General features: G+C 37.5%; 4 protein-coding genes and 1 long non-coding RNA gene across 10 annotated transcripts; 3 read left to right on the forward strand and 2 right to left on the reverse strand.

Moving 5' to 3' along the window:
* Window positions 1-9,757: 9,757 nt before the first annotated feature.
* Window positions 9,758-26,304, reverse strand: LOC763823 (tumor susceptibility gene 101 protein). Its single transcript, XM_030987852.1, has 12 exons — window positions 26,191-26,304; window positions 24,323-24,434; window positions 20,461-20,545; window positions 18,408-18,473; window positions 17,353-17,516; window positions 16,992-17,154; window positions 15,566-15,814; window positions 14,603-14,724; window positions 13,263-13,355; window positions 12,208-12,341; window positions 11,768-11,870; window positions 9,758-11,003 (listed from the first exon to the last, which is right to left on the reverse strand). The coding sequence occupies exons 2-12, from the start codon at window positions 24,371-24,373 to the stop codon at window positions 10,908-10,910; spliced, it is 1,326 nt and encodes a 441-aa protein (XP_030843712.1). The 5' UTR covers window positions 24,374-24,434; window positions 26,191-26,304; the 3' UTR covers window positions 9,758-10,907.
* Window positions 26,305-27,532: 1,228 nt separating this feature from the next.
* On the forward strand, window positions 27,533-35,489 carry LOC105439762 (ras-related protein Rab-21-like). The gene is made up of 7 exons (XM_011669128.2): window positions 27,533-27,848; window positions 28,684-28,743; window positions 30,789-30,896; window positions 33,266-33,329; window positions 33,556-33,610; window positions 34,183-34,271; window positions 35,172-35,489. The coding sequence occupies exons 1-7, from the start codon at window positions 27,717-27,719 to the stop codon at window positions 35,285-35,287; spliced, it is 624 nt and encodes a 207-aa protein (XP_011667430.2). The 5' UTR covers window positions 27,533-27,716; the 3' UTR covers window positions 35,288-35,489.
* Window positions 35,490-43,809: 8,320 nt separating this feature from the next.
* Window positions 43,810-76,025, reverse strand: LOC115917976 (L-lactate dehydrogenase-like). 6 transcript variants are annotated; one of them, XM_030987857.1, is made up of 10 exons: window positions 73,746-73,967; window positions 73,120-73,263; window positions 72,676-72,793; window positions 61,873-61,983; window positions 60,774-61,010; window positions 59,809-59,926; window positions 58,260-58,383; window positions 57,406-57,581; window positions 55,389-55,424; window positions 47,224-47,284 (listed from the first exon to the last, which is right to left on the reverse strand). In XM_030987857.1, the coding sequence occupies exons 1-9, from the start codon at window positions 73,800-73,802 to the stop codon at window positions 55,397-55,399; spliced, it is 1,113 nt and encodes a 370-aa protein (XP_030843717.1). In that variant the 5' UTR covers window positions 73,803-73,967; the 3' UTR covers window positions 47,224-47,284; window positions 55,389-55,396. The 6 variants fall into 6 exon arrangements, with proteins under 6 accessions (XP_030843714.1, XP_030843715.1, XP_030843716.1 ...); XM_030987854.1 differs by lacking the exons at window positions 55,389-55,424; window positions 73,746-73,967 and adding an exon at window positions 75,747-76,025 and having other exon boundaries at window positions 43,810-47,284; XM_030987855.1 differs by lacking the exons at window positions 55,389-55,424; window positions 73,746-73,967 and adding an exon at window positions 74,268-74,492 and having other exon boundaries at window positions 43,810-47,284.
* A 6,681-nt stretch (window positions 76,026-82,706) lies between these two features.
* On the forward strand, window positions 82,707-119,239 carry LOC115918719. Its single transcript, XM_030987859.1, has 13 exons — window positions 82,707-82,868; window positions 89,756-90,226; window positions 92,289-92,416; window positions 95,540-95,658; window positions 106,130-106,175; window positions 107,357-107,475; window positions 108,634-108,700; window positions 109,622-109,744; window positions 112,345-112,433; window positions 115,400-115,560; window positions 116,334-116,967; window positions 118,286-118,442; window positions 119,043-119,239. Exons 2-13 carry the CDS (start codon window positions 90,052-90,054, stop codon window positions 119,139-119,141), a joined length of 1,917 nt encoding a protein of 638 aa, XP_030843719.1. The 5' UTR covers window positions 82,707-82,868; window positions 89,756-90,051; the 3' UTR covers window positions 119,142-119,239.
* Window positions 119,240-121,330: 2,091 nt separating this feature from the next.
* On the forward strand, window positions 121,331-122,229 carry LOC115924935. Its single transcript, XR_004064490.1, has 2 exons — window positions 121,331-121,479; window positions 121,514-122,229. It is a non-coding gene; the product is annotated as an uncharacterized LOC115924935 (long non-coding RNA).
* The last annotated feature ends 2,150 nt before the right edge of the window (window positions 122,230-124,379 follow it).

The following is a 124,379-nucleotide window of genomic DNA, read 5'->3' on the forward strand; positions in this document are numbered from 1 at the left end:
AGTGGGAACGTTTTGCATTTTAGAGTAAAAACAGACATATTATACATACTCTCTCTCTCTCTCTCTCTCTCTCTGTCTCCTCTTCCATATGTCTTCTATGTTGTACCCCTATCTCCATTCATTTTTCTTCTCTGCTGTACACTACATCTCGGACGCAGATCTGATCACCAAAAGCATTTTCGATAATCGTTTAATGCACCTCTTACAACAGATTATGATAAAGAAAAGTCACCGTTTGATTTGGTATTGAGTATCAGTCCCGTTCGTAAATATCCCTCTTACATTGGCTATAATCTCGTCATCTTCACTACATTCATCCTTTTATTTTTACCAAGGTACAACATCCATATTGATAATTGTGGGGAAAAGACACTCGATTATTATTTTTCTTTAATTAATTTATGTTAATTAGGAGCGGTATAACAGGCATACAAATTACAATTTATTATAATAATAAAAATAATAATAACAATAATAATAACCATTTTTATATCCAGGGAAGCATCATCAGCATCAAGACTTGACCCTGCTTCTATTATTACCCCTAGCAAGTGCCAGGTGCCCATTTACACCTGGGTGGAGAGGGGCAAATCTTGATATATTTTTGCAAAAAGGACGCTAGGATGGGATTTGAACCCTAAACCCTTTGATTAAGAATCAAGTGCATGAACCACTACATCACGACACCTGTACATCATACCCCATACTATAGCCCTTTTTGCATCTTTCTTTTTCGTATGTACCCTTTCCCTTATAAAATTAGGTAGCAGTGTTCGTGATATTGCGCTCGATTTTGTTGACCGGAAAATTTACTGGATCACTCAAGGTACTGTGTATCGTGCGAACTTTGATGGAAATGCACGTGAAAACCTGCTTAGTGGACGTCCTTATTCTGAAGGAATTGCCGTAGATAGCTTGAATAGGTAAGTACAACATGTTCAATTATCCATGTAGTGAAATTCCAACTTGAAACAAGTATATGCTACTACTACTACTACTACTACTACTACTACTACTACTACTGCTGCTGCTGCTGCTGCTACTACTACTTCTATCACTACTATTACTTCTACAGCTACTAATAATAATGAATGATCATAATTATTATTATCACTTTTATCATTATCATCATTATTATAGTTATGTCAGATTTATTATACAAATATAGGCCTAAATGTACTTTAAGATTGTGGATTTTATAATGCTTTTCGATCTGGTTTTGAAAGAAGTGTCACATCATAGTTCATGGAATCTACGTGCGTTATACCTGAAGCATTTCTTCTTATATTGAAAATGAAAGAAGGGGGTTCACATATTTATCAGTCATTCTTAGAACGAGTCTTAGAACTTGAAGACTAAACATTTGTTAATATGGTTGGATTCCATTTCAGTAAACTGTTGATGTAAAAGCGAGATGGTTTTAAACAGAATGACTTACATGGAAGTAGCATCATCGAAGTTTTATTTAGCTACTGATAAACAAAGAACATTTTGTGATAGTTGTAATACTACTGAGTTAACAGTCATGCATGTGCTGTCCACATTCAAATGTAATACGGTCCACACTTGAGCAAGTGTTGTTTCGTAATACCAATATAAAGTTCAATGAACGAACCAAAATAAATTGTTCGGTTTGTATGTATATGAACAGAACGCTTTTATTTTAATAATTCTAAGAAAGAAAAAATAATTTGCAGCTAAAACAAAGACAACAGTGAATAAACACTCTCAAATCTTTATTCAGATGTTTAATATGCTTTATGTATATACATATATACATTTATTCATTTAAATATGTGTGTGTGTGTGTGTGTGTGTGTGTGTATATTGCATAGTGAAATGAGAGAATAATGGCTGCGTAGCTTCAATCAAAGTTACCCATTGCTGTTCTTCCTCAGCTTGGAATTTTTTGCTAAGGTTGAAAACAAATATCTAAAATGTATATAAGAATAAAATCGTGGTTGACGAAAAATAGACAAGTGAAGAAGAAATAATGAAACAACCGTAGGAGATACAAAATATACTTCGGCTATTAGCCATTCTAAAGTAACGAAATCTTGTTCAAAACCAACGTTCCTCAAAACTTGAAAAGGTGCGAAAGAAAGAGGAGGGAGAGATGCGAGAGATTGACAGTACAAAGAAAAGGACTGAAGAAAAGGAGTGCGAGAGAAAACAAAGGAGAGGCAGAGAGGGGTAGAGAGAGAGAGAGAGAGAAAGAAGAAGAAACAAGGAGAAGGAACAAAAAGGAACAAAGAGAAAAATGAGAAAGGGAGAAAAAACAAAACAGAAAGAAAGAAAAGGAGAAAAAGACAAAATAGACAAAAATCTAATGGAGTGGAAAGAGTGTGAAGAAACGTTTATCGCACAAGGTAGGCCTATATAATAGTGAAGTGATAACAGATACAGGTATGTGAAGGTGTGTGTGGGTGTGATTAATAATTATAATAATATTTGCGCCGTTGCATCTTAAATTATCATTATTAAAGAAAGTAAGCTTCATGCATTTTGTATATTGTTATGTTTAATGATGCTGCCTATTATGCGTATGAATGTATCTAGTTTATTTATCCTTTTATATGTCATTGATTTTATTTGATGTTTATATGTATAATGCTGTATTTTACCTTATACATGACCTGCAATTCACCTTCGGCTGCCAGAACATCATGTGAAAAATTGTGAATAAACCCTTATTGAATTGAATTGAATCTAGAAACTCTATTCCAAGGGGCATTTATTATTAACCCGGCTTTACCCTAGCTGCCATTACAGCGCTCTAGCATTTCAAGGATTTAATTCCTGCCATGTAGGCGCGATAGCTCAGTCGGTAGAGCAGTGGCCTCGTAATCCGGTGACCCGGGTTCGAAACCAAGTCGATGCGCTAGTGTCCTTTGGTAATGCATTAATCCTCATTATTACCAGGTCCCTCGGAGAGGACCTAAAGCCGTCCGTCTTTTGGTTGCTTACTAACAAGCATTTATTGTTTTCTTAGCTGTCTTAGCTGTAGAATAACCACCACCACCACCACCACAATAAAGGCCTACCCATCTACCTCACCTGGGTTGAGTGTGGCAAATGAAGATTAACGCCTTGCCAAAGGACATTAGTGCCGTATCGGGCATCGAACCACGACCTTTGAATTTCAGGTCAAGTGCTTAAACCACTTGACTACTACACTTCTATGTACATGCTGAGTTCGTAGAATTTTTCAGAAAGTTTGACTTATGTAAAGTATATTTTGTTTCACACTATACATACAGAGCCGAATAGTTTCAGGAAACTCGTTATCAGAATTTATATATAACAATATGCTTTATTTGAAACAAATCAGATCAGACCAATTGAAATCATTGATAGATTTACCTCATTGTCATAATGCCACGTCTCCATTTTTTTGTACAGGAAATTGTTTTTTAGGGAACAGTGGAATGTTAACCGAATAGATTTCGAGGATGTTACTAACCCTATCCTGTTAGCAAGAGGAAACCACTCACCATCAGGCCGTATATGCTATTATCAAGAAGGTAAGTAATTTAAAGATGAAGTTGAGTTAAAGATGAAGATGATTTTCACCGGGCATGGTGGCTCAGTGGTTAGAGCACCCGCCTCATGAACGGGAGGTCGTGGGTTCGATCCCTGGCCGAGTTATACCAAAGACTTATAACAATGGGACCTTCTGCCTTCTAGCTATAGGCGCTCAGCATAATTAGATTGGAGAATTGGGGTAATAATAACATTATGTTATGGAGGGCCCGCTGGAAGAGCAGTTTCATAACTGAAGTGTATACCCTGGGTAAATAAACGTTATTATTATTGTTTTTTTCTGGGCCCCGTGTTATAAACAGTTGATTCTTATTTGCGATTGACATCAATCGCAACTATGTACATAGGAGAGGGAGACTGCAAACTTGCGATTGATTTGGATCAATCGCAACTCATTATAAGACGGGGCCCAGGTCATGGAATTACAATGTGAAAGAAACTGTGTATGTAGTTCATAGTTTATTCTGTGGAGTTCTGTAATGCTCAAAATTACAAATGAATATTATTCAAAATCTTGCACACAGAAAGGAGTATATGGGAATATGCAAACATGTTCGGACCAAGCTAATTATTGTTTTAATCACTTGTCAATAACGCAATGTACGTCGAATGTTCTATCTATCTATTGCTCAAAGCTTCTGAGCCGTTGGGGCGACGATAAAATTGACCTTGAGACACAGGTTATCTATTACTTACTGTCTTCAGCTGTTCTAGTTATCTGCTCAAATGACATTTCCGTCCACTGCTTGATGGTTTTAGTCCGTGTCGTAGTTGGTCTGCCCCTCTTTCTTCTCCCATTAACTCATCATTGCAAGGTGTTGTTTTCCAAGCTAATCTCTCATCTAGTAACATGCCCAGCAACTGTAGGGGATCATGTTCCCCTATATAACTCTCTATTTGGCCTATTTGTATTGCCCTTTGCGACCGACCCAAAAATCTTGAATTCTACGGTCGGCTTTAATTTGTTTTTCCTTTTTTAACCGTTTTTTTTTAGAAAAAGATTGTATTAAAGCATTAAAAACTGAGAAATATCAGCCCCCCCCCCCAAAAAAAAAGAGGATTTTCGACCGACCGACCCATGTTTTGGCACCTAAAGGGCAATACAACATCTTTGTTTTTGTTAGGCCTTACATCCCTCACGTTCTCATTGGACGTACGCAAAGCGTAGTGGATATCATTGATTTGAATAAGGGAGTTTACAGATAGCACATGGTACAAATGACCCCAAATATCCACAGATCTTTTACACATGGAGAAGTACCACTTTGAGCATCTTAGAATAATAACTGCCAAAGTCCTAGATGTGCTTTATGAATACCTTTTGTTTGACCTCTTGAAAAGAATACTTCCACCTGCGTATCATAGAATGTACCGTTGGTGCATAAATGAATAATGTTACATAACTTTCATGAGCGCATATCCAGTATTCATCTCTGTGGGTTTTACCATGTTGGTACAAACATAGACCTACCACCAACAGTTGGTGGTAGGTCTATGGTACAAATGACCTTTATCTGCCCATGCGCAGATTGTATCTGTAAACTCCCTTATAATTGCATTCAGTGTCAATGTTTCACAGTTCTCAACAAATTCAATCTAAATGTCATTGTGTTGACATTCCATATTGGTTTCAGACTTGCAAGGGCAGATGTGGCAATGGCAATTCTGAGACAAGTGATGAAATATTTCCTTTCAAGACGCCACCTGGCAAGATAATAATAACTCACTTTTGCTCTGTATGTTTGAGTAACAATGATGATATGCGTGAATAAGTGACGTTTCTTCTTTATTCGTTATCACTTTTTTTCTCACCTTTTTTCATATCCCATACCTCCGCCCCCTCTGGCACAGAAACACGTGTGCTTTTTGCAGATGTTGACAGGAGAGTGGTCCGGTCAGTACGATCAGACGGGACTGATCTTCACGATGTTTTTTGGTGGAACAGCAGCGAAGTGAGATTGATCGAGGCCCATCATGGAACCCTCAGTTTTGTTACAAAAGGAAGAGAATTTGTGGAGGTCCCTTTATCTAACCCAACGCCATCATCGATCAGAGTGGCTGAGACTGTTAGAGCAATAGACAGGGTCTATGACCTGAACCTTGTTGAGGACCTTTACGTTTACCACCTCAACTAGTTTCCTACTAGGGAGGCGCGATAGCTCAGTCGGTAGAGCAGAAGTCTCGTAATCCGGTGACCCGGGTACGAAACCAATTAGTCGATGCGCCAGTGCCCTTTGGTAAGGCATTAATCCTCATTAGGTCCCTCGGAGAGGACCTAAAACCGTCTGCAGTATGGTTGCTTACTAACAAGCATTTATGCTTTCTTAGCTGTCAGGTAAAATAACCACCACTATATATACAGTGTGTCTCCCCCCAAAAAAGATCGCAATTGGAAAATGGTAATGGCAATAATCATGATAACAATAATCATCCATATCATCATCATTTTCACCAAGGTTAGCCTCAACCTTAATTGATAGTGTTCTCCCCAGGAGCCCTACGATGATGTTATAACATGTTATAACCCCGGATGTAGAAAGGACAAAGACACCATGTAACTTGAATTAATTTCTCGAAGTTATCCATGAGCACGATTGGCAAAGACTGTCTACGAACCAACCAAAGGACAAAATCAATACCCAATGTCTTTGCCTATAGAAGTCGGAAAATTTTAAATGTAATGTTTGCATATTTATTCAAAATTTGATAGTAAGGGTAATTGAAATTGCCCTTGGTTGAGTCCTAAAATGAAATTCTAAACTTCCATGTTCTTGTGATATTTTCCCCCTTTTTTCGTCTGGTAACTATTCATACTTCCTTGGCTGATGAGAAGGAGAACTGCATTTTCGTGACATTTTTTTGTAATTATTGAATTCAATTCCATGTTTTTTTTCCCCCAAAACACAAGCAGTTCCTCCATATTTTGTTTTCTTCTTTGGAGGGTGGTGAAAATTGCCCACCTGCTCTTCACAATTTGTTTCAACCATTCTTTTAATTTTAATTATGTATTATCATTGTATATAATTTCAAATGAACAAAGCATAAACTACTATAATTAGGTCATCTGTCGCGTAGCTATAATGAGAAAGTTCTTACACGAGCTGGAGTGCAAAGGAAAATGATACGTGGAATGTTGATTAGGCAGTTGAAGTTCATGGGTCACATTACACGTAAAGAAGGCCTAGAGAATCTTGCTTTGACAGGGAAAATTGTAGGAAGGAGTAGGGTTACTAGGGTAAGAAGGAGGATACTTTGGATGTACAGTCTGCAGAAATTGTTGGAAGAGAGAGAGGAGTGAAAGAACTGGAAGTGGTACTAATACAGAAGGCTAGGAGCCGAGGGTTGTGGACAGCATGATTGCCAAAGTCAAACGATATGGCACTTAGAGAGAGAGAGAGAGAGAGAGAGGGAGAGAGAGTCGCGTAGCGTGGCAGGGCGCCTATTGATTTGCCGTTCTTTTTGTCCTTTCTTTCTGTATGGATTTTGTTCGCTTAATATCCCATGAATGTCATGATTATTGACAATACAATGACATTTTCATGACATGTGCCATATGCATGATTATTGATCATATCGTAGAGATTTGTGATGCGTGACGTCATCCAAGCGCCATTTTGTTAATTTCTATTATTTACCATCATTATTTCCGTCATACATTGTCATTTCTGAACGATATTTATAACCTTGATGTCATGGGTTAACGTTTGGTCACACCCATTAATTGGCCCGAATTCACAAAGGAGGTTTGTCGACAAACCTTGGTTTTCGTACGTCATATGACGCGTTTTTACGCGTTTTATACCAACCGGGTTTGTAAAGAACAAAACTGTTTGGCGAAACAAAAGGAGGTTTTTGTAGACAAACCTCCTTTGAGAATTCGGGCCATTGAGTTTCTACATGTATTATGTCTCGATCAAAGCAGCAGATCACCTAATTTGTCTCTGTGGCGAAGTCAATGTCTATATATACGAGGTTAGCTTTTTAGCTTGTCCTACTGTTTTCAAAGAATCATGTTTCCTCATAGCTTTTGTATCATATATCCTGTGTACATTGTGAAATTATTTAAGTTTATTTACTATTTACTCAGATTTATGAAACACATTATTTTAATCCGAAGTAATTAATGTTATCGTTGTTATGCACCAATTGTATGATTAGTTGAATTTTTTATTTTTTTTAAGTGAATCAGAATTTGAATCTGAATAATGGTTAAATAAAAATCTGTACAGCACACATAAATTGAATTGTACATAATATTGATATATCGGTTGGCCCTATATCAAATGCACCTAAGCTTAACCCTTATTGTACTGGGGGGGGGGGCCTCCCAGGCCCCCCCCCCTCGACATTTTCGGAGATTGCGCCGCAACCGCTTGGAATTTTGAATTGTCGTTTCATGACTTTTTTCCCTCAAGTCTTACGCACACTTTGATACCATTTTCGTCGAAATCGGATATACCTGTAAGGCGTTACATAACAATTAGTATGCGCATGTCATCAAAAAAAAAATTAAAAATTAAAAATCGCATCAAAATTTGCATAAATTATCATTATTTATTACATTAAAATAACTTTTTTGTGTTAGAAAAGAAGTTTCATATGAATAATGAGTTTCAACATTCAAAAAGTGGAGTTTGACACGTTTTCTGTAAAATGCATAAAATTAGCGCATTTTGCATAATTAATTAGGCTAACGACAAAAATTTGCATATTCGGAAAAAACTTATTATACCATCTTGTTCCTTACGTAAATATCTACAAACATGCAAATTTTCGTGTTCATCGGACAATCGACGGCCGAGATCATAGGGGGGGGGGCCCCCCCAGGCCCCCCCCCCCCCCCCCCCCAGTCAGAGGCTGTTCAAAATAGCCCAGTACAGTAAGGGTTAAGGCGTTTGCTACGAAGAGAAGAGATACAGAGTGAGATGATCTACAGTATTTTTAACCAAACATAAAGGCATGTGAAAATGAAATAAAAAATGTTTTAGCCTGGAGCACTTTTCTTATTTTTGAAACATTGAGGCCCGAATTCACAAAGCAAGGTTTGAGCTCAAACCTCCTTTTGTTTCGCCAAACCTCCTTTTGTTCTTTACAAACCAGGTTTGTAAAAAACGCGTAAAACGCGTCATATGACGTACGAAAACCAAGGTTTGTCGACAAACCTCCTTTGTGAATTCGGCCGGAAAGTCCGGGAAATGCTCGCAAAAAGCCCTTGCAGGGTTTGCAAAATAGTACAACGTCTGAAAGTGTTGCATCTCTTCATAAACAAATTAAAAACTTGACGAGCAGAAATTATTGGACATGTCGAAGAAAAAAAAACCTCCTGCGTGCGCTTCGCGTGTTCTGCGTGCCTTCACAAAACATGAAGACCCGTGTGTCCGACGCAAGGATAAAGCACACAGAGGGGTACACGACCGGTTGTGACCATGGGCATGGCTTAATTCAAAAGTGAAAATTTACTTCTATAGTGCAATCTTGAGTATTATGATTTTTCTTGAGGTGCAGTTTATTTTCAAACGATCATATCATTAAAGATAAACTTGAGTTCTGGTAAAAAAAGAAAATGAATTCTCACAGAATCTAACGAAACTTACACTGAATGTTCAAGATTACAAATAAATGTTATGTGCCAAACAATTTTGGAAGAAAATGTATACTGGCTGAGTAATGAGCATAGAAAGATAAGGAAATCAGGGTAGTACTAGCCCCGACATCATGTGTGTTGTCCCATATACATCTTGTGTAAGTGATTGTTACTTTACCAAGACTCTGCAATATTTATGATGATTTTGATGACTCCAGAACCTTGCATTACACACCATTACTTACATGCTATATTTATCAAATTTTCTGATCCATTCCACACCTTTTCTTTCACAATGCAATCGCATTACCAGAACTCAAGTTTATCTTTAATGATTGGTTAAATTGTAAAAAGCGTAGTGCTTTCTAAAAAGTAGCCCAAGATAACAGTTGGCAACGGAAGAGCCTATCTTCTTGTTCAAATATCAATATATGAATGAATGAACGAATGAATGAATGGTGGTGGTTATTTTACCTGACTGCTAAGAAAGCATAAATGCTTGTAATTAAGCAACCAGACGGCCGACGGCTTTAGGTCCTCTCCGATATGCACAACAAATAAAACCATAATCATAAACAGCAACATTTTACTTACCTAGGCCTATCACAAAATAATTTGAAAACGATTACGTGGAATTTACATAAGTTTTTATTTAATCAAAGGATACATGTATACATAATTTACAAGCAGAAAGAAATATTTCACTATTTCATGATATAAAACTACATTTATCCCTTAACCAGTGATAGGTAGAGTTATCCTCAATGCTCATTTAATGGATGAGATGCGTATTAATGGTTAAATTCTTTATCATGACAACTACAAGCAAACAATAAATCTTACAAATGAGTGAAATAAATAAATCATAATTGAAATTTCAGAATAGTAAGATTTTTTTTGATTTTTTTAATTACCCTAGAATATTTTATCTATACTTCAGCAAATCCAAAAAGTGGAAACAAAAATTGTCTCGACACCCGTCATTGAGAATAAAGTGGTATGTGTGGGGGTATTATTTGTTCCTCTTTTTTATTTGTCATGTACAGATTTATCACTAAGTTGAATGAAATATATACACCATCTAAATTATAAAGTAAACCAATGGCAGCAAAAATGCATATGATTAGAGATGTATTGTCAAAAGAATACTTTGAACTAATTATCACTTAGTCATAGGAATTTTCTTTAATTAAATTTACAACAAAATAGCAGTATATTGCTTGAATTATTTCAATAAAAACCAAAATATGATGTTCACATAGGACTACGGATTGAAAGGCAATTAGATATTTTGAAGTTATGAAAAATCTGTCACAGATGTGCTTGTAAAATGTTATAATTAAAAATTAGCTTGAAAAGTGTGCAATATAGAATACATTCTATATTTATATGTATTTCAAAGAAAGTCTAGGAAATAACATGACTGCCTTTTGAAATGCTACTAAAAATCTAAATAGACCATTTAGGTCATGTAATTGAATTAGATGCATATTTAAGAATTACTAAAGAATAAACGTAAAACCAGAAACTTTCATGACGTTATATTTTTTGCAAATCTTTATGAACAGGCTTACAGCTGCATTTATAAGAATATCAAAAATATCAGAATATGCAAACTCTTAAACAAGTATGCCAAATGCTTGATAATCATCAATGCTTTTTCAAGCTAGTGTGTGTAATTACCCCCAAGATTATTCAAGCTAAAATCGTTCAATATATATTACACATGTATATATCGTAGAATTTACATATTTTTCCTAGAAGTGTTTGACCAGTGGTCTCATAACGGCGTGATCTCTCGCAAGCCTGCTGTTTGTCTGACCTTCTGTATGTGAGCTCGTAGTAAGAACTGCTTTCTCGACAGTTCTCTTACATTCTGCAGAAAAATAAAGGAAGAGAGGATAAGGAATGAGCTTAGGTTAGGTGATTTGTTTGGATTAGTGATATCATTAATACTACTAAACTCATATCGCTGCCATCATGTTACCAATATTTACCTTATATTTATTACTCATCTTCATCATCATTGCATCCGCCTCTGCCACCAACACCACCACCACCATCACCATCATCATCATCATCATCACCACCACCACCAACACCAACACCACCACCATCATCATCATCATCATCATCACCACCCCCCCCCCCACCACCACCCCCCCCCCCCCCCACCACCACCACCACCACCACCACCACCACCACCGACATCCCCACCACCACCATCATCAACATCAACTAACATCATATCACTGCAGTGCAAATACTGTGTGATCATTAAAAACATCTATTGTTGGTCATCATCACCACCGGCAGCAGCAAGATTATTCTGATACATCAATACCATCATCAAATATCACAGCCACAGCACTGTCAAACAATGTCAACATCATAAACATATTTGTTATCATCATCATCAACGTCATTATAAAAATTATCAACATATCCAACATCACCACCATCACCACCTTCATAAAATAGCACTAGAATTCATATAGCTAAAAAGCATATTATCAAACATGATTCATCATCATCATCATCTTCATCAGTTTTTGTCATCCACATTACCAAGCAAATCACTGTCAATCAATTCATCCTCCAACACAACTTTCATATCCAAACATCATCTCCAGTATGCACCTTTGTGAATTCATCTATGCTAATGACATCCTTCTTGAGTCCTTCCATTAAGTAATAGTAGGTGTCTTCAATTGTCATCTCTTCCGCAAACAAGTTCAGCAATCTGGAAGAGATCACAAATAAAAAGATCAAAATTATTTCAAAAGGACTTATGAAACTCATATCAGAATTCTTGAAGAATCTAAATATTCCACAATCATAAAATTGTCTAAGGGGAGTAATTGTTGGGAGGAGGTAACCATTAGCTAGCCAAAGGATAGTTTCTAGGGATAATTTATCAAGGGAATTTTTTTCGGGGATAGTTGGGGGGGGGGGAGTAGTTGTGCAATGATATCAAACTTTAGACTTCATACTCGTTTTGAATTTCAAGCAAAATGATAAGCTTCTCTAGCCCGCCTTAAAACATCTAAGTAAAACACACAAGAGGGTGGAATACTCACTGTTTGTACAGTGGTGCTGTCGGTACTACAGAGTCATCCAGGTCTAGCTCATCACGACCCTCCATCTTAGAAAGCGCTGCCTTTATCTCCTCATCTTTCTGTTTCAGTAACTGTGTGTTCTGACGCACTTCAGCCTGTGGAATCAGTATAAAGCAAAAATTAGCAAATCAAGAAACGATTTGATTTAATGGTGCTCTAACATTTGATCAGATGACAACTGCTCTTGGTCTGTATTCAGTTTAACACTTACATGTATGTCAGAAATAGGAGTATTTTACTAATTTTCAGCTCAGATAAAATACTTATCCAACTTTGGTATTCAAGTAGAATCTTTTGGCTAAGTATTTGAACTTAAGCTTAAGACAGCTCTCTAGCACATATAAGCCAATTACAAAACAGCAAGTCAGACCCATTTGCAAGTTCAATTGAAGAAATAGAGAAAAATTGAACAAACAAAAACAATGAGAGTTTATCCAAATCGGACAAACAGTAAGAGGATGTGGAATTTTAAAGTTTCATATTATTTCATGAAACAGTGATATATATCAAACAGGCTGTATGCAAATGGCGAGTTGATGATGTCATCCCCTCACTTTCCCCATAATTGTGTTGTTTATAAAATGTCAATTTTGTTTTTGTTTTGAAAATCAGACTGTATGAAAATGTCCTATAATGAGTTACAATGATGGGTGTTCTGCACATATTCCATGAGAATTCAAGCCATGATTTAGATTCCAAGAGCAGAAAAGTTGCTAATTTGCATACCGCCTAGATGTGATACATATCACTGTCTCATGAAATTATGCTAAACTTTCATATTTTACATCCGATTTTGATGAAACTATCACTGTTTTGTATGTTTGATTTTTCTTTCTTTATTCATTTCAACTTGCTCATGGGCCCGACTTGCCCTTTAGAAGTATCATTTGTTCCGTGTGTTGTAGCATTAATATTGAAAGTCATGATAATCTAAAAGCATTTGCATTATAGCCCTTTTACATCAATCTATAAACGTGGTAAACAGGAGGTGAAATACTTCTGAGAGCATTACAAACCGTTTCTGACTCCAACTGGTTGATGATTTCTTCTAGTTTCCTCTGACCATTCTTCAGCTTCTCCTTGGTAGCCGTCAGTGAATCCATCTCAGCCTGAAAGACATCATACATAAAAACATCAGGTTAAATCTTTCTAATTAAAGGCATCGTTTAACAATGTTAAATCTGAGATGCATGGCCCTACGTGTTATCAATGTCTGTGATATGGTGTAATATTGAAGCCCTAAAAAAATTGCGCTTCAAAATGATCAAGAAATGCTTCAATACAGTAAAAATCTTTGAGTGACCGGTTTTACCATACTCATTTTTCCCAATAGACTGTAGTGTTATAAAAACCATTAGGAAAACAAAAAAATGGAATTTCAATTTCCAATCATAAATATCTTGACAATCAGTTGTAAAAGTCATGGGATTCCTGACTGACCTGAAGGTTTATAATTATGATTGCAGCATGAGCTAAATCCAGAATTTTGTTTTAGAATCTGAGGCAATGTTACTGAGTCACTTTAATAATATTTGGATGAGGTAATGAATACAATAATTGTACATTGTGAGGTTTTGGAATCATCAAAGACAAAATTAGCTCAATCTTGTTGAAAATCAAAAACAGAAAAATGCACTGCACACATATCATTACATGGGACATGGAATAAATAATCTGGTCTAAAGCTCTGACTTATTTCCAGTCTTATTCAGAATATGAGGGCTTTCAAGAGCAATGCTGTTCAACTGATATTTTTACCATGATACTCTTCCACTTTGGCAAAGAAGAATGAGAAAGTTCCCAAATTATTTTGTCATCTTTACTAGAACTTTATCTTCTCTTTGAAACTGATAAGGTGCAGACCAGTTTCTAGTGGCTGTCGAATGAAATGATATTATACAGATATTGACTGGTAGGATAATATAACATTCTTTCGACCACCGTAGGAGGTATATTTCCAAAGGGGTTAAATTTTCATGGTGTGCGTGGCACTGAGGAAACAATAGATCATGCTAGTGCATGACAGTTGCTTTGATATGGCATGACGCCAAAATATACCCATTTAACTAGTTGGTCATCTAACCATTGACAAATGACCTGGGCCCCGTCTCACCAAGAGTTACGATTGATCCAAATCAATCGCAAGTTTGCAGTCTCCTATCTCTGATGTACATATCAATCGTAAATAACTTGCGATTGGTATCAACTCTTTGTAAGACGGGGCCCATGAATTAAATATGCTAATTCAATCCTCGCAAACGATATCACATGATAATTTGTGGACCCCCCCCCCCCCCCCCCTCTAATATAAATACATATTTTTTTAAGGGAATATGCTTGTTTTATATTATTTTACCTGGAATTTTTCTGAGTTCTCCTTGAGTTTTCTCTTGAGTTTGTCCTCTACAGCTGACTGGAGTGAGGCCTTGATAGCATCGTCTGATAAACTACTTTGACTACTAACTTGTGGATGTGAACCTGCATAAGACAAACAATGTTAATAAAGGATTGTCTGACTACTAACTGGTGGATTATTAGGCGTTGTGGTGGCGCCTGTAATCCAGCTAATAATAGAAGTTACAAACTGATTCAGCGGAGGACGCAGGTTCAAATCCGAGTCGCGTCTTTCGGATGGTGACGTTGAAAGGTCGGTCCCCAGACGTAAATAACCATATCTGATTGATACACGTCTGTAAAAACTCAATACACACACACACACACTTTCTGTAATACTATCGTTGCAGGAAATTATAATAAATGAACTTCTGGGGCCTAATCTTTACAATATCTTGTTTATACAAATTCTGCTCTGCTTATATGTGTATATCTTCTCTATAGACCTCTGAAATCATGTACTTATTTTTTTTAGGCACAACAAAATGATGATTCATATTCCAAACATATGTAGGTGAGTATTCATATGCTAATAAGAATGTAATTATCATAATGATCATTCCATTATCATCATAGATCTGCATCTGCCTAATTCTTTTCTGTGTTTACATCAGATTGTACGGAAATTGACTTAAATACTGGAATGGAATAAAGTTGACTTTAAATTGGACTTTGGTCATGTTAAAAGGCACCAAAGCCTCTTTAAGGATGTATTGGAGGGAAGAGTGGAAGGAACTAGACAGAGAGGGAGACCAAGAAACAATTTGGAAGAGAATGTCAAGAGCTGGAGTGGACTAAAACTGCAAGAGTGCACCAGAATGGCAGAAGATAGAATGAAATGGAGAGATGTTGCAATCTCTGAACCTCCGAACCGGGAGAAGATATTTACATAGATAGAACTTAGATAGATAGAACTTTAACTAACCTGCAGTGCTAGCTGTAGCCATAGCGGCAGGGCTGTAAGACGGCTGGCTCTGCGTCTGCTGGCCTGGAGTAGCCTGGCCTGGCTGGTAGGGGTAGGGGTAACCCGATGAGCCCTGGTAGCCAGGGGTGTACCCACTACCACCTACAGCAGGGGGCTGGTAGTTAGTGGAAGGGGGGTACTGGGGCTGGGGCTGGGAGTAGCCGCTGGAAGCATTGGCTGGGGCTGGCATCGGCATCGGCATAAAGGAGGCTGCAGAGAAAGTGGTAGAAGTAGATGGGGGCTTATTCTTTAGGCTAAGTTTGTTTGTTTGTTTGAGTGATTTTATTTCTGCATTCAAACAACAAATACAAGGTAATACATTTTTACATAAGTATTACATACATAGCAAATCATGTCTAATAATATTATACAATAACCATAATACAAAGCATACAAACAAGTATAACAAATATATGTATATTTTTTCATTTATCTAAAGAGATAAATTTCAGAACGCAGGAGACCGCCATCGTGAGCGGTTAGGATGGAAAGGGAATATATAGCTTTTCAGTCATGTCACAGAAAATCGGTAAGGTTTTTGAGTATGAGAAAGAAAGACATGAACACTATTACATCGATGAATTTATGGATTTGTATACTTTTTCAGCCTGCCAATTAACATAAAGTCCCAGAGTTAAACCAAGTTGTATCGATCACTAAACCTGTCATATTTTTGCCCTTTCTTTTTATTGTTTCACCAACATATGATCCTACATTCATGGGCATGAATAGTTAAATACTATTCATTTAGTTAACACCTGAAGCCAGGTATAAGTCATCTGTAACAAAAGAAACTTGTTTTCACTTCCTTTGTTAAATTTTGACTTCAGACCAAACTTCAAACCAGTGATGAGTGTAAATTTTGTGCAGAACTATTTAACTTGTTTATACACTAAAAGAGAAAATAAATGGCAGTATCACTTTAAATTGTCCATATAACACCAGTACATGCACATTTTACACCCCGTAAACCCCAAAAGTATTCCTTCTATTCTCCTGGCCCCTGTTACAGAAAGCAGAGGTAGCAACGTTCGTACCATGAGAGCCCCCAGCGGGTCAACTAAAATATAGCAAAGAATGGTGATCCATTTAAGAGAATAGCATTCTGCAGCTTCACAATAGAAGACCATGATGACAATGTCAACTCGATCTAATCCCGATCGAAAAACAAAATGATGATGTGCGGGGACCGAGCGGCAGCTAGCGAGGCGGGCTTCCGGTGATGTCTCATCAGAGTGAGATACATAACTAGCAAGCTGATTTGTTACTGACTGTTGCAACTGAACCGAATGAGGGCGCAAGGATTGTGAAACCCAAGATTGCGAATTGACAATGGCCAATCAAGATAATAGTTACATGCATAAATATTGTTCTGGTCTCAACTTACATTGCTGTGGTTGGGGGTAACTGGGGTGTTGGGGCATCCCACCTCCTTGCGGGGTGTAGGAGGGGCGGGGCGGCGGCTGCCCTGCTGATTTGGCATAGACGGGAGAGCTCTCTCCGAAGACGACCGTCATGACCTGGATCAGGCCAACGAGATCGGAGTTGTTCTGGTGAAGAAACAAAGACAGAAAGAGATGCATTATCATAGAGATGCAAAGGTAATCCAATACTTACTCCAGAGACATTTGCTCCGTGCTTGAGTTTGTAACAGATGAAGCATTAGAGAATGGGTTTAAAGATAGTTTTCACCTTTGTTAGCAGGTTCAAGGTTAACCATGTTTCTCTCACTTAAATGTTCTACTTACTGGTTTCCAATCATGTAGATAGGGCAGGTAGACCCTTCCATTGGCATCTACATGCTTAGAGGGCTTGATAAGCATGGTACTGGTGGGACGCACAAAGCATAGAGGGGGGTTGTGTGGGTGCGTCTCAAGGATCCACACACAGATCGGGATGTTGTATGTGTTGGCTGAAATACAAAGATATTATGAGATGTGATAAGTCAGGAAGAGAAGAGAATTAAGTGCAATAATGCAGCTTGAAAATATTAAAATACAAAGAAAATCTATCTCTTATTATGAAGCACTTCCGAGATGGTCACTGCAAAATGACAGGTTGTAAAATTGATCATCTTTTAGTGCAAATTGTGAAGTTGATCCTCTTTCAGCGCTGCTTGTGAACTTTATCGGCTTCCTGCGCAGATTTCAAAATGCTTCTGTATGCGAGGAAGACTAAGTGTTTGTGCTGCACAGGGTGTTTGCAGTTGGAGAGATGGTGGATGTTGTTTATAAGTCCATGAAGAGATTATCTTAGCACTATGCCAGACAACTAGGCATCAAGACCTCATCCCTTTGCCACATTCACATTGCTGACTGTTAAAGGAGAACTCAACCCAAACTACATTGATTGGTCTAAATGGGCATTAATAACTTCCTATATACTCCTAGGAGCCACATATGAAAGATTCACCAAAAGAGAGAAAAATCATAAAATTTGAGGGCCTTGAGTAGCTGAATCGGCGTATGTGTACGTAGCCATTGTTTTGAAAGTGCTGCTGCTGACCATGGGCGTGTGACGTATGAGTGGAGTAACACACGCACTGAGGATGGCTGGCTTAAGACGCGGTCGGTACTCATAGTCGCTTTATTTAATTTCTGTCAGAACTGTCAAATTTAGAGCATTTTACTTTCAATAAATTGAAAAGAAATTATACCAGTTATTCATTATTTGCTGAATTAATTTAATTTGATATATTTGAAATATAATAAAAAATTTGCCTGATGAGATTCTACTAGTATATCTAATGCAGATTTCAGGTCCAACATATTTGATGATATATCAGGAAGAACCTCATACAAACCTTTGTAGAGTACAGGGATTGTTCCATCAATGCAGATGAGCTCCTTTCTTTTTCCATCATTAAAAACTGGAATGAAAAAGACAGAAAAGGGATAGTTTTAGTGACTGATTCAAATATCATGAATACCGTACATGTTTGTGCACCTACACATGTATACAGGTGTTCCAATTAACCAATGATGATACATGTAAGTATATTTATAGAATTTAAAGAAGGATAAAATTCCTCATTAGAATGAAATTTCAAACCACTACAAGTAGGACTAGAGTATTTCACCATATTGAAAATGTTTATTCAAAAACATATATTTCCCTATGAACATAGCTCAATCTCAAAATCAATTCTTTCTTGCACAATCTGGAACAGAAATTTACATTTCATTTCAATTTTAAATAAAATTCAATTCAATTTTCAATTTCTTCCTTTCATAAAGATCATAGTAGTAAAAATACAGGTAAATGATTACCGGTAAATAGAAATGTGAAGATTCTGAAATGCCTGTGACTTGAAGATAATCCATAACATTCATCAACATGAATATGAAACAAATAGAAAGTTATAATGTAGCAACTAGCAAAACATGGACGATAAAACACAATGTACAAGTATCTGTATTCTATAGTTTAAACATATTTGTGGCTTACACCCAGTAAACTGGTAGAGTCGCTGCCCGGCAAGCAGTAGATGGCAGGTTCAAATCCCGCTGGTTCCAAGATTTTTTCTGACTTGTTTTTCAATTACAGATCAATCAATCGATCTTATTTACTGGGTGTAAGCCACAAATATGTTTGAACTATTGAAATTTCTCCCAGGAAGCATTACATTTATAAAAGTATCTGTATTCTGTAGCACTTAAATTGGCAAAATAACAACTAGGTTGACAAAACTCATTGTCAAAAATAACGCAATCTTACCTCCTCTACTCATCATTATGTGTTGCTTTCCGGATGTCCCAATTTCACAAGCGTATTACACTTAAATAAAAGGCTACAGAGTTGAATGTGTACCGGACACAAATAAACATTTCTTGTCAAAATGAATTTATCCTTTTATTGTTTACAAGAATTCAAACTCTTTGCCACAAATCAAAGTTGAAAAAGAAGGTACATTTTACAATCCGATATTAGTATAAAAGCTCCACACAAGTATCCACGTACACATACATGATGTCAATTGAATTACTCCTATACATGTACATCATGTACAATATACAAGTGCCTAAGTGGTAAAACTTGTTACCGGAAATATATCTTTAAGAATCTCATTACATGTAGACTGGAAATGAGAAAAGGCATGCTTGTGATACAGAGAATCAGAGCAAACACAAAGTTGTGTCTATCACTAAAATAGATAACATGAATTATCTCAACAAGGAAATAACTTATGTAGAACATTTGTCATCTTGCATTACATGAATGTATTGAAAGAAATTAATACTAAATATAGATGTGATAAGAACTTCCTCCCTTTGCTTTAGAAGGGAATACCAGGCAGGAAAACAACTAATATGCCAGTGAAATGGGTGTAAGATACACTCAAAGGGTTGATTCTGGGAATACTTATCAATGATTATGTACATTGTAAACATGATGTCTGTATTGTTATTCCTTGCTCTCCATCTCTCTCTCTCTCTCTCTCTCTCTCTCCACTCTTCAGTCTCTGTCCATACAGTAAATCTCCCTTCCCTCTACTGTACTTCTGCATCACTAAGAACCCCCCTCCCGCCAATTATATTTTCATTTCATTGACAGAGCTCACAACTGTCAAGGCATCAAGCTTTGCGTATCTTGGAGCCCTAGCCAGTTCTGTATAAAATAAGTTTATATTTTCAAATGTTTAAACATAATTGTCATTATGTTTACATTCAGAACTGAATAAATAAATGAAACAAAAAAAGACTGAATCTGTTGCCCACTGCAAGGAAAGGGTTCATTTCATAAAAAAATTCCTAGGCCAACTCTGTTTGGCTAGGCAGACAGACAGACACACACACACACACACACACACAAATGATAATATCAAACAAAAAAGGAGGGGGCGGCAATATACCTACCATGGGAATCTAGTTTAGGTCGTAGGTCTTTGAATGCAGCAAAAACACTTTGCATATCCCTTTGTGTCTGATCTCTATTAGTATACTGTAGAAGAAAAAAGAAAATAAATACAGTATGAACATAATACAGTGAAACCTGTCTTTAATGACTGTAGCATTCATGCATTCAAGTCACACAAAGTAATGCTACCGGTAGTTTAGAGAGAGATGTGAAAGGTATGATTTCACTTTGCACCTCAGGTCCAGTGCAAGAGTGCTTTCTTTTGTTCCGGGTTCGAAACCCCTTTGCCTACTACATAAAGTTCGAAAGACCTAAGCCATCGAGTCCATGACTTGGAAATCTGAGCCGGATCAATCTTCATGTGGGTGGAACTGACCCACTCCTTGTACCTCTTTGAAAGCTGAGTGACTGTTGCACGCTACATGTATACCTTTACAACTGGAAAGAAGTAATGCATTTCCTTGCCATAATTTTTCTTTCAGTTGAACTTATTCCTTGTAGCATTCATGTATTCAAGTCACACAAAGTAATGCTAGTTTAGAGAGAGATGTGACATGTATGTCTAAAGGGTCAACCCAGACTGCCTTACAAACAGGCTGCTCTATACATATATCACTAGGCCTGTCTTCACTATTTCGAGATTGCCAAATATCCAGCTATTTGAACTATCCCAATCGCAAATTATCCAGCTAATTTGCGTCTTCATCAGACCGAAGTAGCAATTAGAAGGATATTTGGTCAGGATTGTCATCCCAAGATATCTTGGGATAGTTTGCAATTATCCCACTATTTGGCAAAATATCCAGCTATTTGTCCCGTGCGTCTTCACTAGATCGAAGATTCGCAATACGCGCTAACGCTAAGCAATATATCTCGAGCTAGTTTCTCAAGGTCGAGTTTCAAGTTTCGAGGTCGAATCTCGATACAGTGAAGACGCGATTTGTTACTTCAGGATTGTTTCCCAAATCAGAAATAGCGGGCTATTTGGCAATCTCGAGATGATGAAGACGCGCCTATATTGAGAGTGATATAATATATACATGACAGGTGTAAACACATGTAAACATTGTCCAAGACTACAGGGTATTATGACATTTATTGCCCATTGTGACCATTAACGGATTAGGGTGCCACCAGCATGGACCTACTGCCAAGCTGTCAGCCAGTAACCTTTAGAGTTGGTCAAGTGTCTAGTCACTACAATGACCACCCAAGGGAGACAAGAAAAGTGGTCTTTATAGGCAGGTGTTCTTTATGTACAGGTTCCTTTAATACATGTTTTAATGAGAAACCATTTTCAAGGGAAACAACAAATTTGGTCCTTGGAGACAGGTTGTCTTTCTATACAGGTGGTCACTAAAGCAGGTTTGACTGTATATATTACAAACCAGTACATGAAAATTGGGGTACAAGAAACTTCATTACCGTAGGTACATGTACTTTTTCTTTCTTTTTTTTAATTGATAATCTTCTGAAAAATATGGAAATTGGTATAGTGGAATCAACTGTTACTGGTACCAGTACAGAAGTAGCAAGAATGTATAAAATGAACCTCAAAAAACTATATCTGGCATCCTATGGATCAACAGCTAATGAGTATGAAGAAAATAAGAATAACATAAAACTGTGCGGACAGAACGGCTTGGTTTCCATGAGGACGATTTCATTTGCGAACGCGTAAAGGTGCATCGAGTCTGCTCATGAGTGGCTTTTAGGCTAACCTCATTTCAACTTGCAATATCTCTTTATAGATGTTATATTTGAAGCTCATATTTGGAATTTAGTATAGTGCCATGTAACCCCTAACATACAGGTGTGTACATGTACAAAGCAAAAATAAATTTGTTGATTGGTATACCAGAGCTGCCAACCTCCAGAACAGAAAATCAGTAATCACAAGGCTCAAAATCAGTAATTTTGGGTTTAAATCAGTTATTTCCTATGCGGCGCTACAGTATGAGTCTTTAAAAAAGAGCATGCCAACACTGCACAGGCACATGATTATCTAAATTTTTGGGTGATTTTAGTCACACAAAGTTGTTAAATATTGATTTTCAGGTCATCACAACAGTTTTTCATGAAAAATGGCTTCTATCAGTATGGAATATTATCTCAAATCAAAAATATATATATTTTTTTTTTTTTTAAATCCGTAATTTTGAGACATTCCGCACTGATCGTTAATGTCTGTACCAATTACGGTAACTCCGTACTAGTTGGCAGCTCTGGTATACTGTATCAACATTTGTTTAAATTTCAGATGGCATAATGGGCTTATCCCAAGTATTTTGTCCCACACATTGCTACCATTGCAGCATATCTCATGAATGTATGAACATAATAGGCCTATTTAGAAGATCAAATATCAAGAAAATTGAAGTTAATTGTATATAATGTGCAATTGTGTATTGTCATGAATATTACATTCAGGATATATTGGACAAAAACAAAAAATCAAACACTCATCCTGGACCTTTCCATGCAGGGAAAAAAATAAACAGGGGCTCGGGGTGAATTAGCCCCTGAAAGTCGTAAAAGAGCCCCCCAAAATTGCATAGAATTCAATGCAAACAAAATAAAGAGTGTTATTTTCATGCAAGCGGCAAGCTTGAAAAGTAGCCCCCAAAAATTTTCAAGTATTTTTTCCCAATCCCATGATCTTTATGAGCAAATACAAAACATAACCAAAGATAAATGGATGTTTGTGTTCAATGTACCTCAATAGCAAACTCAAGATTATCTTAAAGGTACTACATGTACATGTATGCCCCATTTGCACGCCATAAAAATGAAAAGGTTAATTTCCAAGGGCACTTGAAAGATAATACTAATTTAGAACTTCCCTCAAAACAAAGGGGCTTGAAAATATCTTTTTGTGGAAAAAACAACATTTAGTTGTTAAATGGAATCGAAATGAATTTAGCGAGCGTGCTCGTTTAATTAAATAGTCCGATTTTAAGACCCTTGTACATGTCATGACATGTTCATAATTTCTGCAAAGTTCTAACAAATTTGATGTTAGCTCCAAAAGGGATACACTACCTCACCCACATTTATGACTCAAATTTGCTTTATGTTGAACTTCAGCATGAATTTGCATACCAAGGGCCCCCCCCCCCCCCAGATGGTTTGTCAAGAAAAAAGCAATTTCTTGTCAGTTATTATTTGTCTATTTAAATGCTACATATACTTGTACATTGTGTTTTATGCTCCATGTTTTGCTACATTAGAACTTTTCTATTTGTTTCATATTCATGTTGTCTTTGAATGTTATGGATCCCCCTCAATGAAAGCATGCATTGAAAACTACATGTAACTACCGGTACCCTAATCCAAACCCTAGTTGGTGATGCTTGTCGGGGAGACGTGAACCTCAGCATTTCTTTTCTAAATGTCCCGATGCTTGGTTATAGCACTAAGGATGTAATATACTGGGGCAGTGAAAAAAATACACGGGGGCTCGGGGGGAATTAGCCCCCGAAATGCCCAAAAGAGCCCCAGTAAGTCATAAAAGAGCCCAACAAAATTTGCATAGAGTTCAATGCAAAACAAATTAAAGAGTGTTACCGTATTTTCATGCAAGCAAGGTTGAAAAGTAGCCCCTGAATTTTTTTTAATAATTTTGTCCCTGTTAACTGGGGAGACCCGTGTCAATTCAATTCAATTCAATTTATTTCAACCATGAAAATATATATGGGGTTAGGAGCCCCTAAAGAAGTTTGAATACAAGCTTGTGGTTGGGGAACCAACCATGACATATATATCGAGAAATTAGAAAAATTTACAAAAACAACATTAACAGGAAAACAAATAAATACAAGAAAAAAATGATAAAAACCTATAACACCTATGTCCACATACCTTTCCAATATTTTGTTGGATAACAGCATCGAACTGCCCACTGGACGCCATGGTGAGTAGGAGAAGCCTGTGCTCCTGGTTCTATTGGTTCAATTCTCCACAAAGTATGTGTCTAGAGAAAAAGATTAAATTATTTACAAAGGGTTGAACCCTAGAGAGAAGGGGGAAGGAAAAGTGTGCTGCCTGAAACTATAAAGAAATACATATTTTTCACCTGTTTACATAATCTGTTGAGATACGGGTATGTACATGTTGGTGTATGCAAAGTCACCAGCCTTTCTATCAGTCTTCTTCAATTTTTTCTTCAGTCATCTTGCATCTTTATTCCACCATAAAGATAGATAGAGCACTCTGGGACAAATCTTAGTCGAGGGCATTGATGATGTGCCAAGGCAAGCTCTCTAATTTACATCAGAATCTTCAAGATGAGGATTTCATCTGCATAAACCCTTTTTCTTAAACCTAGTGTCAGATCCTTCGGGTGCTCTAAACATGCTGTGGGGGAGGGGTCATACTCAGACACATTTTCTTTCTCTTTGTATCTTTTTTTTTTCAAATACATTTGAAAAAAAAGTATTAAAAAAAGGAAAAGGAAAAGAAAAGGAAAAGAAAATGTAAAGGGAAATGTGTCAGAGTACATGTATGTGCCTCCTTCCCTCCCGAGCATGCAAGACTCTCCACATCAAAATTTGGGAGACTGCCTCTACTCTCTAATGTCAGAGAATTTTATGAAAATTGTCGGTAGCAAATTTGGGAGACAGTCTCCAATTTGGGATGTCAATTTCCTATATTTACATTTGCTGAAAATGGATTACCTCTGCTAAAAAAAATATGATGAGCAGATTCTTATACCCCTTTCAACTGTCTACTTTAATTCACTGCTTACTTTTGTTTGAAAAACATCTTTGTTATGATCCACACAATAAACCAATGGCAATTTTAGACTCCCCCTTCAACACAAATATGGCAGGGAAAAAATGCCTTGTTGCTGTTGTTCAAACACAAAACAGGTAAGAAAGATAACAACTTATTAATTATGACCATTAATAGAACAATTGTGAAAGATTTAGATGACTTTCACATAGTTCGTTCGTTTGTGTATTCTTAGATTAAGACTAATGTTAAGTTCCTGAATTAAATTAAATTAAATTAATTAAGTTCATTCAAAGTTCTAAAGAATTTCTTCTTCTTCTTCCAGTGCAAGTACAGTCCTCTGGGTAGAGTATTTTCGTACTGTTGTGTAGTGTTGTGAACGAGTGTGCCATGCTGTATTTGATGTTGACTGCAATTGCAAAAGGGACACTATCTTTAAGTTTAAAGGGAGTGTAGCTTGGCAAATAGAACGCCATCTAGACCTATGTCTTCTTTTGGACAACTGCACAATTGGACTTGATTAATGGTAGTCAGTGACTTAATCTCTACATGTCATGGTCAGTGCGGCTAGCGTTCGCGAAAACAGACCGAAGTTCTCCTCAGGCTTCGCCTTCGGTTTCGCGTTTTACCCTCGCGTCGTCCGTAGTCGGATTAAACCCGATTGGCCCGAGTCACGGCACGGAAAGACACATAGTCTCATCAGGTTACAGCCGCTACACTCTCTTTAATTTTCGTGTTTCATTCAGATTGAAGGTACCTGTAGGCTGTACTGTACAGTGTAGTATCACCGGCCACTGCACTGAGTGCACCGATCACTCAACACAGACTCAAAGTTAACATTATTGACAAAACAGTCAACACAACTTCTTCAGCATTCATGCTTCCTGTCTTTTTCTGCACCAAAATACTAACCCATTGAAAAGTACAAGATCAAACTCATCATTCACCTTTACTCATAAAATGTTTAAAACTCCTAGAGCCAAAATAATACTCACTTTTTATAACGAAACTAGACTCTAGAATAGAGATCACGGAACTCAACCATGTCAACAGTCAGTAGCAGAAGATGTATACTGAAATTGTAGATAGCTCAACAGACAATGTGTGCATGTACGTGGCCGATCTAAGTGAATGTTAGTGATTTTCGCATGCAAAAAGCGCTAAATATGATAAGATGTCGGTGAAAGGGAGAGCGAAGGAAGGAAAAAACAAAGTAAAAAAAAGAAGATAGGGTAGGGAGAGAGATGGAGAAAAAATATCACGGATCGCCATCATATTGGATTCAATTGAACGACAGGTAGGGGCCCTCATTGGGCTCTGGACCCCATCTGTAAAAATAGAAGTGGGTCCAATTAATTTCCAAATTTTGGGACACACACACAAAAAAAATGTGCTCTTAAACCCCCCCCCCCCCTGCTTATTCAACAGCTGGCTGAGACGTTGCGAAATTTTTGAGACCCCCCCCCCAAAAAAAAAAAATGTCCTCATAAACCCCCCCCCCCCCCCCTCCCCCCCCTCCCCCCTGCTTATTAAGTGGCTGGCTGAGATGTTGCGAAATATTTGAGACCCCCCCCCCCAAAAAAAAAAATTATGTCCTCTTACCCCCCCCCCCCCCCCGCTTATTCAGCGGCTGGCTGAGTTGTTGCGAAATTTTTGGCGTGATTTTCAAATTTTTAACCCCCCCCCCCTCAAATAAATCCTGTGTACGCCAGCCTGCATATAGCAACCGAGCGTAGCTCTACAATGTTTCATCTCGTGCCCCTGATATGCCTTCTCAAAGATCTAGCTACCCTGATTCGGTTCGATGACTTATAGCTACGCTTCTAATTGAAAAATGAATAAATGAATAAAAATATAATATATAAATAAATAAAATAATATATCAAAGAATGAATGAATAACAAAATAGACAAATAATGAATAAATAATAAATAAAATTATCTAAATAAATAAATATTTAATTCCAGTTATTTTCACTCTGGTCTCTCTTTTATGCGCGTGCCGCTTAATAAATAAATTAAAATCAAAACATTTCGAATTATGCATATTGATTCTTACTGTTTTACCATTTATCAAATTGACAAACCAGAGTGAACACAAGTGATCCGCTGTTTCTGGTAATATACCAATCATGATGTCATTGTTTTTTAGGGTCTTGACAATGATGTCGGGTCTAGATCTACATGACAAATTATGCTAGTATTGATATTTATATCAATATCATTTAACCGCAGAAATAAAACATACCACTACAATAAATTGACAGAATGAAATAAATGAATTAATTCCATCCAATACTAATGTCTCACGACCACCATCAAAACTAGATAGTGACGTCATCCACTTGATAAATGGAGGCGTAAAGGTAACATGACTGTGACTGTGTGAGAGAAGAAGAGAAAGGAAGGATCGAGTTTCTCAACGTGTAAACACTGGACTTAGCTGAAACTGAGCAAGGAATAGCAAGACCTCACTTTTGTCAATCTTGTCATTGTAAAGACTCTCTTTAGAGATAGTTAAAATGGCAGCTAGTAGCGCCGGAGGAAAAAATTTCAAGGTGGTTTTGCTTGGAGAAGGCTGTGTCGGAAAAACGTCGCTGGTGTTGCGATACGTAGAAAACAAATTCAATGATAAACACATTACAACATTGCAAGTGAGTACGACTGTGAGTGTGGATGCACTGAGCTGTGTTGCGTGTATGACTGGCTGAATTGTAGGCAAAAATGGGAATTCCCACCCGGTACCCTACGCTTTAGGAATTCAACTAGTATAGACTGTTGTTAGTTCCCCCCACTCTCCTTACTTAAATTAGGGTCCTGATTTACTACTCTTTTTATTTGTTTGTTTCCAGTTCAAACTCTTCTTTGACTTTGGATTGAGGAGGAGGAATTGAATATGATTAGATCTAGTGAGACTAGTCTAGATTCTAGATCAAAATTCCAAGGCAAGAAGAAAATAAAGTAAAAAAGGATCAAATTCTTTTGAAAACTATGCTCTAAATTCTGGCTAAAATGAAAAATTCAGAGAAAATGCACCAGTCAGGAATGAATGACCTAATTAATAGCAGAGACGCCAAGTTCAAAGATCAGCAATGCGTGACATTTTCATGACTTGGCACGCAGCGCGAGGGCGAGGGTACTATCTATAGTGTTTTTTCGAAATGACTTGATCGTCCAACTACGTCAAGAGTTTGACTGTTTGCTGAATATTAACGCAACCATCTACCTCACCACACATACAGTCAGATGCTGATGCTGAGCAACTACAAGATCTTTACAAGCTCAGTGATCGGACCAGCAAGTTGATAGAACCCAAAAGTGTGAGGTCATCTCAGTCGCCAGGAAGCAACAAAAAAAAAAGCAACAAATATTGTGTCTGCCAGTCTGCCTGATAATTTTACCAAAATTCTGGTTTGGCTTAAGTCTGACGTTGATTGAACTGAATACATTTAGCTATAAAAAAAAAGTATTTTCTTTTCTAATTTCCAGGCATCATTTCTCAACAAAAAGCTGAATATAGGAGGAAAACGAGTCAACCTTGATATATGGGTAAGCTCTATAATTAGTATTTAAATCCTTCTTCTTTTTTCTCTTCTTTCTCTTCTTCTTCTTCTTCTTCTTCTTCTTCTTCTTCTTCTTCTTCTTTTTTTTCTTCTTCTTCTTTTCTTCTTCTTTTTTTTCTTCTTCTTCTTTTTCTTTTTCCTCTTCTTTTTCTTTTTCTTCTTCTTCTTCTTCTTCTTCTTCTTCTTCTTCTTCTTCTTCTTTTTCTTCTTCTTCTTCTTCTTCTTCTTCTTCTTCTTCTTCTTTTTCTTCTTCTTCTTCTTCTTTTTCTTTTTTCTTCTTCTTCTTCTTCTTCTTCTTCTTCTTCTTCTTCTTCTTCTTCTTTTTCTTCTTCTTCTTCTTTTTCTTCTTCTTCTTCTTTTTCTTTTTTCTTCTTCTTCTTCTTCTTCTCCTCTTCCCTCTTTTCTTTCAATTACCTGTAGTATCATTTTCCCATTTATTTAAAGGGCAATAGGTCTAAGTCATATACATGGTGCATATAATTTGTTAAATTTTGTCATAATACACCCACTTTGTCCTTGTGAACTTTTGTATGACCTCCTTACTTCCACAATTTAAAAAGTGCTTAGGAATGATATTATTATCGATATCCAGATAGGATTCCTACAGTTTGTTAAATAACAAACCAACATGTACAGTACAATGCAAGTCGTTAGTTATGAATCTCTCAATCAATGGATTAAGTGATAAACGTCATAATGAAGTTGTTGATAAAATGGTATTCAGATAAGATTGATATCTACATGTATATTCTTTACTCTTTAATGTTTTACAAGAAAAGCAACACCCCTGTTGTTGAAGTCATGATTGAGCTTCTAAATATCGCGATGCAATGTAACACAAGTAATAGCAGTTGATTCAGTATTTTAATCCTAAATTTGCCTTTATCGATTTGGGCCATTCCATGAGAAGAAGGACATGACATCAAAAAAAGAAATGTACCTCTTATGTTAATTCTTTGATTTATCACTAACCTTATGCCATGGATGTTCATTGGGGCCTTTCAAATTCAATACAATTTTTTTTTCATTTTTGTTGATTTCCTAAGATTTTAAACCATCATCAAAAACGTACATGTGGGACTGTAGCTGAAAAAACCCAATTTATTGCAGATTACACAGGATTCTTGTAATATTTTTTCCTGAAAATTTCGCTAAATGGAAAAAGATGAATATATTTCCATATTCTATGGGGTCCTGTGATATTTAATCTATTACATAGGGGTGAAAATGGCCTCCGGACAAAATGTAACGCGAGTTACCGTAACGTGAGTTACCGACATATTTGCTTCCTGCATTTTACTAGTCCATTGTTTCTTATCTTTAATATTGTTATCTTATACTAGTAAGTCACAACCTACTATATCAAATTAAAGTAGGAAAGATTTTGTCAAGATTGTCTAGTATGAGGAGAAAAGAGGGTCTCATAGAATTGACCATGTCCTTATTTTGTAACGCGAGTTACCGAAACTCAATAATCCAAGAATCTAAAAATGTTTGTTCTTCAATTTTCTTTTTTGTTTCATTCAGTTGTTCTATATCTACCCTGTCCATGTTTGAAAAAAGTATCTTGTAGATCCTAGCAGTTCTAAAGATATAGGCACATTATCGTGTCAATGTACCCATTAAGTGTAACGCGAGTTACCATGGAATGGCCCATTTGAGTATTTCTTTATAAAATCAAATGCATGTATTGTACTGTAGTTTGTATTGTTAAAGCCTACCCAGCTGTACATCATGCATTATATGACAATCTGTTTCATTTTTAACAGTTTAGTCACATACCGTATGGACATCATGAACTGAACTTACTGTATGGTCACACTTTATGGTCACTTGTTGTTGCCAATTTGAAACCTGGCCTACATGTAGTGGTGTGTTCCTTCATGCTTACACGACACGGCAGGTCAAAAGAGAGATCATGCATTAGGACCTGCATGTATAGATCGACTGCAATACTCGTCTCTGATATGGTCAATTATTGTTGCCAAGTTGAAGCCTGACTTATTGATTTATTCATTTACTCATGTAAAGGACACGGCAGGTCAAGAGAGGTTTCATGCATTAGGACCTATCTACTACAGAGACAGCAACGGGGCAATACTAGTCTATGACATTACAGATGAGGATTCCTTCACGAAGGTAAATCAAACATTCAAATTCCCTTTTTGTATTTGGTTACTTTCTTTGCCTCTCTTCACGTTTGCTCGTTTGTCAAACATGCGATTTTGTACAAAACAATAGGCACCATTAAGGGGAAGGTTTGCTTTGTGAAACACAATGGCTTTGCAAATTATCCCTTTTTGGTTTTGATTAGCTCCATTGCCACCCTTTTGATCTTGAAGCCTTTGGTACCAATGATAAATACAACGTGGCACAGCTGGGACATAACTTGTGTTGCACATATTAGGGTTAAAAAGAGGTTCTGAACCTTTGTAGTCCAACCCCTGTCAGTTCTGTTGCACCCCCTCCCCCCACCCCCCTCATTATTATTGCCAAAATTGATTTGCGTAAGTGTAAGAAACATTCCACTTAGTGTTGCTCTTGTGGGTTGTGCTGCCAACAATATGAGACTCATTTTATTTCTTTGCCTGAAATATGACTTTGCAAAGGACCAACACTGCATACTGATGTTTAGTAGCCAGCTCCTTACACATTTTTTCCTGCTGATTTTTTAAAAAATAGTTAGAAAGAAAAGGGCAAGTACAAAGTACAGTGTAGGAGCAGTTCTAAAGAATGTGACATGAACATGTTAAATTTTCAAGAATGAATTACCTATATACTGTTTTCACACTGGCAAAATTTTGCTTAACCCCGTACTATGGGTGGGGTTAAGGTTTAAGGGGGGGGGGGGGGGTCTTAGTCCCATCTATAGTCTGGGGTTAAGCCTATTCCACTTTATATTCAGAAACCGTATTTACCAAAGTGGGCTAGCCCCACCTATAGTACGGGGTTAGCTAGCCCTGCAAAATAGCAGGGCTAACCCCGCAATTGTGGTGCTTACTCCTGCTAACACCGCAATTGCGATGCCAAGCAAATGAATGAGAACAGAAATGAAAAATAGTCTGGTACTACGCAATGGAGCGTATCGCAGCTGGCCAGATGCGAAGTAAGGAGCCCACTGTCCAATCATAATATTCACGATATAGAGCAAGTCCGGGGCTAACGAATAACAGTGAACACTGGAATAGGTGCTAGTACGGGACTAAAAACAGAGTATGAGAAAAGCCAAAATAGTTAGTCCGGGGTTAAGGATAGTACGGGGCTAAGCAAAACCAGTGTGAAAAGACTATTAGATTTCCTCTTCCTCAGCACTGTACCTTTTATGCCATGAACATGTATATCGAGGGTTCAGTGACACAACGACGTAACTCCATATTTTGCCAAAATGAGTATTTGATATCAAAATGTTCAGAAAATGTGGGCTTTCCAGGAAACACAAAGACTTAACTCCACCCAACACCCTATTGAAGTCAATGGCTAGTGAAACGTGGACTTAACTCCTAAAGGCCCGAGTGCTCTGTGACACCTTAACCACTTTTTCTCAAAATGTACAAAATTGAGTTACGTCTTTGTGTCACTGACCCCTCGACATGCATGTACCATCAGCATTGATAATCGGGTCTAATCAGTAATTTCCTGAAGATTATATTCCCTATACATCAAATTTCATCACATGAAGACCTCTGTTTGGTCGTAATTCTACATGTAGTTGATTACACCTCATAGTGAGCTGCGAAAGAAATGCCATTCAACATAATTGATATCTCATTTGCTCAAATATCATTTTCGTTTCACATTCTTATTACATAAGTTAAATGCTGTACTTGAGAAGTTGGATGGATTCTTCTATTTACAGCCGACATACATCTAGATCTATCCTATGTATTCGTCAATATTTTTAATGACTTATGTTCACAGTTCATATAGTTTTCTTTATAGTTTGACCTGCATTACTATTGGACATCAGGGCTTTGGTTCAATTGGGTTTATTTTGAACTAGCTGATGTCAAATTATCAACTTCTTTAGTCAAGGCTTAGGAAATGACCTATACGAATGAACCACTGGCATTTTAATGTTTAAATTGATTGACACATATAATGGTGTTGGAAAATTATTTAAAAAAGTTAAAATCAATGCCAAAACGGTCCCTATAAAATCTTCTGTGTGATAAAAGACAAAGAACTGTGATGGACACTATGCTTACTGGTACCAGGGTAATTCATTTTATTTTGTGCTATGGTTTAAGCAGCTTACAATCTGATTTGATTAGATTTGATCGATTTACCATTTAATACCAACAGCAATACAGTAATACATTTCATACAATGTGTTTACGTATACAAGAAGAGAAACTATTGGTTGGTAAAAGGGGCCAGATAATAGCACATGTGCTAGTCAAGCCTAACCCCTTAAAAAGCTTAAAGTATTTCGGTACATATCAGTTTCAGTTTCATGTCTTAGTAGTGTTGTAATCACACTCTTTTCTTATTTTATTTTCTCCTGCCAGGTGAAGAGCTGGGTGAAGGAGTTGAAGAAGATGCTGGGGAATGACATCTCATTATGTATAGCAGGTAAATACAATCACTGCCCTCAATACACAAAGGTTATATTGTACAAGTCAACATTTTCAGAAGTTATCATGATGTTTGAGAACTGAAGTACAGATGTTGTTTAGACAATGGGAACTTGTACATGTAATAAGCTTCGTACATTGGTCTTATGAAATAAGGACTACAATTCTGTTGACATAACATGTCTTCCAAATTTTACCTGTTTCTTTTTTCTTTCTTTTTTCAGGAAACAAAATTGACCTGGAAAAGCAGAGGAATGTATCAGTAGCGGACGCAGAAGCGTAAGTTTCTTTCTACCTTTCCATATTTAAATTCATATTTCAGTATTTTAGGAAGCTTCATACGTGTGTTTGGGGCATTTGTTCATTTTTGTTGTTGTATTGTTGAGATCTTGCTCTAGACTGATTTTTATCCCCATCCAGATCATTCAATATGGAGAGATCCAGGGGGTGTTTCATAAAGCTGTGCGTAAAGTTACGAATGACTTTACCAATGATTTGAATATGAAGAGCCAAATGTGATGCCCAAGGTTATTCCTGACATTTTAAAAAGTGTGACTGTATTTGTAATAATCTCAATTAGATTGTAGTAAAAAATATGCTTTGCATTAAAATGTTTTGTTAATAATGATAAGGTTAATCTACATTTGCATATTTCAACTTAAGCTTATGCAATTAAAAGTATTTAAGGACCCCATTTAGCTCTTCATATTCAAGTCATGCATAACTTTACGCACAGCTTCATGAAACACCCCCCAGACTCCATAAGTTGGAGGTTGTTGAGCATTGTTTAGAGAATACCCATTTTCTACAACATTTTTTGGTCATTTCTTTTTTTTTATCTCTCCCTGCAGATATGCTGCCTCAGTGGGAGCTAAACACTTTCACACATCAGCAAAACTCAACAAAGGGATAGAAGAAATGTTCCTGGATCTTAGCAAACGTAAGTCATGTATAGTTTCTTTAAAGGCCCACTGCACTACGTGTAGCTACTTGCGCCCTCTATATAATAAACAATGTCTAATCGGTGACCATTGGTCCCCCATGATCCTCTTTTTCTTATGTAAACTGAGAGCTGAGTTGTTGAGATAACCACCTGTCCAGTGACCTTGCAGGGCGGTCTAATCCCTCCTGTAAACTAGTACAGATAAGCTTTAAAGCCCCACCGCACTACTGATAGAAGGGGGATTAGACCTCTTTGCAAGGTCACTGATGGATGGTTATCTCATCAAATCAGCTCTCAATAAACATAAGAAAAAGGGGACCATGGGGGACCGATGGTCATTGATTAGGCATTGTTTGCTATATAGAGGGCGCAAGTAGCTATAAGTAGTGCAGTGGGGCTTTAATACATGCATCAGTCTCTAAGTGGAGAAATAATACACCATTACTGACTGGGGATATGAATAAATTTGTCAAACTTAGTCATTGCTTGCTCCCAAGTAACCCACCATAGGCCTACATTTAATTAAAATAAAATGTTTTTAAAAAGCAAGGTACAATTTCTGTAATATTTTTCCATTTGAGGAACCACAAAGAAAATTACTTTTTTGAAAGTTTGTGTGCGTCATCATCACCATATAATACCCCTATAGGAGCTTGATCTAATAATTTCCCCAGGGCTGTATGCAATATCCAAGGCGATGCGCTAGTGCCCTTTGGTAAGGCATTAATCCTCATTACCAGGTCTCTAAGAGAGGACCTAAAGCTGTCGGCCCTCTGCTTGCTCACTAACAAGCATTTACTGGTATGCTTTCGTAAAATAACCAGCACTACTAATAAAATAAGTATATTCTGAGAATCGTTTTTTACCATCTTTCTATTTGTTTTTTGTTAATTCTAGGAATGTTAGAATCAACGTTCCTTGACGACGGGGCGAGCAGTAGCCGAGCGTCCAAACACAAAAGTGTGACGATAGTAGAAGACGCAGAGGAGCCCAAAAGTGGAGGATGCTGCTAATACATGGAGCTTGGGGTGGAGACAACAGTAGAGGGAGCAATTCATGTTTGTGAAGTGTACTTTGGAGATGGCATGACACAAGGTTTTCTTCTTTTGGTGTTCATGTGCCACAGAGGGTTGAAAGATCAGTCGCCTTGATGGGCTCTTGAGCTTTGTTCAGACTCAATGCGTTATTAAATCTGTCTTTAAAAAAAAGAAAAAAGTAACAAATATAAAACAAATTCCATGGCAAAATACAAACTGTTGTACATGTTTGATAGGGAATTGCAATTAAGAGGGAAATGGAAATTATGAGCGCAATGATGGCCTCTAAGCTCTGATACATCATATGATACAGTTTGCACATTTTAAAGCGTACATGTGTGTCTGAACAAAGCCACGTGGAGATAAGACACCAAATTTTTTGAAATATGTAAGTGTACATTCTGTGGAAATCTGAGTACATTTGCTGGAAGTATTTGGTAGTCATAATATTTATGCAGATTGGTTGATGAATGCTCTATTCTTAAGGGAGATAAAACAACTATATCTCTACATGTGCTATCAAGCTGTACATGTATGGAATGTTGTGGTTATATAGTGTAAGTGGGTCTTGATTATGACCCTTAAATTTCAGTTTTGATTGATCATTAGACCTGTCTTCACTATCTCGAGATTGCTAAAAAAAAAGCTACGGTATTTGAAATATCCTGATCGCAAACTATCCAGCTCATTAGCGTCTTCATCAGACCGAAGTAGCAATTAGCGGGATATTTGGTTTTTTATCATAAGATATCAGTTTGCAAAATATCCAGCTGTTTGTCCTGTGCATCTTCACCAGACCGAAGAATCGCACTATGCGCTAACACTGAACAAAATATCTCAAGCTAATTTCTCAAGGTCAAGTTTCAAGTTTCAAGGTCGAATCTCGAGCTGATGAAGACGGGATTTGTAACTTCAGGATTATTTCCCAAATCAGAAATAGCAGGCTATTTGGCAATCTCGAGATGATGAAGACGCGCCTCTTGATACAAAGTATATTTTGTGTTACACAGTTGCACTACTCTCTTAAAGCAACTCTTATAAACAGTTTTGTTTTCAACTATATTAGGTAAGTAATTGAGACGAGGGAAAGCACTTATATCTCAAGTTATTTAATCAGTGTGCATTCATCATCTACAACACTCATTATACTCCCTCTCTAGCCAGAAGAAAATTTCATCTATTTGGAGCCAGAAGGACGTTGAAGATAAAGATCAGTTCTGGTCATGCGATTGCATTGTGAAAGAAACGTTGTGGAATCGATCAGAAAAGGTTGATCATCTAGCATATAAGTATTGGTGTGTACTGCAAGGTTCTGGAATCATCAAAATCATTATGAATTTGGCCCAGTCTTGGTAAAGTAACAAGCACTGTACACAGAAAGATGTATATGGGACTACACAAATGTTGTCGGGGCTACCAACCTTGATTTCCTTATCTTTCTATGCTCATTACTCAGCCAGTACACTTTTTCTACCAAAATTGTTTGGCAAATGACATTTATTTGTAATCTTGAACATTCAGTGTAAGTTTTGTTTGGTTCTGTGAGAATTCATTTTTTTTTTTTACCAGAACTCAAATTTATCTTAAATGCCCTTCTGGCTTGGAGCAGACCATATCCCACTCAAGAGTTATTCATTTATATAATTCACTGTATTGTTTATATGTTTTTACTTTCCTTTTTTTTTTTTTGTGCCTTTCAAAAAGGGGCCTTTCTGCCTGTCTTTAAATCTCACTCAACCACGAATAGCTTCTTATGTTGTGCTCGTATCAGTCAAGCTGTGGCGCTCATTGCACTGAGATATATCATCCCTGTTATAAGCCTAGCCCCAGAGTAACTAATGCTCAGGCACCCATATACACCTGGGTGGAGAGTGGCAAATGCAGCTTTATGTCTTGCCAAAGGACATTAGTGCTGGCCTGGGGATTTGAACCTTGTACCATGGTAAATACAGTCTGGTGATGTATCCACAAGACTTTGACACCTTCACTGTATCCCCTATTACTCAAACAAAATTGAAATTTTCAAAATTTGAGTGAATGAAGTACCGGATAATGTTTTTTAACTCTTATCTTGCCATAATGAATACAGCCCAGTGCCACAGGGCTAATCCCTATTGTGCCAAGCAACAAATCCCCCCTGTACCAAGTTTATTTTGAGATAATCTGATGGTGCGATCAATAGCGCGTGCAAAGCACTCGGCACAGTACAACGAGCAAGGACATTAACTGCGAATTAATTACGAATGCGAGCATGCATGCTTAAAGCAGCTAAGCTGTGGCTCGCTCGCGTGAATAAAGCACTATAACGGTAGCGTGCATGCGTCTTTATGGCAGGATATGAGTTGAGGGCTCAAAGACTTCTAATCTATACACTGCTACAATACAACTTGTTCACTTGCCCCACAGCAACCATAATATGCTATTTGGTCAAGCAATCAAAAGCAATTTTCCAATTAGACAACTAGGATGATACATGTTTACAAATTCATTTCTAAAAATTGAGAAAAGGAAATCACGTTAGAGTATGGACTCTCTTGCGCCTCCTCCACCTGCTAAAATTGAAGGAAAACAGAATGGTCATCTTCGATGGTCATCTTCAATGGTCAGCTGCAATTTGTCTTTTGAGAACACATGTTACTAAAAAAAAGGCCATGATTGTAATTCTTAAAAAGTTGATGCAAAATAATTTTCGTTATAAGGAGATTCACTCTGTTAGTGTACATGTGGAAATGATTATAAAGGAATAGTATTTACATCTTTTTGAATTCATATATTTATTTCAAAAGTCAGAATTATAGATTCAATATAGTTCCAATTTAGTGTAGGTGAAATAAGAATTGGAAGCAAAATGAATCTTTGTTCAGCTGCAATATTCGTAATTTGGCTCCTATTTTTTCTTCATTTTATTTCATTTTTCTCTCTCTGTCTTATCAAAGTACACAGTACAGTGAGGAATAGAGCCTTTGCACTTTGCCTAAGGTTAAGCAATTCTAGAAGCAGATGTATTTTATGTCAGTAATGATCGAATTGATGCGATCTCGTAGAGTATATATACTTGATATTGATTTCATATTAAGCTACAGGTATGTATTTAATGAGTTAAGATTACTTCTTGCTACTTGTAAATGAAACGACCGAGATCTCAGATTCTAGGGGTTTTCAAGTAATTTAGTTACAATGCAGAAGTGCACATCATCAAGATTTATGTGTTGAAATTCTGTCATTTATTGCAATGTGGTAGAGCTGTTGGACTTGACTGTTTCGTTGATCCTCCCTCAAAATGGGGGGGGGGGGGGGGGGGGTAGGGAAAAATTTGACAAGATTGCTTGAATCTATATGTAGAAGAGTTGGGGGGAAACCCCATTGTAGTTGTCTACCTGCACACCCTAATCAGTTATGCTGGGAGGAGAGACCCCGACGGTTGCAGTGATTCTGTTTGCTTTCCACACCCAGGCATAAATGACACCAAATACTTCATAATAATTTTTTAAAGCTTTATATTATGCCTGTAAGTTTACTCAATATTCTCCACGTATAGTAATAGCAATAGAAGTATGAATACACTCTGTGTTCAGACAATCAAAAGGATTTTGAAGTCGATTTGAATAAGGTGTCATGTTGCCACAAAAATTTACATAAAACTGGTTGTACTAAAATGATTTTCCATTTTTTCCTTTCAAATTTCTTGTCTGCAGATTTGTACGTAATTTAGGAAAATAGATAAAGAAGAGAGTTAAATTTACATATCATACTTCTCTTTATAAGATTGTTTGTATATTATGTAACTTATCTTTGTAATACGGTGTGTTTTGTAGATACATTTACTACACATTCTAAACCTGAAGAAAAAAAAGAGTAGGAGAATTTATGAATATTGAATATTATAAGGATATGTGAATGCAAAGCATTTATATTCTTAGTTTAATCTGTGTTTGATTACTGTTTTCTTGAATTTATGTAGGCATAGTATTTATGCAGTTTTATATTTTGCATGTTCCCTCTCCATCTTAGCGTATAGGACCACCCCAAAATACATAATGGAATATCCCTCTTTTCATGTATGTTGTAAGAATATGCCAATTGCTTACTGGATAATCCCACATTATGTATTGTACAGAAACATTATGGAAGGAAATATAATTTAAACTCCACACAAATTATCATGTGTTATTTTCCAGCTTGTTTGAGATACATGGGTAGCCTTGTAACGTATCAGAAATTCAATGTGATCTTTATAGCAAATAGATTATATTGATAGCATCATTGTGATGGTGTTGACAAAAGTATTTATTTTGCATGTCATACTGGGCATGAACGTCATCACTGTCTGTTGGACCCAACATACACATCATCTCTTTGGTGCAGAAAGGTGTTATAATTGAAGTCTATGTAAAGTGAACTGAGCGAGCGCCCTTCTGGCTCCAAACTGACTATATGCAGAGTAGTCCAACATCTGCTCAGTCCAGTGACGTTTTCTCCTAGCTCTGTTTCATCCAAGATATACATGGCTCTGTCATTGGTTGTGGTTCGATTTTATTAGATTAGATTTATGGTTGGAGTTAGATTAAAGTAAAATGGCGGGTCCAGGATTGAAGTTCAAATTTTGTTTATGTCATAAATTGACTTTGTAGCAACTGTTGCCGGAGCATGTGTCATACAATCATAGTACAATCATACAATCGGACACATCGGTAACAGGTTTTGAGTCATGGATGGCTGTAGTCTGCATTCAATGGGCGATTAGCAAATCAATCAACTGTGTGTTTTGGGGTTTGTTTCAAAATTGTTTAGGCCAATGATACAAGTCTGTATTTTGTTTTGATAGCTCAATATTCAGGTTTTCTTTTTGTACGGATATGATCAATGGATTGATTTCAAAATTAATTAAAAAGGAGTAATGAGTTCACACCCAATTAATTGATCAAATAATTTTGATTGTCTGTTATGTATTTGATAGCCTTTTGAGGACTTTGAACATTGCTATTGCCCCCAAATGTCACAATTGAACAAAGAGCTGTGGTATAAACCCCATTTGTTTGCAAGTCTAGCCCATTTATGTGGTTGTGCTTTTTTCATACTCGGCATATTGTACAGGCACTTTTTTCAAAAATTGGAGAAGAAAATAGCTTTCATTTAAATCCATGTTCTTTTGAAATCTAAATTATGCTCTATGAACCTGCAGCATAGCATATAGCATGGGCTTAAAATAGAACTTATTTCTTGGTTATTGCAATGTAGATTTTATTCTGATACAGATAGTATTGCGTATTGAAGTGTTTAATACATCTTTGAGAAAAAAATTATTCATGTATTTGATTCTTCTTTAACTTAAAATGTTGTAATTTACATAACATGTAAAGTAAATGTGTATACTGGAAAATAAATTGGAAGAAAAAAATACAGAAGAAATGATTATACACAGGAAGCATGCATTCAAGAAGGTCTTTGTTAGTTGTGTGAATATTATGATATTGATGCTGTTTAGAAGCTGCACCCTTTAAAAGGTTTTATTTCATTTATTTGATGATTGTAACCATTTGAATATCACATTTGAAGGGAGGGGGGCTTGCTTAATTACACAATAATATTATTGCACTTGTTTGTACCTCGCTGGGGTTTATAGATTACGTCAGACTTGCTTTGGCCCACACCCAAAGATCTGCTACTAGAAGATAATATAATTGGCACTTTTATTTGCAATATTTATATTGTATATTATGACACTTGGGTGCTCTATTTTCATATCTATCTCTCTCTCTCTCTCTCTCTCTCTCTCTCTCTCTCACGCCCTCTCCATATCTTTCTCTCATCTCCGACTCTCCCATCTGTCTCTCCGTCTCTCTCTCTCTCTCCCTTTATCTTTCTCTCCTCTCTCCCTCCATCTCCATCTCTCTCTTTATCTTTCTCTCCTCTCTAACTCTCTTCTCTCTCTCTCTCTCCCATCTTCCTTTTTCTCTCTCCCATTCTCTTAAACTGAACAGTCTTCCCCCTTCACATCTTTCTGTCTCTACTTTCTACTTGTACTCAATAACAAAATGACAACCTCTTGAAAATGAAGAAGTATGCAATATCGACCAGGTGTTTTAATCACTTAGCATGCACAATCAAGTATTATCATACAATCTATCAACTCGAAATCATTGCAGCAAGTACTCCATTTCAGTCTATTACATGAAAATTATTTCAGCTAAAGAGAATTATAGAATAACCACAAGAATATAAGAGACCCTTATGTATTAGACTATCACAATATATGTCAGTTGATGAGACATAATGGGCATGTCCAACCTATTGTATTTTATCCTATGCATAATACTGATCACAACGATTGGTAGGTCATACATGACGAGATCAAAATAACTTTCAAATAAATTCCATTTTCAACTTAGAATTCCTACCAAAAACAGTAGCAGAGAAATAGTTAAAGAGTCCCTGAATCAGGTCAACTGAGGTCATGAGGGCCAAATGACCAAATACAATGGACATGCCCAAATCAATACACAAATAACCCAAGAAAATGTAGGAGTACACGCCGAAAACAAAAACCTGACATAATCTTAAAGTCTGATATAGTCCAATGAAGGTCCTACCACTGTTTAGCTTTTGAAGCAAGTACATAAACGTCAAGTTCTTGTTAAAAGATACACACACACTGCATAGCATCAAATTACTCAGGCAATCAACAACCAATCAAATACAGTACAATAAATACATTGATATTTCAACTATACACAATCAAATTCAAATACAACTACACTAAATGTTATTGTACATGTAAAGTGTAGACAACAAATTTTCAGCGAGAAATATTGGTACACAAGCTTTGCTTGACTACATCCAAGATACATGATTCAAAATATGTTGTTTGACACCAAAATAGCACTGTCACATTTAAGGAACTCACAATATTTGTAAATACATTATGTTTGTACATATAGCTCTCATAACCTCAAATATATACTGGTAACAAACAATTTGATTAATCACTTTAATCATTCACTCTTTATATACCATCTTCAATTATAATTTCATCTGTGTCTACATTTGTCAGTCTTTCTTCTCTGTTTAATAATAATAATAATAATGTTTTATTTACCCAGTGTAGCCAATTTAGTTATAAAACTGCTCTTCCAGCGGGCCCTGCATAACATAATGTTATTACTACCCTTCTCCAATCTAATATGCTGAGCGCCTAGCTAGAAGGCAGAAGGTCCCATTGTTATAAGTCTTTGGTATAACTCGGCCGGGGTTTGAACCCACGACCTCCAGTTCATGAGGCGGGCGCTCTAACCACTGAGCCACCATGCCCGGTTTTAATATAAAAGTGCAATCGACAGTGCATGGTTATCTTAAATACCAGATTAACGATAATCAACAATAAAGACATTAGCTTATAAATGAGCAAGTTTCCACCGCACAATTTTTATAAGTAGCGCCAAATCAAAAGAATGTGTTACCTCAAGGCTAGATACATGCAGGAACGCAAACAAGACTTGCATCATGTAATGTGTGGAGTAGAACCTACTTGAGAATATAGCATAATAAAATGTGCAATACATTATACATTTACATGTACATGTAGCATGGCAAAGCAATCAAAACAAGGGGAGAAATCTACAGAGGTATTAATTGCAAGGTGACAAATATATTTAATTTTGGCATCACTAGAAATATAGAACCATAATAAACCGAGTGTGTCTTGATAACATGCACTCCAAATCATTAGTATCATCTGCTGAGAGCCAGAAGGGTTGTGTGAAGTCAAATCAAATCTTGATATGTACTAATCACTGAAGAAAGACAAGTTTAATCCTGATGGATTATTCAACTGTCCATGATCATCTGTAACTGCACAGCGCCAAAATCAACCCACTAGCGGACACCGAGGGGCAAATAAGTTTTGTATATAAACTTATGGCTCTAAACAGACAATTTTATACATGCTACAGTTGCATACATGCCAACATTTGAAAATCAGAAATCTGTACAAATTATGCTATTTTCAAAAAAAAGAGGAACAATCCTAACTCTCCTATTCAATACTACAGACAAATTTGTACAGGAAGAGGAACACCTGCATTAAAATGATAATTATCTTCTCCCAAAAAGAGGAATGTTCCTCTTTAATCTGAACAGTTGGCATGTATGCAGTTGACAATAATAAAATTGATACACAATTACATCCTGGTCTTCAACCAGATCAAAACAATCGAAACAACATACCGGTAGGTTTTTATCTCATACCTTAATTCAATCTAGGACATTTTCTGCCTTCATTTTGTAGAGTACATTATTCTAGTCTGGTAACTCAAATTGAACTGTGGTGGTTTGATAATTAACATGAAATATCCAAAAGAATGCAGTAAATCTATTGGTTTTTGCATTTCTTAATTTCACACATAAATGTTGTCTTCCATTATTCAGTTTTGCTGCTTGCACTAAGATAGCATTGTATAAAGATACAAATCGACAAACTAGGAATGTACACGTACCACAGGTCACTGTTTTTCTATTTCCCTTTTTTAATACTGTATCAACTAGACTACAAGCATGTAGTCCACACATCCATGACAAGAAGACAAGGGGAGAAATATCACTATAAATGCGAAGCTATGATGTCACAAAATAAAAATGAAGATAAAAAATAATGTCAAAAAGAACTTTGTTCTAGCTATACTGTATAACATATATATATTAGACTCCATCAAATGGAATCAACATGCACATACAAAATAATCTGGATATCTTTGTGCTTCAAAATAATCATAATTACTAATTACTAGTTAATAATTATCCATAAAAAATATATAATACAAATTGAGTTGTCTACAAGATTAATACGGATGAGTTGTGTGTGCTCATTTTCTCTTGAACACCCTTTTCCTGCTCTAGCATTCCTTGTCTAAAATGTCTTCCTTGTAGATCCCAATCTAACAAAATGAAGGCCATTCTTTTGGTGTCATTATCTTGATAACAAGAGGGTCCAAGCAAAAGTATTGGAATTCTCAAAGGTAGAGGGTCATAATTTTATTGCTGCATGGTTACAAATTCAAATACTGGAGTACCTCATTAGTAAGTTGTGTATACTTGTATATTATATTTATATCACTTATGAATCAAGTATTTTGCTTGTCATGAAGGTAATTAATTATCATTGGAATCATGATCTCTTTTAATAATTTAATTCCATTTCTTGAATCTGCAACTGATCTGTAGCATTATCCTTAGTACAGCAGCAGGTTATTATCTATATTAAAAGCAATGTAGCATACAGATATCTCTCTTCATGGCAGTGACAGCTACGTTTCCAATTATAAGGCGTTTACCAGTAATATCACATTTGATATTTTATACTAATAATAATTAACACTTTTAACTAGCATATAATATAATATAATAATATACCGGTACTAATTTATTAAACTCAAAATCATTCATTTCATAGGCCTATTACTGCCTTTCTTTCACTTAAAATTCCAAGCCCATGTTTTTACTTATATCTATTTCTCACCCACCCTTTTTCCTAAATGTTGATGGTTAGATATTCATAAGCAGGTTGTTTCCAACATGTATTTCTTACATTCGTTTTAAATGCTTATAATTGTTTTGTAATGTTTTGTTGGAAACATGAATAAATTTGAAATTAAAGTTGAATTAATGGACATGTATCTAAAAAAAAATACAATGAAAACATGATAAGCATTTTATTTAAAGAATTCTAGTACTGCATAGAAAATAAGAAGACCTAGGAATGCTAAGTAAAAATAATATAAAAGGTAGTAAAAGTATAAAAAGAAAACCAAGCAAGAAGTCTCTTTTTTCATAATTCATGCAAACTACTGGAATTGTATATTCTTGCATAACCACAACTGAAACCGATCACAGTGTCCATCTGTCATTTCTGACCTAAACAAATTGTAACTATCACTTTTTGTTCCTAGATCCTGGATTAGCTTAGGATATGAGAGTGAGTGGTATAATTATCACGTTTGATTCATTTACTCAGGCTATCACGTTTTTTTTCAATGAAAACGGGAGGAACAGTTTCAAGAACTATCCCAACAGTTTTCATTGTATACAAAAAATTATGCATTTGTTCATTACAGGATCTATTACATGTAGCTCTCGTTGAGGCTGTTTATGCATCAGTCCTACAAAGCCTGATGGATTCATACGATAGGTGCATACATTACAGCCTCAACATGAGTGTGGATATATTGTATAATGAACTCATTCACTTGCATTATGTATATACTATTGCACCCAATATATGTACCAGTACTATGATATGTTGTAAACCATATATATGTTCTACATTCATCAAAGTACTATAAAGACATGAACTATAAGACATGCATAAACATAAGAAACAGAAGGAAAAAAATGAATTATCTACTCCTATTTTCTCCAAATACACTTCCTTCTTGTCTTTCATATACTCTGAATCTTTTTCTTTGAAGCACTAATTACTTCTGATAATAAATAATTTTTGGGGGGCATATTCATAGAAATCAAACGGGTGTCTAGTAAAATAAATATTCATAGAGATCAAACAGGTGTCAAGTAATATGAATATTCATAGAGATCAAACAGGTGTCTAGTAATATGAATATTCATAGAGATCAAACAGATGTCTAGTAAAATAAATATTCATAGAGATCGAACGGGTGTCTAGTAAAATGAATATTCATAGAGAGCGAACGGATGTCTAGTAAAATGAATATTCATAGAGATCGAACGGATGTCTAGTAAAATGAATGGTGGTGTGTCTGGTGCTCATGAATTTTCAAATATTCAGTACATTAAGGTCGTCTTTAAAAGGTCACATATGATGCAGTAAACTGACCTAAAAACACCGTCAAGATGAAACAAAACCATTGTATGCACACATGAACGCTAGAAGCAACATTAAAGTCTCCTAAGCATAGTCACTGATCTGATACTAAAAATACAGGTGCTTATATTAAAAGATACATCGATGTGATTTTATTTCGCCATAGCAGTTTTTTGAAGCAGTTTCTTACTGTTTCATGTATGAACGAGGCCTTAAGGTTAACCCTGTTGTTACCAAATAAAAATAAGCCATTCTCGTAATACATGTATAAACATATTTATACTTCAGTGGCCCGATACAAATTATTTAATTCCCCTCTTACAAATAATTGTATTTCAATAGTCAGAAGACAAATTGTATAAATTACGCCTTGTTATTTCAGTAGGGCAAGCCACTATGTTTGTCCTGCCTACTTAGCAACAATTAATGTATGCAATTCGCATTCCGACTATAGAAATACAATTATTTGTAACAGGTGAACGAAACGATTTGTAACGTGGCACTTGACAAAGTTTTATGCATTCAACTTGATTACATTTTGAAAATGGCCTAATACCAAGAATCAACACCAATGGCATTTCTGAATGGTGTAGGGCAAATGATCTTCCGCAATCACATGAAAAGGGGCAGTTAATAGAAACAGCCATTGGAAACGAAACACATGTTTTCAAATAGTAATATGAAATGTACTTGTAACAAAATCTGCAAGAAATATTCAAAAGAAGAGAAAATGTCACATCCTTTTCAATTCATTTCTAGTGAGTCTCAAAGAGTGATACACACCTTTCCCATATCAGCTAACTTAACGTTTCCGATGGTATTGGATCAATTTTTTTTACACTATTTCAGTTTAAAGATACGAAGGTCCTTTCGATTCAAAGCTTTCATATGAAAATAGAATTAGATGTGTACATTATCTACGGTACACTGTATGGCCGAATAATATTCATATGTATCAAACACTTTAAAACAGAATCTACTATGACCCCAAACGGAAAATCACTGCCCTTGATACTGCATGGTGGTAAGAAGAAGATTAACCCCGGCCGTGTCCAGCACGATGTCCAGCGAACAGGGCTACCAAAGGAACAAACGTCCACATTACAAAATGGCCGATCCCCATCAGCATGTTGGTGTACCTGTAAAAAGCAAGAAATAGGCAAAAAGGGCATTTAAAGCATTGGTTTTTAAAGATACTGCTTATTGTACTTAGTAGTTGGTCAGAGTCAAAGATGTAAGCAGATTTAGTTGACTTTCACATATTTGGGAGTAAATGTATAGAAACACAATCCCCCAGATTTTCTATTGTAATACTTGCACTAAATGTCATTTGTCACTATAATCTCTGCTAACTTGCTTAAATAAAAATGTCCTGTGGACCAAATTGTTTCTGAAAATTTTCTATTCATACTTATGATATCTCAGGATTTGTTTCTATTTAATATGACAAAAAAGAGAGAATTCAAATAGAACTACTTATTCAAAGTTGAAAACATATCAGTCCCATAGAAAGATAATATTGACCCACTAACCCATGACCTATAAAACTCTGACCTTTCTCATAGACTTGATAGCCAATTAAAAAACTTTAAAAATATCTATTTACAGTCAAATACATTCATATTCATATTCATATTTATTTCATTTCCAACAGAAAGGTAAACAAAGATTACATTTGATTTCATACATAATTCATATTTTCATGTACATGATGGATACACTTCAAGCTAAACTTCATTTGGCGGCCATTTCTCAAAACTGTCACAAGTCAAACTTCTTGGACATCTGACGTGGCACAAATTGTCGCCACGATAATTGTGCCAATTTTTGCAGAACCTGACAGTACAAATTGTCGCCACTGGTACAAATTGTCGACAGCCAAGGGGGCTAGGTGAAGGGGTTCGGGTGTGGATGTGTGTTAGGTGGGTGTTTGTCGTGTGGGTGTGGAAGTAGGTTTATGTGTGTATGTGACGGTGACTTCCGTCATGGAGAACTTTTGATATCTTCGTGAACTCAAATAGTATAGTATTAATGACTGCTTTGAGAGAAATAGTTGTTTTATTACGCTCAAGGGAAGGTTAGAATTGTGCTATTCCCCCGAGGCTTGCCGAGGGGAATAGCCCAATTGTTACCTTCCCGAGAGCGTATGAAAACAACTATTTCTCGAATATTAAAGCAGTCATTAATACTTTTATATGCCGAAAAAAAATAGACTAAAAAATGAAAAATTAAAAATATTTATCATTTTTGTCGAAGACGGGATTCGAACTCTTGCGTACAACAAGAGGTGTACCGAAAACCAACGCTTAGACCACTCGGCTATGGCCCGCCGTTAACATGCTTGGCAGTTTTCTCCAATATATACATTAAAATGGATTGAAACCGGCTTCGCGTGTGATGAATGCTTCGCAAAAGCTCCATATACGGACTCTTCTTTTACTTTTGCAATGCATATTGGCACGAACTTAGATCAAGATCTATCGGCAGATGTTGTTTTTTTGTTTTTGGAAGTTTATTTTCGTCTTCATGTCAACAATGCAAGATAAAATTGTCGGTAAGATCGATCGAGATTCAATTGTATTGAAATTACCGACCAATCCTTCGCACACATACGGCATCCTCCATCGCTCAAACCATTTTTTAACATGTAAACCTATGGGGTAACCATGGAGGCTGACCAACTATTTTTAATAACCATGGTTATTAAAAATATTGAAATGTTTTAAGAATGGTTACCGGGAATTTTACAGGAACAGTTGAAGTTTATGAATGCAATTCGACCAATCAGATGGCTGGATTTCTTAAGTGAGGTATATAAAGACCTTTATGATCACAAAATACTTTTATTATGATGTTGTTGTTGATGATAATACTAATGAGGGTGAAAATAATAATAATGAGGAGGAAGAAGAAGAAGAAGAAGAAGAAGAAGAAGAAGGAGAAGAAAGAAATACTGATATTGTAGCAAAGAAACTTGACTACTGGTTATGTCTCAAAACCTGAAGTGTGCTGGGAAGCCTGTATGTTTCCAAGTTGTCCGTCTATCCAACCGCACATACATACATACACAAGATAAGAACGCCCTTGGCTCAGAGATATTCTACGGCTGATATATAGATGATTTTGAAATGCAGATTTAATGGTTGATGTAGTCTATAATGGCTGATGTCAAAATTTCATTTCATTTTTTTGAACGTATACTATTATATTTACTAACATATTTTGGCAATCTATTCCATCTTGACACTGTTCAACAAATTTGTGGTCAGACCCCAAATTGGTTGTGTAATTAAATTTACTCAAGATTTTCAATTATTTAACATAAAAACACACATACCAACACACAAACATCTACTCCCACACCCACACATGTACTATGCCCATCCCAAAGGATATACACATATACACATACCCACTCCCACACACACGTACATCCGTCTCTTTGTCCCCTTGAGAACCTAGTTCGGCGTGGACAACAGCAGTGGTATTACTATCATCATTGTTATCAACTTATAAATGTAGGGGGATAATATTTCAGATCATCTCCTAACCCCACCTCATATTTGGAGAGGGGTATCTCCTCCCACTCCCCCTCTCACCCCCCCCCCCCCCCCCCTCCCCACCGACCCCACCCAGTCATGACTCATATTTCTCATCGTTGATACCTCTTCTGCTACATATTCAGCGACTGGCAACAATTTGTGTTGGTGGCGACCATGTGTGCTGTCAGGTTTTGCAAAAATTGGCGCAAATTCTTATACCAAAAAGCATTTCTATGGGATGTCCATGAACTTAGACTCATGATGGTTTTGAGAAACTGGCCCCGTTGTATAACATACAGTGACTGAACAAAATCTGAGAGATAGAAAAGGCTATCATCTGTCAAATTCATGACTCTGACCAATACTAAAAAACATTTACCATTATATTTGCTATATAAGAAGCCACCATTATTATTATTATTATACAATGACAAAAATGCAAATGATATGAAACACAGATTTTAGCTCCTTGTTGTTTAAAACTCAGCCATTTTTGTTCCTTCTCCTAATGTACATAATATTACGGTACTCCAAATCATATTTATCTAATGTTACAGAACCAAATTACAAAATATGAACTTTTGCCCTGAATAGCAATTTGTTTTGCTTCACAAATCTTTGTACAGACATTTAGCCTTGTTTTTCAACTCCAACTCATTTGGCAAATAAAAGCTAAGAAGGGATACAGGTAGGCACACTGGCAGAAAAGCAAATTAATTCTCCATAAGCTGTAAAACAGTTATCAGGGGAGTGCTTCACAAAGATCCTAAGTTGAACTTATCTCTAAGTTGGACTTAAAAATTATGGAAATAAGCATCTATGAAAATATTTTGTAAAAGTTATTGTAAAAAGGCATAAAATGTGGATTCAAACCATTCATATTTTCTATTATCATCTTTATCAAGGAGATTTCATGTTCTTGATGTGGAATTTATAAAAAAAAGTCTAAAGTATTTGAATTTTCACTTTTGAATATATTTGACTTAAGACTACCAACGGGTCATTCCATGTCAAACCACCCAAAAAATCTGAAAATCTTAACCCAACCATTTTTGATTTTGATGAAACTTAGTGTACTTGTTGAGTGTGATCTCACAGCACCAAATCCCAAATTTTTAGGTCAATTGGGTGAGGGGCTTGGGAGATACGGCCCACCAAATTTTGAGATTTTTTCAAAAATGGGGGTGGCGGGCCTACCTTTGAACCCTTGTATCTCGGGACCTAATGGGTCAATCTTTACAAAATTTATATTGTTGGAAAGGGTATTCAATAAGGATTCCAAATCTGCCACCATTTCGAAAATTTGTACATGTTGGGGTACTTTGACCTCTTGACCTAAGATTTGACCTTGAAATTGACCTTGTGGATCACGTGACCTTGACAACATTTTTCATGAAATGTGATCTCTGACATGTTCACTAAAACATATAAAAGTTTCAGAGATATAATATTTTTGGTTTAGGAGCAATAAGGATTGAAAGTATCCATACTTACAGATATTCACAATAAACCCTATTATAATGTATACAATACATGCAATATGCACAGTACAACATACATCTTCCACATGCTTTTTTGTTCTAGTCATATCCATTCTAAATGTCAGCAGTACTTAAATAGAAATAAAATGACAAGTTCATATAGGCCTAAAGGGTTAACAGGATGTATGGCTTTAGGCCTCTGAGTCTGTTCTAGGATAACTACCCCCCTAGAAAATAAACCCCCAGGAAATGTCCCCCCCCCCCCGAAAACAATTACCCCCGAGGACTATCACACCCAGAGGACAATTACCCCCCAGAAAATAACTTCCTAGGACAATTTGTCCCACCCAGGACAATTACCCCCCAGAGAATTATCCCATCCCCCCCCCCCCCCTGGAAAATTACTCAAGGATAATTACCTCCCAAAAAAAAATCTGCTTTGATTAAAACCAACTTATTATCAGGATAAACTTCCCCTTCAACTAATACAGGGGGGGTAGTTGTCCTAGGGGGTAATTGTCCGGGGGGTAATTGTCCGAGGGTGTAATTGTCCGGGGGGGGGGGGGGGGGGGTAATTGTCCTCGGAGGGGGGGGGACAGATTGTCCTAAGAGGTAATTTTCTGGGGGGTAATTGTCCTCTGGGTGTGATAGTCCTCGGGGGGTAATTGTCCTGGGGGGGGGGGAACATTTCCAGGGGGGTAATTATCCTAAAACTGACTCAGAGGCCTAAAGCCATACATCCTGTTAACCCTTTAGGCCTATATGAACTTGTCATTTTATTTCTATTAAAGTACCGCTGACATTTAGAATGGATATGCCTAGGACAAAAAAGCATGTGGAAGATGTATGTTGTACTGTGCATATTGCATGTATTGTATACATTATAATAGGGTTTATTGTGAATATCTGTAAGTATGAATACTTTCAATCATTATTGCTCCTAAACCAAAAATATTATATCTCTGAAACTTTTATATGTTTAAGTGAACATGTCAGAGATTACATTTCATGAAAAATGTTGTCAAGGTCACGTGATCCACAAGGTCAATTTCAAGGTCAAATCTTAGGTCAGGAGGTCAAAGTATCCCAACATTTACGAATTTTCAAAATGGCGGCAGATTTGGAATCCTTATTAAATACCCTTTCCAACAATACAAATTTTGTGAAGATTGACCCATTAGGTCCCGAGATACAAGGGTTCAAAGGTAGGCCCGCCATCCCCATTTTTGAAAAAAATCTCAAAATTTGGTGGGCCGTATCTCCCAAACCCCTCACCCGATTGACCTAAAATTTGGGATTTGGTGCTGTGAGATCACACTCAACAAGTACACTAAGTTTCATCAAAATAAAAAATGGTCGGGTTAAAACCATTGGGTGATTTGACATGGAATGACCCCAATGGCTCTCCATAATTTTTAAGTCCAACTTAGAGTTAAGTTCAACTTAGGATCTTTGTGAAACACACCCCGGCAATAGCCCTTGGTTAATAAAGCTGGATAAATACATACATCACATATTAAAGATAACACATTCAAACCAGTCTTAACTCTCCATCACATATAACATGGTAAATAGCAGTGGGTTTAGTGGTGAACTAAATGATTAGCAAGTGGGGATGAAAAAGCAGCTGTGTGCAACAGGTGCTTCTGCTTCTACATATGAAGAGTTTAATTCCAAAGGAGCAAAATATATTTTGTAACTTCAGAGAAAAAGAAATACCAGATTTTGTACAGGCGTCTATATGAAAAAGTGATATTAGAAGGTACATTTTTTTCATAATTATATTACTCCCTTAATCTAGGTAAATAATTTTGTTGAAAAACGGTTACTTCGTGAACAATGTTCTGATATAAAAACAAAAATCTATTTTCATCAAAAGTGGATTTAGCTCCTTTTTAATTAAGCTCTTCATATACTCACTTAGTCACTTACAGTGAATCTCTGTGTTATAAAATACAATAATGTGAATTGCAGAATGCAGATGAGTACGCTTTGAAGGAAAAAACAGCGGTTTATTGCAGCATGTATGAACAAGCCTTTACAGGTAGACGGAGGCCCCCTCCTCATGAAGGCCATCTCAGATTGCCCAGAGAAAGAGATCTTTGTTGTAAAACTTGATTACCGGTAGAATGACCAAATGTCCACAAAAAAAAAATTCTTCATTTCTTTTAGGTGGCCTATAGAGACAGGTTTGATTGTACATGTGGTTTTTTCACAAAGACCAAGAGCGACTTTAAGTTAGACTTAACTATGGCAGGCCGTTCATGCCACTGTTTGCTTTCACCATGTACTGGCATTGGTCTCTCAAGCGACGTACAAATCAAGGTCACAAATCTGCAGAATTTAATTTTGTTGATAATTCATTAATGAAGGAAAAAGTATTATCTAAAGATTATTATTGAGAGACTGAGCAACCAATACGTGGCATGAACGGCCTGCCATAGTTAAGACCAACTTAAAGTCGATATTAGTCTTTGTGAAACACACCCCAGTAGAGACAGGTTTGATTGTATCTGGAAAGGCAGGGTCAGGTTTGGATGAAGCCTTGTTCAAGCATGACGTGCTAAACATAAATCACAATTACATTGGCTTTCGATCTTGCTCTGTGCATTATTCCATTAGAAATACGGTAAATGGTTATAGCTGTGATGCAAAAAATGTGTTATCTGCAAGGGTTAGGATTAGGTTAAATGTTGGATACAAGATTAAAGTGAGGAGTTTCAAAGGGAGAGGGTCGTCAGTTTCCATGTGCAGAAGATCATTATTCGCTGACACCACACTTGGTGGACATACCATTAATGGATGTACAAGTCTGCACACAGCAAACCCATGGTACCATCAAGAAATACCCCCTTAGGCAGGGCTCCCACTTAGCCGAGTTAGAGCCTCGAGTTCTGGCGAGCTGGCGCGATCTTATGGCAAGCAGTTTTATCAATAAAACATATTTCTTGATATCCTGAAATCGAATTCTTGATATCACGAAATCGATTTCTTGATATCAAGAATTACCATTGCTTTACAACGTAAACTTGTTTCTTGATATCAAGAAATATGTATTAATGATAAAACGGCTTGCCATAAGATCGCACCAGCTTGTCCACAACTCGAAGCTTTAACTCGGCTAAGTGGGAGCCCTGCTCAAGTCTCTCAGAGAGTCTTCAAGCACCATCTCCTTGCTTCAAGTGAGGGAAATGTTATATACCGATAACAACTTTATCATAGGGGGGAATGGGTGGAATATGCAGGGCATTACATAAGGCCTGTAGGTCATAAACTGAAGGCTCATTCTGGTGACTGAAAACACCTGTTATTAGGAAAACACCTGAATGGCGTCAAATTTCCCATGAGAGCCCTATGGTAGAGTTTATAGAACTTCATTATAGTACGATGGCCTCCAGCTGTACTTGCAGTCATTTAGTCACCAGGGTTAAGGTTAGTTATTAATTTGAGAATAAAACATAATGCTACGAAATCACTGCATAGGCTTAGCTCCTATGATATTCTTAACCAAGTTTTGTTGATTCCCCTCACCCAGTGCACCTCCAAAATTCCTTATCTCTTTCGCCCAACCTGTACCACCCCCCCCCCCCCCTCCTTTTTTTCTCACTGTTGACAATAAAATTATAATTCTATGTTGCATGTAATTCTGGATTCAAGCAAAAGACAGAAAAACATGTTTTTTTAGGAGAGAAAGAGTGACAATATCAAGGGACCAGCGTAAGTTACTAGATCCTAATAAGATGACGTCAACTGTTTTGTAATGATCTTTTAGACTTTGTTGTAAACAACCCAATGTATGAAAATGAAACAAAAAGTGCTGCTGCAAATCTGGGTTTTGTTCATTCAAAAAGCAGCCAGTTTAGAAGATTTCTTTTCTACAACTTGCACAAAAAATAAAGAAGCAAAATGCTGCTGCAAAATCTGGCTTTGTTAATTCAAATAGCAGGCATAAATTTGCAGCAATATCCACATTTTGCAGTGAAACTGAAAGGATATTAGTGGTTATGAGTATTGATTAAATAAATTCATAAATACTGATAATTAATCAAATTATTAGTGTGGTTCTATGAAGTAGATAAACATATTCATATGGAAACTTGGTATTCCATACTTAGTCTGAGGATTAAACCATGGACTAAAGTTAGTCCGCCTTCGAGAATACCACCCTTTGACTTTGTTAACACAGTTTGTTATTCTACTGTGCATGCAACATTACTGACCAATGTTATTACTGCTTAGTGTCGGCTTTGCCTTCCCTGGGCAAAGAGACGAAAGGACAACAAGAGTAAAGAACAGAACAAAACAAAACAAAACATGGTTTAGTAAAGAATCAAGAACGTATTGAGTTCAACACAAGAAGAAAGATTTACGGAGAGTTTTAATGAGAATGAACCAGAAAGTTATACTCGGCTAGAATTGAAAAGGTACGAGAGTAAACATGACAGAAACTACGTTGAAACATGGAATTTGAAATAATTAAAAGGGCCTGTTGCATAAAACTTACCATTGATGGTAACTTTGCCATCAATGACAAATACCATGGTAACAGGGCTCAACAGCCAATCAAAATCAAGGTTACCATGGTAGTTACCATTGATAGCAAAGTTAATGTACCATCAATGGTAAGTTTTGTGCAACAGGGCCCAGAACAATGGAAGCTTGGAATAAAGAGCACAGCTGTTATATTAGCAAACACTAGTTAGAAGAAGATAATTTGGCTAGTTTCAGTTCTCATCAATTCCAAGCATTAGGGAATAACGTTTCCAGAGAATAATCACTTTTGATAGACGAATATTATAACCATTTTAATACAAATCTACAAAGTAATTATAAAATATAGTTTTAAACTAATATGAAGTACGTTCACAGGATGTGAGCTACCTATCAACCATTCATCACATTTTTTAAAATATTGAAAGTTAAATAACTTTGTTATAGATTGACCAAATATGATCTTCTATGTCATACCGTAACAAATTATATCAAGTTCAATATTTCATAAATGGTTAATAGGAAACCCTAATGTTGAGAAAGTAACTCATATTTAATAGTTAAACATATCATTAATCTGCAGATATTTTTTAAACAAATATCTATAATATTTTTTATTCAAAATAGAAAATTCTCTGGAAATGTCATTCCATACCCCTTGGAATTGACCTTCTCTATGTTTGAGTAAACAAGGTTATTTTCTGACTCTTAAGATGCGTCTTCATCATCTCGAGATTGCCAAATAGCCCGCTATTTCTGATTTGGGAAATAATCCCGAAGTTACAAATCGCGTCTTCATCAGCTCGAGATTCGACCTCGAAACTTGAAACTCGACCTTGAGAAATTAGCTCGAGATATTTTGCTCAGCGGTAGCGCATAGTGTGAGTCTTCGGTCTGGTGAAGACGCACAGGACAAATATCCCGCAAATTGCTACTTAGGTCTGACGAAGACGCAAATTAGCGGGATATTTGGCAATCTCGAGATAGTGAAGACAGGCCTAAAGAGAGTTAGTTATGAGGTTCTGCTCTATTAGATTTACCTCAAGCTCTTATCAGTGAAAATGTTAAATCATGGCATTGTCATGAAAGCAGTTAGTAATAAGTACTAAGCAATTCTAAATCACAATCAATAATATTTATTTCATCATGTCTGTTACAGAAGCATGTTTACTACTGTCTTTTTTCTTTGATTCATGAGGTTGTCTGCTTGGAACCAGGAGGGCATTGATTTATATCATACAGTTAATACTCCTCTGGCTCTAAACAGACAAAGTGTCATGAACCAAAAATATATTACATTGACCAGTTTAAGTCAATCGAAAAAGAAAACAAAAAAAGAAAGAAAAAGGAACGATGTAAATAAAATTATGCAACAAATGTGATTTCTGTTGTGTTGTTTTTTTCCTTTCTTTCTTTCTTCCAAGTTTTTGGACTGACATCAAACAGGTGATTCAAGTAGCATTGAAGTAGTGTGAAAGGAAAAAAAACAAGAAAATGATGAAATAACTGAACAGATGGTGGTGAAAAATAATGAATCGGTTATAAGAGAAGTAAGAATTTGATCGCCTGTCAAGGATTACAAATGTTGCAATGATTTTTCTCTACCTTTTTCTAAGAACTAGCATGTTATTTCAGCAGAGGACAATGGAGCTAATTTGCTTTGGTTAGGCTTTGACATAAACAGCTTTGTTTATTTGTTGTTTTCTGAGTGGATATTGACCTTGTTTCATAAAGAAGGCCCCTTACTTCGATGGCTCGCGGATATCCAGCGAAGTGGCGATGTCCCACAGGGTATTGGCGCTAGCCTGAAGTTGGGCCTGTTCTTTGGTATTCAAGGTCTGCTTGATAACATGGGTGATTCCATCTTGTCCAAGGATGCACGGGAGACTAAGGAATACTGGATGTTCAATACCATGGTATCCCTAAAAAAGAAAATCATTAAATAATTATATTATTATTGGATTTGATCTGAATTATGAAATGAAATGAATTTGGTCTGAATTATGAATTGAATTTAATCTGAATTGTGAATTGAATTAAATCTGAATTATGAAATGAATTTAATTATTTAGTCTGAATTATGAATTGAATTTTAGTCTGCATTTGTGTTATCTATGTTCAAGTCAATTGTACTATTCTGTATCCATTTGTACCTTATTGATGTATATTAAAGCTACCCACTCCTGACACCCTAAGTTGGACTTAACAATTATGGAAAGCCGTTAGCGTCTTTGAAAATATTTTGTAAAAGTTATTTTTAAAGGCATAAAATGTTGATTTGAATCATTCATAAATTCTATTATCAAGGATTGGCTCCGAGTCCGACTTTGTTTTACTTTTAGCTTTCCCCGGCCCACTCTGCTGACTTTGCCAGCAGTGACTTTGCCACTGGAGTTGGGTAATTTTTTCTTTCCGTAGGAGCCCGTGGCTCCCGCGCTTTCAGGCGGTGCCTGGCGGTTTCTTGAGTCAGAAAGGTGTCCTTTCGCTCAAATAACACGCGACTGACGAAAATTGTTGATTAGCGCATGCGCACTGACGGGGTCTCATTTAACGTAATCCCGAAATTGGTATTACGTAGTATAATTTATAATATAGCTTACTTTGGCGACGGTAGAAACGGCATAGACTCCCTTCTGGTTCCTCAGCACAGCTGAAGCAAGCGTTGCACAGCTCAGTCCGATGGCCCATGATGTATAGCCTTTCAGTTTGATAATCTCATATGCACTATCAAAGGAAACAAAAGCAACATTACATTGAGTATTATTTCACTGAATTTCTCAAATGATTTTCAGTCATGATGTTGCATTGTTTTTTTAAATCTATGTTTTGTATTAACAGTATTATTATTATCATATTACTATTATCAATGTGCTTACGCTTTCAGTAATCGCTTATTATGGTTGATATTCATTATGTATATCTAATTCTGAAGTATTATATAATATTCATTTGTACATGTATTCAAATATGTTATTCAGAGATTTTCAATAAAATTTTCAATAAAGAAAGAGAAAAAATAATGATGGTAGCTCCACTGTATTTAAACAAAAAGCAGAATATCCTTTGAAATGTACAATGAGATAACAATACTTTTTAGTGCCTATTTGAGAATTTAGATGCTCATCTATAACCCAAGACTTCTTATTACATTTAGTGCCTGTACTAAAAGTTTGTTGCAGGGCCCAGTTTAAAAAACTGTTTATCCATAACCAATTGCAATTTAGCTGTTAGAAGCTACTGATATCGTTGCATCTGATTGGCTGAAAGCCAATTTGTTTTAAAAAAAGTGACACTTGTTTAATACTGATAACATATTTTAAGAAATGTGGCCCTGAGCCTTTCTGAGGGCATATCTAACAACAATATTTTCTCAGGGGTGCTATCGTGCCTAATTAGAGGTCCCACAATTAAACCGCACGGGTTTCAGCGTCCATTTCTTACAAATGCTATCCTTAACTTCATCCCTGTACCCAAAATAAAGCTAACCATGACCGTATCTTTGATGAAATAAGTTCAAAGAAAATATTACTGAGGGACATGACCCTGTAGCACATCACTGGTCTACATGATCACTGGTCTACATGATCACTGGTCTACATGATCACTGGTCTACATGATCACTGGTCTACATGATCACTGGTCTGCATGATCACTGGTCTACATGATCACTGGTCTACATGATCACTGGTCTACATGATCACTGGTCTACATGATCACTGGTCTACATGATCACTGGTCTACATGATCACTGGTCTGCATGATCACTGGTCTACATGATCACTGGTCTACATGATCACTGGTCTACATGATCACTGGTCTACATGGTCACTGGTCTACATGATCACTGGTCTACATGATCACTGGTCTACATGGTCACTGGTCTACATGGTCACTGGTCTACATGATCACTGGTCTACATGATCACTGGTCCACATGATCACTGGTCCACATGGTCACTGGTCTACATGGTCACTGGTCTACATGATCACTGGTCTACATGATCACTGGTCCACATGATCACTGGTCCACATGGTCACTGGTCTACATGGTCACTGGTCTACATGGTCACTGGTCTACATGATCACTGGTCTACATGATCACTGGTCCACATGGTCACTGGTCTACATGGTCACTGGTCTACATGATTACCTGTCTATGACTTCTTGATGAACTTGGTGCATATTCTCAGGATCCTTGACAGTGCCTATCTCAGGGTCGAGTTGCTGAAGGCTCACTCCTGCTACTGTTGTTGATGACCACACAGCAACTGCAATGAAAAGGGATGCATAATTCATGAATTCATGTGAATTGATATCATAAGTTGTGCCATCTCAGAAGCAGCAATGTGTACATGTCCATTCCCTTAGAATATGAACAGATCAACAATCTTCAATGTACTTAGATCTGTATTAGACATACCTGCCAACATTTGAAAATAAGAATTAGGAATTTCTAGCACGGTATGCCTTCGAAAATAAGAAATCTGTACCCTTAACAGGCGTTCGCACATGCAGCGGCAGTGTAACTGGCAATACACAGTAAATCTGTACAAAAAAGTGAATACAAATTCGCTGCTCGATCTTGCAGCTATTCAACGCACACAATACATAAACTCTCAAATCTCGGCACATGATAAAACTAGCTTAATTTGGCTTTAGCAACAAACAAAACAACAACAAAACAGAATTTTGACAAATCAGAATATTCTGCAATTTTAGGTCCTAAAAATCCAGAAAATCTGAATATTCCGGATTATTCGGAAGGATTGGCAGGTATGATAAGGGTTTGTTCACACAATAAACTGCATTGAATCGACTACCAGTCCAAGTTCTCAATTACAACACTACCATAGCTATAATGGAATCAATGAAAACCACTGACTAATTGTTTCATGATACGCCCCCCTGGGGCTTACCGCTTGAATCACCATGCGGTAAGTCAGTGGTTTTCACCGACTAATATCATGTTCACCGACAATTCTTTTGTCACCGACTATTTTCCAGGCCTGTGATTGGTCAAATTTAGTCAGTGCTGACTAAATTGTCAGTGAACATGATATTAGTCGGTGAAAACCAACGACTAATTGTTTCATGAAACGCCCCCCTGGGGCTTACCGCTTGAATCACCATGCTCCCCGATGATGTACCCATGGACACTAGAGGGCGCTATCCCTAGTTTTTCTCCGAGGAGGAATCGGAAGCGTGCCGTGTCCAAGTTGGTCCCTGAACCTATGACCCTGTTTGATGGCAAGCCGCTCAGTTTCCATGCAACGTATGTGAGAATATCAACGGGATTGGAGACGACGAGAAGAACTGTGTTTGGACTGTAGCGCACGAGATTGGGAACAATACCTGTGAGATAGCATACATGCAGGAAAATGGTGTTATTTATAAACATAACGACATATACTGACTGTTTAGAGATGATAGTAAGTAGTGGTCAAGCAATTTCATTTAAAACCCCACTGCACTAGTTTGGCCAGGGGGGATTAGACCTCCCTGCATGGTCACTACCAGGTGTTTATCTCATCAAAGCGGCTCTCAATTAACATAATAAAAGGGAGGATCATGAGGGACCAATGGTCACAGATTAGGCATTGTTTGCTATAACGAGGGTGCAAGTAGTTATACATGTAAGTAGTGCAGTGGTGCTTTAAAAGAATTTACTTAGAAATTGATAGGATCATTTTGTCATAACTCCTAACATAATACACATGTATTTTCTTATTCTTTTTCTTCTGCATATATATTGTGTAAGCTGTTTTGGAGTTGAATAGGCATTCAATTCTATATATTACCTATTACATGTACTTTGATTGCTAAAGTGTTTATTCTGTATTCAAACAAGGTTTTACATGTACGTACTTACCTTATAAAGGGATTTTCAAGTAATTCAACACAGAGGCTAAAGCCACAGACATGTAGCCGGGTTTAATTGTCTGTCTGTAGATGTACATATATAGTAAAAACATGTGAAACACTTGTTATGTCTACCAATTATTGTATTACTTATTATTATACAGAGCACTTATCATTCTACTTAATGTGATTTGCTGCTGTTACTGATGTTGTCATTGTTGTTGTGGTCTATACTCTTATTTCTACAAATTAACATCATCATCATTATAGTTAATATAAAAATCGTCAATTCATTACCATTGCTATCAACATTTGTATCATTAATCATCATCATCATCATCATCATTAATATTACCTTCAAATATTTTGACATTTCTTTGTACTAGATTAAGCCTGCTCTCTCCCTCTCTCTGCCTAGCTCCAGCAGTAATAATACATAGTCTAGATCCAGCGGTTACTTTGTAATCTGGAGGAAAACAAACAGAAATGTGGGTAAACTTCAAGACAGACCAACATCAAATTCACATGTAGATTAAGAGTAACACTTCCTAGAATTCAAGTATAAGTTTTCCAACAAAACATAGTCGATTTCTTCTCTTTTAATTCATTTTTTCATGTTGAGTCTGGTCAATTCATCCCTTTGCAGTACAATTTGAAAATGATTATCCCATGATCATAGTATGTATTTTCCATCTCTCAAACTGTTTGCAGAATTTTCATATACATGTACATTGAACACAATGTATCAAACTCTCCTTCCCTCCCTCTCTCCCTCATGATTTGCTATGTAGATCATGTATTGTGTATAACCTTGTATTTGTTTTTTTTTAACACAAAAATAAGATCAAACAAACAAACATTTAGCGATAATACTTTTTTGTAAGGAAATTTAAAAATGCTCGTACATGTGAGAACACAAGCTTACATACTAATTTACTCTGATGCTCTAGTCTGTGATACTCTTGAGAATTTCAATGTACTTTTAGATGTATCTCTTTAAAGGGAACCAAAACCTTCATACTAAGTTACTTTTATTGTAAAGTTTAAGATATTTGAAAAATATCAGTGAAAATTTGAACAAAATCGGGCAAGAAATAAGGAAGTTAGAGCTTTTTGAAATGACTAGTCACTAGAGGGCGGTATTCAATTTGCTGACATCATCTGTGGACAACTCTCCATGCCTTTTGTACATCAAAATCAAATTTCATGTTTTTCCTTCTTTCTTGTGATTAAGATAATCTACTCCCCTGAAAGCAAGATATAGAAAGCAAAATGATATTCTACTTCACATGTTATGAAGTCGGATCAAGAACATAAATAAATGCGAAGAAAACAAAAAAATTGTGAAATTTTGTGAAATCTTTTAAACTTTACAATAAAAGTAACTTAGTGTAAAGGTTTTGGTTCCCTTTAAGTCTCTAAAATGCTTCGACATAATGCCATTTTATTCCTTGTTGTTATACTTTTTGTGTTTCTTTTCTCTTTGTCTTGAGAACAAGAGGATGAGGTGAGATGTAGCTTCCTCATTGATTGTGCAGTCAAGGAAGCTACTTGAGTCATTAGAAATAACAAGTACCGGTATATAACAGGGGTGATAGTGACAGAGCTGCAAAGCTCCAGAACAGAAAATCAGTAATCACAAGGCATTTCCATAATTTGATTAAACGAGTTTGTTATTAATGGCTGCCTGCCATAGCAAAAAACAGAGTCGGAAAATACAACTTCCTTCAGCAGTCCAAAGAATGTTATATTACGGTACACCCCCTGCCAGTCAATATCTGTATACTGTCCACAGTGGTATTCAGAAAGACAGAGTCAACAACCTCTTTTTCTTTTTTGTATTTTGGGGACTTCATTAAACTGATCTAATAGTACATTTGTTTTAATGTACATGATTTCACCGAAAGAAATAGTGGCTAGCACTATATAATTAATTGTGCAATACCAAGGAACATATATATTCTGAGCTACACCCTGTACATTGTACATGTAACTTCAAAAATTTAAACATTCCAGAAAATAAACATGTAGGTTTTGGATACTCTTTATTCAATAATGTATGATTTTGAGCTATTGAATCTATTTCAAAGAGAGGTGGTTGTCACGTAGCCATGTGCAGGAGGTCAAAACTCGCCAATACCACTGATCAGATTTGGTGAAAAGACCATTAACGGGTGTACACACTATGAATATGACTGACAAAGAAAACGGACAAAATATACAGTTCCTCATGTAGACAAAGGAGCATCCCTTCACTGCTATTATGTAAAAATGTGTAGAACAGGCGTCACATGCATATTCACCTTTTTACATAATAGCAGTGAAGGGATGTTCCTTTGTCTACCTGAGGAACTGTATATTTTGTCCGCTTTCTTTGTCAGTCATATTCATAGTGACAAAATGTCTCAACCAATGATACCATCAAGAAATACCCCTAATTAGTCTCTCACTCTCAGAGAGCCTTCAGGTGCAGTACAAATTAACATAACTACTTAACCATAATATGGGGGATGGGTGGTCTATGAACTCTAGCATTACATAAGGCCTGTTGGATATAATAACTAAAGGCTGATCCTGGGGATCGACAATTAACACCTGTTAATGGGTAAACACCTGAATGGTATCAAATTCCATATGAGAGCCCACTACAAGTAGACCATTTGTATCCCAGGTCGAAAATCCCATAGAGACCAATAGAGACCATTAGAAAAATTCTATTGGTCTCTAATGGTTTCTGTTGGAGTCTATTGGTTTCTGTTGGACCCATAGAATTGAATCCAATAGAAACCATTCAAACCATCAGAAACCAATAGAAACCAATAGCATAGAAACCAATAGAAATAGAAACCAATATGACCAATAGAAACCAATAGGACCAATAGAAACCAATAAGACCAATAGAAACCAATAGGACCAATAGGACCAATAGAAACCAATAGGACCAATATAAACCAATAAGACCAATAGAAACCAATAGAACCGATAGGACCAATAGGACCAATAGGACCAATAGAAACCAATAGGACCAATTTAAACCAATAAGACCCATAGAAACCAATAGAACCGATAGGACCAATAGGACCAATAGAAACCAATAGGTCTAATAGAAACCAATAGAAATCAACAGCTAAATCTATCTCATGCATATTCATGATTACTTTATACGTGTTCACAGAAAATTAAATTTATCATAATTTGTTAAGCAACTTATGACAATGTACATCAATTTTGTGATTTTTATTTTCTTTTGGCAACTAATGACCAATAGATTATTTGTTTAATCATGTTACAATTTCATTCACGTTTTAGCAATAGATATATTGATTATAATGATTACTATAAAATACTAACCAAGAAACAATTCATGTATGTTTATTATATACAATAGTAAAAGCCTTCTGTTAAAATAAAGGATATTCTTAAACTCACTTCAAGTGATCTATGTGATGGAGTTAATGCAATTGAGGTTAGAATATACTTTTTTTTGGTGGACAGTTGCTAAAATCGATTTGGATTGATCATTATTGATTTACCAATAGAAGCCATTGGACTATTGGTTTCAATAGGGAATTCAGAATATGGGACCATTAGAAACCCATAGAAAGATCGCTAGTGGACCAACAGGAACCCATAGAAAATATCTAATGGACCAACAGAAACCCATCATAGAAGAACATATCTAATGGACCAACACAAACCCATAGAAGACATGGGTGGATGCTGGTCCAATAGAAGCTTTCTATTGGTCCATCAGCATTTTTTCTGTTGGTTTGTGTTGGTCCAATAGATATTTTCTAATGGTTTCTGTGGGTCCATCATTTCACTTTCCCTATTGAAACCATTAGACACCAATAGCTCTAATGGTTTCTGATGGTCCAATAGGATCGGATCCCAATGGAATTTCGACCTGGGATTAGGTCCATGAGAAGACCGACTGTTATACATGTAGATGTACATGAACATGTCCATGTACCCTGTACAAAGAGTAAAATGTCATCTGGGATATATTTCTGCATACCACCTTTTATCTAAAATGAGTATCGCAGAGGTCTCTTTCGTCACCTGGTATACACCTGGTATACACCTGTACATGTGTAGCTTTATGTGTAATTTAATAAGCAGTACATAATACCAAACAGCAAAACAAATGCATGTACTTGGAGGCCTACATATAGCCCCCAATGATGTGAGTGCATGGATGAAAAAGAACCTTAAAGATAAACTCCAGTACTGGTAAAAAAAAATAAAAAATATTCTCACAGAATCAAACGAAACTTACACTGAATGTTCATGATTACAAATAAATGACATGTGCCAAACAATGTTGGAAGAAAATGTATACTGGCTGAGTAATGAGCATAGAAAGACAAGGAAATCAAGGTAGTACTAGCCCCGACACCATGTGTGTTGTCCCATATATAGCTTTCTATGTGAGTGCTTGTTACTTTACCAAGACTCGGTCAAATTTATTATGATTTTGATGACTCCAGAACCTTGCAGTGCACACCAATACTTACATGCTACATGATCAACTGTTTCTGATCCTTTCCACACCTTTTCTTTCACAATGCAATCGCATGACCAGTACTAAAGTACCAGTTTTGGAAACGCTGCCATTTCAAAAAATGAAATGGAAGCTCTTATTACCAATCATGTGAAAGAATAAGTTTTTTACCAATACTTGATGATACAAATTTTGCCGGGAAACCTCCTACTAATTGATATATTTGGTAAATTATTATATCTGGACTGGATAGATAAAGGGTAGTCCTATATACATGTGTCTGTGTACAGTGCTTGTAACTTTACCAAGACTGGGCCAAATTTTGTATCATTTTGATTGATTCCACGTTTCTTTCACAGTGCAATCGCATGACCAGAACTGGTCTATACCTTTAATGGAGATGATCAATTCTTCATTGTCCTATTAACAAGAGCAGACAAACTGCACTCAGAGGGGGGGGGGGGGGGGGGGGGGGGGGGGGAATTATATCAGGATCAATTCTCAAATATTGTGGAGTCTGTGGAGTATGGGTAATTGTTTTCAAATCAAAGAAACAACGTACTTCAGTGGTAACTTATATCTCTACAGTCCCCACATCTAAAGGAGGAAATAAAACGCAATCTTCCTACGCTGTTTCTCCAGCTCTCTCTCTCTCTCTCTCTCTCTTTCTCTCTACCTGCTTTGTTGTCTTTATTCCATCAACCCCATTGGTTCCACTCTCCTGTTCTATACTATCTCTCTACTCCCCCCCCCCCCTATCCCCACCTCCTCCTTCCCTGTCTATCCAGTATTCTGTCTGTCTCACTTTCTCCATCCCAACGGTCCCCTCTCTTGTTCCATCTCCCTTCCCTCCCTCTCTTTGTCTCGATCTGTTTCAAGTTCATGCCCCCACCTCCTCCTTCCCTGTCTATCCAGTATTCTGTCTGTCTCACTTTCTCCCTCCAACGGTCCCCTCTCTTGTTCCATCTCCTTCCCTCCCTCTCTTTGTCTCGATCTGTTTCAAGTTCATGCCCCCACCTCCTCCTTCCCTGTCTATCCAGTATTCTGTCTGTCTCACTTTCCCCCTCCCAACGGCCCCCCTCTCTTGTTCCATCTCCCTTCCCTCCCTCTCTTTGTCTCTATCTGTTTCATGTTCCATGCTCATGCCCCACCCTCTCCTTCCCTGTCTACCCTGTATTCTGTCTGTCTCACTTTCTCCCTCCCAACGGTCCCCCTCTCTTGTTCCATCTCCCTTCCCTCCCTCTCTTGTCTCAATCTGTTTCATGTTCCATGCTCATGCCCCACCCCTCCTACCCTGTCTATCCTGTATTCTGTCTGTCTCACTTTCCCCCTCCCAACGGTCCCCCTCTCTTGTTCCATCTCCCTTCCCTCCCTCCCTTTGTCTCTGTTTCATGTTCCATGTTCATGCCCCACCCCCTCCTCCCTGTCTATCCTGTATTCTGTCTGTCTCACTTTCTCCTCCCAACGGTCCCCCTTTCTTGTTCCATCTCCCTTCCCTCCCTCCCTTTGTCTCTATCTGTTTCATGTTCCATGTTCATGCCCCACCCCCTCCTTCCCTGTCTATCCTGTATTCTGTCTGTCTCACTTTCTCCCTCCCAACGGTCCCCCTTTCTTGTTCCATCTCCCTTCCCTCCCTCCCTTGTCTCTATCTGTTTCATGTTCCATGTTCATGCCCCACCCCCTCCTTCCCTGTCTATCCTGTATTCTGTCTGTCTTCACTTTCCCCCTCCCCAACGGTCCCCCTCTCTTGTTCCATCTCCCTTCCCTCCCTCCCTTTGTCTCTATCTGTTTCATGTTCCATGCTCATGCCCCACCCTCTCCTTCCCTGTCTACCCTGTATTCTGTCTGTCTCACTTTCTCCCTCCCAACGGTCCCCCTTCTTGTTCCATCTCCCTTCCCTCCCTCCCTTTGTCTCTATCTGTTTCATGTTCCATGCTCATGCCCCACCCTCTCCTTCCCTGTCTACCCTGTATTCTGTCTGTCTCACTTTCTCCCTCCCAACGGTCCCCCTTTCTTGTTCCATCTCCCTTCCCTCCCTCCCTTTGTCTCTATCTGTTTCATGTTTCCATGTTCATGCCCCACCCCTCCTTCCCTGTCTATCCAGTTTTCTGTCTGTCTCACTTTCTCCCTCCCAACGGTCCCCCTCTCTTGTTCCATCTCCCTTCTCTCCCTCCCTTTGTCTCTATCTGTTTCATGTTCCATGTTCATGCCCCCACCCCCTCCTTCCCTGTCTATCCAGTATTCTGTCTGTCTCACTTTCCCCTCCCAACGGTCCCCCTCTTGTTCCATCTCCCTTCCCTCCCTCCCTTTGTCTCTATCTGTTTCATGTTCCATGATCATGCCCCACCCTCCTTCCCTGTCTATCCTGTATTCTGTCTGTCTCACTTCCCCCTCCCAACGGTCCCCCTCTCTTGTTCCATCTCCCTTCCCTCCTCCCTTTGTCTCTATCTGTTTCATGTTCCATGTTCATGCCCCACCCCCTCCTCCCTGTCTATCCAGTATTCTGTCTGTCTCACTTTCTCCCTCACAACGGTCCCACTCTCTTGTTCCATCTCCCTTCCCTCCTCCCTTTGTCTCTATCTGTTTCATGTTCCATGCTCATACCCCACCCCCTCCTTCCTGTCTATCCTGTATTCTGTCTGTCTCACTTTCCCCCTCCTAACGGTCCCCCTCTCTTGTTCCATCTCCCTTCCCTCCCTCCCTTTGTCTCAATCTGTTTCATGTTCCATGTTCATGCCCCACCCCCTCCTTCCCTGTCTATCCAGTATTCTGTCTGTCTCACTTTCCCCCTCCCAACGTCCCCTCTCTTGTTCCATCTCCCTACCCTCCCTCTCTTTGTCTCTATCTGTTTCATGTTCTATGCTCATGCCCCCACCCCTCCTTCCCTGTCTATCCTGTCTTCTGTCTGTCTCACTTTCCCCCTCCCAACGGTCCCCCTCTCTTGTTCCATCTCCCTTCCCTCCCTCCCTTTTCTCCATCTGTTTCATGTTCTATGCTCATGCCCCCACCCCCTCCTACCCTGTATATCCAGTATTCTGTCTGTCTCACTTTCCCCTCCCAACGGTCCCCCTCTCTTGTTCCATCTCCCTTCCCTTCCTCTCTTTGTCTCAATCTGTTTCATGTTCATGCCCCACCCCATCCTTCCCTGTCTATCCTGTATTCTGTCTGTCTCATTTCCCCCTCCCAACGGTCCCCCTCTCTTGTTCCATCTCCCTTCCCTTCCTCTCTTTGTCTCAATCTGTTTCATGTTCATGCCCCACCCCCTCCTTCCCTGTCTATCCTGTTCTGTCTGTCTCACTTTCCCCCTCCCAACGGTTCCCCCTCTCTTGTTCCATCTCCCTTCCCTCCCTCCCTTTGTCTCCATCTGTTTCATGTTCTATGCTCATGCCCCCACCCCCTCCTACCCTGTATATCCAGTATTCTGTCTGTCTCACTTTCCCCCTCCCAACGGTCCCCCTCTCTTGTTCCATCTCCCTTCCCTCCCTCCCTTTGTCTCAATCGTGTTTCATGTTTCCATGCTCATGCCCCACCCCCTCCTTCCCTGTCTATCCTGTATTCTGTCTGTCTCACTTTCCCCCTCCCAACGGTCCCCCTCTCTTGTTACATCTCCCTTCCCTTCCTCTCTTTGTCTCAATCTGTTTCATGTTCCATGCTCATGCCCCCCACCCCTCCTTCCCTGTCTATCCTGTATTCTGTCTGTCTCACTTTCCCCCTCCCAACGGTCCCCCCTCTCTGTTCCATCTCCCTCCTCCCTCCCTTTGTCTCTATCTGTTTCATGTTCTATGCTCATGGCCTACTAAACAAAAGGACACAAGTCACATTTTTCCCGATATTAAAATTACTATGAAAGCAATGAAGTCTAAATTTCACTGACTGTTGTGTAAATTTTGCAAAGGGAAACTAACTGTACAAGGACGATTGTCTTGGTTCTTTAGGGCATTTTTTCTCTAATACATGTAAATACAAAATTCTCAAAACTAGCAAATTGGCACTTGCTTCCTTCAGTAATTTATTCAGGCAAACTTGAGAGGGGAATGCATCTCTATCAGATGAACACTTGAGATGGCATGGCAAAGACATCAATCGACAGAAGCACCTTAAGAGAATGTGACACGGCTCACATTCTAAAATGGTGTACATTGAAGTACACTGTAGGTACATGTTCACTTAAAGGTGCAAGTCAATCTTGTATTACCGTAAAGTGTTTTTATCTAAAATTCATCCAAAAGATGCTTCAGCATGTGACAGTGACAGGTTTGAATAATTATTGAACAGGTTTGATTTCTAACTGTACATATTCATTTCCAACCAAAAATTATTTATGAAATATTTAAAAGTCATAAATTTGATTGAGAATGGTTCAAAATAATAATAATAATAATAGTTCAGTTCTTGTATAGCCCATAATACGTTATGAAATAACATCTCTCTGCGCTTCCAAAGAGCTTTGGAAATTATTACCCTAGTTTTAGCCTCCGGCAGCCTTATCAAAGGGCAGCTAAAAAACCCTGTAGCCCGCATGCCCTAGAGCCTAGCTGGCCACAAGGATGTCCTGCTATGCTTCACATACATCAGGGACCCGTTTCACAAAGCCTCTTTTCAATGACAAAAATCAGTGACAAATCTGCTGATAACCAATCAGAAGCAAGGATTTCAGTAGCTTATAACAAAATCTGTCATTTGTCACTAATGACAAGTTTTGTGAAACGCCCCCCTGTTCATACTCCTTCCACATTCCAATTTGCATTTTTCAATTTTAGTTTGTGGACCACCCTGCTCCCCCCCCCCCCCCCCCCAATCCTTCACAGGAGGTCCAATAATCCTGTAGCCATTAAAGTGCAATTCATTTTATGAACTCATAAAGGGTGTGATACAATTTCATTTCATTTCAATCTCTTCCACTTTCAATTCCATTTTTTCTCCTCTCTTTTTCATTTCATCACTTTCACACGCTATATTTCCCTTCTAACATAATGTACATGTAAAGGTAGCTACAAAACCCCAGTAGATCCTGTTTATACTTGGAACTACCAATATTCATGAAGTGTGTTACTTTGCTTCCTGTATTTTCTTCTTTACTTTTGTAGTCAACAGAATGTATGTACCGGTAATGCATGTAATCCAACTCTTGGGAGGCATACATGTCCTTAGCAGCAATGACGGTTTTCAAAGCCAAAGTGATATAAAACACATTGGCCCGAATTCACAAAGGAGGTTTACATTTAACCCATGGTTTTAACCTTCATTTACATAACCCATGGTTTAAAAATTAGGGTACCTTGCTTGCGCGTCTAATATTGGACCTCTTGACTGTGTTGCGTTTATTTTACGCTAATTTTAAACCACGGGTTATGTAAATAAGGTTTAAACCATGGGTTAAATGTAAACCTCCCTTGTGAATTCGGGCCATTCAGTAGTCAATACGCAACCTAAACATGTGCCCCCATCCTCTCACATTTCAAACCTTTTTTCCCCCTCTCTATCCTTTCTCTTGTTTCTCTTTTTTTTCTCTCATTCTTTTCCTTGCTAGGGAATTGTGCCCTCCCCACACAATTCTGGATCTGCCCATGGCTAGCATAGACAATGTATTCTACTGGTAACCACATCGCTGAGTCTTACATGTACATGCCAGTTCGTTCGTTCGTGTCTCCTTAGATCAAGATTAATGTATCTTGATCTTCGGAGTAGTTGCTACAACCGGCCGTGTTTGACACGTTGCCCGGGGTGCGAGATAGGACTCTTGTAGCGTGCCCCCATTTAAAACAATTATACAATAACAGTTAACATTACATTTAATTAATAGTATGAAAATATTAAAATTACTCTCATGTTACAGGAAAAATATTATGTATATATATTATGAATCAATTGATTTGGTCGATCCAGTTCGATGGCACAAACACGGCACTACTGGACAGAGATCCTAATAATTACAGAGCTTGGTCTTGTTGCTCTGTTCGCCAGCAGTTTGAGGATATGGAATCCCGCGGCACATTACTCACAAGAGTTCTAACAAGCCAAGCTTATACAGAGCCTATAATAAGTAATGTTGTGCATGTACCACCCACCCTATCGATCAAAAACTCAGAACTCATAACTGAATTAAAAAAAAAAATTAAAATAAAAAAAAAAAGAAATGAAAGAAAGAAAAAAAAAAGAAGAAAGAAGAAGAAAAAAAACACGAAATGGTAACCATCTAAAATTTCATAGTTGTGATAAATATCTATAAAGATTTATCAAGCAACAAAAATAAATAATATCATGTTCAAGAAAAGGATATATACATTTTTATTCTTCTTTCATGTCCTCAAATGCTCTGCCAGGCCTTGGCACACTGAAGAGCCTTCTCATTTGCTGCCACCAGGTCTTCCAGGCAGCATTGGTGAATTAGGAGTGGACATCGTAATAGGTGTGACATGGATTGCACGGATGTTCCACACTCGCAGTTGGTGTCTGTGTCATCGGTATATCCCCATTTATGCATGTTGTATTTACATCGCCCCACCCCTGTGCGAAGCCTATTGAGCCTACATGCGAGTAACTGTAACATATCGTGCAAATGCCCAAAAGACCATCTAAAAATAACAAATTACGTACCGGTATAACTTGTATATTCTATTTAAGATTAAAAAAGAAAGAATGAGCTTTTCTTACCTGTATCTCCTTTGACCGAGCACCCCTTGACGAAGGCTTGACCGTGCTGCATGTCATAAACCTCACCTTTTAACTTATCAGCAATCACATCTACCAGGGCTATTTCACTTGCTATATTCTGTGCAAAGGAACAAAAAGGAATCCTTATTACAATAAAGAACGTCCTTATAATAAATTTACATACATGTACATGTACACACACACACAACAAAATCAAGGCATCTGGTTGACTAGATCCCTTTTTCAGTTTTCCAGAGTTTTACGAGATTTCCAGTTTACTTATTCTCCAATACTGCGCATTATTCTGCCAATGCTCCTAAATTGCACAAGTAATGAAGGTATTCACAAGCCAGCTCATTTGAGCGATGCACACCAAGCACCACCAACAGTGTGATACAAAGGGCACCCCCCCCCCCCTCCCCGGGTCCTCTTTTACTCTTTTACCTGTGTCATAATGCTATAGGCGCAAGCCATGCCCACTTGCCCGACACCAACAATGGTCACTTTGGTCGGAGAGCTGTCGTCTAAATGGTCAACGACCATGTCCATCAGTTTACTGGTGATGGTCGTCATCTTGTTTCTGCAGTTCTGAAAAATGGAATTTAGAATATTTAAAAAAACTTATTAGTCCCTTTCATTGACTGGTTTGGTTTATGTTGCTGTTTAAAATTTGTTTTGTTCCTTTGACTTTGTAAAGTTACTAAAGAAATATGATTTCAGACATATTCATGGAAATTAAACTTAAACCAGTTAAAGAAACAGGCAACAAAATCTGTAATCTGTACCGTAATCTTCACACTGGGATATAAATGGGTGGCTTATACTTATAGTTATAGAGATCTTGAATCTTGATGAGGTAATCCCTGAATTTTGAAGCAGCTATTCCAAGCTATACTGGGATGAGATGCGCTGTGACAACAGGAGAAGGTGCAGACAATGTTTTTTTCTTTCTTTTTTTTTTGGATTAATTTTTTTTTTTTTTTTCTACTCTATTACAGTTAGACAGAAGTAACCGTCTGGTATGGGTCATTCTTGAATAAAACTGACATTTGTCAACCTTCCCCATTTACTTTAGAGGTGGTCAAGGGAGCCAGTTGTAATCTCATCATCCTCATCAGCATCATCATCGGTATACAGGAGTCAGGTAGTCTGTACTGTAGGTCTCCCAGTTGTCTTCCAAGTAAAAGTTCAATTGTCAGTTTGCAACTTAAGACGTAGTGCAGAATGCATGGATGTCAGGTTACATGAAATTGTGTTAATAGCAAGCCAGTGTTTATCTAGACCAGTCTTAAAAATACCTATGTTCAAGCAGTGACTATAGAGATTCTGGCAGTTTATTCCTGAGCTCGATGACACGTTTACTGAAGAAACAGCCTCTGACATTAAGCTTGCGATGAGTATTAAACAGCATAAATGGATGTCCACGAGTGAATTGGTACTTTGGTCTCTTGATAAAATGTTCTGGACCGAGTCTGTCAATATCATGAAGTATTTTATAAACCTGGACCATATCAGCCCTCTCACACCGGTAGCGAAGTAAGAATAGATTGAGTTTTTTTAAAGTCTTTCTGGATAGGATAATAAACTCATACCAGGAATCATTCTTGTTGCTCTTCGTTTGCACAGCTTCTATCTTGCAGTCATATTCATGATACAGTACAATATTCAACTTCAAGATGTGGGCGTACCAGGGTTGAGTAGAGGTATGAAGATGTCCTGGTGGTAATTGACAAAAGCTCTTTTGTTGATTCCCAACATCTGGTTTGCCTTTTGTATCACAGCTGCTTCAGCTTATATTTTGCGCATGCTCGTTCATCCGATCTCGGCGAATCGCAGTCTGATTTTACTAAATTGGCGGCGACAAGGGCCTTCTTATTGGCTATCGCTGGCTCCCATTCATTCAATGATATAAGATATTAGTACGAGGAGGAAGCTTCTGATTTTCTTTTTCTTTCGATACCAAAATTATGACATTTCAGTCAAACCCTCTATTTGTTAATATGATTTTTTCACTTAAGTATTTCACTTAAGTTTTAGTCTTACGTAACTATTTTAAAAGTTTGATCAATTGTCATTTTCGTCACATTTAAGGAACAAACTGGAAATTTATTCTGAGATGTTTGTTGGTTTTTCTATTTTATGTGTGTGCAATTTCGTGCGTGCGTCAGTTCTGTGTGAAGTGCGTCACCTGTTTAAAGCACGACATGTCAAAATCTCTGTGGTGTGACCTAATATTACGTACCGATATTGACTTTGCTATTGAACTTGAGTTGCGCGTAAGTCAAGTAGGCCCTCTCTCACTTAAATTTGAAGCCATTTCGAGCAGATCGACCAATGAGAATGTGTAAACTCAGTGCAGTCTTCATCATGGTCTTTATACTAAATACTAGAGTAAGACCGCCAAACTTCGGACACTTAAGACATAACGGGGGAAAACATTAAATTCTCTTTTAATTATTGAAAGACCAATTATAGGCCTACTATTATTGTGCAAGTACTGTTTATGTACTGTAGACTATGTCATGTAAAAGAAAATGGAAAACTAGAATTAGGTCTAGTTGAGATTCCCAAATGATCGAAACTTTCAGTCATTTTTCAAGTTAAGATTGAATAAGATTATAAACACTATTCACTAGAATCTAGCAGTACAGTCTACAGAGTAGACTTGCACTTAAGTCTATTTACAGACAGTGTCTCACTCTCAGTCTCAGATTTTCTGTGATGTTTTAATTTAAGACAGTGTGTGTCTCAGATTTTCTGTGATGTTTAAATTTAACCAAGCTTTACTCAATAAAAGGATATTAAGTTAAGAATTCTTAGTAGATTTTTGTTTCAATTAGGCATATAAAAGACATATCGACTGCATTAATATTCGAGGTCTGGCTGCTTTATATAGACTCGGGAAGTAGCAGATCCTGACATGACCCCTACCTAGTCGCGCAGCCCACCCAGGCGCCCCTCAGGCCAGGGTCATGGCAGGATCTGAACGCGTTCCCTTGACAGTCGATACCTCTAGATCTAGACCCTAATATCATCTAAATTATATTACCAAATGCTGATACAATACGTACCTCCAAAAAACTCGAGCTCGAAAATTGGTCTAGCAATAATAAACCATCCGAATGTCAGAATCTACTAGGACCCTTGGAGACGGCACACTCTCTTCCAGGGGCAGAGTATCGGAGAGTGCAGGCGGCGGATCGGATCGAGGACTCGCAAACCGCGCATATATTATGCTAGGTGTAGTGCTTGTTTATCGTTGATTGACCAGGATTGTACTCCGTTCTCAAGATTCCCAAATGCTAGCCTAGCGTACGGTGTTGAATGCGAGATGTGTTTGATACCAGTAAAGAGTTACGTGCAGCTTATCACGTTTTCTTATCTGCGCAGTCAATGAACCACCGTCCTTGCCCTTAGCGAATGCGATCTTTTTTTTCTCGAGTTGACCCATACTCTATGATAATGCGAATAAAAACATATTTGATTTGATAGTTATAGCAGGTACCTCCCTGGTTATAGACGTATCTGACCATACCAAGGAATTCCGGATCTGGCTGTGGCGAAAGGAAGAAGGTTAATTATCTCCATATTTTGGTGAAATTACAGGCTACACCAGGGAGGTTGCGCAGGCGCGTAGCCAGGGGGGGGGGGGGGGGGGGGGGGGGGGGGCGGTGGGGGCGGTCGCCCCCCCCCCCCCCCCCAAAAAAAAACGCCGGCCAAAAAAAAAAAGAGAGAAAGAGAAGAAAAAAAAGAAAGAGGACGTAGGAAGAAAGAGGGAAAAAGAGTCGAGAACGGTACAACGAATCGTCAAAGCTTCCGCGCTTCGCGCGGGAAGGGGGAGACTGAGTTCAAATTAAGGATTAAGAGTCGGGAAAGGTACAACGAATCGCTTTCTTTCTCGAATAATTTAATGAAACGTCAAAGCTTCGCGCGAGAGGGGGGGGGGGGGGGGACAGAATCCAGACAGGGATTAAGAGTCGGGTAAGGTACAACGAATCGTCTTCTTTCTCTAATTATTAAATGAAACGTCAAAGCTTCGCGTGAGAGGGGGGAGGGACTGAATTCAGACGAGGATTATGAGTCGAGAAAGGTAGAACAAATCGTCTTCTTTCAAAGCTTCCGCGCTTTGCGCGGGAGGGGACTGAATATAGATAAGGATTAAGAGTCGGGAAAGGTACAACGAATCGTCTTTCTCTAGTAATATAATGAAACGTCAAAGCTTCGCGCAAGAGGGGGGAGGGACTGAATTCAGACAAGGATTACGAGTCGAGAAAGGTACAACGAATCGTCTTCTTTCCCCCCTCCCTGCACCCACCCCCCTAGGGAGCGCGCTTCGCGCGCCCTTAAAGTGATTCGCACGCTTCGCGTGCTCACTACCGCCCCCCCCCCCCTAAAATGAAATCCTGGCTACGCGCTTGAGGTTGCGGCTACATCTGTTTTATAGGGGTGGATATAAAGAGGGCGTGGTCAATCGCGAAGTGGACGACACCGAAAATAGAGAATTGAATAAAAGCCAAATTGCTATAGGTGTGTCTTGTCCTTCACAAAAATCAATGACAGATTCCTAAATTATACTTAATTAAAATTCTTGAATTGTGTCCTATAGCTATCATGAGGTATGATAATTACAATTATTTTGTTTACCCAGGGAAGCCTCATTAGATTCGATTTAATGTGTTTTTCCTGAGGTCCCTGCAATTATCATCATTATACCCCAGAAATTACCAGGTACCCATGCATTGACACCTGGGTGGAGAATGCAAATGTTGATTAATTTCTTGTCGAAAGTGCCGGACAGAGATTCGAATCCTTCACCCTTGGATTGGGAGTCAAGGAAGTGAACCAATACCAGCACCGTCTTCCACTTGACCGGGGTAAGTGCCTCCTCAGTAGCTAATTTAGAGGCGCTCACGCACTTCCGCCTATCCATATGACGGACTTTCATGTCGTCACGTCACAACCAGATCAGACGCATCGGTAGTATGGGGGGGGGGGGGCGGTCGCCCCGCCCCCCCCCCCCCCAAATGGAAAAAGTGGGGGGAAAAGCATTTTCGCTCTCCTGAATAGCCCACCCCCCCCCCCCCCAAAGAAAAGAAAAAAAGCATTAAAGGAGTAAAAATGGTTATATATTTTTTTAACCAAAAATAAATTAAAATAATAAAACCTGAATTGAATCACGTAAAAATTATATTTCATTCAAAGAAAAGTAGAGTTAACAGGAATCAATTTTCTATAACACTCCGCATGCCCCTATATTTATCAATGGAGGGTTTTATAAAAGCGATACGCGCATATCGTGGAAATATCGTGAGAGGATAGGAAAGCGTGTGTATTTTAGGGGCCAAAAAACATGAGCCCCTGAACAATGGCGTACTGAGTTCTGGTCATGCGATTGCATTGTAAAAGAAACGTTGTGGAATCCCCCCCCCCCTCAAATCAAATTCAAACGTGGTTTACTTCTAATTCGATACCAGTGATTTACAACTCGGGATTTTTTCTCAATTCTTTTTGTAAATTATACTTTAGTATGCGTCTGTTGGAAAAACTACAAGTTCCCAAATTTACAGTTAGGCAAAAAGAAAATGATCATCTGACCGTAATCAAATGCCTAAAACCATTGCCCTAACGGGGGTTCCACCCCTGGACCCCACCAAGGGCCCTAAGGAGGGCCCCTGGATGCTCATCTGTCAGTAATTAAATACCTAAAAATCCCTGAGCTTCCGAAGGGCCCTGCCCACTAGACACCACCTAGGGCCCTAAGACGGGCCCCCTGGATGCTCATCTGACTGTTAATAAATGCCTGTAACCCCCGAGCTTCATGGGGCTCGGCCCCCTTGACCCCCCGCCACTCCGCCAGTGTCACAAAAAAGGTATAAAAATATGCTCATCTGATCGTAATTAAATGCCTAAAACCTCTGAGCTTCCGGGGGCTCTGCCCCCTTGACCCCACCAGGGGCCCTAAGACGGGCCCTTGAATGCTCATCTGACCATAATTAAATGCCTAAAAACGTTGTGCTTCATGGAGCTCATCCCCACTCCATAATATATTCTAATGCTAGGCTTTATATGTATATCTAAAATTGCTGGTTGAGAAATTAAAACGAATTGAATTTGGTATCCAAACTAATATAATATATATTAAATCACTTATACAAATTGTGATACATTATTCTACAGTTCGGGAGGGGGAAAATAGATTTTTCTGTATAGAAAAAAAAAAGGTGACATGGGGCATTTTTTTTAACTTGTAGATTTTATTATTATTATATGAGGGTCTTGTATCAGTGGAGGTCTGTAACTACACTGTTGTTATTAAAAAGAACATTAAAAAATGCAAACAGAATTAATAGATAACTGCCAGGATCGATAAGAAAGTGAAGGACTGAGCAGGAATCTAATATATAATGAGATTCACTGTAAAATTTTCCCATTTTTTTTTATAATGTATTGGCAATTTGTCCTTTATTTCTGCTTTTTCATATTTACCTTTTTTGAGATCTCTACAGCCTTACATATTTCTTTGCTTATTTACATATTTACGATTACTATATATCATATATTTGACTAAAATCAATACATGATTAAACAATTATGTTATCATTCATAATATTTTCTCTGAAACCGAGTAAAACATTAATCCATTGCAAAATTGAAATAAATTATAGCGCCATCTGTTGTCGAGTCCCTGTAGTTACTTTCAGATACTGATCAACGGGTCAACATTATAAGAGCCCTATACTTTTCTGAATATTTGTCACATCACAATACAGGCATACGAGGTGGGGGAGGTGGTATGGGCTGCAGCCCCCTATTTTTTTTCTTTTTAATATCAGCGTTACATGTACATCTTTACAACGTAAACTTTGAGTCTATCTCAGTCTATGATACAAATTCAAATTCAAACTTTATTGATTTGAATCCAAACAGATAGGCCCTCCCCCCCCCCCTCCCCCCCCCCCACCCACTCCGTGATCGGAGGGATACCATGCGTGTTACCAAAATGTCCGGTAAAGGGGTACTTTTCACCCACCAAAGTCCGGCTCGTAGTCAGCCTCGTAGTACACAAAAGCCCATTTTACACACTGGACTTGAGGGGTGTTTTCAAAAGGAGGGAGCATGCATAATTATGCGTACCCTAAATAACACTGAGTGGGGGGGGGGGGGGGCAGATAGGATCATTCTCAATTTTCATACATCGGATAACAAATTCTCAATGAACCTCGAGTACTTCTTTTAAAACTGGTTGGCTCTGCTTTTTATGCAAAACTCAATTCGAGCAAACATTGCTGTGGTTATAAAATAACCCTTTGTTAATGACTAAACACACCCCCTCCAACTAGCTCCAAACTTCTTGCATTAAAGAGATAAATTTTGGAAAAGCTGTCATCAAAATAATAATACATTTCACTTTCAAAATATTTGATCATAATTATTGGAACCCGTGAAAGACGTTAGATGGGAAGGAGTGAACGGATAGGCCCGGTAGATCTTGTTCTTCCACTAGCCCCCCCCCCCCCCCCCCCACACACACTTTGAAATTCCAATGACTATTATGCATACAAGGATGAGGTCCAGAATTGTGACTCCACCACCCCCTCCTCCTTTGCAGGCACGTAGCCACGGGGGGGGGGGCACGTGCCCCCCAAATTGTCCAAGATTGGTTGAAATTTTTTAGACCCCTCCCCAGGACGTCGATCGATAACATTTGTACATTAAACTCTGGCTACGAGTCTGCTCCTTTGAGGTCATAAAGTTTCTCTTTTAGCTCACTTCTTTGTTTGCTTGCCTTGTCTGAGATTTATTCAGGGCGACCTTGAACTTATGATGACCTTTGTCAAATCGTTTCATATCAAAAGAGGCATTCAAAGAATACTCTTGGCACGTTTTATTTCAGAAAGTGGAGGGAATTGTTGATGGTAAATGTTTGATTGAATGAGACATTTGGTGTGATTATAACTATGGACAGAGCAGGGACAAAACTTAGGGGGGGGGGGGGGCTAATAATTTATTTCGGGGGAGGATGGCCATAAACCGCATTTAGGACACTGACATATGAGGTTGGAGAGGGGCGGCCTTTAGAGAAACACATAATAAGGATAAAAGATATGTCTTCAGTATAGTATCCAGCGGTTCTCTCTCCCCCTCTCTCTCTCTCTCTCTCTCTCTCTCTCTCTCTCTCTCTCTCTCTCCCTCCCTCTCTCTCCCCCTCTCTCTCTCCCTCGATCTCTCTCCCTCACTCCTATTTCTTCTCGATGGCTACTGAGCCGTGAGAGGGATAGTGAATTTATACTCATGTTCTCGAGGGAGGAAAAGGTCCGGGGTTGAGAAATGCCCCCTTCTGGAATTCCTGTATCCTCCCCAAAAGATGCATACGGGCTGCATACATGTACGGCTAATAATGTCTAATCTAATCCTGTATTCGGAGAAAATTGTATATAGGAGCGCATGTCACTATGAACACGACGGACAAAGAAAGAGGACAAAATATACAGTTCCTCAGATAGACAAAGGAACATCCCTTCACTGCTATTATGTACAAATGTGTAGAACAGGTGAATATGCATGTGACACCTGTTCCACACATTTTTACATAAAAGCAGTGAAGGGATGTTCCTTTATCTACCTGAGGAACTGTATATTTTGTCCTCTTTCTTTGTCCGTCATATTCATAGTGTGTACACACATTTAGAAAAAATACTGTTCACAATGCGTTTGCATATAGGACCCCCCCCCTTGACGGATGGGGTGAGGGGTGGGGTGCCAAGTCGTAGATTGGATTTTCGCCAAGGGGCCGGGAGATATCGCCAGGGCAAATCTTCCCTCTCCCCTTTAAAAAAGAAGAAGCAAGTAATAGTAAAGCAACACTAACTTAAATGCTCTAGAATACAAAGATCGCTATATGCCGAATCCCTCGCTTATATCCAGTCCTATAGGCCTTCAAAGCTGCCTCTGTAGGTGAAGGGGGCGGGGGGGGGGTGGGGTGCCTGTACTATATTGTGTTTAAAAAACCTACACTGAATGCAAATTTTATAATAGCGATTACCAACAGCAATGTCGGCGATGTAAGCAGATGCAGATGGGGGGGGGCGGCCGGCTTTGAAAACGAAGAAGCCCCCCCCCCAAAAAAAAAAAAAAAAAAAAAAAAAAAAAATTATAGAAAATCGTCCAAATTACCGTATAAAAATAATCATTTAACGCTTCCTAATGCCAATAGCAGAAATAGGGAAGGTGTGGATATGAACTTTGATTAGCCTGAGACTGTTGGTAAGCGCTTTATAAGCACCGTTTTTATTATTATTTATTATTAAAAATGCTCTTAAATTCTAAGATCCCCACAACGGCCGTAGGCCTAATGCTGAATGTTCGGGGTTTTTACCGAATAAGGAATACATTTTTTTCTTTCAATTTTGAAGCGTGTAAAGCCTGCTTCATATAGGTGGGGCCCTGGTTGGCGGGATTATCACCCTCACAGACCATTCCTGCTCAGGCTCGGTCGATATGCTTCCTTCAGAAGTTCAGAAAATACCCCTCGATCCTCACCCCCTCCCCCCACCCCACCCCCCCCCCCCCCCCGATCAGGATAAGACATCACCGCGCCCCTAGATGTAATAGGTCCCACTTACACAAACAGACAACACAAACAATAATATTGGACATCATAATGGGTAACCCTTCTTCAGAAAAAAAAATCCATATACCTGATTGCGTAGCTAGGGCCTATATATACCTGCCTATTTGTTGTGGGAAAAAAAATTGCATCATGCATTTAGATCTATTTATCTCAAACGGTACTACAACAATCTAGTGTTTACGCAGAACCGGTTTCCGATGGTATGTTCTATGCGAAGTGCCCCTTTGTTATTTTCTGGCCCATAACATTTGTTTTGAAACGTGAAAGACGGAGGATGGAAAATTCTTTTGTGATGAGGAGAATTTCAGCTGCAACTGGTACGGCAAATGCGCCATGGTAACACAAATATCGATTTGCGCATGACGTTTTGGGTAGTTGACCTATCATAACACGAGCTCGCTCTCACAAGGTTTATTGCGCAACACAAATGGGAGATTCCATCGATGGTCGTCTCCTGAAATCTTACGGAAATATTACACGAAATTTTCCGTTGAAATGGGGTTTACCATCCAGAATTCGTATAGATATGTGGAGAGATAGTAACACAGGACTACTGTGATCCGTAAGTATAACTTTGAATTTTGTACAGGGATCCTGAAATTAGGCTGTGGAGGCAATTTTGTCTTCTAAGACGGTTAGTATTTACTTATGACGAGATGGAAACGACGGACGATTGATGACACATCGACCAGCTGATTGTCCATGCAAGTCGACTGTATTGAAAATGTACGGTACGGTATGCTTTGTCTGTCTGCTGTGTGTTCCAGGCTAAGTTACTGTGCTGTGCAATGGAAAAAATGATGCACAGCCAAGCCAGACTCGTTGACATGTTCAGCAGCTGTTTTACGTTGTGTTTACATTTACATCTCAAAGATCAAACTTCATTTCTAAAATGATACTCTGTGATTTAACATGCATGCACTTCTGATAGAGTCTAAGAGAACATAAAGAAGAATTTATTTACAACCACCCACCACTCAGATGTCTCATCGATCATCGATCATGATCATTTCACTTCTCGATCTGAATCTCAGCTCACCTGTCATTTACTATTCAAATTTTACAGTCACTAACACTCATGACAGTGTTAGTAACACTTGAATTTGAATTGAACATGTTGAAATGTCATTCTTTCGATCTGATTGATCCGAGTTCCAAAGCTAAGTAAGGACTTAAGGTAATGAACTTTGAATAACTAACACCCTTCTGGCTTTCAAATAGATAATATAGTAGGGTGTCTGATCGCGCACCCAATGTTGTGTGCTAAAACCCTTCCCATAGAGATTGTACGCTTCCCTATGTGGTCTACGTGCATTGCGCGACCATCCAAAATTGGTCAATGATTTTATGAAAAAATTTGAAATTCAAACCTTTATAACAAATGATCCTGAAGGTGAAACTCAATAAATGAGGTGTCATATGAAAGAGCAGGTTTTTCTCCATATTCCCCATCGGGGGCCACCCCCAATTCTAAAAATATCTTGGTCAAAATAGCGATTGAAATGTTGTTTGCATCCTAGCTCCAAAATGTGCCACTTTCCTGAGCTGCCGCCCCGCGGCTTAAGCAGGGCTAGACGTAAGGATAATATCCAGATGCTTTTTTTTTGCTAGCCCCAAGGGATCATTTGTTATAACAGTTTGAAAATACCCTCCCACATTTTTGGAATCAGCTAATTAGGGAGGCGTGAGCTCCGCTCAGTCCAAACCATGGTTACATCGCGTAACATGTGCGCTTATAGTGAATGAAAGTATGAATGGCCGTTCCCACTATAAACCCCGGAAGTGAATACACGTTGTAGTCAATGGCAATATCGCGGAGACATCTCCGCGATATTGCCATTGACTATAACGTGCATTCACTTCCGGGTTTTTTGTGCGACGAACGCTAACCATACTAGTCAATGGCACGTGTCGCGGAGACAGCGTAGCTCAAGCTTGCAAGTCGCGCATTGGCTGAGCAACTTGCGTACGATATGCATACGCTTGCATATCGCGCGATACAGCTGTTTGGCTAAATTTAGCAAAACAACATAACTCTGCGTGTACGTCTTTTTCGTCGATTCTGAGCAAAATGCTATGAATATTTCAGCGTTTTGAAGGGGCTGTATCTTTTGATAGAAACATCGGCGAGACTTGAAATTTGAAATGTATTATTCTGATTACATTTTTAATTCAAATATCAAACAAAAATGGTGAAAAACGATCCTAAATTGAAAATTGAAAAATCGTTCAGACACCCTAAATATAGTACAATTAGGGATGATGTTACTTTGTATTTAAATAAGTCTATCTATGGTGCAAGTAAGTATGTTTAGATGCTCTAAATTTACATGTTTCTAGGTCATTATGTATATGTCATGCTGGCTTGAATTTCTACGAGTACAAGTCTCAAACCTTGGAGACTTCCGCCTTGCCTGTTCATCTTAAAATCACTCCCTCTCCCTCCCTCCTGAGCTGATCAGGGGTTTCCTTCCCCTCTTCACGTGCTTGCCAAGGAGAGGAGAGGTGTGGGAGAGGAGGGAATGGATGAGGAGAGAGAGGGAGAGAAGGGGTGTGGGGGTAATGAGAGAGGAGAGAGAGAGCAGGGGAGGACAGAAAGGAAGGAATGGAGAGGGAGGAGGCTGGGGATGGGGAGGGGGGGGGGGGGGGAATAAAACATAAGTTGAAAGTGTGCTAAGGAAAATAAATCACACCATAAGTTAACCTTGACCAACCCTGTACATGTACATTATCTTTAAGTTTGACTAAATAATAAATATCATTGATTACTACAGTATGTACTGTACATGTGCAGTTGTGCATGCCTTTTGTCTTGGAAGACGAACAACAAGTTTGGCACTATATTACACTATACATGTACATGTACATGTACATGTACATACCCTATATTTATGAAGTGACACACCATGAAGACATGAAAGGCACATGTGTAAAACTGGATCAAATATTGTTTGTTTCTTTTTGGCAGTAGATGTGTACAACTACAAGAAAAGGAAGTCTCCTATTTAAAGCAATTCCGTATATTTATAGTCAATTGTTCGCAACATCTGACCGACCTGTTCATGGGGTCGTTAGCTACAGTTTGATACCATTGTTTTTTTTTTCCTCTCATTTTCTTCTCATTTTCACTTTGAAGTGTAAACAATTTATCGTGTTCCTAGCAGAAAGGTGTCTAACATTTTTGTCAATGTTTTTAACTACTAAGACTGATAAGGTTTTTTGGCTGAAAAAAACAGATACATGTCTGCATTATGAAACCCTTGCTACTTGCAAACGGTGGCCTTTTATGTTGTGTCATATTGCAGCTGTGACTCAATTATCATGCGGCATGAAACTTTCGTGAATTGAACCCCTTGCAAAATTTTGCAATATCTGCGCAGTCCTTCTGCTTGGCACTAGGTACTTGCATGGTACTTGGCAAATACTGAATTTAATTTGAAATAACTAGCATGTTTTTTTTCTGATTACATAATCATCCTATAATTTAATGAAACATGAGGGTACAATGATACGATCAGATAGTTAGTTTCACATTGACCCTGTTTGGTAGTGATTATGAAAGAGCTGTTGAGAGGCCCTTATAGTGGGATTATAGACCAATAGAGGAAATATTCAATTGATAGACTTTCCTAATTCCTTTATAGGTCCCTGGAATCCCAGGGGGAAGCTGTATGATTATCATGGTGGTTTGTGGCCACCATGCAGGCCTACATGTACGTTATTGTATTGTATCGTTATATGTACATGTACATGTACATGTACATGTATAAGGCCTCATTCTCACCAGAGGAAACTCTGCACAAAGAAATATTGTACAATGATAGTCATGCAGGAACAATTACTTCACTCAACCTGTATAGTGGAAGGGACTGATACCATAGACACACCGATGAGACGGACACCTGAACCAAACTATTACATTTCCCCCAAAAGGCCAAGAATTTTAGAACTCACAAAATACAAGCGTGACTTCTTCTGTGTGTTTTGAACAGGCTGAATTGCCTGCAACGCGAATTTAAGAACCCGCAAATATGTTTTGGGGTCGCTCAGCGCAAAAAAATTAACGTTTACAGTAGGTATGCATTATGCATGTACATGTGTACAATGAGTCCTGAGATGTTTAAAACTTATATTCATATCAAGGAGGTATTCGAGTACACTCCCAGGCTTACAGGCGAATACTCGGACGCCATGTTTAAAAAAAAAAATTAAATTTTTTTTTTTTGCCACCACCATACCACGGGAGCAGTATCCCACGTCCGTCTAAAAAAACTCACACGATTTTACTTTGAGTTGCAGTTGAACTTGAAGGCGCCAATTTTATAAATTAAAATAATAGTAAACAATGCTGTTTTTAAAACCAAAGATGACAGACTAGTCCATTTTCCTCCAAGTCCAAACAGAAATCGAGACATTTGGTCCCAGTTTCTGAGTGGTGAGTTGACAGTGATTGAGCTGGGAAACATTTTTACCCATGGTACCATCCCGGCAGCCGGCGCTCTCCCTGGCACGGGTAAGCGTAGACCTGGACAGTGCCAGTTGTCAACAGTGTGAGTACTCAAGTATTTGAGTACTCGTCGCAGCCTTATTATGTATTACGTTGTAAAAAAACAAAAGAACAACACTGGGAATGTACATGTACAGATATTTTTACAAATATATAACAAACAAATATTGCAAATTTACACATGACAAAAGAATATATGTAGAATAAAGTAAGGCTGGGTGTAACTAATCGAGAACATCAAACAGGAGGGTTGACAAACATACATACATAACATACATAACATGTACATTGTAACTGCAGTGTAGGCCGACATGGGCATGTTCAAACACCGCACATGTACTTGTATGCAATTTGTTGTCTGCACTTTAGATACAGTACACATCAATGTTGCACAGAATAACAATTCATCAGTTTGGGGAGGGTGAAACTGAAAGAGAGAAAGAGAGCTAAAGAGAGCTAGAGAGAGAGATCTCAGCATTGCACATCAATCAAAAGAATTTGTCAATTATTGTTGGAGACAGTTGTATTGTTATAGACAGCTGCATTGTTATTGCAGTCTTCACAGATGTGACTATTTATAACCCAATAAGCCTGTCTTCACTAGCTTGAGATTGCCAAATATCCTGCTATTTGAACTATCCCGATCGCAAACTATCCAGCTAATATGCGTGTTCATCAGCCCGAGGTTGCAATTAGCGGGATATTGGGTCGGGATTGTCATCCCAAGATATCTTGGGATAGTTTGCAAAATATCCCACTATTTGGCAAAATATCAGGCAATTTGTCCAGTGCGTCTTCACCAGACCGAAGACTCTGATTTCTCAAGGTCGAATTTAAAGTTTCGAGGTCGAATCTCGAGCTGATGAAGACGCGCCTAGGCTAATGATTCTCAGTAAGCCCTCTATAGCCTAGGCCTGCAATGTAATTTACATGGAAAACTTGATTATGCTCTGACCTTTTGTTCCAATCCCTACCATTGAATAGTACAGGCAATACATGTACATACATGCACATACTGTACATACAGGGTGTATGGTGTTGAATAATAGGAAGCACAACGTCATGCAGCTAATGTCTTCCGTTGTGTAATAATAGCAGGAACAGATCCAAGAATTTGGAAGAAGAACAAAAAGAAGATATAAAAAACACATTATTTGAAGCTCTTTTTTTTGGGGGGGGGGGGAACAGAGCTACCAAGTGTCACGCATTATGCGTGATGTCACGCATTTCGAGGGTCTGAAAACGCTCTCACGCACGACACGCACGTGCAATTTTGAAAAAACGCTAGACATGTACGTGTGTTATACCCTCGCCCTCGCATGCCGAGTCATGAAAATGTTATGCATAGCTGAACTTGGCGTCTCTGGGGGAAGGGGGAGGAGGCTATTTACTTCCGAAAAGTCATGTGACATAATGCAAAAAAAAGAGAAGAAAAGTGCCTTAAAGAAGGGGGAGGGGCAGCCTCAGAGTTGGAGTTTCTTGAGTAACCTTGTTTTTTTAACAGCGTTTTGATTTGTGAGTCATGTTTGTGATTCTAGCTTCAAAAAATTGCTTGAACGCACCCTAAATAATCATAGAGTAAAGAATTGAAGTAAAGTTTTTCAACATTAACTTTCTGCCCAGAATGAGCCCAGATTTTAATACATGTACTGTACACTGTAGTCTTGTCTTGCCTCTCTTATACAAGAAATAAGTAGCAGGGGTCTGCCGCAACACAATAATGATTGAAAATACTAAAGAATGGCCTATTGCATGTTCAGTGTTCTTGCTTTCCAAAAATCCAAAGAAACTTTTTCAGTGCTTGACATGCATGCCCCATTACATGTCTATAGATGCTGTGCTCCATGTCCATTTGTGATGTATGTACACTGTATACCATGCAATATGCACTTGCAGTAAAATACACTAGACGTCAAAACAGTTGTTCTTCATTCCTAACGGTAGTGTCATGGGAGGTTATTTTGGTATCACGTTGGCGGCTTTGGCCTGAGCTTTGTTTTGCCTTGAGATCTTATTTCTGTACTGTAGCTAGAATTAAATAGTCTACTGCACATGTAGTACTTACGCCGACAAATCGGTGCCATTAACTTCACCTCGTATCAAAATGAAAGTCGCTTTGGTTTTATAATGTACTACAGTGTAAAAAATCAGAAATATATCATTTTAGTATGTTTTTCTTTCTTTTTTCATTAAAAAGATGAAAAAAAAGGAGGCAGCCCCCCAAAAGGAATCGGGCGGGGATGCTAAACATGATTTTATTTTTAAATGGTCTATGTACACTAGCTGTAAGCATCATGTAAAATGTTTAGTGTAATAACAAGCACAAAAAATGATGTAAGAACTGATTCTTAATAACATATACCTACAGTGTACACATACATGTACATGTACAATACGTTTGATATTTCAACAAGTACATGTACAGGTACATGTACATGATGACTCAAAATATTTTTTATTAAATAATTTCCAGGAAATATTTATAAAGGCTGCATGTTAACTTTGTCCCCCTTTCTTTTCTTCCTTTTTCCTTTTTGGTTTGATTTTGATTCATAACCTCTAAATGTGGGTGTCTACGTGCAGCTGGGCTCATAGATCTAAACCACATGATCACAAACACACCCTTGTATATCGACTATCTCAGGATTTACTTGCAGGTCATGTGACCTGTTGAGCATGAGTGATTCCAAGTATACATACACGTACAGAGTTGAATTGAAGATACTGCATGTATGCACATGTGGGATCCTGAATGTATACATGAGACTGTTTGGATAAGTATTGGACAATTGTATGTAAATAATTTTTTTTTTTATAAAGATGATTATACATGTACTCAAGGTATTTCAGTAAATACATGTCCATGTACCGTAGGTCAACTGTAAAGTAACAGAGCATGACATAATCCTTCTTTCCTTTTCTCTTTTTTTGTTGTTGAATAGACCCAACGCATTGAAAAAGGAGATGAAGATGAGTGTCTTTGTGTTCACCACGAAGGTCTATGAGTAGACGCTTCGTAACGTGCCTTCTGCTGTCTGCTGGCCTCTAAAGTTTGCCTTCATCAACAATTGACAGATCTGAGCAAATCGCTCTGCTCTTGGAACATAACATTGTTAAAATCCATTGGTGCTAAAAAGAAACCACAACTAAAAAGCAGGACGACCGTTTGCAATTCATATCTGCGTCATTTTAACCTGGAGACTGTGCCTCTGCTACCCTTTAGAGACTTATATTGACCATGGATTGCTTTGTGGATGAATCTGTAACTAAGTTGAGGGGCGTGGTCAAAGATACAGGGGAGGGGTATGAGATGACCCTGCCCATCGAATGTCGATTGACCCAGACGGGAGGGGAGGTGGAAACACTTTTGTCGACGGTCCTTAAATCTCAGAGGGAAAGCCAGCATGATGAGGGTAAGATTGATGGTTCTTTCTTTCTTTCTTTCTTTTTTTTCTTCTTTTTTTTCTTTATTTTTTTAAACAATATTTATTCATTTATCTATTCCATGCTTTCTTTCATTCATTCAATTGTTCAATTTCATTTGTGTTTACAAATAATAATCTTGGGGCAATCCTAGACTAGAGGGAATATATTATATATTTTATGATATAAGAATTAAATGCTCACATCAATGGGGGAGATCTCTACATTCTGAAAAGCAAAGGGATAACAGATTTAATACATACATGTACATTACATGTAAACTTAAAGGATTGTTGTTGTTTTATGTTTGTTTACATTGGAATAACAATTTTGTGTAGCAGATGAAAGAGGAAGTGCTCTACTGATGGAAAGAGCAAAGCTTGTAAGTGCTGAACATTCAACATTGCTCAAACTTTAGTTTTAATAGATAAAGCAACTTCAAACTTGGATTGAGTACATGTACATGCTACCTGTAATGGAACAAGTAACTGTATAATGTACACAAATAGGCCTGACAGTGATACTCTATTATTGACAGTTATATAACCACATCACTATTCATGCTACCCCCCCCCCCCCCCCCTCCTCACTCTACCTCTATAATCTGGAAGGTAAACAACTATTGTGTATTCAATGTCTGGATTATATTTGCTACAAAACCCTGGCTAGGTATTTGTCTAGGAAGGGGATTAACTTGGATCATTCAAAGTCTTGAATCCATACAGGAAGACAATGACCTGATAAATAGGGCACAGATGACTGTAGGAATCCCTGATGCTGATTATATAGGATTAGGAATTGAACCACAAGGATTTGCAATAGGTATTGCCTGTCAAAAACAGTTAAAGGGAAAACACCTTGTAATTGCAGTTTTACAGTATGATCTCTCTCTCTCTCTCCCACTCACGTACAGTGTATGTACATGTACATGTACATGTAGTACATTGTATGTCCAAAGTTTCTCCTTCTACTTTCATTTCTCTCTCTTTTTCTCCTCACTCTTTCACCGCTTAACCTTTTGGTACTTTCTTCTCTCTTTCCTTATCATATGCTCATCTCTGTCCCACCCATGTTTGATTAATGTGAGAAACAGGAATATTTCCGCAGAAAAAAAAGCCAAAATATCAAATTCTAACATCAGCTTTTATTAAATACATACATCTATGTAGCTTAGGTTTAGAGATGGTTAGTAAATAGTAATACTAGCTCTTACCCTATATTTATTAAAACTGAACTACACTATCCTTACTGTAAAGGTAGAAATATTAGCGGTACATTAGTTTTCACGGATTTCGCGCAAAGATCGGCTTAAACTGGCATGCAATGAAAATTTTAAGAATCAGCTAATATGTTTTGGGGCCGCTCAGCGCGAAAATAACGGCGTTAACAGTATATATGTAGCATTGGAGCCGGAGTTCTTTGATGATCAAACCAAAAGTCAACCATGGAGCAATTCTCACCAGAGCATACATTTTAATACTAACATGTATGTCTTACCATCATACATCTCCCTTTCAGGTTGTTGTAAAAATTCTCTGTCAACACCACTAGTACTGTACGTAAAACTAGCAAACCCGAGATGAGAATGAATGCATATATGTTTGGAGCCAGAAGGATTTGTTGTACTGTTAGACAGAGTTAATGCCCTTTTGTCTCTGAAAAGACAAAGCTACATGTACAGGTGTAAGGCCAAATAAAATTTTTTTAAAACATGTTAGCGTCCTGCCTTTTTGAAAAATACGAAGGAGGCCCTTTTTTTTCTTCAAAATGGCCGCTCTGTACATTTTCCCTGACAGTCAGGCTATTTTTAAGATGGCCGCCAGAATTATAAAAAAAAATCAGAAATATATCCATTTTAGCAGTGTTTTTCATGTTTGTTTTTTCTTTAACATTTTTTTTTTTAACAGGAAGCGGGTGGGGACGCTAAACATGTATATTTTTTTTAATGGCCTAAGTTTGATCTAGTTATTTTTTCTGAACAACATGTTTGGGAAAATCTTAAGGTTGGTTCCAATTAACACCGTTGTGTTGTGTCTTCGTTGCCCAATACAGATGGTGAATCGGATGCAGTTGCTAAGCAGCAGGCTGCAGTAGATGAGGTCCTCTACCATGCTATGGTACGTCTGGATACAGAACTGAACAAGAAGGAGAAAGACAGCCCAGAGGAAACAGAGATTGAGGTCAGTTCTATAGCATGTACACACACGTACATGTAGATGTATCCGAAAACATCCTGTGAAAGCAAATTTTCAATTTGTACATGTGTATGCTTGTTCCTTCCTTTCCTTCCTACATTTTATCATTTTTTCAGTATCAGTTCCTCCTCCTTTGATAATTGTTGTTCACCATTTTTCCCCTCTTTTTTTTTTTTTTCTCCTTTTTTTTTCTTCTTTCTTGTCCTTCTTCTCTCTACCTTCTTTTTTTGTCTATTTGTTTTTAATTGATTACAGGTATTTATTATACATTTGGTTTTCTATGACTTGAATTGATATGAAAACCAGTTTAAGCCAATATTACAATGTTAAAGAGAAGGTTGAGTTCTGGGAAGAGGTGAAAAATAATTTTTTAGCGTTATCATTCTTATTATGCAAGTGTGGAAGAACATCAGATGAGACATGTTCCCTGAAAAGCATGGCTCTTCAAATGCCTTCATATTCTAAATATGTCATGTAACATCGTAAAACTTGGGGGTAGGATTTTTACGCCACGTGTTCGTGTAGTCCCATATACATCTTTTTGTGTACAGTTTTTGTAACTTTACCAAGACTTGGCCGAATTTCTTATCATGTTGATGATTCCAGAACCTTGCAATACACACAAATTCTTATATGCTAGATGATCAACCTTTTCTGGTCGATTCCACATCGTTTCTTTCACAATGCAATCGCATGACCAGAACTCAACTTCATCTTTAACTGTATCTCTGTATACATTCCTGGAATAAACAAAAAACAGCTAATGTTTAGAAATTGATATTAACTTGAGACCTTCAGAGGTGTAGCGAAGGGGTGCTACCGATGTTGGTCTATTCCCTAAAAAATATTAGAGCATCAAATTTCAGTCCGGGATCAGAACCTTGTGTGGGTGGAAAATTGGTCTTAAAGTTAAAGGCCAGCTTTGTTCTTAGTCATGCCCCCAAATCACTTTCACTTTGATTATTTCTTTTGTCTTTTGCATTGAATTGATTGAAATAATAAACCTCGGGGAATTTTTTACTTTACCCTGGAAAATGATGACAAATGGAATGATCTTGAAGGAACACGGAATGCCTGATAAAAAGAGAACAGTTATTTCACAAGATTGAAGTTAAACTTGAGTTCTGGTAAAAAAAAAGAAAATGAATTCTCCCAGAATCAAACAAAACTTACGCTGAATGTTCAAGAGTACGATTAAATGTCATTTGCCAAACATCTTATTATAATTTGAAGAAAAAGAAAGAAGAAATAGAATGAAGGGAAAAAAAACACCAATGAGAACTCAGAACTACAAATATCAAATTAATAGAACATTTATAATTTACTATTATTTACATTTACATGAACAACATGTCCAGTTTATATTCCTAACTACAGGTGTATATGACAGTTTAATACATGTTTTTGGTGTTGTTGGTCTGTGTTTGTTAAAAGAATGGGAAGTATGGATCAAATAGTAGCTGCGCAATAAGGATCTCTGTAGACTGCACCTACACTGTACAAATGTATGTATCTGTGTGTAATATAAGACACACAAAATGAGAAGCAAAAGATGATTTGACCAAAAAAATGAGCCTGTTATGTTTTGTCATTTGTGCATGTACATCATTACATTCATTCCAAATTAAGAAATAGATTTGACAGATTAGGTTGTTGTCCAGTTATAGCGGTCAACAAATATTGAATTTCTATCCGTGCCTTTAAGAATATCTCTCCAGCCACTTTATCTGACAGCTGATGTGACATTGTTAGGTTAGAATAAATTGAATTACAGGTAGAGTCACAGATTGTATGTAGGTCGGGTTGTCTTGGGGCTTCGACTTGTGACATTGATGTCTTGAATTATAGGATGAAAATAGGATAGAAGATGAGAATATGATACTGTCTTTCCTCCTTTTAGTTCACTTCAATTCACATTATTCAATTCAATACCATCTTTTAATTTGTCTACATTAATTTATTAAATGAAAAAAAGACAGTGATTAAAAATTTCATGTTAGTACCGGTAAGAGCAAAATTGGAATGACATACCGGTAGACAGGTGATGATAATGATGATAATGATGATAAAAACATTTAACAGCAACATTATTATTATTGATAATACTCTTCCTGATGACCGCGGGCCCTCAATCATAATTTCTACTTGAGTGGCAGAAGATATTTTCCATTCTTTGATTTATTTTACATTAAAGAAAGAAAGTGCTTTATCAAGACAACTTTCCAAACGATAAAGTGACAGATGGTTGAAAACAAAGATTAAGTATAAAAGCATATTAAAATTTAGGAGTTTCGCCTAGGCTAGTAGTGACTTTACATATCTCTCGCCATTGGCTATTGTTATTCTCAGTGTCTTACAAGTCTTACTGTCTCGAACTATCAATAATCCAGTTAATGATTTCTTGATATCCTTGGCACACAGGACATTCTTGCTGGTGTGTTTTTGTACCTTACTCATCATAGAAATGATGTGTTATGATGGCATGTAGTCATGTACATGTAAATGTACATGTACTGCTGGGGAGTCCTAAAAATAGGCCTTAATTGGGAGACTTACAAGGCTACATTTTACAGTATGTTATTAGTAAAGGACAATATTACTCATAATCCCTGTGTGTTTTCAGTGACTTTGAGTTTTGAGTTTATTGATTTCACATTTCACATGTACAGGGGTTTGTAGATACAATACAGATAAGAAAAATATACATACGGTAAAAGATATTGTTTCATAATACTTTGTACATGTAGTGTGTAACCTTTAAATAGTTGTAGACCTATGTAATGGGAGAGAGCATTGTAGTTCCTGTGCCATATTGTTTTCCTGTTTAAATACAGTCTTTATAATACAATTAATTTCTTCTTTGTCATTGGTCTTTTTCTTTTTAAAGTAAAAAAAAAAAAAAAATCACATTTAAACATTCATGTATTGTACATGTACAACCTGTACATACACATTTGAATGAAATGATCAATATCCTTTTTTTGGCAGTTGAATAAACCAATGATTCGGACACGTCTCCTGTGCCTTCTACCCTACATGTACATGTACCCCTTCCACTCACTTCTCTTTCTGTTTCCTTCTCTTCTTTTTCCCCTTCATCTCTCCCAGGTCAATCTCCTGGCCCGTTTGGAACAAGTTCTGGAGTACTGTTCCCATCGCCTTGGCAACAAGATCATCTCACTAGAAGTTCTACTTCTCCTTTCAGTGGTCCTAGACCCTAACGCAAGGTGAGTTAATGCAAGCTTTCTGCCTCATTTCATGATAATCAACATTTTCTCTGGCAACAATTGCTCTTGGTCTTTAATATTTTGTAGAAGATAGAGATTACATATACTCTTTTCACACTGGTTTTGCTTAACCCCGTACTTAGCTTAGCCCCGTACTATCCTTAACCCTGGACTATTGTTTTTGGCTTTTCACACAAGCTGTTTTTAATCACGTACTAGCGCCTATTCCGGAATAAGAAAATTCACGCCGTTCTCACTGCAATTCGTTAACCCCGGATATCGTGAATGTTATGATTGGACATACTTCGCATCTGGCCAGCTGCGATACGCTCCATTGCGTAGTACTGGACTATTTTTTGTTTCTGTTCTCATTCATTTGCTTGGCACCGCAATTGCGGGGTTAGCAGTAGTTAGCACCACAATTGCGGGGTTAGCCCTGCTATTTTGCAGGGTTAGTTAACTTTAGCCCACTTTGGTAAAAGCCAGTCTGAACAGAAAGTGGAATAGGCTTAAAACCCTATACTATAGGTGGGGCTAAGACCCCCCCCCCCCTTAACCCCACCTATAGTACGGGGTTAAGCAAAATATTGCCAGTGTGAAAACAGTATAATATTTTGTAGAAAAAGAGGTTACTTACTGTAGGGGTTTATAGGGTGCTGCAATTAGGGTTGGTTTAAGGGTTTGAGTTTGGGTTGCAATAGGGTTTAGATTAGGATTATGGTCAAGGCTGGGGTTGCAATTGGGGTTCATTTTACATACTGTATGTAGGTTTAGTGTTAGCCTTTGGGTTGCAATACAGGTAAGGTATTAAGATTACGTTTAGAGTCAGGGTTACGTGGAGTGTTTAATCTAGGGCTGAAAAGAAAGTATAGATTGTTTGTAGTATAGGATATTGAGTTATTGACCTCGGAGCAATGGTAGCCATAAGATACATGTACAGTAGGGCTGCGACGTGTAGTCGAATGCTTGAGTACCCGCACGGTTGACAACTACTCGGGTACGATTTCTCGTACCCGAATATTCGGCCGCAAAAAAAAAAAAAAATCTGTCCAGGCCGACGCTTACCCGTGCCTGGGTGAGCGGCGGCTGCTGGCATGGTGCCGTTGGTAAAAATGTTTCCCAACTCGAGCACTGTCAAACTCACCACTCAGAACCTGGGACACCATGTTTTTTTATAATTTTTTTGAATTTTTTTGAATTTTTTAGATTTGTTTTTTTGTTTTTTTGTTGCCAACACCATACATACTGCCCAGTATAATATGCTAAATTACACTCAGTACATTAAAAATATAATAACATAATGTAATAAGAAAATAAAATAAGAACAGTAAAACATAATACAATATTATAAATATGTTAAATTACACTCAGTACATTAAAAATATAATAACATTAAGAAAATAAAATAAGAAAAAGTAACAACAATGATAAAAGGTATGATAAGATTACTGAATATAGAAGCTTGTGTAGGTGCTATCTTATATACATATTTATGTATGGTGTGTATGTGATATAACAAATAATCTGCACGTACTGTTAAGAAACACTAACAAAGCCCATGAATGTTTTGCTTACGATATTATTTTACGATACTATCTTAAAAGATAGATAAATATAAAACGAAATAAATATATTTTTTTAAAAATCCAAAATTGAGAAATATAACACGTGCCGTAAAGTATTTTGGCGACAATAGTCAAATCACTGACTAATCGCCAATAACTCAAAACACAACAACAACAACAACCAGTGGTATGTATGGTGTTGGCAACAAAAAAACAAAAAAACAAATCTAAAAAATTCAAAAAAATTCAAAAAAATTATAAAAAAACATGGTGTCCGAATATTCGGTATTCGCTTGTAAGCCTGGGAGTGTACTCGGGTACCTCATTACATGAAACCACATATCATCCACATAAACAGGAAAGTGTGGTGCAGGACTCCACGTACTCATACTGAAAGAAAAATTATCATTTGCTAATAGTGATGACAAAATTGAAACGACAGTTCCAATCTCTTAAACACATAACATTTGTATTGATCAGTGTAGATGTACATGTTATTGTATCAGGTGTATTTGCAATGTGTTATCTTTTGGACCCTGTGTGGTTTTCCTGTATTACTTGCTTCCTGAAATATCTGAAAATTTACATTCAAGTCCACCTGTGACTATGAAAGTAGGTCAAATTTACCACTAGATATTATCAAGATTCAACATGCTGCACAGTCATTATGTTGGTATTGTGGGCCCTGAGGCAGCCATACTGTGCATGACGTAATTGGGTTGATTACTAGTCTAAATACCAGTCTTGTTTGTTTCATTTATCCAAGACAACAATGTACATGTAGGTGGTGTGTTGTGATTTGGAAAGGTTGTGTTGTGAGTACATTAGTTCTGTAGTAGTATGAGTAGTAATGTGGGTGTATGGATGTGGGTGGGGAGGAATGTGGGATGACAAGGGGGGTCGAGAGAATCTAATAATACATGTATGATGTACCCAGAGAATGTTTTTTAGCTCCCACTGGGCTCGTGACAGATATTAACTCTTTACAATGTATCTGCTTTAATAGTCGACTGATCGGACAGAGAGTGGACTGCCACATCACAGTCGACTTTTGCCGCAATGTACAATTTACAATGGACATACAGTATGCTTCAGATGAAGCAGTCTAACTTTCAATCCATAGTACATAAAAAGTTGGTAAAGTGAAAATAAACGGGGGCTCCGGGCAAATTAGCCCCCAAAATGCCCAAAAGAGCCCCCGAAAGTCATAAAAGAGCCCCCAAAATTTGCATAGAGTTCAATGCAAAACAGATTAAAGAGTGTTGTTTTCAAGCAAGTAAGCTTGAAAAGTAGCCCCCCCAAATTTTTGAAGTATTTTTTTCCCTGAGTTGGTGGAAAAACTTAGGGTCTGGAGAAGAAAAAAAAAGGCATAGAAATCCCTGCAAGCATCTTAGTAAATCAATCCTAAAGAGCTCTATGAATTTTTTTTCTTTTTTTTTCAAAATATATTTTACCTAGTCTTTTACATGTGCCATAGTTAATTTGTAGACATGGGATAAATAGTGATATTAGATTAATTCCAATATGTAATTATGCTGAATTTTATTGAATTTAAATAGAGGAATCTGTGCAAAGTTATTATAATTGTACTAGATTGCATACAGTATATGTGCATACATCTGTAAGTATTCTGTTGATGAAAGAAGTTAACCTCTCTTTGTGTCGCTCTTGATTGGATTTCTAATGAGCCTCAATCGTAAGATAGATTGAATAGTTCATCTCAAGGGGGTTAATGATAATTAATCAATCTAAACTGTGAGATGACTCCAGCTAGTGAGATAGTGGATGGGGAAAACATCAAGGAATGTGTACGCAATCAATACAATCTTACTCATTTTAGGGAAGGAGAGGACGGTAAGGGGGGGGGGGGGGTGAGTGAGATGTCTCGAAGGAGAGTACAAATTTCTTAACCCCCTCCTCAAACAGCAACAAAGTTTTTTTCTAAACAAAACTGTTTACTTTTTTTTCAGGGGAGGGGATGTTGTTGACCCCTAGATCATTCACAAAATTTCTGTTTTGTCCCTATTTTCACGAACTGACGGTAGTGAGGAAAATCGCATACAATTTGTGTGACAATTTTCCTCACTACTGTCACTTCGTGAAAATAGGGAAAAATTATTTCAAGAAACAGTACATTTATTTTAGCAGATTTCGCGCTTAAGTCGGTGTCTGCGAATTTTAGAACCCGCAAAAATATAAACATGACTTCTTATGCGTGTTCTGAATGGGCTGAATTTGGTGCAACGCGAATTTAAGAACCAGTGAATATGTTTTTGGGTTGCTCGGCGCGAAAATACAGCGTTTACACTTTACAGTATGTCTTTTTTTTTGGGGGGGGGGGGGTTGAGATATTGGGATGGAGAGAGTGCTCATTTAACATTTTTGACTCCCTGTATATTTCAAAGAACGTTATAATGACTCTATGAGCTCTATCTTTCTCCTCATTCTCTTGTCCCTCTTCTCCATTTTCCTCCCAATTCCCCCTCTCTCTCTCTCTCTCTCTCTCTCTTTCTCTCCCTCCCTTCTTACTTTCTACATGTACAGTAAATCTCTATTCACCTTCCTCCATTCTCTCTCCTCCTCTAAACCTACTAAGGCTCTTTCCTCTCTCAAAATTACAAGTAATCATGTACATTGTATGTACAATATAGGTATATCATCATACCATAACCTCTGTACAACTTATAATATTTACTAACAAAGCTCTAAAGACTTGTCCTGTTGTAGGTCTTACACTTTAATACCGTACCCTTATCTTGTGCATGAAGATCAATTTTGCTGTAGGTTGCATGATTTATTTTACTTAAAAACAGCACTTTGTATTTTCAGACCGAAATAGACTACTCCCCTTTTCTGGGTAGAGAGGTAATTTTGAGGCAATTGGGTCAAATTAGCGAAATGAATTTGGTAGACAGGCTGAGTCATAATGGAGGAGAGTGGAGAAAGGGGTCGAGCAACCTCTCTCCCCGGTCATTTGCCTTCATCTGAGCGGATGGATATGAGTTTGAAAAACCTGTCAGAGATGATTTTTTTTTTTGCAGGATTGGTGGATGATTTGAAAAGATGAGAACTTGGGCAGACTTGCTGTACATATATGTACATTTACATGTACACTTCATAAGAAGAAAGTATGATTCTGGGCACTGGGCAATGTTAAAGGGTATTTATTTATTATATTCTGGCAGAAAGGGAATATCATTGTCAAATGTTTTTCAAACCGAAATGAGACATGATTTCATGCGTACATGTATGAGGTACCAGGGATGAAAACTACATGTATACAATTTTAATTAACACGCTTAGAAACAAATGAAGCTTAGTTTAAAAAGTGCTTCTTCGTATTATGGTGAAAATTGATGATGATTCTGATCCCCAAATACCTCTACCACAGGGAAAAAATCAATTACAACAAGCTTGCTTGCATGAAAATGACATTCTTTAAATTGTTTTGCATTGAACTCTGTGCAAATTTTGGGGGCTCTTTTTTACTTTCGGGGGCTCTTATAGGCATTTCGGGGGCTAATTTGCCCCGAGCCCCCGTGTATTTTTTTCCTGCTCTACAACACTACTAAACCCCTTCCAAACTGACCAATCAAGAGATCAAGAGATCATTTAGGGTAGTGTGTTGTTAAGTACTAGTCTGCAGTTGGTCTGGCGTCATTGTCTTTGAGGCTGTTCACACCAGCAGAGATAGCGCGCGCTATACCGTGCTGTCTGTGCGGTATGGATGGTACAACGTCATTTCGGTCCGCCCAACAGCGAGCCATGGCAAGCCAAAACGGCGTGCCACTGGAGCACCTCTTGGGGGTGGTCCACGAGAGATAGCGCGGTCTAGCGCGCGCTAGAAAAAAGGGGGTGCTACGATAGACCACGCTATCTCATTGCCGTGTGAACAGCCTCTTTGATGTGAATATGGTACATACATGTACAAGTACATGCATGTTGTTCAGGTTTAATACCCCAGGGACACTGATGAGAGCGACATTGGTCCAACAAAACAAAAATCAAAAATCAAAACGCCGTTACTGCAGGAGATCCTTCAAGCGATTTTCCTTCAATGCAGATTCTTGCTCATTTCAAGCCATATCACACTGCACAGTTTGACCCAGAAAGTATAGGTCAACTATGGCGCAAGCTCTCTAAATTTGTTTATGGTCGACTATCTGCCACAATAATAACGTCATAGAATCATGATTGAGATCTCTGTTGCATTCAAGCGATTTTTAGAATCATGTTACAAAACGCATCTTTTTTCAGCGTTTTCTGTTTACGTTTTGAAACAAGTTTATTTTTACGACCGCAAAAAATTGCTTGAATGCAACAATGTTTTAAACTAAACGCCTTTGAAAACCGTGTTTGTAGAGTTAAAAAAAGTGTCGCTTGAACGGACCCTTGGTCGTTTGCAATCGGCTTTGAGTCGGTTTGGTTGGTGACTAAGATATAAATTTATTTGCTTTAGGGCCAGGCTACGTGAACAACTTTTGACAAAAATTCAGAAATTCATTTTGTGTGAACAAGATTATCATACTTGACCCTGTTCTTAGCTGAACCTAAATTCATGTTGTCATGTCATTTTTTTTCTAACAAAATGATGTTGGTTAATCCTAATTTAACCATGTTGTTATCAAGTTGTAATAGCTGAACCTAAAATCATGTTGTTGTCATGTGGTATGATCAGGAATTGAACAAAAAAGGGAATTTCCCTTACATGTTTGGAGACTGAATCACTCTCCATGCATGCCAAGGTCAAATCTTTTTTAGGTCACATATCATGTAGTTGTCAAGGGAGCAACAGATTAAATCATTGGCTGCCTGCAAGAGGGTCATGGCAGCTACAGCTATATATTGTTAATGGCAGTTACTGCCTTTTTGTGAGAAGTGGACAAAGTGCTCTGGGGGGTGTTTCACAAAGATCCTAAGTTGAACTTATCTCTAAGTTGGACTTAAAAATTATGGAAAGCCATTAGCATCTTTGAAAATATTTTGTAAAAGTTATTTTGAAAGGCATTAATTGTTTATTCAAATCTATTCATATTTTCTATCATCAAGGAGATTTCATGTTCTGGATGTGGAATTTATAAAAAGTCTAAAATACTTGAATTTCTGCTTTTGAATATATTTCATTTTAAGACTCCAATGGCTATCCATTATTTTTAAGTCCAACTTAGAGTTGAGTTCTACTTAGGATCTTTGTGAAACACCCCCCTGTTGTGTATCAGGCAGAAGAGCATTTTCATTGAAATCCAGAAAATTTGTTATGGTCACAATTTGCCTATGAATGCACTTTTCTTTGGTCTCACAACCATGCCAGTATATAATGTATGCTGGAATTGACCAGTATATATGTCAGTACACCTAAGTTTCAGCCTTGACACCAATAATATACACTAGAAATGTTTGGTGTTTAGTTTCTTTACACCTGTTACTGATATTATGGAGTCTGCTCATGTCCAGTGGTTGACATACAAGATGTGATTTACCAATGTAAACATTGAAACTCAAGTACCATGCAGGAGTGGCACTTTGTTACCACTACAATGACATTGTGTCATCATGGTCTCACAGGTGCAGAAAACACCATATTTTAAATCTTTGCGTACTGGTGTATGTTCTGAATAAAGAGTAATACAGATTTCTGTAGGAAATACTTTGTATTTTTCCACTTTTCCTAAGCTCTGTTCAAGCTTCCCACAGGTACATGTGGTTACTTAGTTGGCAAAGAACAAATGTTTGTTACCGTTTTAATGGTATATAAACCGCCCTCGTTTATTAACCGCACCCCTCTTTTTCACCCTAAAAAAAAAAAATTGCTGACTCTTTCGGCAGCAAGCCAGGTCCGTGTTAAAAAACCCACACGGGAAGGCCTTTCATTTAACTGCGAGGTGCAGCTGAATGTGTAAGATCATTAATGTAAATTAAAAAACAGTAGAGGACCTAGATAGGAACCTTGTGGTACGCCATGTACTGGAAGAAAAATTGGAGGAATTATTATTATAAACTACATATTGAGATCTATCAGAAAGATTACTTTCAAACCAAGATGACCGACAAATTTGAGTGTTGTTCTAGTTTCCGAGTTGTGAGTCAACACACCGATTACTGAGCTGGGAGACATTGCCAGGCATAGCGCCAGGTGGAGGGGCATAAATCGAAACTTTAAAAAAAAAGTGTGGTTAATACACTGTTAAGTACAGTAGTATTTTTGCAACCAGAGGACCAACGGCTTTAGGTCCTTTCCGAGGGACCTGGTGATGAGGATTAATGCCTTTAATACCAAAGGGCACTAGTGCAACGACTTGGTTTCAGTCGCTGGATTAAGAGACCACTGCTCTACCAACTGAGCTATCACGCCTCCTCTACATGTCATCTGTTCTGGAGCCAGAACATATAGTACTCACATGTACATGTACTTTATTGAAGAGTTAACACCCTTCTGGCTTAGAAAAATACCAGGCCTGGAACATATGGCATTCATACAGTGTACATGTGCATGCAATTCACTCCCCACTCCTCTTTATTTTCCCCTGAAATGTTGTACTATCATTATTCATTAACATCCAAGTTCAAAATCTTGCCCTGATAGAAAAGAGAACATTAAAGGTATGGTATGGGGTCATGAATTTGGTTCAAATGAACATATTGGAAGCATATGCGATCCTAAAATATTCAGTGATCGTTGTCGCGGTTGAAATCAAGTCTAAAGTTATGAAATTGTAAATAATAAACTCTTTATGTTGTATAGCTCCCTCTCAAGGTCGAGATATTAATTAAGCTATAAAACAACGTTTCTTGACAATAATCGACCGATTAGCTATTTCTGTTTGGAAATTATACATTATATCACAACTACATGTTTTTCATGGTCGCAGCTACCATTGTAGGCCGTATATAGGTGCTATTTGAAATTTATCAAAATTTACCAGGAGCAATTTTTCTCGAAAGCAGAAGTGTTTTAGGGGCTAAATTTTCTAGTGCTTATGATACATCCACAGGGGCATCCAAATATATCAAAATTGCAAAGAATCACTATCCACCCAATTTTCAAAATATCCCGAAACTGTTTATTACCTTTAATAATGGATATTTCTTACATGCACATACAACTGTACATGTAGAGCAACACAAAACAAGCTTTTTTATTCCTTGATCAAACACACCCACACCTGCACTTGGCACACTACAAGGTTAGGAAGACACACCCATCTTATATGGGCAATGCCAAGTTTAACCACCCAGTATTAATCTTTGCATAAATGCAATTGAATAAATCTGTTTATCATAACTGTTATGCTAGATGTTGTTTGTTTGGAATCAGAAGGGTATTAAATCAGTGTTAAAGTATATATCGGTTAATGCCTTTTTGCCTCCACAAGCAGATGATATGGAGCTATTAGGCCAAATAAAATTTAAAAAAACATGTTTTTAATAGCGTCCTGCCTTTATGAAAAATAGGAAGGAGGAGGCCCTTTTTTTCTTCTTTTTTTCCCAAAATGGCTGCTCGGTACATTTTCCCTGACAGCCTGGCTATTTTTTAAGATGGCCACTGCCATTTTTTTTTTTTAATCAGAAATAGATCCATTTTACCAGTGTTTTTTTTTTTTGTCTGAATTAAAAAAAATAAAAAAATAAAAAAAATTAATTGACTTGCTATCAGATGGCAGCTAGTAGCCTGGATTGTAGGATTATACCAGCCCCTGCTCCCCCTTCTTACATGTATGTGTGTGTATATATATACCCCTCTCTCTCTCTCTCTCCCCCCCTCTCTCTCTCTCTCTCTCTCTCTCTCTCTCTCTCTCTCTCTCTCTCTCTCTCTCTCTCTCTCTACTTACTCCTCTCACTCTCTCTCAATTTGTGTTGAATTAGCCAACATACAACTATCAAATATAGTGCTCTGCCAAACTATAATTTATCCGCAGTGAGAGTGGATCTTAATCCATTGACATTTGATCTAGAGGTGATAATATATTCATAATAATTATGTAGCTTGAGACAGACTACACATGTACATTGTAGGCCTACGGTATGTTTATTTTCTTACAAAGTGCTAGACTTGATAGTGCTAGAATTCAGACTCAGTTCAACACATGTTTATGCTTCGAAGGAAAGCCTAGGGCGTCATACACATATATCTGAAAATATAGCTTCTGTGCAGTTTTCTCATTTGTATTTCTAAACCACAACTTGATTTGCATCCAAAACATAAAAATAACAAAAACTCAAACAGTAATACCAACATGAAAAGACAATGCATACATGTACATGTACAGTGTATACTGTATGTTGACAGCCCAGAGGTTATACAAAGGACAAGGTAAAAAGAAAAAATGTTGTCTGAAAACACGGAACCCAATGCCAAATGAACCCAAATGAACAATTTTTCTTTTAATAAAAGGGCATTTGTAGTCTTCTATTACCATTTCTTGTCGTTGAAACTTGATTTTGATTGTTGTTGCCTGCCTGTATAGTTGAAGGAGACTGGTTGGTGCCTGCCCATTGTGAAAATTGCCACAATTATTTCTACAAATTTCATTTTTCAAAGAAACATCGTTTTCCTAAGAAAACCTTCCCTTCATAATGGAATGAAAAGATGATATACATGTTGATATTAAAGATAAGATGCACACACACAGTATGCACTTATTATGTACTTCCAGTGAATTGTTTGGTTGCCATGATGATTTCCTATCAAGCTACAGTATGATGTTTTTGTCGGGGGGGGGGGGGGGGGGGAATTAGTATCATTTTTTCTTCTTATTAACTTTTATGTTTGTGTGTATTATGCATTTATTATGAATGGATGTATAATTAATGTATACCCACTTTAATATCTATTAATAGGGGAAAACATGCATTTTCAAATTGTCTAATATGGAATATTTGTTTTATTTTTTTATTTATTTGTGCAGCTTCAACAAGGCAGATACATGGTCATCTCGCTCCTCTTTCTCAAAGGTAAGGAAATAATGATCATTTGCAGACTATAGCAAACAATTTCATACTACCGGTAACAATTAAATATATTTTTTAGAGTAAATATTTAATTTATGCAGTTTATCAACTCTCTACAGCTTTCTTGCTAATTTTTTTCTTCTACATGTAGTAATTGGTGTCCTTGTCAATTGAAAAAGGTATTCAAGATATTAAGGCTATACAAACAAATGTATTTGAAAATGAGTAATAAGCATACATGTGCTGATGTGCATGTAGAAAGGTGACCATTAGCATAATTAGAACATTTAATGATAAATTATTGGTGACATATAAACAAAATGTAATACTCCTAAATAAATTAGAACATTTAATGATAAAGTAATGGGGACATACATGTACATTAACAAAAAATGTAACACTCCTAGATAAATTATAACATGAACAAAAATGTAATACTCCTAAATAAATTAGAACATTTAATGATAAATTAATGGTGACATACTGATACATGAACAAAAATGTAATACTCCTAAATCAATTAGAACATTTAATGATAAATTTATGGTGACATACATGTACATTTTTGTTCTTGTATGAACAAAAATGTAATACTCCTCCTAATAGTGTTTACTTTTATACATGTAAGTGCATCAATCATTCAATACTCTTGCATTGTACTGTTGTGTTGCTGGTTTCAGCACTTTTGAAATACCTGTAGTGTTCATTTACTCTGTAACTCTTCCTGACGTTGTGGTTGTTTATGCTGTCTAAGAATTTGTGTCAAAATGACATGTACATGTAGCTTTAATTGAAGCATAATGCACATTATACTCTGAAACCATATGGAGGTGAGGTGAAAATAATTTCCATTTTTTTTGTCTATCACACCTTTGACAGCTAGAATACAGCAGATGTTGTCTAATTTGATACCAAGACTTGTGAACTTGTTGTCTGTACTATCAAATCTGTTAATTAAAGTGTTAATAATGTGGTATGATATTCTATTGTACTTCCACTCCATATAACAGTCTGTAGTAATCTGAAGCAGACAAACACCATACATAGTTACATACATACATAAAGATCACTTGCTGCATGTAGCTTGTACATGTATGAGCCCTGTGATGTACACTGTGTATTATACACCGTATGTTGCAATACTGACTGGGAGACTGGTAAATGATCATATCTTGTACCTACAGAGTTCGGTGCTAGCACAGCTGATCAACCACTTTGGTGCATGTAGAGGGTTCGAGCAGGTGAGGCAGAGACTGCGTCAGGCCAGGGATCTCAGTATTGCTCATCTAGCAGCTCTCTTGAGGTGAGGATGAATCAATGAATGATTTTTTTTTTTTTTGGGGGGGGGGGGTAAAATAACCATTTCTGTTCTTCTTTATTTACTCATAATAATATAAACATCTTCACATTTTTAGCATTTGCCTCCATTTTTGGAAGGATATACACTATGAACATGACGGACAAAGAAAGAGGACAAAATGTGTAGAACAGGTGAATATGCATGTGACACCTGTTCTACACATTTTTATATAATAGCAGTGAAGGGATGTTCCTTTGTCTACCACAGCAATTGTTGAGGGTAGAATGAGGAACTGTATATTTTGTCCACTTTCTTTGTCCGTCATGTTCATAGTGATACATGGTTTTCTAATATTTTCTTCTATCTGTAAATGATTATTCAAAAGGTAAAACAAAATATGAAGAAGAAGACTCTGTTTTGTTATATTCTTTTTAAATTCTTTTCCAACACAGCTTTTGTAAATTGTGAAAAATGCAGAATTCAAAATAATATCAACTTGAATAAATGATAGGAGAAGATGAAGGAAGGGGGGGGGGGGTGGATGAGGGATGGATGAAGGGAGGATGGAATGAGGGATAGATGATATTAGGAGAGCATTGGGATAAGGGATGGAAAGATTGGAAGAATGAATAGAGAACATGCAAGGAAGCAGGATGAGAAAGATTATGGAATAATAGAAGGAGAAGCAAATGGAGGAGGGATATGTAAGAACAGAAGGGGCAAGTAGAAGGGAAAGTATGTCTGAAGATTAGGAAAGCAAAGGAGAGGGATGGAAAAAATAGGGGTAAAACAAGTTTGAAAGGACAAGGGAATATATAAGAGGAGATTAATGAAGGGAGGAGTGATGAAAAGGATGAAGGAAGCAAAGGAAGTGAGATATAGAAAAATGAAAGAGAAGAGTAAGGACTCCAAGGAGGGAGGAAATGAAAGCAGGAAAGAAATAATATGGAGGATAAGGAAACATACAAGGGGGGGGGGGTGATAAAACAGGAAAAGGGTATGGAAAATAAAAGGGGAGCGATTAGGGGCAGGGGAAGAAAAGGGAGGGGATGGAAAAAGACAGGCGATAAAGGAGAAAGGGATGGTTAAAACATGGAAATAAAGGACAATGTTATATGAAATTGCACCATAAGTAATTTTAATTTTCTCTTTGTCTTGCAGGCCTTTTGGACAGTGTTACCAGCAGCTTACAGCCGATACAATCAAAAGCTACTTCCTTCCCACTGTGGTAAGTCTTCTTTTTATTTATTTGTTTTTTAATTATTAGTTCTTTTACTTTAATAGCTCTTAATAATGATAAGAATGACCACTACAGTGAAGCATTCTCTCAGGAGGAGACAAGAAACTGTCTGACAGAGGTTGTTTTTTTTACATGTTTTACAAAGTGGTTTTGACCGGCTACAATAAATGAAGAAAGGCCTTGTGATTTATAAACCTTTCAAATGTTCATAATTTCCTTTCCAATTTCATTGGTTGTTTCTGCTTCTCTTCATCTTTTGGCACCAAATTCGTAAAATTCATAAAATTCAGACAATGGGTTTCTGCACAGCATCCAAAAAGTTTGCGCTATGAGCCTCAAAATTGCAATCTCCCTATACTAATACACACAAAGCCTGGGGGGTGTTTCATAAAGCTGTTCGTAAAAAGTTTGTCAAGTTACCCATGACTTTACGAACAACTTTTATATGAAGTGCCAGAAAGGATGCCCAAAGTTTTTCCTGATGTTTCCAATAACCTCAATTAAATTATGGCAAAAAATATACTTTGCATTAAAAATGTTTGTTACAATAAGAATTTTAATCTACATCTGCACAGTTCAACTTTATTTGATGCAGTGAATAATGATTGAGCATCCAATTTGATTTTTTATATACCGTACAAGTGATTCATAAAGTCATGCGTAACTTTACGTACAGCTTTATGAAACACCCCCCTGATCACATATATTTATAATTAATTAGGAGATTATTGAAACATACTTCTGAGTTATGCAAACACATTTTCATCTTTATATTTGTATTGTTGTAACTCTATTTTCATTGCCAAATTTCAAGATATTTGTTGATCCTCAGCCACAGATGAGACGTTCAGCTTTCCATGTACATGTAATTCATCTCCTATGTCTTTTCTTTTCTTTTTGTTTGGATAGGATGCAGTATGTTCTCATCTATTGTCATGTTCAGACCGACAGTTATTTCAACAAGACATTCAGATTGGAGAGTTACCAGCAACCTATCTTGTAGGGCCTCGGGCAGCATACGTCATAGTGGAGGTAACGTCTTTCAAGCAGATTTGTCATAATAATAATAACAATAATGATAATGATATTAATAATAATGGAAATAACATTAAAAGTAATAATATTAATAATAATAACAAAAATGATATTAATGATAATGACAATAATAATAATAATGATAATAATAATAATATAAACAATAATAATATAAATAATAGTAATAATAATATAAACAATAGTAATAATAATAACATTAAAATAAATAATATCAATAATAATAATAACAATAATAATATAAATAATAGTAATAATAATATAAACAATAGTAATAATAATAATAACATTAAAATAAATAATATCAATAATAATAATAACAATGATGAATGTTGCTGGTATAGCATACATGTATATATCACTTACATGAAAAAAGTCCCTATGCCCATAAAGAAAGGAGAGATATTTGTAAGTCTTGTCATTTTTTTGTAGCACAGTGTACAAATTCAAAGTTTTGAGTGCTTTCCTCCTCTCTCTCTCTCTCTCTCTCTCTCTCTCTCTCTCTCTCTCTCTCTCTCTCTCCTCTGCTGCTTTACTGTTATTTCAGAAAGTGACAGAGAGAGAGAGAGTTAGATAGACATAGAGAGAGGGAGAGAGAGAGACACACACACACACACACAGAGAGGGAGGGAAGAAAGCAGTAGTACTGTTATTCCAGACAAATCTGCTTCATGGAATCAATCGGCCTATTTTCACTGGCTATCACAAGCTGTGAATTGTGAATGCTCCTGAATAGTAAAAACCTGTAGAAAATCATATTGCATCATCATTTTGTAAATACACACAATACAATGACGCAATAGAGGGAAGTCGTTTGGAATACATCAATTTTCCTTTCATGGCATGTTGTGTGTGAAACGTGACTGGATTATGTACCAGGTACTGTCTGGTATAGTCAGATCTGTATGTTGTGCATTGAAACAACAATAAAGCAACTACATGTGTTATGAGTGCTTTTAAAGGTAAAGACCAGTTTTGGAAACGCCCCCTTTCAAAAAATGAAATGGAAGCTCTTATTACCAATCATGTAGAAGAATATGTTTTGGCTAATACGTGATGATACAAATTTTGCAGAGAAACCGCCTACTAATTGATATATTTAGTAAATTATTATATCTATTTGGACCTGATGGATATGACGCACGTGTCGCATAGTCCCATACACATCTTTCTGTGTACAGGCTTGTAACTTTACCAAGACTGGGCCAAATTTATTATGATTTTGATGACTCCAGAACCTTGCAGTACACACCAATACTTAAATGCTACATGATCAACTTTTTCTGATCCATTCCACATCTTTTCTTTCACAATGCAATCGCATGACCAGAACTGGTCTTTATCTTTAAAGTTCAGTCATGCGATAGCATTGTGAAAGAAAGTATGTGAAAGCAGCAGGAAAAGGTGGATCATGTAGCACACAAGTATTGGTGTATATATATATATATATATATATGGTGAGGTTTTGGAATCATCAAAATGATTAGAAATCAACTCAGTCTTGCTTAAAGTCACACACACTTTACACAGAAATATGTAAATGGGACTATGCTAACATGGCATGACAGTGTAGTCCATAACCTTGTAACTGTTAAGTTTCAAATATGAGAGCAGTTGAAGAACAGTCCTTCTCAACCAACTTTTTTCTATTATACTCTTCCGCACTAACATAAAAGAATGAAAAAGCTCATAGATTATTTTTCACCTTGCCAAGAACTCGAGATCTCTGTAATGTAAGTCATAAGAAATGCCAGACGTTAAAAGTTGAACCGGATTAGTCCACTTCTAATCAGTGGGAAAGCTGTTAATACAGAATGATTGATTTCATGACATAGATTTTTTTTTTTTTTTTTTTTTTCTCTCATTTAAATGATACATTTTATGGCCTTGGATACATATTTGTTAGCTTTCTGTATCAAGGTCTAACAGGAAATGTATCAGCATGATCGCATTCAGAATGCAAGTTATACAAATATGTAAGTTTCAACTGTTAATACATTATTTAATCCTATTTTCCTTTTATGTTCTGTTTCTCTATGTCTATCTCTTTCTTTATCATTATATCTGTTCTCTCATTCTTTACCTCATGTTCCTTTCACCCTTTCTCTCTTGCTCTCTCCATTTCTACTTTTCTTGCCTTTTCTTTCTCTTCTGATCTCTTGTTTTCTTCATTTCTTTCTGTTCCCTTCACTCTTCCTCTATCTTATGCCTCTTTTTTCACTATTTTTCATTTTCTTGCTTTCCCTAGTTATATCTCCTCTTTCTATCTCTGTTTCTTATCCTTTTCTTCCTTCTTTTTATATTTTCTGTCCCAACTTTTATTTGTTTTTTCTCTTCCTCCACTCATCTCTATCACACACTCTCTTTCACTGTCTGTCTGTCTCTCTCTTTCTCTCTCTTTCTCTCTCTCTCTCTCTCTTACTCTATGTCTATCAAATTCATTCCTTGAAATGCTGGAGCGCTGTAATCGCAGCTAGGCTAAAGTCGGGGTAATAATTAATGCGCCTCGGAATAGAATTTCTAGATTGACGGCACTATAGAAATGCCTATAATTATTATTATTATTATCCTTACTACAGGCTGTAATGAATCTACTGTCGGCTGTCAAATCAGAAGAATCAGAAGCAGAGGTCAAAGTTCAGTATTGGCAGGACACCATCCTCACAAGGTACCGTCATATCACCTGTAGAGAGCCAGAAGGGTGTTACTCATACACAGAGCCAGAAGGGTGTTAACTCATACACAGAGCCAGAAGGGTGTTAATTCATACACAGAGTCAGAAGGGTGTTAACTCATACACAGAGTCAGAAGGGTGTTAACTCATACACAGAGTCAGAAGGGTGTTAACTCATACACAGAGTCAGAAGGGTGTTAACTCATACACAGAGGTAGAAGGGTGTAAGCTCATACACAGAGCCAGAAGGGTGTTAACTCATACACAGAGCCAGAAGGGTGTTAATTCATACACAGAGTCAGAAGGGTGTTAACTCATACACAGAGCCAAAAGGGTGTTAACTCATACACAGAGGTAGAAGGGTGTTAGCTCATACACAGAGCCAAAAGGGTGTTAACTCATACACAGAGCCAGAAGGGTGTTAACTCATACACAGAGGTAGAAGGGTGTTAGCTCATACACAGAGCCAGAAGGGTGTTAACTCATACACAGAGGTAGAAGGGTGTTAGCTCATACACAGAGCCAGAAGGGTGTTAACTCATACACAGAGGTAGAAGGGTGTTAGCTCATACACAGAGCCAAAAGGGTGTTAACTCATACACAGAGTCAGAAGGGTGTTAACTCATACACAGAGCCAAAAGGGTGTTAACTCACACACAGAGCCAGAGGGTGTTAACTCATACACAGAGGTAGAAGGGTGTTAGCTCATACACAGAGCCAAAAGGGTGTTAACTCATACACAGAGGTAGAAGGGTGTTAGCTCATACACAGAGCCAAAAGGGTGTTAACTCATACACAGAGCCAGAAGGGTGTTAACTCATACACAGAGGTAGAAGGGTGTTAGCTCATACACAGAGCCAGAAGGGTGTTAACTCATACACAGAGGTAGAAGGGTGTTAGCTCATACACAGAGCCAAAAGGGTGTTAACTCATACACAGAGCCAGAAGGGTGTTAACTCATACACAGAGGTAGAAGGGTGTTAGCTCATACACAGGGCCAAAAGGGTGTTAACTCATACACAGAGCCAAAAGGGTGTTAACTCACACACAAGAGTTAATGCCTTTCTGGCTCTCAACAGACAATTATTCAATAGGTCAAATGTAGCGTTATAACATAGATGCTATGGCAACAATTAGTAAAAGACTTATGACCATGCTATCCAGAGGGGGTGTTTCATAAAGATCCTAAGTTGAACTTATCTCTAAGTTGGACTTAACAATTATGGAAAACCGCATCTATGAAAATATTTTGTAAAAGTTGTTTGAAAAGGCATAAAATGTTGATTCAAATCATTCATATTTTTTATTATCAAGGAGATTTCATGTTCTTGATGCAGAATTTATAAAAAGTCTAAAGTACCTACTTTTGTAATTTTAAGGCTACAAATGGCTCTCCATAATTTTCAAGTCCAACTTAGAGTTAATTTCGACTTAGGAACTTTGTGAAATACCCCCCAGATTCCTACTGTCTCCACTGGGTCAAATACTCTGACAAACCAGTACCCTAAACCTAACCTAAACCAAAATGCAACCCTTAACACAACCCTATGTCATTGACGAGAGAAAGCCTCGGCAAATAATCCTACCATTGGCATCATTGGATTAATTTTGTTCATGAAAATATGAGAGAAGCTATGGCTGTATGATGTCATATGCATTGTTGGTATTATGCTGAGCTATGACAAATTTCATGATGTCAAATACCTTTTCAAAATGAATACATTCCTTTCAAGGAGATTTTTTTTTTGTCAGATACAACACAGCAAATCATGTCACTTTGAATAAGCATCATTTGCTTCGGATAGCATGAAGTGAAAATATGAATCATACCATACCATTATGTCAGGGAAATTTTGGACCATAAATCTCTGGAGAGTTTCCTGTTGTTTGTATTTAGAAGAAATCCCCTGTACTTGGAAGAAAATCTCCACCATCCTGTTTTCCTCGTTCATGTTTATATTGAAGGAAGTCATGCCATAACTCTCAGGCCATTATGCTTTCCGCTGTCCGCACATGCACGCACGCACGTAGGACTTTCTATTCTTTTAGGTGCCTTTCGTTGATTCTTTCATGATATTTGATGATATGGTTTGAAAAACCTGTAGACAGTATCATATGACAAACAAATTTAAAACAAACATATTTTTAAACAGTTTACATATAGGTTCCATAATTGGCAAAATTGCTGCACATGGAAAGCTGATATTTTCCAGATGATATTAATTACTGCTATGGAGACTGTCAGAGGGCAAAGTGAATTAGAAATTCAAACCAATTTTATTAACAAAATTATCTGGTGTTAAAGTAGTCACCCAAAGAATCAAAAGTGTTTTGAATTGATGCAAAATTCATATCATTGCGAAGGGGGAGCCTTAATGATCAAATGTAACAAATTCCCTCTTCAAAATATGTTTGGGGCCCGCATTAATCATCTTTAAAAAATGTTAATCTTGAGATCCAGATTTTCTGCCTTCAGCGGTCCTCCATAGAGCGTCAATATTTGTGACGTCACAAGCGAGACACAGCTATCCACGAAGCATTTTACGCCTTTCCATGATATCTTTATGATTTTTTTTCAGCAAATTATTTGTGTTTTTCAAGAAAAAATCTTTCCATCCATATATAATTTGTCCATGATTATCAGTTGTCATGAATTTTCTTTGGGTGACTACTTTAATGAACTGTTGTAATCATGGTCCAGCTAGTTCATTAAAGCAAATTCTTAAATTCCAAAGAAGATATCTGTATTTTTCTAATTTTGTAAAACGTTTTCGTGAATGAGGGTAGACTACAATCATTCAGCTTTCTATAGAATATGTGCTTTTGAGTAATCACACGTGGGTAAAGTCAAACTATGATCATTGCTATTTCCTTTTTGTTTTAAACTAAACGTCTTCTAAAAGTTGGTGAAATCCAACTATAATCATTGTTATTTCCTTGTTGTCCCCTCCCTCTGGCAGGTTAAAGCATGCTTTAGAGGATGAGGTTAGCTCTGGTGAATGTTCACCCTCAGGAGGTACCGGGCATGGCCAGAGTGGTACCTCTAGCCCCCAGGGACAGGTGGCATCAAGACGAACCTCCAGGGAAAGCCAGAAAGATGTTTCTACACCAGGCTCTATCAGTAAGTCCTCACTTCAAGTAGTAATAAGAAAAAGGCCTGGGAAACTAGGGCTGAGTTTGATGTGTTTTGTCAGGAGCCCACTATTGTATAAGCTGTTATTTTCGCGAGGGTTTAATTTTAGCGAATTTCAGGAATTCTCCTGCCAGTGTCACGCCGGTTATAGACTGGCCGGAGACGTATTATTGTGAAAAAAATGGCACCTCATCATTCAGAGCACGAAAATATCAGCATAAAATGATGTGCTTGCATACCTTACTATAGTAACTGCCTTGGCGATGTTCGTAATGCTATGCCGTTGCCTCGCGCGTAATTTGCACAGATTGCACAACGCACGCACGTAATCCTCGTACCTACCAATACGGTACTTGGCTAGACTAGCTGTACATGTATGTGGTGGTACGATGGGCTAGGCTGCCGAAACACGTGTTTTTGTTGGTGTGAGAGTATTCAAATGAAATTGGAAAATTACAAGCAACATCATGATTTACGTGAGAGCGGAAAGAGATTGCATGCATGTCTTCTTTTATTCAATTCATTTGCGAAAATTACAAAGGCAAAGAGATTTCTGAACTTGATATTTGAAGAGATAATTTGTCTCACTCTTATTTTTGTTGTAGCCTGAAATATATTTAAAAGCTTTAAGATAGTCTAGGACAATAGGGCTATAAAATGGTTAGGATGCTATACTGAGAAAAATGAGGAACACCGACTGGTATCCATGGTTACCGGTAAACAATTCCTCTAAAATTGACTGATTACATGTTGATTTGCAGATGAGGGTGAATACGACATCAAGTCACCTACCAGCCTAAGCAGTAGATCCTGTCAGACCCTGCCTTACGTGGTAGACTCAGTCCAGCAGGACACCTTAGATCTGATTGAACGTCTAGCCAAGGAGAACGGCACTGCTCCATTCAAAGACCCTCTAACAACACCACAAAGCCCTACGGAATCATGCTCCGACTCCGGCACGATACCCGACCCCACAGACTTCCCTCCTGCCTCTCAGCAGATGATCACCATCGACATCGAACCGCCGTCTCCCCGACCTCCGCACGCATCAACACTAACCATGGACGCCACCTTCGATCTTGATGCGCCCTCGACGTCGTACGGGATCGTTGATCGCCCTAGTCAGTTCCCGTTTGACCGCATGCAGCCGGAGTTGGTTTCTAACGATGTGATTGTTTGGAACCAGGGGCGTCCGTGCCCCTCCTTGGCCTGTGGGTCCGGTAACCCGATGGAGGGTAAACACATTCCGTTAGGGTTTGGGCTGGATTCCAGCGACACATCATCCATGGTGTCGATGACGTCGGTAGCGAGGTCGGCCAGTGAGCTGGGCACAACGTGTAGGGTTTGCTTTGAAGGAGAGACGTCATCAAAGAACAGGCTCATCAGACCATGCAGGTTAGTCAAGATCAAACATTTATTTGGGTTCATTTGGGCTCATATGTTCCATACTCGTTTGTACAACCAAATGGAGTGAGGAGCATGTGGGCCCAAGTATCGGTTTGGCATTTTTTTCCTTCCTTCCTTCCTTCACACTGATGTCCTATCCTTTTCATTATTTTCAATGATTAATACTAGAATATAAGAATGTTTCTATTTTGTCTACCTTTTATTTTGATGGTTCTTTTATGATTATTAGCACAACGATATAGTTTCTCATTATATATATTACGTATTACTACAATGGGTGACCAAAACAAACTTTCATGTATTCTTGTGAATGTGGATGTATAAAAGAAATGAATTCAATTGAATTGAATTCCTGCAACCTTTACTTTTACCTTATGATAAAGAAATACAGGATTTGGATTTCATTGGGGTTGTAGGTTAAGTTTACATTGAGATTTAGGGTTAGGTATAAGGATCGATTTAGATTTCAAGTTTGAAAAAGGACTAGTGTGAATAGAACCCAGTGTAACTTTGTTGCTAGAGTATGACTTATTGTTTCACTAGTTCAATTTAACACAATCCTTGCTTACAGGTACATACATTAGCTCCATTCACATTTTCATCTGTTAAGTAAGCTTTCCCATCTGTACATATTAATCGTGGCTACTATTGCTCTGGAAATAGATAGGATTCTGTGAAGTATCTGAAAATAATAATCCTGAAATAATTAGGGTCATTCTGAATGTTAGAGGGTCTTTTGATGTTGATCTGTTAGGGCTGAGACCTTGTTGAATGTTGTTACGTTTGGTGTCCATAGCCTAATGCTAATTGATAGACATGTGCAACCATAGACATGTAACCTCTTCTTTATCTGAGCATAACTTCTGTAAGCAATACTTTAAAAGGATTGAGTAACTGTGTCTCAGATTCAGAAACAAAATCCTGGATTTAGCTCATGCTGCAATGATTTTTATAAACCTTTAAGATATTCATGATTGGAAATCGAAATCAAATTTTGCGTTTTACTAACGGTTTTCATAACACTACAGTCTTCTGGGGAAAATGTGTATGGTAAAACTGGTTATTCAAAGATTTTTACTTTTTTGAGGCACTTCATGATCATTTTGAAGCACAATTTTCTCAGTGCTTCATTATTACACCATATCACAGGCACTGATAACATGTAAGGCCATGCATCTCAGATTTAACATTGTTCAACGATGCCTTTAAAATCATGTACAGCCTTAGATTTGTTTTCTTGAAAGTCTTTGCGATCATGTTTTTGATGTTTCACACATTTTCCCACCCTTTCCTTTCCTTCCTTTAGATGTACCGGGTCAGCAGCTAGTATTCATCGTCAATGCCTGGTCAAATGGATCCAGATATCTGGTAACAGAACGTGTGAGGTATGTGGCGCACGCTTCAGTTATGTGCCTCTCTCAGAACACATGCGAGGGGTCATGGATAAATTCAGGTCAAATCGGGTAAGCCTAACACTTTGAAATACATTTTTCCACTCGTATGTATACTTTGAAAAGCATGCTCATATATATATATATATTGTAGTAATATATGAATAAAGACAAAAAGAATCTTGTAATTGGGTAAGCCTAACACTTTGAAATACATTTTTTCACTTCATGACTTGTATTTGTACTTTGGAAAGCTTGCTCATATATATGTGTAGAAAAATATGAATAAAACAAGAAGAATCTTGTGTTTAGATTTTGTTCTACATACTTGTATGCCATAAGGAATAACTTTTCTTACTCTGCAGTATATTTTAAAAAGCTTGCAAATGTATTTATGTTGAATACAGTAGTCATTATATGAAAAGAAACATTGTTACTCTTCCCTATGATTGCCTTTCTCGTCCCAGACGTTCATTTTAATTTTAATAGAGTTCTTTTGAATTTTGAGAACATTAAAAAAAAATATTTAAAAAAAAATTCATATCTTTTAAAGTTATTGAGCTTGTCCTTGAGTTGCTATGCACGATGTTCATATTATTGTATGTTAGATGAATCCATTATTTATTTTAAATTAATTCAGAATTGTGTGTTATCTTTTCATCTTTTTTGCAGAGATGGAGAAACGTTGCATTTGCTGTCCTGGTGGGACTGGTGGTCATTCTCTATCTCATCATCTTTGCTGTGTTTCCTGGTGGCATAATGAACAATTAACCCCACCCCAATCTCCATCCCAGCAACCCCCTACCCCGCCCTCCCTTTCTTATTTTATTTTAAACTAATGCATATTAAGTGAGGTTATACTAGATATCTATAACCCTATCGTTACTATGGAAGATATGCGATGTATGTAGTCAATGGCGAGTCTGGATTTGTGGTTGCAGGAAAGATGGGATGTATAGAAAAACCTAGGAAGATACATGCGCTGAAGAACCTGTCTATAAAGTCCATATGGGAGGTATTCCAAATGGTCTAGTCCAAATAGACAGGTTTGAGTGTATTGGAGACAGGACTTTATAGAGAAGTGGAAAGTACAGTATAACCTGCATTAGTGGCCACCTGTCGAGAAAGGCCGCATGTCTGTCGCAGGGGAGTTGGGATACCTATCCAAAGTGGCCCAAATTCTGCAATGGCACAGGAGATATCATTCAAAGACATTGGGAATGGATACCCTGCAGGTTAACTACATGTATGTGTGGTCATAAACAGGTATCTTGGACCACATGCAGCATCGCAACTGTGCCGGCTGTTTGCTCCACCTTCATGCATTCAAGGAGAGCATCTACATGCGTCTTGGCTTCCTCGGTTCCCAGAGGATAATGAACGTTTATTGCTGAAGGATGTGACTACTGCAACACAGTGGTTTGTGCCATATGTATGCCTGGGTGAAGAGTATCAAAAGAAAAGAAATGCCTACATAATGTTCAGTATTTTGTGCATTACAGTTTAGATCTCATGCAAGCTATTGTGTAGATAGACTAGTTGCATCTTATTCAATATGATGCTTAAGAAGCAATGTCATCGTAGTAAAGATATGCTACATGTATTTAGTGGCATGTTGGTTGGTCAGTTTGGCGTTTCATTTGGTCATTAGACTTTATTTAATGTGTTATTTTGCAAGGGTCAAGTCAGTTGTTGTAAAGTACTAAAGTTGTTAGCCAGATGTCTGTGAAGAAGACATCTTGTTTTCTTGCCAGTGTTGTATTAAACGGGAAGAGGGTTTTGTGCATTCTGAGTTTGCAGTACAATGTAAAATAACAGGGGAAAAGAAAGGAGTGCAAGTTTCCAAAATGTAATCAGGGGCCCTGCTGTATAATTCTTGTATTTTCTTACCTTATAACTTCAAGGTACAGTGTTTATTATTGATAATGTGCAGTGAAATCGCATTTTGAGACCAGAAAGTTGATATAAAGTGTTTTCATTTATTTATTTTATTTATTTTTTGTCAAAAAGATTTTGTTGATGTTGATGGGATACCCCATGTGAATGTGCAAAATAGCAGTGAAACAGTGATTGCATATATAGATGGATATCAAATAGTACTAAGAAGAACATACACAGATATGAATATATGGGACTAGGTACTAAAAATGGTTCTCATGGGCCTATCAATATTGAAATATGACCCTAATTCTCGCTACCCCAAATAGCGATTCTGCCGAGATCCGGGAAAATCCTGAAAACGCGCATTGCATTATGGGATAGCTTTTCGACATTACAGCTTCCTGTGCAGGCGTTCGTGATCACAACCCTCTCTTTCACGGTAGAGTTTAACGGCCTTTTGTGCTAAAGTCACTAATTCTGCCCGAAGCTTTCCATTGCATATTATAATCTGTACAAATTACACTGATTGGCATCGATTTTAGCGTGCGTGAAAACTCTGCACAGCGAACACAGGCGCTAGCGCCAGCGGGATGGGACTCTATACCGGAAGTTGTAGTGACGACCCGAGAGAGTGAAAATTACCTCGTCTCGCGAATTTCGAGATTTTCGTACCTATTTAGGGTAGCGAGAATTCAAAAGCAATCCTTCTCATGGTGGTACATTTGCTATTTTTGTCAATATAGGGTTTTTAAAAAGATGGATAATAAGGCTCATAATTTTTGTTTTGTACCTGCAAGAACATGTATATCAGTACTTTAATATAGCCTATTAATGCAATCAAGCAAAACTTGATGTTAATTAGGTCTCTACTTTACATGGGTAATGAGTAGATCTGATTGGTTGATATTTAATTGCTTGAAACCGAATGCATTCATTAAATGCATTTAATAAATACATTTACAAGTTATTCAGTAGGGCCCTTGATGGAATTGAAATAGAGAATGATAGAGAAGTAGAATGTAATGGACAAAAAGGCTGAAATATGAACCATATACTGTAAGATGGATACCGTAATTAAAGTAACGGAGCAAAATGCTTACTTTTGGTTAAAAGCTTCCACTTTTAATGTAAAGGAGATGGATTTATATATTTCACTAAGGGTCTAGTATATTTAAGAAGAGTAAGGTATTCAACAGACATCTATTGTGGACAAGAAGATAAATGCAAGGTATTTTATAAAAAGGGGATAAGATAAAAGCAAGGTATTTAAGATAAATTCAAGGTATTTTATAAGAAGGGGGGAGAAGATGAAATCAAGATATTTTATAAGAAGGGGCAAGAAGATAAAAGCAAGGTATGTTGCCTACTGACAGGGGTGCTCTCCAACCTCGAAGGAAGGAGAGAACTTGTACGGTAGCCAAAGGGTTAAGAATGTTTGGTTATGTATACATATTTATTCAAGCTATGTAATTATGAAATGTAGACAGTTGTCTTGTTGGTCAGAAAGATATTGACAGTCAGGCTGAGTGAACTAATGTATTGTAGACAGAGATTGAGGTCAAATGAGATATGGAGAGACAAGAGACCAAGTACTCACTGAATATATCTCTTCAGCCTTTACCGGCAAAGCATACAGTCAATGTATAATAATCCAGAGTTCATCTAGTCCTAGAAATTGCCTTCTTACACAATGGTAGAGTTGATAGTTTTACTGAATAATATTGTCTGATATAATTGAATATGAAGTAAAGAAAACTCCTTTAATAATTTAGCTCTGATGCCACTATCTAGCTACATGTATGTACAATTCATGTACATGTGGCATAAATTTGCTTGGAAAATCACACTGAAATTTCAAATCACAGTTTGGATTTCATGTCTACAGTCCACCTAAGGCTGGGGGAATCTACATTGTCTCGTTGTACGGTTGATTTCTCTATGATTTGTGTAACAATTCAAAGAAAAATTGTGAAAAAAAGAACAAAAAAGCATACCTATTTTTATATTGTGAATGTTGAATTCATGTAAATGTATGATCGATATGGTATTTCTATTTGTTGCACAATGTTGTTTAATGTGGCATAAGAACAGAGTTTGTAGAATAATAACATATTCTGAAAGGCGAAAATTATCTGTTACTGGTTACTAGGCATTAACTCGTTATTCTCATCAGGGTTTTCACTCCAAATACCCTTCTGAAAATGAAAGACTGAAGAGAAGGGACAGCATGATGTTACACTGTACTTTTTATTTTATAAGTAAATAACTTTAGGGCTTGTTGTGTTTATATATATTCATTACAAATCATGTGTTATCTTTGTACATATTTATGTATTACATGCAATGCGAAATGTTATTTGTTTTGACAGGTTGTACATTATCCATGTTTTCTTTTCTGCTTCACAGGTCTTTGTGCCTAACTGTCTCTTTAGTCCTAACCTATCCACTCTCTTGTTCTTTTCTGTAAATGTATCTTGCCATCTCCCTCATCCTCTCTTCTTCTCCAAATCTTCAATTTTTCTCTCGCCCCCCATGTCCCTATCTTTTACCTTCCTCTTGATTCGTCACTCTTATTTATTGTAAAGATGCAAACAAATCTAAAAATGACTGTAACCATGGCATTGTTGTAAATTTCATACACAAGTACTATTCCACCTGGATTTGAATACGGTAGATAGTCTATAAATAGTCCGTTGAGAGCCAGAATTGCAGAACTATTTGTTACAATATACAAGATAGTAACACCCTTCTGGCTTTTCAAAAAATGGATTTTTCATTCTTAAGGCTGTTCTCAGATATGGAGCGGCAAAATGGTAACTGTGTGCAACAACGGACGTACACGTATTCACTGAGCTCTGTGTTACAACATTGAGAAATATGGTGAAGGGGCTCACGCTGATGTGGCTCCAAACAGATGATTTAACTTTGTATAGTACCTGTGAATCCTTTGCTTGTTGGCTACACAAACAGTATATATTAGGTTGTTGAAAATAAGCAAAGGGTTACTGGTATTAAACTTCAAAATCGATCAGCCCATTTAGAATTTCAAGTCTAAAGACAAGCTTTAATTCGTCCTTAAGTATTGAATATGGGTAAATATTTTGGTTGGTTAAAACGGCCTACTGCTCTATATTACCCGAGTCACACACCACCAAACTGACACCACATCGGTTCCAGACCAACTGATTCTTTCCCATTGGAGGTAATACAAGTTTTACCTTGGTCTGTTTTCCATCTGACTTAGGTCTCGTTGATGTTACTGGGGTCAAAGGTTAAATAGACTGGAAAGTGAGGTTAGACATTATTTGATCAAGCAGACAACACCAAAGTCGAAACCCGGGATTATCATTTTCATCAATTTTCAACTTTCATGAACTAAAGGTACTTTGTTTTATTCACTTGTAAATCAGTATTCATTGAAGGTAACAACCCTTTTGCCAAATGTAATTTCATAATCACTGATTGAAATAACACAGAATAGCAAGAGAGTGGCTGTGTGTGTAGATGACGATGAGTAGATAATAGATGCGGGATGTTAATGCAACAGAATTGAAACTATTCAACTTGTACGGTAGGAAACGTGATTCAAAGCGTTACTTAAATTTTGGTTATAATTGTCTCATGACAAAAAGTGTTTATTTTCCTCAGTTTTAGCAGTTGTATTTTCAGTGCCTGGGGTATTTGGTTTGGGCATTGGAAAACATGATTCTATTCATTTCTTTCAAGGGTCGTATAATGGTTGTGTCTACACTTGTACCACAATAAGAAATACTTGTGGCTCCACAAATTTCAGTGGTGAATCGATCTGCATCCCACAAAATGCAATTCAAAACAAAATTGTTAAAGCTCATATAATGACCTTTTGTACAAGATGTGTTCACCATAAATATGTGTGAAGTTATCTATTTATATATATTTTGTGCTGTATCTAGGCTTGCTATTTAACTTTGGTTTGTTTTTGTTTTTTAATGAGCTGTATAATTACTCTATATTTGCATGAGCCACGCTTGTACATATTCCTGACTACTTGGCTATCATGTGTATTTAGTGATCTTCAATGCTGTATCAGTTGAAAATAGACAAGGTATAAGCTTTTCCTCCTAAAATAGACCTCAGAACTACCAGTTG

This window comes from Strongylocentrotus purpuratus, unplaced genomic scaffold (genome assembly GCF_000002235.5).
Source record: "Strongylocentrotus purpuratus isolate Spur 01 unplaced genomic scaffold, Spur_5.0 spur5_scaffold_17, whole genome shotgun sequence".
In the NCBI taxonomy this organism is placed as follows: Eukaryota; Metazoa; Echinodermata; class Echinoidea; order Camarodonta; family Strongylocentrotidae; genus Strongylocentrotus; species Strongylocentrotus purpuratus.

Bases quoted from the DNA above. Each gene is read 5' to 3' on its own strand.
- LOC763823 (XM_030987852.1), bottom strand. From the start codon at position 24,373: ATGGCGTCCAGTGGGCAGTTCGATGCTGTTATCCAACAAAATATTGGA. The intron at 14,725-15,565 runs GTTAGTTAAAGT...TGTCTTATGCAG, and splicing joins GGCTACAGCTAGCACTGCAG to GTTCACATCCACAAGTTAGT. The intron at 13,356-14,602 runs GTAAAATAATAT...GATGTCTTTCAG, and splicing joins AGAACTCAGAAAAATTCCAG to GCTGAGATGGATTCACTGAC.
- LOC105439762 (XM_011669128.2), top strand. From the start codon at position 27,717: ATGGCAGCTAGTAGCGCCGGAGGAAAAAATTTCAAGGTGGTTTTGCTT. The intron at 28,744-30,788 runs GTAAGCTCTATA...ACTCATGTAAAG, and splicing joins GAGTCAACCTTGATATATGG to GACACGGCAGGTCAAGAGAG. The intron at 33,611-34,182 runs GTAAGTTTCTTT...CTCTCCCTGCAG, and splicing joins TCAGTAGCGGACGCAGAAGC to ATATGCTGCCTCAGTGGGAG.
- LOC115917976 (XM_030987853.1), bottom strand. From the start codon at position 73,802: ATGATGATGCTGATGAGGATGATGAGATTACAACTGGCTCCCTTGACC. The intron at 61,984-72,675 runs GTAAGAAAAGCT...GTTTTCCTCCAG, and splicing joins CTCGGTCAAAGGAGATACAG to ATTACAAAGTAACCGCTGGA. The intron at 59,927-60,773 runs GTAAGCCCCAGG...TTTTCATTGCAG, and splicing joins GGAGCATGGTGATTCAAGCG to TTGCTGTGTGGTCATCAACA.
- LOC115918719 (XM_030987859.1), top strand. From the start codon at position 90,052: ATGGATTGCTTTGTGGATGAATCTGTAACTAAGTTGAGGGGCGTGGTC. The intron at 109,745-112,344 runs GTAACGTCTTTC...TCCTTACTACAG, and splicing joins CAGCATACGTCATAGTGGAG to GCTGTAATGAATCTACTGTC. The intron at 115,561-116,333 runs GTAAGTCCTCAC...GTTGATTTGCAG, and splicing joins TTCTACACCAGGCTCTATCA to ATGAGGGTGAATACGACATC.